The sequence below is a fragment of the Quercus robur genome, chromosome 7 (assembly GCF_932294415.1).
Source record: "Quercus robur chromosome 7, dhQueRobu3.1, whole genome shotgun sequence".
Classification (NCBI taxonomy): Eukaryota; Viridiplantae; Streptophyta; class Magnoliopsida; order Fagales; family Fagaceae; genus Quercus; species Quercus robur.
In genome coordinates, this window is record NC_065540.1 from 37,335,523 (window position 1) to 37,467,167 (window position 131,645).

The following is a 131,645-nucleotide window of genomic DNA, read 5'->3' on the forward strand; positions in this document are numbered from 1 at the left end:
ATCTACAAATCGAGTATTTCATTGAACTCGATTTTAGGATAATCGAGTATCGAAATAGGGGCACGCTCCTATATAGTTTGCAAACAGGGACATGTTGCTAATTTTTTTAAAAAATTAGGGGTAAAATGCCAGAATCCTCACACCCCACAAGTATAAATGTTTGTGAGATGTAGGGGCAAGGGTCGAGGTTCAAATCTCCAAGAGAGAGTTTCACATACATATACACTTAGATTAGGTTAGAGTAAAAATTTTATCTTGTATATATATATATATATATATAAAGACACTTATATCAGATTATCTATTATAATCTCTATTTTATTATTATTGTTATTATTATTATTATTATTATTATTGTTAGACTCTTTCATTCTTATCTCTCTTCTCAACACTCTATCTTTCTCTTGACTCCTCATCTCTCTTCCTTCCCCCTCAACTCTTTGCCGCCTTTCCTCCCTAACTCTTTGCCTCTCTCATATCCCAAACTCAGAAACTCACACACAAAGGCAAGGTGATATTGGCAACAGTAACAACGGCAGCAGATTCGACGGTTTTTCCATTGGATTTGGTATTTTATTTGATTTTGATTTTAGTTTAGGTTGATTTTGAGTTTGTTTTAGGATAGGTTTTCCAATAGGTTTGAGTTAATTTTGAGTTGGGTTTGGTATGGGTTTGGGTTGATTTTGAGTTAATTTTGGTTTTTGGTGAGTGGTGCTAGGTTGCGTTGGGTTTGTAGTGGTGGTGGTGGTTGCTGGGTTGGTGGTTGGTCCTCTTATTCTTCTTCTTCTTCTTCTTCTATCAAGAGCTATCAATGTTGGGAGGAAGAGAGAGAATTTGACAAGAGTTGTGGTAAGAGAGAGAAAAAAAAAAAAAAAAAAAAAAAAAAAAAAAAAAAAGAATGAACTAAAGTATGCACAGCTTCGATAATCGTGTATATTTACACGGTTACAGTAGCAAATGTGTAAATATGCACATTTATACACCCATTGATGTGGGCAGTTTTGGGACAAAATTATGTAAATTTTGCTACTTTTATTTTATTTTATTTTAGAAGCAGTGGTGTGATTGCTCTTAAATGTGCTAGTTGAGCTACACTTTTACCAAGTTTAAGGTTTAATTTCTCATTTTTGAAAGTTCAAGATTTAATTTGTTACCACTCTTAAAGACTAAAGTATAGGATTTAAAGTGAAAATTTTCACAAAAGGGTTCAAATAAATCGTGAATCTTTTTTTTTTTAGTAAAATAAATCTTGACTTATATTCTCGCTTTCATCACTAAAATTAAAGTCTAAATTCAACACTAAAATCATGCTCTTTATTTATGATTTCAAGAAATATGATAAATTTATGGGTTAATTATAAAAATATTTCTTGAGATTTTGGGGAATGACACTTCACAAGAAAATATGAGAAAAAAGACACTCCTATCTCTTGAAGTTTAGAGGAAATCGATGCATTATTCCTTCCGCTAATAACAATAACATAATATTCCAAATTTTGAAAAGATTTCATTGATCAAGCACTAACCATGGTTTATACATGCTTTTTAAGTTATATATTACCATTCCTTATCCTAAAACTTCCAACCAAAAAAAAAAAAAAACCCATTTCCACCTACACAAAAACACTTCTACTAGCAACTCCTTGCAAGTTTGCAAATCCACCTACCTCTAGTAATTCTCTCTTTCTCTCTACAATTCTTACAATACCATACATACACATTTCAAAAACTTTTTGAAATTCAAATTATCCCGCCGTTATTACTGCATATGATGATGGTAGATTGAGTAGATAAACTCATAACTCTAGTGTTGATAATTGTGATGCAATATCTAGGTTGTTGAGATATTTAAAGAGGACTTCTGATTTTGGTTTGCATATTGTGGTTATCCTGTTGTTTTAAAAGGATATTGTGTTGCTAACTGAATCTTTGATACAGATAAGGTGAAGCCCAATAGTGGATGTGTTCACACTAGTTGGAGGAGCTGTCTCTTGGAGGTCATCCAAGTAGACATGCATAATGAAATGGTCCCTACATTTTTGCACGATTCCTACTTTGGTCCCTAAATTTTATTTTTACCGCTTTTAGTCCTTGTTTAGAAAAACGCCTTCAGTTTTAGTCCTTTCCGTCAGTGCCGTTAGGGCACTAACCTACGTGGCAAACGGAATTATTAAAATAATAATAAAAAATTTTATTTTGTCATTAAAAAATGCCAAGTCAGCATTTAAATTTAAAAAAATAATTTATTAAATTTAACTAAATAAAAAAATAAAAAACAGAAATAAAAATAAAAAATCACACTGTTAGTCCTGCCACCGCTCAACGGCAGCTTCGATTTGTCGAATCCGGTGCTCTCCTTCACAACCGGCGGGTCCCGCCAGGGTTTCCCTTCAGCCAGGGCCTAGATTCGGTCCCTGTAAACGTTGGTGGCGTTGGTGTTGTACTTGGTCACGATATCGGTCTCTTTAGTGATCCCGTACTGCGCGAAGAACGAGTTGAGCTACTCGTTGCCGCCAGACTCCATTTTCTTGATCTGGATCTCAGACTAGGAGTCCATGGTGACGGATCGGATGAAGGAGACGTGGACGCCGAGGCCGCGGTGCTTGCCAGAGCACTCTAGGCACATGAACACGCTGTACGACACCGACGCCCATTGCGGATTCTTCTGCGAATAGTCCACGCAGACCTTGTTCCCCGCTTGCGATTGCAAATCCCGTAGCCGCCTCGACGCTGCCATTCGGGTCCGATCCGTCCGTTCTCAAATTGGACTGTTGCTGTTGTTTCTGTTGTTGTTGATGTTGTTGTTATTGTTGAAGTGCACTGACGGCGGCGAAAATTTTAATTTTTGAATTTTAATTTCTGGGCTTGTGTATGTGTTCTTGTTGTTCTTGCTCAAAACACACTTCAATCTTAATTAATGTGATTTTTTATTTTTATTTCTGTTTTTTATTTTTTTATTTAGTTAAATTTAATAAATTATTTTTTTAAATTTAAATGCTGACTTGGCATTTTTTAATGACAAAATAAAATTTTTTATTATTATTTTAATAATTCCGTTTGCCACGTAGGTCAGTGCCCTAACGACACTGACGAAAAGGACTAAAACAAAAGGCGTTTTTCTAAACAAGGACTAAAAGCGGTAAAAATAAAATTTAGGGACCAAAGTAGGAATCGTGCGAAAATGTATGGACCAAAATGTGCTTTTCGCCTAATGAGATCTATAGTGAAAGTAGAGTTAGTGGCCTTAGTGAAGGCAGGATCTAAAGTTAAGTGGCTTAGGAATTTATGGATTGATATATCTTTATTTACTAACTCTATTGACTTTGTTTGTAAATGGAAAAGCCGACATATCTAATTGAGGTACAATATTGTGAGGCAACTTATTGATAATGATGTTATGTCATTGGACCTTGTGAAATTAGAAAGGAACTTGGCCGATCTTTTGACTTAACCACTAACAAGAAGGTTGGTGAGTAAGACCATAGTTATTAGTATGTATCATGTACAAAAAGTTTCATATCGTAAGTGCTTATGAATTGTTTGATATGTAGGTGTTTATCGTATAAATCATATCGTATCAGTGAATTGTACATAATGTACGATACATAGACCTATGGGTTTAAAATGAGTTTTCTTTTTTTTTTTTGGGTTAAAATTTGTCGTTTTATTTTGTTTAAATAAGTTGTTATACTTTTTTAACACGAAATTATTGGGGAACTTAATTGAGTCTAATAAAATAGCAAGTCCATGAGTTTTTTTCCTCCCTTCTCTTTCTCCTACAAAATTTAGACTATACTCATAACACTCACTTTCATATGTGCAAATTTATTTTCTATGCTATTAATAATGTATTAAATGAAAATATAATTATTTTTTTATTTTTTTTATGAGTATTATGAGTCTAAAAAGCTAGAATGCCAAGAAAAAATTATTAGAATATAAAACAAAAAAAAATAGTAAATGTTGATAATAATGAAAAAATATCTATGAAAAAATAATTTTGCAAGATGCTGAGCATGATGATTACATTGACTTAGATGGATTTTTTTTTGAGAAAGACTTAGATGGAGTTGATTAGCTAAGATGATGAAAATATATTATTATTTTGGTTCATATATCATGTATTATCACTTTTGAGTTTAATCAATTTGAACTTGCATATTATAAACATAAGTTAATTTGATTTATTTAGTAGTCTATATATATATATATATATATAAAACCGAAGCTTTTGAAGCTTCCACAATTTTCAACGTCAGCACAGTATTAAAAAAAAAAAAAAAAAAAAAACGTAATAAAACTTTTTTTAAACCCGACTCTGCCTTTCCCTTTCACGAAGACTTTGCCTTTCCCTTTCACGATGTTATGCCTTCTCTTCCTTGCCTTCCTCTACTAGCTCCTCCTCCATCAGACCCACGACAAACCAACAACAAAGCATCTAAAGACACCTACCCACCATACCCCATAGATTCCTCAATCAAAACCCACCATACCCACTAACCAACAGACCAACTCCATCAAACCCGTTTCCCATTTTTCAACTTTCAAGCATTTGATAGAAGAAGAAGAGAAGAAACGCAGTGGATCTTATTGTGGGCAAAAGAAAATAAAAATAAAGAGAAGATGAAAGAGATGACAGAGAGATACGGAGGGCACTGTGAAAAAAATATAAGAGACTTACAGTAAAGATTTGGGGCATTCAAACGAAGAAGACGAAGACTATAAGAAGAGAAGAGTCAAAAGACAAACCAACAGTCTAGACTCTGACTCCTTCTTAGAAGAGATGAATCTTAAAAAAAAAAAAAAAAAAAAATCATAAGATCACCAAACGTGTTTCTAAGCCTAAATAGTTTCAAGTTTCAATGTATTGGTTTCCAGCTTTTTCTAGAGTAGAAAGCTAAAGGCTGTTTTTTTATTACTTAAAAATAAATAAAAATAGTGAGTGGTTGATAAGGTGCTGGTAACTTAACAATACTTATCCAAGATTAATATTTCTACTGTTTCTAGAATATATATATATATATATATATATATGAAGTAAATGATTCTTTTTGTACATACAAGACGTGCTTTGACTTTCATATTTATTGTCCATTTGTACTGTTTACAACTATCCAAAATGTGAATTTTGTTTATAGAAAAATTATAAATGAATATTTTAATAACATTGCTATAATTATAGGAGAAGTTACAGTGAAGAAAAGAAAAAAGGAGAAAAAAGAAGAAGAAAGAGATGAAAAAGAGTTATAGTGAGAGGAGATAATCATGTAGGGAGGGGTAGATTTTAGCTTCATAGAAGGTGCGTCTATATTTACTAAATTACAAAAATACCAATTTGGTTTTTTTTTTTTTTTTTTTACCTTTTAAACTTCCAATTTACATCGCTTTTAAGATTTTCTTTTACTGTGCATTAGATTATTATTATTATTATTATTATCATAATAGAAATAATTTATATATATTAGCAATAATCCAAAATAATTCAGCGCTGAAATATTCTATTATTATTATTCTAGAATTTTGCAAAAATAAATAAATTTTTGCAAAATCCTAAATTAAATTATATCTTGCAGTTCAATTTTAGAATTTTGCATGTGTTGCAAATCTATATTTAAAGTGAGAAAATTTTACATAGAAAGATTTTTAGAATGATGATTAATTTTCTATGGTTAAAATGAATCTTTGTATGTAGAAGTTTGATAAATTATTTTTTTTTAATGGTTGCTTAAAATGGTTTAATTGATCTATTACTTCGTTGACCATTGCTACAAAGTACAAACATATACAAAATAAACAGTTTTAGATCTAAAATTATTTGCTAACCAATAATGTTGGCCTGCTATAGTTTATTATTTGCATATGTGTAGAATTTAAATATAATAATTGCCATTGTATATTTAAAACTTTTATGATTGACCTCTTACAGTATGGTTTTCATGTTAAATTATGTATGATCCCGATACAAACAATCATAATCTTCATCCACATGTCTCTTATATTTTAACTTCTTTGTGCTCATGTAGAATATGAGTATCATCTAATATTCTAGATTACAGAGTATAAGAAATATATTTATTAAATATAAAATGATATATTTGCCTATCATGATTTGTATAGAGGAAGCATTCATTTATTACATCTTTTTTTCATCTACATATTTTGCAATAATTGTATACAATTGTTTAGTTTTCCTTTAATGTTTGATTATATTTCAAATATAATTATACTTTTGTGGCATGCTTAAAGTAAATATATATAATTTTTGAAAAACTATCCCGTGCATCGCACGGGTTAGCGACTAGTTTTGTTAAATTTTATTACATAAGTAATGATTAAATTGGTCATTAGTTGAATATATTTCAAATTTATAAAAAATATATCTTTTATTTATGTATATCTATAATTATTTTACTATTTTATTAGGTGGTTGTGTATTTTACGATACACGATTCGATACGATACACGATACAAAAAAAATCGATTCATGATACGATTCACGATTTAACAACTATGAATAAGACATCTAGGGGGATTAGACTGATACCCAAGTTGTGATATTGTGACTAATGCCCTATAATGGGTGATTCCATGTAAGGGGTTAAATGGTAGAGGTCATTAGTGGACCATATGGGCATAGTCATTTATTATGTATTTTCCGCTATCTTTCTAAGGAGATTAGTGATGAGTCCATTCCTATAGTGTAAGACAGTATTAAGTTGCATAATTGGGTAAAGATGAGCTTAGGCTCTTAATGGATCCATATTCCTACCTGCTGGCCTCATATGTACGCATTCCTAATGGATGCTACTAACTAAGTTACAAATTGTTGGAGGTTAAGCTTTAGGCTTTTATAGATCCATATACCTACCTTTTGGGATGGGGTATCTCTGCATGTACTCCTAATGTATGCCACCGACTAAGTTACAGATTGTTGGAGGTTGAGCTTTAGGCTCTTAATGAATCCATACTCCATACCTGTTGGGATGGAGTGTCTTACATGCACTCCTGATGGATGCCACCTATGTGTGAGTAAAAATTGCGCCGCTTCCTATGAGACATTTTGGGTAGGTTTCTAGAGCTCTCATGAATCCCATTGGCACATGGCTTGGATAAGGTGCTAACCTACTTAAGAACAACATTGGTAAAGAAAGTCATGTGAGTGGTAAGTTTGGTTTACTAATAGCTTAGTTAAAAGTGTTTTGACTCTACCATTGTCTTTTAGTTCATACTTATTTATCCTATATATGGTTAAAACCTTTTGGTACCATATTAATGCATGATTTCTTTAGAAGATTGCCTTTCCTATCTCGTTTTTGTAATGTGTAGGGGATTATTAGTGTGGGTGTGTTCCATACACTTTTATTATTCTTTATTTTTTAGCTGTTGGACTTTATGTTGGGCAATAAAGGATAAAATAGCCTTTGGGAAATTATGAGAAAAATAGCCGTTGGGTGATAACACACCATTTCCTACAAGTCTTTTACTATTCTATATTTAAAAATACACTTTTATTCTCTTTCTCTCCCATATGTTTTTTTTTTTTTCTACAATTTATACTTATCTTAAGGAAAGGCATTAGAAGGTAGTTATTAAACCTTCATGAGTGGAAGTGCGTTCATTACAAAGGTTGACACTATATTCTAATTCTAAGGGGTTGTTGGCCAAGAAAACCAATCGCATTAAGTTTTACTCTGGGTGGCACAAATCAACTTTTAAGGATAACGCTCTTTGCATGTAACTATAGCACTGTGAGATTGTTCTTAAATTTACATACAATTAATTTGTTATTTTTATTTTGCATTCTAGATAAAATACTTAGGATAGAATTTGTTGTATTAAACTTGTTTATTCATTGTTATATTTCTAGTATGGTGTAGTTGTTTATTTATTTATTTTTTTTTTTTGTTGTTGTTGACCAAACTACAATGCAGCGGAAATTAAATTGACACAGTAATTTGTTGACTAATGGAGAAAACCTTCATAAGGCAAAAATCTCATTGGGTAAATTTCATGTCACCACTCTTGAAGAATCCACTAATCAAGAATAAGCGATTACAAGAATAAGAAATCTTATCATTACTTGGCTTATCCCAAAATACCAACCTACAATTAAACCTTTACTTTAATCCCCAATTGGACATAAGCTTGCTCGTCCTTCATAAGCTTGCGCGTCCTTTATCATTGTAGGCCAATAGTATCCTGTTCGGATCAACTTGTGTACTAATGATCGCGCGCCTGAGTGGTTTCCGCAGATACTCTCGTGTACTTCTCTCATCACGTAATCTGCTTCCTTTTGGCCTAAACACCTCAGGTACGGTCGAGAGAAACCTCTTTTATATAAGATGTCCTTTATCAGCACAGACCGTGATGCTTGGACCTTCAACTTTCTTGCGGCACCTTTCTCGTTCGGTAACACCCCAGTTTTTAGGTAGGATATCAATGGCGTAGTCCAATTGCATTCAGAGTTTACTACCTGCATATTTATTCTGTCATCGATAAGTGAGGAGAGTTGAACGAATGATACAATGAAAATGATAAAATAGCTTGCGCGCCCTTCATCATAAGCTTGCGCGCCCTTCATCATAAGCTTGCGCGTCCTTCATCATTGTAGGCCAGTAGTATCGTGCTCGGATCAACTTGCATACTAATGATCGCGCGCCTGAGTGGTTTCCGCAGATACCCTCGTGTACTTCTCTCATCACGTAATCTGCTTCCTTTTGGCCTAAACACCTTAGGTATGGTCAAGAGAAACCTCTTTTATATAAGACGTCCTTTATCAGCACAAACCGTGATGCCTGGACCTTCAACTTTCTTGCGGCGCCCTTCTCATCCGGTAACACCCCAGTTTTTAGGTAGGATATCAATGGCGTAGTCCAATTGCATTCAGAGTTTACTACCTGCATATTTATTTCATCATCGATAAGTGAGGAGAGTTGAATGAATGATACAATGAAAAGGATAAAATAGCATTTGGGAAATTATGAGAAAAATAGTCGTTGGGCGATAACACACCATTTCCTACAAGTCTTTTACTATTCTATATTTAAAAATACACTTTTATTCTCTTTCTCTCCCATATGTTTTTTATTTCCTACTTTTAAGGAAAGGCATTAGAAGGTAGTTCTTAAACCTTCATGAGTGGAAGTGTGTCCATTACAAAGGTTGACACTATATTCTAATTCTAAGGGGTTGTTGGCCAAGAAAACTAATCGCATTGAGTTTTAGTCTGGGTGGCACAAATCAACTTTTAAGGATAACGTTATTTGCATTAACTATAGCACTGTGAGATTGTTCTTAAATTTACATACAATTACTTTGTTATTTTTATTTTGCATTCTAGATAAAATACTTAGGATAAAATTTGTTGTATTAAACTTGTTTATTCATTGTTATATTTCCAGTATGGTGTAGTTGTTTAGTTTTTTTTTTTTGGCTGATGTTGACCAAACTACAATGCAGCGGAAATTAAATTGACACAGTGATTTGTTGACTAATGGAGAAAACCTTCATAAGGCAAAAATCTCATTGGGTAAATTTCATGTCACCACTCTTGAAGAATCCACTAATCAAGAATAAGCGGTTACAAGAATAAGAAATCTTATCATTACTTGACTTATCCCAAAATACCAAGCTACAGTTAAACCTTTACTTTAATCCCCAATTGGACTTGATCTTGTAGAAGTCATCTCCTTTGCATGAATCTCTAATACGTTACTGACTTCTTTGCACAAAACTTCAATTTATGTTTCACTTCGTAGCAACTTTTTTAATTGTTGTAGTTGATTTGCAGCAGCTTAAAAAAACACCAATAAGATCTTTAATTGTTGGTGCCAAAGACTTTATTTAGTACAAAACCCAAAGATGCATAAGAGTTGCAGCAAATCTCTTTTTCTAGTTTTTTGAATTCACATGTTCAAAAGGTAGAGGGTAAGATTTTAATAAGAAAACCTTATGAAGTATTAGGGTTAGGGTTTTCTATCTCTACCACCTTATTTAAATAGGAACTTAATGAGCCTTCTAAATGGACTCTCTTATTCCTATTAGGTTTACACAAACCCACAAACAATAGCCAATTAGAATCCAAATGTTGCTGGCTATATCAAAAACTCCATTAGCTCGGTAGATAGACATGTATCGAGGTTCATCAAATCTCGATAGATCGAAGGTGTCAAATTAGGTATTGTGACCTGCAGAGTTAGCTATTCTTGAGTACTTTCTTAAGTAATTTTTATGTCTTCAATGAAACCACTTGTCATGATAATCTTGAAACCACTTAGAACTACCCAATTACAAGTATTGTACATTTTGTCATAAGATATGTCAAATAAAAAAATATGACCCTAAGAGCATCCACATTAGTGGAACCATAATTTTAGCTATTTGGCTCCACCAAAACCTACTTTATTTATTTTACTTTCTCACTTTACAAAACACCTAATATCAATAGTTTTATTTTAGTTTCAACACAATAAAATAATATAATTTAATAAAATAATATATCTATGTTGACACTGTTAGGATTAGTGTCCTTCAATCCTACTGTTTGATACTATATGTAATATTATGTATGACATTATGTATGACATGATGTATGACTTAATATTGTAATTAATAAAGCTGTTTTATTATTATTTGAAATAATGGTAACATGAATATTTAGACATTATCATATAGTCCATAACATGCATAGTATGTAGTTTATGTGAAAAGTCACAGAAAATATAAATCACAAGTTCTTTGTAAACTCAGAATATAGTTCGTAGTCAGTGATGAAATTGGGCGTTTCATCTACGAAGACTATAACATATCAACTAAGATGATTTGTTTTGATCATGGAAATGGTGACTTCTAGTTGATATGTTGATATGTTTTAAAAGTTAAGACATATTGAACTGGACCGCCGTGAGATTTATTACTCTCGTAACGACTGTCAATTGAATAATAAATCTCACGACTTATATTAACATGAACTCTTAATCCTGAGAGAATAATGGACATAATCATGGAATGTAGGTTGCTTTGATATATTAGGAGTGAGATCTAAAGTAACAGTCAAAACCTCAATATGTTGGGTAGCCATATTTAGTGTTGATGGAACATATATTCTCAAGATGGAATTCATAGTCTCTTAATGGAGATATAAATTATTCTCTTGAGATAAGTTTAATGGGTTCAGTTATTCAAAGAGTTAGGCCTAACCACTTTAGTAAGAAATTACTAAAGTATATATTTATGAAATTGGATTTCATAAATATATGGTGAATAACTTAAAAGGATCCAATTTCATAAATATATGGTGAATAACTTAAAAGGATTAAACCGAGTACTCAAGGATTAAGATGTAGTAATCTACAAAGTGGCAATCTACATTTATGACTTTGTATTACTACAAATACTTTATGAAGATGTTGCATGTACAATAAAGTCTTGGGATATAATTTATAGATAAGACCTGGAGTGCAACTATATTTATATAGTGGTATTAAATATAGTTAATAGTAACTTTGGACTTGTCAAGAGTTAAAAGAAAAGTCCAAGGCCCATTGGAGCTAGTGTCTTATTAGTCCCTTTTGGTCCCACTCCAAGTCACATACTAGAGCCCAATTGAAAAGGCCCAAAAGGTTAGCCCAATTAGATAATCAGTTATAAGGAGAGAAACATACAGAATTTTAAAACTAACAACTTGCATGAAATGGTGTATGTGAGTGTTGGACACTCTCCAATTCTCTCTTGAACAAATTCACATTACTGATCGAGAGACCACACATCTTGGGCGTTAGTGAAATTGGAGCGAAGATTAAAAGTATTCCCAAGTGCTTACAATCTTTGTTTTGAAATTCATCACACCAAGGTACACTCTCTTTTTCTTGTATTCTGAAATTTACATAGTGCATGTTATCAATTGCAAATGAAGTAGATCTGTTAATTTTCCGCTGCGTACATGCATATTTCCATCAAATGGTATCAGAGCGGTCTTTAATTTCGTATTGTATAACATGTTTTGTGAGTTTTAGAATTAGAGATTATAGTTTCATGTTGTAAAAGAAGATTATGCATTTAATTTTCTGCATGGTTGTTGAAACTATGTTTTGATAAAAAAACTGATATTGATGTTATGATGTTGTTTAAATTTGAATTTAAGTATGTTAAATTGAACTTTAAGGCTATAGTATCAATGAAATTCAGTATTGATATCATTCTCTAACTATCATGTTCATATGTTAGTTGTTTGTTCAAGAAAAACCGTAGAAAACTGCCTTAGAAAATTTCTAGAAATTCGAGTTTCACAAGTTTCGATTGATCGAAAATCACTTTCGATCGATCAAGTGAAACAGTGATCAGACTTTTTAAATAGATTGATTTTTGATTGCTAGTCGATCGATCGAGAGGCAATGGAGTATCGATCAAACAAGTCAGGTGGTCAAGTTCAAATTTTTAATTTTTTCGATCAATCGAAGGGCACATTCGATTGATCGAAAGAAGGAAAATCAGAAATTTTTCTAAGTGTTTTCAAATGTATAAAGAGCAAGGCGATGTGTAATTAGATTATGCATGTTTCAAAATGAAAAACCTTTCTTTTAAAAACATCTAGTGGGAGAGAGATACAAGGGTTGGATCTCACGGCCTCCATTGTCAGTTTATTGTAGTGTGATTAAGCACCTCGCCTTGGCGTATATGCCATGCTCCCTTCGGAGGGTGTTTAATTCATGGTACTACAGGTTAAACTTCTTAATGATGGATAATATGTGTTTTTACATTAAGAACGACTATGCTTTCGTGGAGTTACTTAATGACTTACATAGAATTCAGTCAATGGTGTACACTAGACTAAGTTTAATGTTAACCTCTCTTCGAAGCTATGTCATTATTACTTAGAGGTTGAAGGAAAAACGGCAAATTATTTTTGTTTGGTAAGAGTTACCATGATAGCATTAATAATGAGAATAATTCTCGCCTGATCATAGTGATTGGTATGACCTCGCTTCCAAGGAATATTAATTGCGGGATTGGGTTGTCATTGCATATATTATGTTATGGTTTTATTAAGGTTCCATACTATATGTTTATATGCTAAATTGATAATGTCCAGTTTACTTATTATATTCATGTTTATTGTTTTTAGATTTGAAAATGGCATCATTTAGCCCACTTGTAACTATTCTTAATCAAAACAAATTGATTGGATCCAACTATGTTGACTAGAAAAGAAATTTGGACATTGTTCTTACTGCTGAAGAGCACAAATATGTGCCTACTAAACCATGTCCTAGCTTTCCTTTATTAGATGCTCCTCTTGAGGAATAACAACGATATGATCGTTGGCAGAAATCTAATGAGATGGCCAAGTGCTACATCTTAGCATTTATTTCAAATGTTCTACAGCATCAAATGTAGGATGTGGAACTAGCTTCAGACATTATGCTAAGTCTAAAGGAGATGTTTAGTGAGCAAGGCCGTTCTGCAAGGCAAGAGACCATGAGGAAAATTTATAATACCAAAATGGCTGAAGGTAGTTCAGTAAGGGAGCATTGTCTTACAATGATCTCTAATCTGAATACATTGGAAGTTTTAGGTGTCAATATTGATGGAGAATCCCCAGTGGATATGATACTCCAGTCACTACCAGAATCATTTAAGGAATTCAAACTTAACTATAATATGAACAAAAAGATTTATACATTGTCTGAATTAATTAATGAATTGGTAGCGGCAGAAGGCTTTCTTGGTACTTCCAATGTTGAAGCCAATATTGGTGAAGCTACTACTTCTCAACCTAAGTCGAAAGGCAAGGGTAAGAAGAAGAAGAAGAAGGACTTCACCAAGCAAGAGGGTAAACAAATTGCCTTAGGGGTTACTGACAAAGGAAAGAAGATCAAAGGAAAGTGTTTCCATTGTGGTGAGCAAGCACATTGGAAGAGGAATTGTCCAATATTTAAGGCTGCCAAGAATAAGGGTATGAATAATACATTCCTTCTTGAAATATGTTTGGTACAGAATCCCACAGATTCCTGGTGTGTGGATTCAAGTTGTACTAATCATATCTGCAATTCCTTGCAGGGGTTACAGGAGACCAGAAAGCTTAAAGAAGGGGAGTTGTTTCTTACTTTGGCTGATGGGAGCAAGATTCCGGTTGTAGCTGTTGGTGTTTATAATTTATGTTTTGAATCTAGAGTTCTAATATTGGAAGACTATTTGTATGTACCTAATGTTTGTAGGAATTTAATTTCTGCTACTTACTTAGGAAAACATGGATATTGTGTTATCCTAAAAGACAATGTTATAATAAAGAAGGATAAAGTGTTTATCTGTTCTGATAATATTGTGGATGGTTTTTATATTTTAACTCCTGATAAGTATGAATTATGTAATTCTTAATTAGATAATAACTCTCATGTGAAATCATTAAAGAGAAAGTTTCCTTCTACTAGTGATGCATATCTTTGGCACTTGCGTTTGAGTCATATTAATTCAAATAGGATTTAAAGACTGATCAAAGATGGACTTTTAGAGCCCATGGACTTTGATGAATTTCCAGTTTGTGAATCTTGTTTGGAAGGCAAAATGACCAAACGACCTTTTAATGCAAAAGGTAGAAGAGCCCAAGATTTGCTAGAACTAGTGCATTCTGATGTATGTGGTCCTATGTCAACCCAAGCAAAAGGAGGTTATGAGTATTTCATCACTTTTACCGATGATTACTCAAGATATGGTTATGTGTATCTAATGAAACGGAAGTCCGAAACCTTTGAAAAGTTCAAAGAGTTTATGGCTGAAGTTGAGAATCAATTAGGTAAACGCATAAAAGTCATTCAATCTGATCGTGATGGTAAATACCTTCTTGGGGATTTCAAGGATTACTTAACTCAAAATGGGATTGTATCCCAATTGGCTGCACCTGGAACTTCCCAACAGAATGGTGTAGCAGAAAGAAGGAATATGACTCTTTTAGAAATGGTTAGGTTCATGATGAGTTACTCAACTTTACCAATTTCTTTTTGGGGTTATGCCTTAAATACAGCAATACATCTTTTGAATTTAGTTCCATCAAAATCTGTTTCCAAAACACCCATGGAATTGTGGAGTGGGCGTAAGCCTAGTATGAAATATCTCCACATTTGGGGTTGTCCTGCACATGTGTTAAAAGGGAAGACTGATAAATTGGAACCAAAATCAGAAGTGTGTTTGATTGTAGGTTATCCAAAAGAAACTAGGGGTTATTTATTCTATAGTCGTAAAGATAACAAAGTTTTTGTTAGTACAAATGCTAAATTCTTGGAAAATGACTATATAAATAATTTTACTCCTAGAAGTAGAGTTGTTTTGGCTGAAATGAATGAACCTGTAAGAGAACAACCAATGGATGAAACTAGGGATGATGTGGCTGTATTAGATACACCATAAGATACTACTCATGAGATGTCTAGTACACAGGTGCCTCGTCGTAGTGGGAGAATTGTTCGGCCTCCTATAAGATTCATAAATTTGGGAGAAACTTATGAAGCTATCTCAGAAGAGACTGAATCGGATCCCTACACTTATGAAGAGGCAATGAATGATATAGATGCACATCATTGGGTCAAAGCTATGAAATCTGAATTAGATTCTATGTATTCCAATCAAGTTTGGGATCTTGTAAAGGCGCTTAACGGCATTAAACCTGTTGGTTGCAAATGAGTTTACAAAAGGAAGAGAGGGATAGATGGAAAGGTTGAAACCTTTAAAGTAAGGCTAGTGGTGAAAGGGTATACACAAAAAGAAGGAATTGATTATGAAGAAACCTTTTCACCAGTAGCAATACTTAAATCTATCAGAATTCTCTTATCCATTGCTGCTCATTATGATTATGAGATTTGGCAAATGGATGTCAAGACTGCATTTCTTAATGGCAATCTTGAAGAGGAAATCTATATGATGCAATCGGAAGGTTTCATAGCAAAGAACCAAGAGCATATGGAATGCAAGTTGAAAATGTCCATTTATGGACTTAAGCAAGCATCTAGGTCATGGAACATCAGATTTGATCAAGCAATCAAATCATTTGGTTTTGAACAAAATCTTGATGAACCATGTGTGTCCAAAAGACATCAAGATAAAGTAGTAATGTTCCTAGTGCTTTATGTTGATGATATTCTACTCATTGGAAATGATGTAGGGGTAATGTCATCGGTAAAGGTTTGGTTGTCAGGCCAATTTGATATGAAGGACATGGGTGAGGCTAACTTTATTATAGGGATCAAGCTTTGGCGAGATCGTAAGAATAAGATGTTAGGCTTATCACAAGCTGGATATATAGATAAGGTTCTAAAACGGTTTAGCATGCAAAACTCCAAGAAAGGATTACTTGCTTTCAGACATAGAGTTCCTCTATTTGATGACCAAAGGCCTAAGACTCAAGAGGAAGTAGATATGATGAGACAAGTTCCTTATGCTTCTGTAGTGGGAAGTCTCATGTATGCCATGTTTTGTACTAGACCAGATATCTGTTATTCAGTTGGCATAGTCAGCCGATATCAATCAAATCTAGGACTAAAACACTGGTAAGCTGTAAAGCATATTCTCAAGTATCTTTAGAGAACGAGAGATTATATACTTGTTTACCGTTGTGAGGATTTGATTCCCATTGGCTATACAGATTCAGATTTTCAATTGGATCTAGATTTCAGAAAATCCACTTCAAGATGTGTTTTCACCTTAGGAGGTGAAGCCATTAGTTGGAGGAGTATTAAGCAATCTTGTATTGCAGACTCCACCATGGAGGCAGAATATGTTGCTGCTTGTGAAGTAGCAAAAGAAGCTGTTTGGCTCAAGAAATTCCTTTCTGACCTTGGTGTAATGAGAATGGAGTAAGTTTCAATCACATTGTTTTGTGACAATAGTGGAGCAGTTGCACAATCTAAAGATCCAAGGAATCACAAGAAAGGAAAGCACATTGAGAGGAAGTACCACATCATTAGAGATATTATTGCTCGTGGAGATGTGGTGGTAGCAAAGATTGAAAGTGTAAATAATCTAGCAGATCCCTTTACCAAAGCCTTGCCTCAAAGGACCTTCGAGTCACATTTGGAAGGAATGAGAGTTAGATTAGTGCACAATAGTTTTTAGGGCAAGTGGGAGATTGTTAGGATTAGTGCCCTTAAATCCTATTGTTTGATGCTATATGTAATATTATGTATGACATTATGTATGACATGATGTATGACTAATATTGTAATTAATAAAGTTGTTTTATTATTATTTGAAATAATGGTAACATGAATATTCAAACATTATCATATAGTTTATGAGATGTATAGTATGTGGTTTATGTGAAAAGTCACAAAAGATATAAATCACAAGTTCTTTGTAAACTCAAAATATAGTTCGTAGTCGGTGATGAAATTTGGCGTTTCATCTGCGAAAACTATAACATATCAACTAAGATGATTTGTCTTGATTATAGAAGTGGTGACTTCTAGTTGATATGTTTTAAGAGTTAAGACATATTGAACTAGACCGCTATGAGATTTATTATTCTCGTAACATTTGGAGGGAATGAGAGTTAGATTAGTGCACAATAGTCTTTAGGGCAAGTAGGAGATTGTTAGGATTAGTGCCCCTAAATCCTATTTTTTGATGTTATATGTAATATTATGTATGACATTATGTATGACTTAATATTGTAATTAACAAAGTTGTTTTATTATTATCTGAAATAATGATAACATGAATATTCGAACATTATCATATAGTCCATGAGATGCATAGTATGTGATTTATGTAAAAAATTACAGAAGATATAAATCACAAGTTCTCTGTAAACTCAGAATATAGTTCGTAATCGGTGATGAAATTGGGCGTTACATCTGCAAAGATTATAACATATCAACTAATTTGTCTTGATCATGGAAGTGGTGACTTCTAGTTGATATGTTTTAAAAGTTAAGACATATTGAACTGGATCGTTGTGAGATTTATTATTCTCGTAACGACTGTCAATTGAATAATAAATCTCACGACTTATATTAATATGAACTCTTAATCTTGAGAGAATAATAGACCTGATCATAGAATGTAAGTTGCTTTGATATATCAAGAGTGAGATCTAAAGTAACGGTCAAAACCTCGATATGTTGGACAGCCACATTTAGTGTTGATGGAACATATATTCTCAAGATGGAATTCATAGTCTCTTAACGGAGATATAAAATATTCCCTTGAGATAAGTTTAATGAGTTCAGTTATTCAGAGAGTTAGGCCTAACCACTTTAGTAAGAAATTACTAAAGTATATACTTATGAAATTGGATTTCATAAACATATGATGAATAACTTAAAAGGATTAAACTAGGTACTCAAGGATTAAGATGTAGTAATCTACAAAGTGGCAGTCTACATTTATGATTTTATATTACTACGAATATTTTATGAAGGGGTTACATGTACAATAAAGTTTTGTAATATAATTTATAGATAAGGCCTAGAGTACAACTATATTTATATAGTGGTATTAAATATAGTTAATGGTAACTTTGGACTTGTCAATGGTTGAAAGAAAAGTCCAAAGCCCATTGGAGCTAGTGTCTTATTGGTCCCTTTTGGTCCCACTCCAAGCCACATACTAGAGCCCAATTGAAAATGCCCAAAAGGCTAGCCCAATTAGATAATCAGTTATAAGGAGAGAAACATACAGAATTTTAAAACTAACAACTTGCATGGAATGGTGTATGTGAGTGTTGGACAATTTCTTATTCTCTCTTGAACAAATTTACATTACTGATTGAGAGACCACACATCTTGGACGTTAGTGGAATTGAAGTGAAGATTAAAAATATTCCCAAGTGCTTACAATCTTTGTTTTAAAATTCATCACACCAAAGTACACTATCTTGTTCTTGTGTTATGAAATTTACATAGTGCATGTTATCAATTGCAAATGAAGTAGACCCGTTAATTTTCCGCTGCGTACATGCATATTTCCATCAGACACTTCATTTTGTAACCCGTATTTAACCACACCTGGAGGGTAAAAGGGCAATTTTGCCTCGGAAATATGCATCTTGATTCTGGTCATTATATCCTTAATCTCATTTCACCAAAATGATCTTGATGTTGTAACGATCAAATTGACTAGTCATAAGCCCTAATCGGACTGCCAGATTGAAAGTTATCATCAAATCAAGTTTTAATGGCTGAGATACACTATCACAAATTGAGTTCAACTATATGTGATTATGAATAATTGATTTTAATTAGTTATAAGTATAATCGATTTGAGATCAATGATGTGTTATAATTTGATTGGTTAGGACTATATTTCATAGTAGGGTTGCACACATCTAATTAACTAGATAGTTAAACATTAATCATTCAATGAGTAATTTGTGTAATTATCTTTTAATTATGGTAAATCTGGAAATAATTAGGTCTGAAATGAGAGTGATTGGAGCCTATTAATATTAATTGGAAACTAATTTGGAACTTATTAATGCTAATTATGCTGAAATTATTTTTTAACAAATGACATTTGCTCACCATTTCGTTGATATCTCTCAGAATATTTTGAATCTGTGAATGAGGTTAATTTTTTCAGAAATTAGACATCCGAGGCTTCAATTTGAGTACAAGAATGAGACAACTCTGATCAGAATTGAGTAAAATATGGTTTTTTGAAGTTGGCTTTACAGGCTGTTACAATAATTACGGGAAAACCGAATTTTGCTTGCTCCTCACTCTCACCAATCTCTACATTTAATGCACTAGATTTTCCCAAAGGCTAAAATGAGGTCTAGGTTCATGATTTTTTGTCAACCCTCATTAAATGGTCTTCTATTCATATTTCTTTAACCATTATTATATAAACCCCCCCTTCTCCATTCCAAGACACAAAAAAAAAAAAAAAAAAAAAAATCCTCTCTCTTCTCCTCTCTTGAGTTCTAGGAAGTTGAGTAGTCTTGTCATATCTCAGTTTTCTTGAGACTCAAGGTATTGAGTGAGACTCACTCTTCTTCTCCTATCTCTTCTTTTCCTTCACCCTTAGGACCTCCCTCAAGAGCCTCATTTTCCATCATATGGATTTTGCATGAAGATATAATCCTTTCCCTAATTATTTTTTGTATTGCCATGATGAGATTTTAAGATTAAAGCATGATAATAATTATTTAAATTCCTTTGAATATGTTTAAATGTTCTTAATTGTTCTTATATATTCTTCACTTGTTCTTAGTTGTTCATCACATGTTCTTGCATCACACTAGTTTCGATCTTAAATCCACATCAAAAACATGAAAAATATGTTTGTTTAATAATTCTTTTAAATTCTTAAATCTAGGATATCACAATCCACACACATTCACTAGAATTTATTTTTCAATCCAAATGAAATGCTTAATAAATTGAATTAGGGTTTATCACATGCACACACTTCAAATTCAACATACAAATTGATTAATAACATATTGGATGATGTGATATGAATGTTGGCCACCATAATCTAGAAGACTGGTTTCACCGGGCAAGGTGGGTGCCTAACACCTTCCCACCTTGTAACATAGCCTCCGAACTTAGATTAGGGGTTGATAGACCAATGTTTATCCTTGTAATTTTCAATTTCTAGATTGTAACTAGGAAACAAAGTTATGTACTTTATCTTAGATTGTATCTTGGACCAAAGCTATGTAATTTTCCTATGATCAATGTAAATTCAATTGAAAATTAATAAAATAAGGAATTTTTCAATTTTAATTTTCTTATTTATCCCAATAATTAATTAAGTGGCGACTCCATTGTAAAACCCTTAATCTAAAGGGGTAAATATAACTAGTCGAACTTTCATTTTGAAAGACAATAACGCGATTCCACCCATTCACGTGGGTTTGGCCCAACACACCTAAAAAGGGGAGTCGGGGGCGCGGTCTCTCACAATCCACTATAATAAAGAACAACCACCACCACCAGCAGTCAACCACCACTTCACATAGACCACTACCACCACTACCACTACCCACAGCCAACATCATGACACAACCAAACCACAACCACCATCACAATAGCCTCAAGCTCAACCAAAAAACTAGTAACAAACTGGGAAAAAAAAAAAAAAGTCACCCTCAAGATACCTAAGCCAAGAGCACACAATACACAAAATCAGAAATCTTAAAACCCATATATGCAATCCAAAGAGACCCACACAAAAACCACACACCACGACCCCAGCAACCCACCCACGAACCCAGTGGCGGAGTGGAGGTGAGGGAAAAGGAGCGCCAATTGTTTTGGCACTGAGATCCTCATTGAAACCACCCATGAACCATTTCAGAACTGAACCCAACCATTGTCGAGCTTAGTCTCATTGTTTCAGTACTAAGATCCTCACTGAAATTGATGCTGACGATCCAACCACACCATAGCCCAACAATGCCGACAAACCCAACCCCACCGATGCCAATGAACCCAGCCACCCACTGACGCTGATGAACCCAACCAGCCACCCACCCTCAAGACTGATCTACCCACCACCACGATCCCACCCACAAGAGGGAGATGAGGGAGGTGCTAGAGAGGAAAAAAAAAATGAGAAGAAAAAAAAGAAGAAAGGAGAAAAGTCGGAGAGAGAGAGAGAAAGAAAAAGAGAAAATATTTTTTTAATGAGAAAAAAGAGAGAAAAGAATAAAATATATATATATATATATATATATATTTTTTTTTTTTTTTTTGTTTTAGGTTCTTACTACAGTGCACAACCATCTATTTAGCTATATAGCTATTTAGTGTTAAAAATAGCTATATAGCTATATAGCTATTTAATACCACCAATGTTAGTGCTCTAACACGGATGTATATTGTTGTTCTTGCTTTTTAGTAATTATTATCCCATGGTTGAACTTATTTATCAGTGTGGTTTGAACTTTGAACTAATAAGTCTGCATATCTTCAGTCTTCTTTGGAGGCATGGTAAACAAGTACCTGTTACCGTAATTGAAAGCTTTCCTGCCTTCCCGAGAGAGATTAAAGTTTCCATCTTTGGAGGCATCGTTTGACAAGTCCCTGACATACCACAATTGAAAGTGTTCCAAATTTCCTTGAAATTGTTCACTATTCCGGGAGTCCTATTCTCTGCTAATATGAGTGAGATTATGGTTTTCATCTTCTTATTTAACCAAGTATAAAGATATCAAAAACCAACCACATACATTGAGCATTAACAAGATGGATACATAAAATATACATTATTAAGCACATAGGCTTTCATATATTGATCAAGATATTTGTACAGAGCTTATAAGTTGATCAATTTATTTTTCCTAGTTAGAACGTAATACACAAAGGAATCAAACCTTTGGGCGCCAATTCTTAAAACACTGAAAAACCTACGACATCGAATAAAAAGAAAAAGGGCCATAAGTACATGCAATGCAAACTCCATTAATTAAAACCATTTCTTTACTCAACAAAAGGAACAGCACAAAGAGAAGTAGCCATCTTCAAAGTGAGTCCATATTGCTCCGACATGTCGAGGTTCTCTGGGGTGATTCCCTCGGGAAGTTTCCAATTGAATGAATATAACATTGAACTCAGCATTAGGCTAACCATTCTTTCAGCAAGTGGTAAGCCAGGGCAAATTCTTCTACCAGCACCAAATGGTATGTACTCAAAATCCCTTCCTTTGTAATTTAATTTGGATCCTACAAACCTTTCAGGCTCAAATGACAAAGGGTTAGTCCAATATTTGGGATTTCTACCAATAGACCATGCATTTACTACAACTTGGCTTCCTTTGTATATGGTGTAACCAGATACTTCAACATCTTTTCCAGCTATGTAAGGCAAGAGAAGTGGTGCAGCTGGGTGAAGCCGCAGAGTCTCTTTCACAATTGCATCGATATATGGAAGTCTATCAATGTCTGATTCTTTAATTTCACCTTGAGTGCCAATCACTTGCAAAACTTCATCTCTTGCCTTTTGCAATGTTTTTGGCTTACGTAGAAGCTCTGCCATTGCCCACTCTGTTGTCGCTCCAGATGTATCACTTCCAGCGATAAACAAATCCTATAAACATTTTCATGATTGATAAGTATACTTGAAAATTGACCACTACAACATGCATTAAGACTAATGGTATGTTTGGTTGGGGTGAAATGATAGAGGGGTAGAGAAAATAGGAGAGAAAAAGATAGAGGAGGGTGTTTGGTTGGAGGGTTGGGAGAGTTTTTTCCCTGGCCCACAATTTAAGAGGAAATTGTTTTCTCAAACAAGAGAGAAAAATGTGGAAGGAGTGAGTTTGACGAGAAATTATCCATCTGCATTCTCCTTTATTTAATGTTGCCCCTTATTTAACTTCTTATTCTTCTTCTTCTTCTTTTTGGCTCGCGTTGAATGAACTTGACTTTATTTTCATATTTTGCATTTAAAATTTTTTTTTTGGGCGTTGTTTTCATGTTTTGCTTCCTTCTTTATTTATATATATATATATATATATATATATATATATATATATATATATTTTTTTTTTTTTTTCATTTCAAACAAAAACTTTTTATCTATATTACTATTTAAGAGGCTTCCCTTGTTTGGAATCCTCATTTTTTTGGTTAAAAAAAGCTCCTACACCCCTATGTTTAAGTAGAGACAAAACTAAAGGACTATTCGGTAAAAATATAACTATAACTCCCACTAAAACACTGCCTAAAAAATAGGATCACTCTTCAGTTGATTTTCAAATTGCTTTATCTACTTATAAATTAAATTCTCAAAATAAAAATTATATATATAAAATAAAAACACAAGTTTTTTTTTTTTTTTTTGCTACAAAAAAAGTCTCATCGCACTCGTGAAATGCCTATGATGAGGTTATTATTATTATTATTATTAATTTTTCTTTTACTAGATGTTTTATTAGCTGTATTAGTTTGTAAGCTTGTAGTAATTAAAAATAATAATTTTTATAAACTAGTAAAAAATAATTTTTTTATGTACTATGGACATCTATACTACTATTTAAGGGGCTTCCCCTATTTGGGATCCTCATTTTTTTTTTTTTTTTTGGTTCAAAAAAGCCTCTGCACTCTTATGTTTAAGTAAAGACAAAACTAAAAGATAATCCGATAAAAATACAACTATAACTCCCACTAAAACATTGTCTAAAAAATAGAGCTACATTTCTGTTGATTTTCAGATTGTTTTATCTACTTATAAATTAGATTCTCAAAATATAAAATTATACATATAAAATAAAAATATAGGTTTTTTTTTTTTTTTTTTTGCTACTAAAAATCGCACGTGCGAAGCGCCAATGATGAGGCTAGTTATTATTATTATTAATTTTTCTTTTGCTAAATGTTTTATTAGTTGTAAACTTTTGAAGCTTGTAGTAATTAAAAATAATAATTTTTATAAACTATTAAAAAATAATTTTTTATGTACTATGGGCATGAGAGTAAATTTTTACAATTTATATTTTCCATTCTCTTACTTTTCTACTCAACCAAACAAAAGAGTTTTTCATTTCTTCACTTTTACACTCAACCAAATACATAGAGAGAAAATTAAATTTTTTCTATCCATCAACTTTATCACCACCTCTCTATTTTTGATCCTTCCACTTTTCCATCCTTTCAGCCAAATGGGTCATAAATATTATTGACAAAATTTATAGGGCTTTTGTGCCCTACAAACACAAATTAAATATTAATAAATACTTAATTATTAGTTAAAATATAATTTTTTAAGATGTTAGTGATTTATAAGTTTTTATGAACAAATTCATTATAATTGTGGTTTTTTTACTCTTAACCACAACCGATTAACAAAAGGCATGAAAACATCTAGGGGAAATGATAGGGATGATATTTTATTTTCAATCAAATTTGGGTCGATTTGTTCCATGTTATACAAAAGGCCAAAATGCACTAATAAAGTGTTATAATTAACCCTATTAACTCTCACGATTGGTGGAAAGGGTAGAATACAAATCTTCTGTATTATTTTATATTTCACAAATTATAACTTATTATGTATTTATTTAACATTCTTTATAATATAGCCAAAGTTTAAAACAGAAAAAAAAAAAAATATATATATATATATATATATATTTATATATATATGACAAGTTATAATTGGTGGAATATAAAATGGAACACAAAAAGTGGTACAAAGGATTTGTGTGTGTATATATATATATATATATATAAACTTGAATTAAATTCTTACCATAATTAGGGGCTTAATGGTCTCAATATTAAAGCCAGACCCATCTTCTTGCACCTGATCAAGAAGCACATCCAAGAAATCACCATGTCTTGTTGTCTTATCAGTCTCTCTGTGTTTCAAACGCTTAGAAATGATGTCATCAAATATCTCATGCATCCTCGTATAGGAACCTTTAACATGGCGTCTCACACCTTGCAAATCAAACCACCTCAAAATCGGAAAGTTATCTGAAATATTTGGCTTCCCAGCATCCATCATAATTTTCCAAACAAGTTCCTTAAATTCTGGAGCTGTTTCAAAATCTGGGTCCACTGTATCCAACGAGAAAATAGTGTTTGATATAAGATTCAACGTGGTAGCAAAAGCTAAGGACCCAATATCAACTGGGCTACCCTTATATTTGTTTATGTGAGCTATGAGTTGGTGAACTTTCTTGTGACGAAAGTGTTGTAAAAAGTCAAGGCGTTGAGAAGTGAACATTTGGGTGCTACATATGCGTCTACGGTTGCGCCATATTTGGTCACCTGGGATCCAAGCAAGAGTGCCTTCTGGGTGTGGTTGAGTGGTTACTGAGTCAGGGATAGGTCGGTTAGCAAAGCTTTGGTCATGGGTATGAAGGATTTCTTTGGCGGTTTCAGCAGAGGAAGCAACTATGGTTGTGATAGAGCCAAATTTGACAGTCATTAAGGGACCAAACTCTTTAGCCATTGTGGAGAGAGTTTCATGGGGTGTAGGGCCAAGTTGGTGAAGGTTACCAATAATGGGGAGGCCATTTGGGCCTGGTGGAAGGTTTTTGGTTTGAGATTTGCGAAGAAATTTAGGTCGGATGAAGAACAAGATGAGAGTAATGCAGAATAGGAAGACGTGTATTGCTTCCATTTCTGTGCGTGTGCCACCGTGTGGGTGTGTTTGTTTTATGGAAGTTGCTAGACGTTATTTATAAATTAGTGTCGTGGTAGCAAGGACTTGATCCAATAAGATATTATGACCCGGGATGATATGCTAAATATATTATTGTTTGAATTAGAATTAGAAGTATTTAAATTTAGGGTTACTGCTATTTTTATCACATCTAAAAAAAAAAAAAAAAGATAGATTTTTATCTAAATATGGTAGTAGTAAATTAGTATTGTCATTTGCTTGTATTCAAATTGATTCTTATGTTTTAGGATAGAATTAGTTCCTATGTTTCAGGATTTGTAGATGAGGTTATCTTATCCTTGGCTTCTTATGAGGTTATCTCAAATTGACTCATTATCTTTTACATTCCGTAATTTATCTATCATGACCCAAACCCAATACCTGAATTTGTAACCATGACCAATATGCTAAAATCAAGCTTGAACTTGATATTAACAAGAACCAACTTTTAATAAAATCTTTCCTCTTTCTTTTCATTCTTATTCCTTTATATCCTTGATATAATTTTTGACTTAATATTCAGAGCATTTACTTTGAACTCCAAAGGATAACATTGTTAAGTTATGTTTTTTTTTTGCATAACATTTATGTTGGCTGTATTCCGTTAATAGCTAGAGCTTAGAGGGCTTAAGTACTTTAGGTAGATTAGGCTTGGAGAGTCTTTTTGATCTCCTTGTACTCCAACTTATTCACTAGTAGATCATTTCAGCTTTGAGGACTGCGGAGAGGTTTTTACGTCGAGTTCTTTGGTTTTCCTCTTCGATAACATATCGTAGTGTTATCTTGGGTTTGAGTCTCTTTTCCCTACTGCCCTTTACATTTTGCCTTGCACTTATATCTTCATCTATGCAGTTGTTGAGTACTTTAAGTAATTAATTTGCTAATCACGTAAATTCCGCATCAAGTTGTGTTTAGATTAAAATTAATCAAGCCGTAAGTAAAAATTAAGGGTCTTAACACTACAAAAAAGTGGACTTTTGCAGTGTTTGGTTTATAGTGTTTTTAAAATGCTTCAATAGATAATGATATTGCAACATTTTCTTAAAACACTACAAAAAGAGATATATTGCAATGTTTATTAGAGTGACTGTTGCTAATTTATTTAGATTTTGAAATGCTTTTCAAAATGCTTCTACTAAAATGCTACAACAAGAAACTTTTTTTTTGGCGCCAAAATTCCAAAACCTAAAAAAGTTGGCACAAAAAATTTTCAAATCCCCATATCCAAAAAAGAAAACTCCCAGGTTCACATTAAAAAAAAAAAAAAAAAAAAAAAATCTTTAATCCTCAAAACCAAAAAACACTACCAAGTTAACATTTAAATAAATAAAATAAAAACAAAACCAAATTTCCAATCCCCTAATCCCAACAAACACTTCCACATTCAAATTATAAAAAATAAAAATAACAAAAAAAATCCCAAAACACTCCCATGTTCCCACCATAATTTCCCAATATTTTTTTTCCTCAAAAAACAAAAGCCTAATCCCTAATTTTACTCTCCCCAGTTTTTAAACCTAATCTCATCTTTCATTATCTTCTCAAAAAAATAAAAAATAATAATAATTCCCATCTCTCACCAAAAAAGAAAATCTCATCTCACACCAAAGGTTTTCTCAAGCTCTAGCATAACCACAAACACCACACCATTGCCATTTAGCGCTCGCTCGTTCTCTCTCTCTCTCTCTCTCTCTCTCTCTCTCTCTCTCTCTCTCCTATTTTCTGATTATATTTTTATTTTATATGAGAGAGACAAAAACAAGTGCATTATGATCTGTCACCCTCTCTCCCTATTTTTTGTGGTTTTAATTTTGTTGAGTGAGGTAAAGTTTATTTATTTATTGAATAATTAGGAAATTATGTGTGTGTTTTTGGAAGTGAGCTTTGTGGCTATCTAGGTTTATTGATTTTATTTTGTAGTTTCACTTCATGCTTTTAAATTGGGATTCAATTTTTTGATATTTTTAAAAAATTGTGTTGTTTGAAGTAAATAGTGGGTAGTGGCCTTGTGGTAATTGGGATTTATGACTAAGTACCTGTTTGCATACCACGTTTGCTGCGTTTGCTCCGTTTCTGCGTTTTCTGCTGTTTCTTCTTTTTTTTTTTTTCTTTTTTTTTCTTTTTTTTCACGCGCTTTCCCCCTCACAAGTGGCTACTGTTCATGTACGGTACATGAACAGTAGCCGCAATACTTGACCAGTTTTCCATGAACAGTGCATAATGCACTGTTCATGGACCCACAAATTTCATTTTTTATCAATTTTTTCATTAAAAATGGGTCCCACGGTACTATTCACACATTTAAAATTTATTTTGCTACAGTGTTTTCAGTTTTCAATTTTCAGTTTCAGCAAAATAAGTTCTATCCAAACACACCCTAAAAGTGGTTGGTGAAACAACTTTGTATGGTAGGATTTCAGTTTACATACTAGGGGTAGGATTCTTTCATATGTTTCATGATTTATGCTAGAGTTGTTGTGATGAAGGAATTATAAATTTTGTAAATGACTTTATTAAGTTTTATTATTGTAATTTGTGTTGCAGGTAAGAAACATAAGTAGCAGGGATGCATACACACACTCGTGCATACATACGCATCTCCACGAACATGTGTATGCATGTTCAATCTAGAAACCCAGATTTGTCTGTTTTCATTTTCTTTTTGTTCTGTCAATTTTAATGCATGTTTTAGGTTCTGTTTAGGTCATTTTACACATGATTTGGTCTAGCGTCAGTAGTATAACATGTTTCACACACTTTGAGTGTTAGATTAAAGATTAGAGTTTTGTGTGCAAGATGCATAACATGAATATGCATAATCACATGATCATGTATTGATGCAATAAGGTAAATGAGGTAAATCATGTATAATCACATGAACATGCATTTGAATTGGATGAAAAACATAGTTGATTGTGATGAACATGAGATGCTTGTTGCCTTGAATGTTTACTGCCTTGATGATGATTGGAGTTATAAGCTTGTTTGATGTGTGTACATGCTAGATGAATGGTAGATACTATGCCTAGATGTATGTTAGGATGTGATGGGATGCATGTTATGAGATAGATGATGAATATGAAATATATGTTATGCCATGTTTAGATGAATGCTAGGTTGGGTGCTAGATGCATGTTAGGGTAGGCTTAATGCGCGCGCGTGTGTATAGAATAACTTATTAAATGACCCTTTGATGGAATTAGGATATGTAACACAATGAGTGGAGGTTGATCCATGGATTAGATGGGGTCGGGTTCCTAATACCTTCTCATCCCTATACTTAAACTTCGAACACATGCTCTTGTAAGATTAGTCTCTCACATAAGGGCGTTATATTAATGTTTTCTAGACCAAATCTAGGTGGTGACCATGGTTTTAAAACCCGGACCGGACCGGCCGGTCGGACCGCGGTAACCGGAAACCGTTCATCATTTCGGTTTTTTAAACTACCAAAACCGGAAATTTTAAATTTTCAGGGAACCTTTCGACCCGCGGTCAAACCGCCCGGTTTTCAAAACCGGACACGGGTCTGACGGTTCCTAAAAAATCACAAAACAAGCATAGCTCAAAATAATCTCCAACATCAGATCTTCCCAGAAAAAGAAAAAAAAGGAAAACAAGTAAAAAAAAAAAAAAAAGAATAGAAGACTATAGAAGAAAGGCTACAAATCTGCTTCTGGCTTCTGCATATGCATCTACATTTGTATCTGCATCTGCATCTACATCTGCTTCTGCTTCTTCTTTATTTGTTGAAAAATTGTGGAAGGAGACTGCTGTTTGTTTGAAAACTGTGGAAGAAATAACAGAGGTAGAGAGAGGCGGAGGTTGTTGGGAAAGCAAAAAGAATAGAAGACAAAAGTCCATAAGGTTTGAAGTCTGATCATGTGGTGTGGCTTGAGGAAACGTGTAACTTTTATCATGATGCTTGGGGAAATGTGTGAGTGGGGCTGGATTTCTCATGAGATCTCATGAGTCATAAGTTTTTTTTCTTCTCCTTTTATCCAGCACAGCACAACCAACTTATTAAGGTTTAAGTTTATTATTTTTTAGTTATATTTTTTTTAACTTTTTTTGTTATATTTATTTATTATTTTTTAGATATAATGTTTTAAAATCTTTTAAATAACAAGAAAAAATCTAACAAATATCATATTTATCGTAAATTAAGATATATTTGAATCTCTATAAGTACTAATTTAGTCAATATTACAAAATTTTAAGCATTTATTTTAATTATTTTGTATTAAATATTATTAATTTAATACAATTTAAGTAAGAGAAAATAGTATTTACAAATGACCAAACTTTTTCCTATAATTTTTTATGTAATTTTTCAATTTTTACTAATTTAATATATTTATTTATATTTTAAGTAATTATTAAATTAATTATGACGTCATCACGGTTCGATTCCGGTTCGACCTCGGTTCGACCTTAAAACCCTTGAACATCTTCTTTTTACGGTTCAATGAACGGTCCGGGTCTGAAAACCTTGGTGGTGACTCCATTTTTCACCCTCCACCAGGTCCATTCGGCCAAGACATATTCTCCCACTAGACCATCGTTGCTAGGGGGCACTTGCACCCATAACTGCTTCTACTATTTGATGAATTTAATTTAGATGCAATTTAGGTGTGTTAAATGCACAGTATTTGGTTCTTGAAAAAATGAAGGAAAATTAAGTAATATCTAGATGTAATGAGTGTATTGGACCATTGATTTTTTACTGCATTTTTTGTTTTTTCAATTTTGTAATTGATTAGTTGCATTGAACTGGTGTTATCGACCACATCAAGTAGAGACCCGTTCCCTCCCTTTTGTAGGTGTAGTGTGTAATGGTTAGGCTGAAGTGAAAACCGATCATATAAGATGTGTCCAACAAATATCTCTTAGTATATCTCAAAAGGGAGAACCCTTCAACAAAGAAGTACTAAAATTCAAAATACTTTAGATGTAGGGAATTAAGCAGATACTAGCTCTTTATAAATTTGGAAAGAGGACAACACCATGTGGGGCTTGAAGTGGTGAATTGAAATTCAAGTGGATTGTACTCTTGAAGTACTAAGAGCATTCACATCAAGATAGTTAAAAATCTTGGCTTTTAACAACTCAAAACACTACTTTATCTATTTTAACAACCCACTTTACAATTTATCCAACATCAAAGATTCTATTTTTCGCAGCTAAAAATTATTCATTTTTTTTTATTGATTTCTCTCCCCTCCCCACCCCCCCCTTTTGTCACTCTTTCTCCCCCTCTCTCTTCATTTGATCACCTTCATAGTCCACCATTCACCATCTCCACAACCAACCACCACCCACAAAACCCCAACAACAACCCACCCTATCCACCTAAGCGGCCCACCCCAAACCCAAAAACCCCTTAACAACAACCCACCCCAACCACCCAAACGATCCACCCCAACCACCTTAACGACCCTAGCCGCGAAACTCCGATCTTGTCAGGTAGCGGCACTTCTTTGTGACAAAACCCACCCACAACCAACCCTAATTTGATCTGATGTAGCCGTCCTCACCAACAACAACGACCACCACCAAAAACCCAGCCACAAAACCCGATCTGATCACTAAGACAAAACTCAGTCAAAAACGACAACCACCACCACCAACATCACAAACCTAGAGAGGGAAAAGAGAGGTTTCAAGAGAAGAGAGGCATTGGAGAGAGAGAGAGAGAGAGAGAAGTTATTTACAAAGAGAAGAGAGAGAAATCTAATAAATTTTTTTTTTTTTTTTGAGTTTGTTGCTATAGTAGATTGCCAAAGATGGCAGTTTACTATAGCAAAGTTATCAAAAATTTAGGTATAGCATCAATGATGTAAATGAGTTTTTGAGGGGATGAGAGTTAAAATGAGTTTTTAGCATTTTTTACATCTTTGATGTGAATGCTCTAAATAATCACTTAAGATTGTTGAGTCTGTTGACTGAGGTTGAGATTTCCCTTTTTCTTCATACAAACTGCCTCTATATATCTCTCTCTATTCAGATTCTCTCTTACTTGAATGCATAAAATTTCCATGTGATGTTCTTTAAACTTTAAAGTTCTTCTTTAAATTCAACCATGCTTTTGTATCATTTTGACTGAATTTATTTATCTTGAAAGGTAACATTGCATTAGTCAAGACAGTTATTTGATTTAATTTAATTGGGAAATTTAAAATATTATGGAAGATATTATGTCAATGGCAAATGACCTCTGTGATATTCATGTTTTGTCTGGTGTTCTAGCGAATTAAATACAACAGCTCATAAAATGGAAAAATGGGTCCTTGCGTTGAATTTTGATGGTGGTTTTTGGAAGACAGCCTCTCACAGTCCCACTAGGGGTAAGAGCCTGCTGTGGAAAATGATGTATATTGTTGTTCTTAGTAGTTATCACCACATATCTTCAGTCTTCTTTGAGGTTGACAGTACCCTGACGCTACCGCAATTGAAAGCTTTCCTGTCTTCCCAAGCAAGATTACATAGTTTTCAGCTCTATCTGGAGGCATATATAGTTTGACAAGTCCTTGACATGATGCGATTGAGAAATGAGAAATTATTCACTTTTACTGGAAAAATCCTCTCTCCCATAATATGTGGTATGGGTCCTAGTAGTAAATAATTTCTCCGCTTGGAGATATGGTTTTCATCTTTGAATTTAACCAAGTATAAAGGTATCAAAAACCTACCACATTCACTGAGCATTAACAAGATTCAGGACACATAAAATATACATTATTGAGCACACAGGCTTTCATATACTGATCAAAATATTAGTACAGAGCTTATTAGGTGATCAAATTTTTTATCCTAGTCTGAACGTTGCCCGAAGGAATCAAACCTTTGGGCACAAAACACTGAAAGAAAAACCAACAACGTGGAAGCAAAAGGAAAAGGGCCATAAAGTACATGGTAATATGCAAACTCCATTAATTAAAATCCATTCCTTTACTCACCAAAAGGAACAGCGCAAAGAGAATTAGCCTTCTTCAAAGTGATTCCAAATTGCTCAGACATGTCAAGGTTCTCTGGGGTGATTCCCTCGGGAAGTTTCCAATTGAATGAATGTAAAATTGAACCCAGCATTAGGATAACCATTCTTTGAGCAAGTGGTAAGCCAGGGCAAATTCTTCTACCAGCACCAAATGGAATGTACTCAAAATCCCTTCCTTTGAAATCTAAGTTGGATCCTACAAACCTTTCAGGCTCAAATGACAAAGGGTCAATCCAATATTTGGGATTTCTACCAATAGACCATGCATTTACTAGAACTTGGTTTCCTTTGTATATGGTGTATCCAGATACTTCAACATCGTTTCCAGCTATGTAAGGCAAGAGAAGTGGTGCAGGTGGGTGAAGCCGCAATGTCTCTTTCACAACTGCTTGGATATATGGAAATCTATCAATGTCTGATTCTTTAATTTCACCGTGAGTACCAATCACTTGCAGAACTTCATCTCTTGCCTTCTGCAATGTTTTAGGCTTACGTAGAAGCTCTGCCATTGCCCATTCTGTAGTCAATCCAGATGTATCACTACCGGCGATAAACAAATCCTGTAAACATTTTCATGCGTGAGAAATAGACTTGAAAATTGAGCACTATAACATGCATCAAGATTAAATAATATGGACAAATTTTTACTCTACGTAACCGTTTATAAGATTGTTTAAATGTACTCATGATTTATTAAATCATCTTAAAAAATCAAATAATTTTTAGAAGGTATTGAGACTACAATTGTATTATGAAACTTCACAAGAATTACACTCGGTGTAACTTCACAAAAATTAATGACTTAGTTAATTTTGAAGATGAAGATGATAGAGAGCAGAGAGTTAATGCTGTTTTTTATTTTTCTATTTTTAATAAAAAGAATTAATGACTTAGTTACTAATTTCTAGGAAATAATAAATACATGACTATGAGTGTTTTCTTACCCTTAGATCTAATACAAATAAATGATTTAAAAAACATGTAATTCTTGTGAAGTTAAACCAACTATAACTTGAATTCATCTATTCTTTTAAACCAATTTAAGTAAAAGTTTGTCCTATTTATGACCAATGGATACATTGGTTTAATAGTTGAAGTGGTTGTGTACTATGTATGTGTTTGGATTCGAATGATTCCGGCATTTGCGTCTGCGTTTTTGATTTTTTTTTTTTACCAGAAGCACGTGAACACAGCTACCAGTGGGTCCCATGCACAGTGCACGGGACCCACACCACTTCTAACGTCCACAAATTGGCTCTGCTATGGCACTGTTAGTGGGTCCCGTGTACTGTTCACGGGACCCACAAATCTCACTTTTCTGCAACTTTTTCATTAAAAATGGGTCTCACGACACTATTCACACATTTAAAAATTATTTTGCTACAGTGTTTTCAGTTTCAGTAACAATAAGTTCAATCCAAACGGATCTTATATATGTATATATGTGTGTGTGTGTGAGAGACACTTGCATATTAATACATAAATGTCAGACGTAATAATAACGAATAAAACAAAGGGCATTTAAAGAAGAGAACATGAGGCAGGATCTGTCTCAAGTTTTTAAGATAAGGTCTACAGTTTTTGTTTTTTTTTTTTTTTTAAGGAAGATAAGGTCTATAGTTGGCTTGTTCATTTAGCATCAATCTTAAGTCATTCCATCATGTTAGTTACCTCCCATTTTTTCATTCAAGAATTGGTATCTTGAATGTCTTAATAATACCTATTTGTTGTCTAATGCTCACCAGAGCCCATAAATAAATAAATATATTATATTATATATAATGTTAACATGTATTAAGAATTAATAAATCTTCAATTATGAACTATAACATATTTTTAAAAATAAAAAATAATTAATAATTTACTAACTTATACAAACAAGTTGTGTATATTATTATTATTTATATTTATATGCTGGTTGTTGGCTTTAACCAGACCAACAAAAGGCGTGAATATATGTAGGTGAGATGACAGGAATAAGTCTAGTGTCACAACTTGTGCCAGAATTTGTAGCACTAGACTTAATCAAGATGATAGGTATGATATTTTTTATTTTGAATCAAACTATTTTCCTATTCAGCAAAATAAATAAATAAATCAAATTTTGTGTCTCATGGTTACAAAAGGCCAATTAACTTTAACTCATTTTAACTTTACATTTCATGATGATTTATTTTATTAATAGCTTTTATGGTGATTTTCATGCTAAGTAGGTCGATACTCAATATTATAATTTGCTTTTATATCATATTTAAGTTGTACTCTTTTTTGTTTTTTGGCTGAATAAGGTTAAGTTGTACTTTGCATGAAAAAAATAGCACTATAATATGTTGAGCGGTTCTAGTGCCACAACAAAAAGCACAACTTATGCTACAACTCGCCCGTGTGGTTGGTGGAGAGATGTCTCTAGATGGACCTATCATCACCCCTTCACCAACCATAACTCATCACATGGACGAATTATGACCCAAATTATGCATTTTATTTACACTAGACTTTTTTTTAAGAGTTAATGGCATTTGAGGCACCAGACTTTTTCTAATATGTTTGGCAGATTTGTACAATTTACATATTGATCTATCACACTAGCTGGGCCAGCTCTCGAGCCCATGATAACGAGGGTCATGTACCTCTAAATGCCGCAAAAGGCATTAATATATATGCACCCTGATGCAATTTTCAAGATGGGGATCTAATCAATAGGGACTTAGAGTAGTTTCAGCAGATTCTCCAAATTTTTGTAATGTTTAGAGAATGAACAGAGAATTTAACATTTTAACTACCTACTTTTTCAAATACACTTTCTAACAAATTCTCTGTCTCCTTTAAATATTATTTCTTCATTCATTATTTATTATTTTTTTAATAACTACACATCTTTCAATATTTTTTTTATTCAATACCTGATTATTATAATAGAAAAAAACATTTGAAGGATGAATAGTAAAAGCTACAGTGTTCTCTACTTATAGAGAAGCACTGTAGCAACTATACTCTAAAAAATAGAGATAAAGAGGTTGTTGGAATGAATTTTTAGGTTGTTGATGCTCTAAAATTGGCTTTAAAAAAACCATTGGAGATGCTCTTATCAGTCAGAAAGAGGTAAGGTTTCTATTCACTGTACTCAAACACCGGACAAGGACCCTAGACACTATCTTGAGTTGAATAATTTTTAAACACGTGTTGTATTCATTCAGTCTCATTTACAAACTAAATCTTTAACTAAACTAAAAATTTTGTGGACAATCATTTTTGTGCATGTGACAGATTCCGAGTATTTATTAATTACCATAGAAAAGTTAAAGAGTTATAATTTATAATAAATAAATAAATAAAAAAGTAAAAATAGCAACTGATAATTATATTATAAAGTAATATTTTGGTACAATATTTAAGTGTTGTTCTTTAGATTTTTTTTTTTAAGCTTCTGCTATGTGAATTTTTTCTCATAAGATAGAAGTGTTTTTTTAGTTAAGTAGTTATATGATTGAATCTTAAGAAGGAAACTTAAATAAAGAACGGAAGCTAAGTTATTTTATCTAAATTTTGTAATTTTATATATATAATATGATAAATCCAAGAAACTTGAATTAAATTCTTACCAGAATCAGGGGCTTGATGGTGTCAATACTAAAGTCAGACCCATCTTCTTGCATCTGATCAAGAAGCACATCCAAGAAATCACTATGTCTTGTTGTCTTATCAGTCTCTCTGTGTTTCAAACGCGTAGCAATGATGTCATCAAATATCTCATGCATCCTCTTATAGGAAACCTGAACATGGCGTCTCACACCTTGTAAATCAAACCTCTTCAACATCGGAAAGTAATCCGAAACATTAGGCTTCCCAGCATCCATCATAATCCTCCAAACAAGTTCCTTGAATTCCTGAGCTGATTCAAAATCCGGGTCCACTATATCCACCGAGAAAATAGTGTTTGATATAAGATTCAACGTGGTAGCAAAAGCTAAGGACCCAATATCAACTGGGGTACCCTTATATTTGTTTATGTGAGCTATGAGTTGGTGCACTTTCTTGTGACGAAAGTGTTGTAACAAGTCCAGGCGTTGAGAAGTGAACATTTGGGTGCTACATATGCGTCTACGGTTGCGCCACCTGTGGTCACCGGGGACCCAAGCAAGAGTGCCTTCTGGGTGTGGTTGAGTGGCTACTGAGTCAGGGACAGGTCGGTTAGAAAAGGTTTGGTCATGGGTGTGAAGGATTTCTTTGGTGGTTTCAGCAGAGGAAGCAACGATGGTGGTGACACAGCCAAATTTGAGAGTCATCAAGGAACCAAACTCTTTAGCCATTGCGGAGAGAGTTTCATGGGGTCTAGGACCAAGTTGGTGAAGGTTACCAATGATAGGGAGGCCATTTGGGCCTGGTGGGAGGTTTTTGGTGTTGGATTTGCGAAGAAATTTGGGTCGGATGAAGAACAAGAGGAGAGTAATGCAGAATTGGAAGATGTGTATTGCTTCCATTTCTATGTGTGCGTGTGTCAGTGTGGCTGTGTTTTTTCATGAAAGTTGCTAGACATTATATAGACAGGCTTGGTAGTACTAAAAAAACTAAGGGACGGTTTGGTTTGCATGTCTACATCCAGATTATTTGTGTTTTCAACTTTTTTAACCAGTGTCTATTATATTGTTCATGAGACATGAACAATGTAACTAGGCATATAAACCCTACTTTCAAACATAAATAGTAATTTATTATTATTTTTTTATTATTTTTAATTTTTAATAAAATAAATCATATCTAAATACTCACTAAATTATTATTTAACTATTATTTTATTTAAATATGTTAATGGGCACTTTATGTGCTAAGTTAGACAGCAGCGTGTGATGATAGCAAGGACTTGGTCCAATAAGACAGGGAAAAGTGTTTATTTATTTATATTTTTAATTGAAATAATAAAGAAAATTATTTATTTATTTATATTTTTAATTGAAATAATAAAAAGAAGAGTATAGTTTTAAAAACAATACCAGACCGATCCGATTCGACCAGTTTAATCAGATAAAGAGCGATTTGCTTAAATCGCCAAAACACTGAGAAAAAAAAAGAAAGAAGAAGATTACAATTGAAGTAGCTGAGGAGAGGATTCAATGGAGGCACAAGCCTAGGCATACGGCGGCAAGAGAAGCAAATCTAACTGCTGTAATAGAAATCTTTGGAGAAAGAGGGCACAGGATTTTTGAGAGGATATTGTTGTGAAATAATGCAATCATGCGGTTTTTTAGGCCAAAGGAACAAGATTTTTTTTGGCAAAATATAGATTTAAAAATTATTACTTCCTTATCTGTACTCGTGAAAACCTACCCAAAATATAAAGAAAAACATAATAATACAATAATAGTTTGAAAGGCACAAGACCATAGGCATGGAATTGGGGACATTGGATGATGCACCTCACGCATGACGCACTATGGCAGCCAGGTGTATTTGTTTTAGGTTTTTATTTTTGTAATGTTGATTAGCGTCTAACTTAACACCTTTTTATTTTGGAATAAATCTCTAGCCAAAGAAAAAAAAGCACCTTTCAACCCTTTTAAGTTGAGGGTAGTCCAATTAAATTATTAAAAGTATCAAAACAATTTTTTCCCACCAAATAATATATGGCTTTCAATTGGGTTGAGTTTTTGTTGTTATAATATTTGGAGACCTATTTGGAGGTCAGAAAAATAGTACACAACATTTTTTTAAACCACTTATTATCATACAATCTTACAAAATACAAAAGTTACTAAAAATTTTATTACATAGAGCACACAAATTGATGTGATAATGAATGTGATATGATGTAGTAATGGATGTAATTGGTTGGTTTCAACTACCTAATAAATGAATGTTTGATTTTTTTTTTTTTTTTTTTTTTTTGGTGATTGGTGACAAAAATATTGGGTAATATCTCTAACATTATTCTACAATTTTGGGTATTTTTATAATGAAATGAGGTTTTTATTTATTATTATTTTTTTAATGGTGAAATCTTTTAAAATTTGGGGCCTTAACCCTAGGCCTTGAACCGCCCCTGTTAATAGCATTCAACCACTTCGGGTCCGTTTGGATTGAGTTTATTTTTGCTGAAACTGAAAACACTGTAGCAAAATAATTTTTAAATGTGTGAATAGTGTCGTGGGACCCATTTTTAATGAAAAAGTTGCTGAAAAGTGAAATTTGTGGGTCCTTGATCAGTGCACGAGTGCACTGTTCACGATTGACTTGGTCAAATAGTGCAGCTGGGAAAAAAAAAAGAAAAAGGAAAACGCAGCCCAGGATTCAGCGGAAAATGCTGATTCCAAATGGGCACTTCATATCATTACCAAAAAGAAAAGGAAGTTTGTATTTGGAAAAGGAAGTTTGCCTTTGGAGTTCCTTGAATTTGGAGGATGCTATCCACAAAATTTATTGATAGTTTTATTCAAAAAAAATGGTGAGTTCTAAATTGGGTTAATGGTTATCACACACAAGCTATTACACATTCATTGCACATACTGTTACATCGGTTGAAATTGTGTTTTCAGTTAAAACTGCATGTGAAATCTTGTAAAAGACTATCTCACTATTTCACAATTTTAGCCGTATTTTCAAAACACTATTTTACAAGGAGTGTGCAATAAGAAATGTGTAACAGGATTTAGCATTCTAAATGTTCATTTGGCAAAAAGCTGAAAGTAAAGCTTTTTAACTTTTATCTTTTTGTAATGCGTTTACATAAAGACTAACCAAACTATATCTTTTGTCTCATATTTAGCAAATACACTATCATAAACTAAGAAATACCTAACGAACACTAATTATTTTTAAATAGTTTATGTGGGGCCCAATAGTTTAGGGGCCCGGCTCGCTCGCTTATGGGGAGTCCACAGGCCCCAAACTAAAGGAGGTCAGGGCCCAAGTCCAAAAATAGGAAGCCCAAAGTGACCCGAAGATACAGCCGAGGACAGCTTAGTCCTCGGCAGACCCAAAGTCTCCCGGACTAGAGTGGAATACAAGCTAACTTGAGAGATCAGAAAATATCTTGGGGCAGTTGTCCTTAATACCCTTCACTGATATGACACTGCACCCAACAGAGCCGGATTTTTAGGCTTTATTGATCATCTCCAACAATTTCGGGATTAGATTGATGGGACAGATATCTGTCCTGGAAAGATCGACCCTACACGTGGACGAGGGACAACAAACGTAGGCTAGTATAAAAGGAAAGGTAAACTAATAAGGAAGGAGGCTCCCATCTCACTTCCTGGGGAAAAACTCCAGGAATGAGGATGCCCGGATAATATACGCGCTCCACCACGGAAAACCCATCGACGGGTAACCGGAGAAAAACACTAGTGCTCCTCGGACATGATCCGAGGAGTCCAATCCCTCAGTTTATACAGTTATTGGGCTTGGATATCCAGATTAAAGCCTTTTCTAGTCTAGGTTTATCTAAGGTCCGGCCTATAATGACGCCCCATGACCCAACGCTAGCCTTTCAAGCCCACTCTCTACAAATTTTATTGTGAGGGATCCATCACGCGCGAGCCCAACGTCATTGTTGGGCCGTTTGAGAATCGTGTCCCTACAGTTTAATATTATTTGTGATTCTATAAACAAATTAAAACATATATGTTCGAATAATAATGTAAGAAAATATGATTTTTCAAAAGTTTAAGTGACAACATTAAAGGAAGTTAGCAAAAGGTCAAAAACTTTCATTTATATTATATATTTTTAGTCTAGTACACTTAGTTAAAACAATATTTGTCCGATTATTTTTTAAAGTTTGCCAATGTTCAACATTATAAAATTTAATTTTTTAAAGTATATTCATATTTTGGGATTTAAGTGATAATTCAGTAGTAATGATATGCTTTGTGGTGTGTTATATTTATGATTCTAACCTTATTTCTTCCTCTTCGCTATTTATCTATCTATGAGAAAAATAGCAAATTTACTTTTTAAATAAAATTAATCAACAAAAATAAATTATATAAATGACACAATGTGAGTTTATAAATTTATATCGTTGTTTCAAGCCTCAAGCGATAAGGTTAATTTGAGACTATGCTTATAACTCTAGCTATCATCTTTCTCTATTTGTTGTCATTTCAAAGAAATGATAAATTTTCTGACCTGTTCTCAAAAAAAAAAAAAAATGATAAATAAGTATATTAATTAAAGGTTTTATTTCATTGATTTATTTTCACATTGTGTAACATTGCGCAAGCATGATGCATGCATGCATGCATTTTCAACCTACTACAATATGGAAAGGGCAGTGCATGCAATGCTAAATTGTACCGACTACCGATGGCGATTCTAAAAGGAATAAAAATTATACCGATGGCGCCGCCCTAATACTTTTTCAAACGAATAATTGTCAATTGCTTCGGGACTCTCTCTCTCTCCACCCAATCACTGCTAAGAGTGTTACAAACTTAAAACAATTAAGGGCCCACTAGTCCCTTTTAATACAAGAAAGTTTGTGGATGCAACTTTTATGTTACAATTTTGAGACATATGACTATGAGTATTAGAGAAAAAGTAGTAAAATTTTGTGAAAGTGGATATTCACCGATCACAATTACACATGTTATTAAATTATAGCAAATAGTGTGACCTTAGGTACCACAAATATAGAGCCTAACTTTGATATCATTGCATATTCAATTATAAATTAGGAAAATATAAAGGTTGTTTTAATTAAAAAAACTCACAAACTCAAGTGATAATTACTGTAATTGATGACACATTAATAGTATAATAAATAAATTTCTTATATATATAATTTAATAGTTACAATAAGAAGAATTTAAATCATAAATGTTTTCGTTGAAAATATTTGAAAGTGTCACTTGAGCTTTAAGGCTTTTAACCCTTTTTTTTATTTTTTATTTTTTTTTCTGTGGAGAAATCAGACACATTAATAACCTAAGGTTAGGTAGTATTGTGTCAAGAATCTAGATATCGAATGTCTCATATTTATCCGTATGAAACTTCCATTTAAGAGTTAAGAAAAAAAAAATCATTGAAAAGGTTAGAAGCAAATATCTCATTTATCAAGGTGACAACAAAATAATATTACAAAGCTTAAACAGGCAAGTGGAGTCTAGCATTAAATGTTTAGTTTTTTTTTTTTAATTTTGATTCATTAATTTTTTGAATAAATTAGAGTTTATTTACAAACTATTTTCATACAATTTTTGCCTAAGAAACATATATTTTTATATTTGTTAGTGCATATTAGCTACCAAAATATATACTTAAATTAACCAAGTAACTCATCCATTTCATTTCATTTATAAAAAAAAGGAAGTAATTCATCTACACTTCAATGATAATATTTTATAAAACATGAATTAAAAGTATTTTATTGCAAAACTTTTCTTTAAAATTACACATACTATTCTAATTATGAAAATACCATGGACGTATTAGCCTGGATTTGTTCAAGATTGATTCATTAAGTAATCAAGCTTCAAATTTAATTAATTTTGATTCATTTAGTTAATAAATAAGCTGAAACGCTCATCTTAACGAATCAAACCCAAGTTAATGACTAGTTAGATACTTAGTAGTTAGATCTATTCATTTTATAGGCCTCATCTTGTTTAAAAGGCATTGGTGTAATGAACTCAATTCTACGGTTGGTCTCTCCCAAGCAAAACTATGATAAAATAAAATGCAAAATTTCTTTGTTCTTCTGAGGGGGGAAAAAAGCCGTGGTAAATATCCAAGTTTTTTCAAATAAAAAAATTAATAATTTTAATATCCAGAATTTTTTTTAAAAAAAAGTTCCAGATGATATGATTTTAACTGTTGAAGAATTAAATAATATGATATATGAAATAATTTAAAACCTTAAATACTATGAATGTCCAAGGAAGAAGGAGAAGAAACAAGAAAACGACTTAAGAAATAAGATTGTGGTATCGATGGAGGCAAAAGACCACTTGTGAGTGAGTTGTCACTTTAAGAGTATGAGAGAGAAAGAAGGCATACCTAGTTGACCGCTGTTCTCCAAGAAAGAGTTAAATTGAAGCACAACTTGTTCTGTCATCTACTAACTACCACTTGTGAGTGAGTTGTCACTTAAGAGTCTGAGAGAGAAAGAAGGCGTACCTAGTTGACCGCTGTTCTCCAAGAAAGAGTTAAATTGAAGCACAACTTGTTCTGTCATCTACTAACTTCATTTTCTTATCTACTTTTTTGGCGAACTTTTATTGAATTCAATGCAAATAAAAGTTATCCATCCTACTAATTTTTTTTTTTTTTTTTTTTTTGGAATACTGAAATTTTATAAATCATCAGAAAAGTTGCAAGATACATCTTCAGAACATGCGTCATCAATCAGATTAGGAGTTTCCTCCAACCATACAACAAAGTCACCCACTTGTTTTGCAAATTGGGTTAAGATGTGGGCTGGCCTATTGCCATCCCTTTTGACATGAGTAAAAGAGACAAAACGAAACCTGTCCACTTGGGCCAATATACTCTCCGTGATAGTCTCTATAGAAGCCGGGGCCATTGAGATGCCTGTCAGGATATTTTTGAGGGTGCACGAGTCTGTCTTAAAGAAGACTTCTCTGAACCCCATCCCCCACGCAAAATGGATAGCAGTTTCCATGGATTTTACCTTAACTTCAAACACAGCCAAAGTGGCTGGGATTCTTTTGCTCATTGCAACCAAAACCAAGCCTTGAGAGTCCAGTATTACCATCCCAAACCCAGTAGCGTGCTAGTCTAGAGGGAGCCACTTGACAGGCATTGCTAGGTTCAAGCAGCTCTCCCTCTCATTTGCCTCTCTGTACTCTTCCACTAAAGATGCGGAACTTCTAACCAAGGTTTTGCCTGTGCGATGTCTACCTCCATTGAGGACTGTGTTTCGGTCCTTCCAGATTTCCTAACACAGTGAGATGACTTTTTCCATTAAACCCGAGCAAATTGGTCTATGGTGCACCAATTGCCACACAACATCAATAAAACTCCAACCACTATCAATAGTGAAAGGAAACACAGTCTTACTGTTACACCAAGCCTCCTTAGCACGGTCGCAAAACCAAAATAAATGAAGGTTGGTTTCTGCCCCTTTCCCACATTGAGGGCAGATATCATCCTTTGTAATTTGCCTTTTCTTCAGGTTTGATTTGGTTGCTAGAGCTTCGCGGCATGCCCTCCAAGCAAAATTTCGAATCTTATTGGGGAGTTTTAAGTTCCAGATGCTTTTCCATACTAGCTTCATTCCTGCTCCTTCAAAACAATTCTCCCCACTGTTGTTCCCCATTGCTCTAATACAATGGTAAGCACTGCTAGCAGAGAAGTTCCCATTTTTTGTACCCCTCCACATAATCCTATCTAGTGGGAGTCTTAGGCTTAATGGGATGCTCAGGATTAAATCCGCTTCCTCAGGGCAAAAGAGCTATCTGACTACAGCAGAGTTCCATTCCCCCAATTCTTCAACAATAAGGTCATTGACCTTTGCACTTGCCCATGAGTCCGTTAGTGGAGAGAGAATCCGAGTGTAGGACTTGGAGGAGAACCAGCTATCTTTCCCTATTTGAATGCTTTTGCCATTACCCACTCTCCAACATCTGCCCTTCTTTACTACTGCTTGGGCAGACATAATGCTTATCCAGGCAAACGATGGATGCTTGCCAATGGTTGCCTGAACAAAATCACAATCCGGGAAGTACTTTTCCTTGAACACCCTAGAGAACAGAGAGTGAGTGTTTGTCTGGAGCCTCCACCCTTGTTTTGCTAGGAGTACTTTATTAAAACTTTTCAAGTCCCTAAAGCCCATTCCTCCGCTTTCCTTTGGTTGACACATTTTCTCCCAGCTTACCTAAGCCATTTTCTTTTCTTCTTTTCTTTGCCCCCACCAAAATTGTCTTACCATTCTAGTGAGGTCATCACAAAGGTTATCTGGGAGCTTGAAGCAGCTCATTGTGTAGGTTGGAACAGCTTGGGCCACAGCCTTGATGAGCACTTCTTTACCAGTAGCCGAAACAAGCTTTTTTTTCCAACCTGAAAACTTGTGAGCCACCTTGGTCTTTAATTGAGCAAAAGAATTCGTTTTGGATCTTCCGATAAGGGAGGGAAGACCGAGGTAAGTTTCGTGTTACTTGATCACCTAGGCACCAAACATTATTTTGATCTTGTGTTCCTACTAAAGAACAGAGAAGTTTTCTACTTGTTTAGCTACTGCCCCGAAGAGTCCTCATATACCTTGAGAATTCTTAGCATTTCCAACCCCTCAGATTCGGTAGCCCTCCCAAAGATTATGCTGTCGTCTGCGAAAAAGAGGTGAGAGATTTTTGGTCCCCTCCTACAAATAGACACCCCCCTTAGTCTCTTCTCATGGACTGCTTGGTGAAGCATTGCCGAAAGACCCTCAGCACAGAGGAGGAATAAATAGGGCGACAGTGGATCCCCTTGGCGCAACCCTCTTGAAGGGATGATGTGATCCCTCGAGACTCCATTAATTCTAATGGCATAAGTGACTGTGCTGAGGCATTACATAACAAGAGCAACCCATTTATCCAAGAACCCCATTTTATGCATAATCCGCTCCAAACATCCCCATACCACTCTATCATATGTCTTACTCATATCCAATTTCAAAGCTATTTCTCCCACCTTTCCCTTTCTTTTCTGGCTAATGTGATACATTGTCTCCGAAGCCACCAGTATGTTGTCTATAATGAGCCTTTCAGCCACAAAAGCACTCTGATTCTCACACACCAGCTGAGGTAGGACCTGATTTAGCTTGTTGGCCATAGTCTTGGATGCAATTTTATAAGCAACGTTGCACAAGCTTATCGGCCCGAAGTCCGTCACCCTTTTTGGATCTTTTACTTTTGGAATTAGAACAATGTGAGTCTCATTGAAATTCGGTGGAGTGATGCCTAAATTTAGAAAATCTAAGATAGTTTTAGTGACAATGGGGCATACCGTTGGCCAGAATTTTTGGTAGAAAATTGGAGGTATTTTGTTCGGCCCCAGGGCAGAGGTGGCATACATCTGTTTCAGTGTAGATTCCACTTCAGATGCCCGAAAGTCTCGGGAAAGGAGGATGTTCATCAAGTCCAACACTTTCCAGTGTATAGAGTGGATCAGTTCTTCACTTATCTCTGGGTGGGAAGTGGAGAACAGGTTCACATGGTAATCCTCAAAGGTTTTGCCAATTCCATCTTCCTCGCTCTGCCAACACCCCGCTTCATCCATCACCCCTTGAATAGTGTTACGTTGGTACCTGCTTGAGGCTTTTGTATGGAAGAACGAAGTGTTTTTATCACCATGCTTCAGCTAGCTGATCCACGACCTCTGTCGCCACATGACCTCTTCCGCTTCCAGTAGCTTGTTTATTTCCCTTCTTGTGTATTCATTTTCTTCCATAGTGACTGCGGACCCCCTGTTACATTCTATAACTTCTAGTCTGGCTTGTAGAGCCGCAAGTTTTTTACCCAAATGCTCAAAGGAAATCTCATTCCAAGAGGACAAGGAAGCTCTACATTCAGTCAAACAAGAGAAAAGCGGGAAAATTGAATCCTTACTCTCTCCTTTAACCCAAGCCTCTTTCACCACCTCTGTACATGTTCCTTCCTTAAGCCACATTTCTTCAAAACGGAAGAGTTTTTTCCGACGCCGCTTCTTGTTGTTTTTTCGGACATCCTTAAGGACCAGGATACAATGGTCAGATGAGGAATCGAGTTTATGATGCAGCCGCATTTGAGGAAATCTAGCTGCCCAGCTTGTTGAGACTAACGCTCTGTCTAACCTTTCCCTGACCCACCCTCTATTTCCCAACCACCTACACCAAGTAAAATCCTGGCCCGTATGACCCAAATCACGAAGATTGCAAGCATTGATTACCTTACAGAAATTTTCCATTTGCTTTAGTGGGTGAGCTTTACCCCCCTCCTTCTCACTCCCATTCATCAGCTCATTAAAGTCTTCGAGACAGACCCATGGTAAAGAGTTTAGAGAAGAAAGCCGCTTGAGCAATAGCCACAACTCCTCCCGTTTGCTTGTTTTAGGGTTTCCATAGAAGCCCGTTAATCGCCATTGCAACCCATCATCCCCTTGACCAATAATCGCATCAATGTGGCTGTCCGAATAGGATTGGACATCCACCTTTAGCTCTTTTTTCCATAGGAGGGCACGACCCCCACTTCGCCTCTTACTCGGTATGACCATCCCTTGGGTACGATTCAAACCTTCCTTAATACCAACCATTTCCGAAACTACAAGCTTTGTTTCCATTAAAAAAAAAATTTGGGATCTTCAGAAGACACTACCTTCTCGAGAGCACGAACTGTACGCCGGTTCCCAAGCCCCCTACAGTTCCAAGCCAGAGTACTCATTGATGACGACAGGGCTGTGCTGTGGCCTCCGCCGATCCCAAGTGTCTTGCCATGAGTTAACCCATTAGAACCACTTCTTCCTCCTTCTTGCTCCGTTTTTCGGTTTCCATTTCTTTCTGGACTTCTTTTGTCGGCGTCGTCCCCTTCCTCTTCGAACCGGTTTTAAGCACGGTAATGTTGTAGCTTGTTGTTGTCTCACCATCTCTCCGGAATCTTTTCCACATACCTTGAATGCCCCCCTTTTCCACTTCGTGATTCTGGGTTTCATTCTCCCCTGATGGCGGCTTGTTTTCTTTTCCCCTGCTCTCAGTGAGATTCTTTTTCTCTGGAAGTTTCTGGGGAGTACCCATGTGCTACCCTGTGTTGTCATTTCTTAAGTGTGGGGCTTAAGAATGGACCTTTTGGAGTACTTCACCCCCCCTACTTCTTAAAACCCGGTCCCCTTCTTCTACTTTCAGAGCAAACTGGCCTTGGCCTTTTTGGGCCTTGTTTAGCTCTTTTGCAAGCCCATATGGACCAGTTGGGTCAGCAGTTGAATCTGGGCTTTGTATTTGGGTCCTGTTAACTTTTTCTTTCACTCCAGTCCCCAACACCTTGGGTTGTTCAATATTTGAAAATCCTGAGCCACCTCTATTAAACTTCTTTAGCTCATTGATTCCCGTTAGTTCCTGTACCGTAACATCATCATTTATGGCGCTGTCTATCTCCCGCAATTGCTCCTCAAAGTTTACTGGCTTCTTTTCTTGAGGTGTCATATCCACCATTACCAAGTCTGACACCTTGGTTGCTTCTTTCGGCGGAGGGGATATCTCACTGTTGTCGCACACCACCATAGGTGACCACCAATTGTTCTTCGCGTCTCGGGTGTTGCACTAATATGCCCCTTCCTTGCTTTTTCTTTCCCCTCCGTTTTTACAGTTGGGAACTTCCGCCACCTGTGGCCTTTGGAACCTTCCCGAGTCTGCCCGGAGCCAAGGTCCAAACTGCCTTTCTTCAAGCACTAGTGATTCTTTGCTATCAATCCAAAGCGGGCAATCTCTGTCGTCATGGTCCAGTTTGCCACACCAGTAGCAGAAAATGGGGAGGCGCTCGTAGGGAAAATCCACCCATCCCTTTTCATTGCCTCCCATGCGGACCACCCTTCCTCTACACAGTGGTTTTGAAATATCGATAGTTAAGCGTAACCTTAAGTACTTTCCCACGCTAAAACCCATGGGCCCTACATCTACCTTCTTTATTACCCCCATCGAGTCGGTAATCTTTTTGGCCACCTCTGTTGTTTGCATTCGCAAAGGCAAGCCATGTATCTAAATCCAGAAAGGGGTTTTGTCAAAACTTAACGAGGAGACAAAGTCCCCTTTTCCCAGTTTTTGGAGGACTAGAAGCTATTTATCAAAAGACCACGGGCTTGCCCACAACACCCAGTTCATATCCTCTTCGTTTTGGAATAAGAAGAGAGTTGTGTTGTCTCCAACGTCCTAAATATCGAAATTCTCCATTGTCTTCCATGTTGGCTTCAACACCTTTACTACTGCCTCTAAATTAATACGTCTTTTGGATAGGAACTTACCAGCTAAGACCCATCCCTCAGTCACCTCCACAACGTCTAAGTCCACCTGTTCAGTTTCATGCTCTGTTAGTTGCAACTTCTCACAACGCTTCGATAGTTCTTCCATGGGGAAAGGGTACCTACCAAGGTTGGGATGGAACAGGGAAGAAACAAGGTAGACAGAGAGTGTTAAGCTAGATTTCTACCGGATTGGAGAAACACTTCTTGTCCACCAACAAGCCCCTTGTTTCACCTCTAAAGTTTCGAAGAAACCTAGAGAGAAAAGAAGCTGGGCTAATATCAATTTACGATGTACTATCTTTTCCAACATTTCTTTATATATATGGTAAAATCTGCTCTTTTAACTTATGAGTAATGAGTTTGATTTATGGATGTGAAATATTTTGATGTGATTTTTTCTAGTTATGAATATATTATATATGATTCTAATTTATTGTCAATGAAAAATGATGCTTTGTGATTTTCTTCGTAAAAAAATTAGTACTACAACTTATTTTAGGAAAAATTTGCAGAAAAGCATCTTTTTGGAAAAATATTAGCAAAAAAGCATGTGGAGGAAATATTTTAGTTAGTTAGACTACTTTAAAAAAAAAAAAAAATGGAACTTGAGTTCCAAGTTTTTTCACATGGAACTTGAGTTTGGGAAACTCGAGTTCTGTACAAATGGAACTTGAGTTTCTTAGACTCGAGTTCCACCTTTTTTTTTTTTTTGGTCCATGTTAGACTTTATCTGAGAGGGAATAGGTTGGAACTCGAGTTTGTTAAACTCAATTTTCAAAAACAGTCCAACTAACTAAACTGTTTCATCCGCATGCTATGTAGCAAAATTTTTTCTAAAAATCTACTATTTGGCAAAATTTGCCCTTATTTTACAACTTCTTTGTTACAATTGTGATGTGACAGAATGTGAGCAGTTGAGAAAAAAATGGTAAGTCTATGTAAGTGATAGATAACTATTCACAATCTGTCACGCCAAAATTGTAGCAAAAAATTGTGAAATATTTTGTGATCCTAAAATCACTATTTTCTTATTGAGTTAGAAGAATAATAGATATATAACATAATAATAAATATGTTTTATTTGATTTACATTACGACAAAGCCAACTATAATATTTGAAATTTTCAAAAGATTGAGTTCCATTTTGATGGATGATTGAGTTGATATATATATATATATATATATATATATATATATATATATATATATATATATTTAAAAAAAAAAACTATCTTGTTTTTTCTTTATATTTTAGAAACAATTAACAGATATTAATTTTATTTTTAATTTACTAATTTAGTCTTGAATCATAGTATATTTTCTCATTCTTAATTCGTGCATATATAGTTAAAATTGCAAGTCTATGTTACAACATCTGCGTATTGATGTTATTATGTAAAAAGGTTAAACAAGGTCTTTTACGCTTTTTTCTCCATTCTTTTCTCCTCACTTTTTTTATTTTATTTCTTCATTTTATTTATTTATTTTACAAAGGAAACTAAATGCAATGCTAATTGAACATGAACAATAATGCACGACTGAAAACACAAAAGCACTCAAATTCCTAAGGTGAATGATGGGATAGTGAGCTGTGAAATAGCCTACGTAGTCAATGAAACTTTATCCTTCAATAGATATGAAGTATTGAAAAAAAGGAAACGAAGGAGTGAACACTCATTTTTGAGAATCTCTCTTCACCCGTACCCATTCTTTGGAAATGGAGTGTTTATGATGAGGAATTCTCATTCCTTTGATAATGAGGCGAGTTCCAATTTTGAATTCCAATTGGTCAAAAAAAGAAAACTCAAACTTTTCAATAATTTTCCAAAGAGTCTTGTCTTGGTGTTGGACAAACATGATTTCTATGACCCTTCCTATTTGCTCCTGCGTAGGTGGAGTGAGACACTTGGCTTAGCAATCTAAGCTTGAAGCAATTCAGAAGAGTGTATCCAGTAGCATCGCAATGGTAAGAAAAACAAGCAGTTCGAGGACTACATTCATTACTTCCTAGGTGGAGGTTTAGACTTTAGAGATAGGCTTTCTAATTAGAGCTTCACCTACCCATGGAGGAAGTACACCCTGTTACGGGTGTATGCTTCCTCCCTTTCACAAGTTGTTGGGACCGACCAGCTGTGAGAGGAGAGAAATATACACCCGTAACAGGGTGTATTTTCTCCTACCCATGAGTGTAGACTCCACCTAAAAAACCATTTATATACTTCTACTTATTAGTGTAGTCTTTTGCCCCTCCTGACATTAGAATAGTAAAACAAAAAAATGTTTTCCTATTTAAATAGGAAAATATTTTTTATATAGTTTTTATTTAGTAGAAAATTCTACTATATAAAAACTATATCATGATATGAAAAAATAAATAAATAAAAAACACATCTACCACTTAAATAAGTCTAGAAACACAACAAAATTTCAAAATATTTTTACAACACTCGCACTTTTAGTTGGGATGGATTTTAGAATATTTTATTTTATTTTATTTTGACATATGATGTATTAACATCTCAATTTATTGTAAAAATATTATGAAATTTTGTAATGTTACTGAAAGAACTACCACCACCTTTATCAATTAGCCTACACCAAAATAAATGGCCACCAACTATCACCTTCTATTTTAAGTTAAAGCTTGTGTACATTTTGACCAACATTCAAGGGTTTTTTTTTTAATCCAAATTCCTTCCTTTCATTTCAGGTACCACCCGTGGAACTCAAATTTTACACATAATAATAATGTCTTGTATGATACTAAAGCAGTAAAGTGTCCATTATCTTTTTCACCTTCATCTCTTATTTTTTCAATAGTTTCAAAATTTGAGTTTTTACCATAAATCTAAATTTTAAATAATTAGAAGCACAAAGAAAGAAAGTTGAAAATTTATTCTCTTACTTTTCTGTTCAACTAAATAAAAGAGTTTTTCATCTCTTCACTTTTACACTTAACCAAATACACAGAAGGAAAACTAAATCTTTTCTACCCACCCACTTTTTCATCACCTCCCTATTTTCTATCATTCCACTTTTCTATCCTTCTAACCAAATGGGTCATAAATATTATTGACAAAATGTATAGGGCTTTTGTGCCCTATAAACACAAATTAAATTTTAATAAATACTTAATTATTAGTTATAATATAATTTTTTTTAAATGTTAATGATTTATAAGTTTTTATGAACAAATTCATTATAATTTTTTTTTTAATTATTGTTTAACCACAACCAATTAACAAAAGACATGAAAACATCTAGGGGAAATGATAGGGATGATATTTTATTTTCAATCAAATTTGGGTCAATTTGTTCCATGTTATACAAAATGCACTAATAAAATGCCATAATTAACCCTATTAACTCTCATGGCCGGTGGAAAGGGTAGAATACAAATCTTCTGTATTATTTTATGTTCCCCCAATCATAACTTGTTATGTATTTGATTAACATTCTTTATAATATAACTAAAGTATAAAATAAATAAAATAAATAAATAAATAAATAAAAACATATAACAAGATGTAATTAGTGGAATATAAAGTGGAACACAAAAAGTGGTACAAAGAATTTTTATATATATATATACATATATATAAACTTGAATTACATTCTTACCATAATTAGGGGCTTAATGGTCTCAATACTAAAGCCAGACCCATCTCCTTGAACCTGATCAAGAAGCACATCCAAGAAATCACCATGTCTTATCAGTCTCTCTGTGTTTCAAACGCTTAGCAATGATGTCATCAAATATGTCATGCATCCTCGTATAGGAACCTTTAACATGGCGTCTCACACCTTGCAAATCAAACCCCACCTCAAAATTGGAAAGTTATCCGAAACATTTGGCTTCCCAGCATCCATCATGATATTCCAAACTAGTTCCTTAAATTCCTGAGCGGTATCAAAATTTGGTCCATTGTATCCAACGAGAAAATAGTGTTTGATATAATTAAGATTCAACGTGGCAGCAAAAGCGAAGGACCCAATATCTACTGAGGTACCCTTATATTTGTTTATGTGAGCTAGGAGTTGGTGAACTTTCTTGTGACGAAAGTGTTGTAAAAAGTCAAGGCGTTGAGAAGTGAACATTTGGGTGCTACATATGCATCTACGGTTGCGCCATATTTGGTCACCTGGGAACCAAGCAAGAGTGCATTCTGAGTGTGGTTGAGTGGTTACTGAGTCAGGTATAGGTCGGTTAGCAAAGCTTTGGTCATGGGTATGAAGGATTTCTTTGGCAATTTCAGCAGAAGAAGCAACTATGGTGGTGACATAGCCAAATTTGACAGTCATTAAGGGTCCAAACTCTTTAGCCATTGTGGAGAGAGTTTCATGCGGTCTAGGGCTAAGTTGGTGAAGGTTACCAATAATGGGGAGGCCATTTGGGCTTGATGGAAGGTTTTTGGTTTGAGATTTGTGAAGAAATTTGGGTAGGATGAAGAACAAGATGAGAGTAATGTAGAATAGGAAGATGTGTATTGCTTCCATTACTGTGCGTGTGCTAGTGTGTGGGTGTGTTTGTTTTATGGAAGTTACTAGATGTTATTTATAAATCAATGTCATGGCCATGGTAGCAAGGACTTGATCCAATAAGATATTATGACCCGGGATGATATGCTAAATATATTATTGTTTGAATTAGAATTAGAAGTATTTAAATTTAGGCTTAGTGATAGATTTTTATCACACCTAAAAAAAATAAAAATAAAAATAAAAAGATAGATTTTTATCTAAATAAGGTAGTAGTAAATTAGTATTGTCATTTGCTTGTATTCAAATTGATCCTTATGTTTTAGGATAGAATTAGTTCCTATGTTTCAAGATTTGTAGATGAGGTTATCTTATACTTGGCTTCTTATGAGGTTATCTCAAATTGACTCATTATCTTTTACATTCCATAATTTATCTATCATGACCCAAACCCAATACCTGAATTTGTAACCATAACCAGTATGCTAAAATCAAGCTTGAACTTGATATTAACAAGAACCAACTAAGTTTTTAATAAAAGCTTTCCTCTTTCTTTTCATTCTTATTCCTTTATATCCTTGATATAATTTTTGACTTGATATTCAGCGCATTTACTTTGTACTTCAAAGGATAATATTGTTAAGTTATGTTTTTTTTACATGACATTTATATTGGCTGTATTCCATGAAAAAAATGTTGTAATTTCATGAATTTATTTCCTTGTATTTTGTGAGATTTAATTGTAATGGGTTTAGTCTTAAGTAGTGAAGATTTGTTGAAGACATTGGAATTTGCGACTAGCTCATGATTGGCTTGGGATTGCAAAACCCGCAAAAGGCTATGTGAGGAGCATATATGGAAGTTCAAGATTCCGTGTATCTCGTGAGTAACTTGCAAGATGACCTGCAACCGCTGCAAGATACTCTAACAGTTGGTATTTTAGATGTGACTCTCCTACCTTTCACCCACACTATATATACATTCATTACCCACAAAATTGTAAAGAGACTATTAGATAGTAAAGCCCTAGAAAGGGGTTTTCACAACACCCATCTTTTAGAGAGAGCTACTCCTCCTCAACAGAGCATTCATTTGTAGTTTCTTCTTCTCCTATCTCCCATTATTAAACCTTGAGAGGAGATCGTACCCAAACACAACCCACACATTCAAAGTGTAGAGAGTGTTTTGGAGCTTGAGAAGCATTGGGTCTTGCAGTGCAATCGGGCGGTATTGCAAAATCTGGGAAGCTAGTGAAGATAAGGCTTGGTGAATTCTGTTGATAGCTAGAGCTTAGAGGGCTTAAGTACTTTAGGTAGATTAGGCTTGAGGGGTCTTTTTGACCTACTTGTACTCCAACTTATTCAATAGTGGGTCATTTTAGCTTTGAGGGCCGTGGAGAGGTTTTTACATCGAGTTCTTTGGTTTTTGTCTTCGATAACATATCGTGGTGTTATCTTGGGTTTGAGTCTCTTTTCCCTACTGCCCTTTACATTTTGCCTCGCACTTATATGTTCATCTATGCAGTTGTTGAGTAATTAATTAATTTGCTAATCACATATACTCCGCATCAAGTCGTGTTTAGATTAAAATTAATCAAGCCGTAAGGCAAAATTTGGGGTCTTAACACTACAGAAAAAAGTGGACTTTTGCAGTGTTTGATTTGTAGTGTTTTTAAAAAATGCTTCAATAGATAGTGATATTGCAACGTTTTCTTAAAACACTACAAAAAGAGATATATTGCAATGTTTATTAGAGTGACTATTGCTAATTTATTTGGATTTTGAAATGCTTTTCAAAACGCTTCTACTAAAACGCTACCATAAGAAACTTTTTTTTTTTTTGGTGCCAGAATTCCAAAACCTAAAAAAATTGGCACAAGAAATTTTCAAATCCCCATATCCAAAAAAAAAAAAAAAAAAAAAAAAAAAAAAAAAAAAAAAAAAAAACCAGGTTTGACGTTAAAAATATAAAAAAATAAAAACTTTAATCCTCAAAACCAAAAAACACTCCCATGTTAGCATTTAAATAAACTAGTCGCTAACTCGTGCAATGCATGGAAAAACTATTTTATATAAAGATGAAACATTAAATTACTTAATGAAAAATAGAAATCAAACTTAAGTTTAAAATAAAATGAAGAATTAAATCTTAAGAATTAATCAATATTTCCAATAAATTGAAAAGAAAAAAAAAGCTTTAAAAAGTGTTTTTTTGTAAGCCTAGCGATAGAACAGGTTGATAACGAAAACAACAATAAATGAAATTTTCCGGTAGTTAGAAGCACCAACAACAAATAGGCAAAAAAATTTCAAAATTTCAATTTCATACTCTAATTGAAAAGAATTATAAGAATTGTAGTAGCAGCATAATTATTTTGACTCTAATTATCTCTTTGCAATAAATTTTTCCACAATACAATTAAGGACCAAAATGGGTTATGTATGAACTCCATATGTTGTTCCAAACCCAAAGACTCATCTAAACTACAATTCAATCAAATATAGAATACAAAACAGACACAAGTACCCTCTAATATAATTATTTACATAAAAAGAATTGGGTCGAAAAAAAAATCAGCACAATCTATTAAACAATAAAATTTCAATATAATCTTTGGAAAATATCTCTCCCATTGTCATCTTCATTGTTGTACATGATATGACATGGCTTCAAACCGTTGGCAGGAGGAGTCAGATGTTCCAAAAGAAACTCATTTGTTAACCATGATAAAACTCATTCGATTGTGAGCTATAGTAATTCTCATTGCATGCTGCAAGTACTGTTACCAAACCACAAATTTACTCTATCTTAGCAAATAGAAAAAGAGGCTAAAGCAAGGAAAAAAGAAGAATGATTCATTTAAAGCTTTACGTAGGCATTTGAATTGATGTAAGTGCTACGTAATGTCTCAGTTGTTAACCTTAATAGAGGACAACTCATTCAGCCCAGGAAAAACTTTTTCAAAATAAAAAGAGAGCAAAGAACGAAGGATTGAAAATATCAGTATGAATACCAAGCTACTGCATTATTTGGAAAAAGAAAACAAGAAAAAAGACTGTTCAATGCATTGAATTAAATACCTTAGAAACAAAGTTCTACCAAGCACCTATCTAAATTTGAATGCTTGAAAGTTGAAAGTAACATTGACAAACTGCGCTTTGACCATAAGGCTTTCATTATAAAAAAAATTTGAAAAGAACAACAATCCATCCTTCCATTATTTCTATATCAATTGAAAATCTAGCAGTTGAAATCAAATCTACTGATTAAGTACATTGGCTATTTAGCAGAACTGACGTCTAAGAGCTACTGCATTATTTGGAAAAAGAAAATAAGAAAAAAGATTGTTCAATGCATTGAATTAAATACCTTAGAAACAAAGTTCTACCAAGCACCTATCTAAATTTGAATGCTTGAAAGTTGAAAGTAACGTTGACAAACTGGGCTTTAACCATAAGGCTTTCATTATAAAACAAAATTTGAAAAGAACAACAATCCATCCTTCCATTATTTCTATATCAATTGAAAATCTGGCAATTGAAATCAAATCTACTGATTAAATACATTGGCTATTTAGCAGAACTGACATCTAAGAGTTTCTTCGTCCTTTAATGTAGACAACAATGACTTGGCCAAACATATTTTTTTCCAGTCGTTGGGTACAAACAGAATATTTTTTGTATCATCATAACTTATGATTGATACATAACAAAAAGTAGTCAATAACCAGTAGCAATTAAAACCAAGATGCACAAACCATAAAGTGGCTACAAACTAATGCAAGAGTAAGCAAGGCATTTTCTCAAACACATGGTGTGCACAAAATATTTCAATGCCTTAGTTATAAATGTTTGTTATTATAAAAATTAAAAATTAAAAACAGAAAACAATAGCATGATTGTGAAGAAAAGAATTACCAATAGCAGTAGCGTTAAGGGTACTCTGTTTTTTGTCCACAACCTTCATTGGGTTTGTTCTCTCAGAGGGAAAAAAAAAACAGAAAACGGAAAAATGTAAAGAAGAAAACAAAAAGTAAACAGTGTATATAAACAATAATAAGTAGTTACCCACTGAAACTAAATAAGCAAACCACCAAAAAGATACAATTGTTTAGTGTTTTAATAACTCATGTCTGTGTCCATTACTCATAGCTTTCTTATCCCTGCAACCCATACCAACAATTTGCATTAAATAATCACAACAGAAAATCTTCTATCATTAGTAAAATTTTCTCATAATTTCTATCTTAAATAACTCTACCTTTTCACTTTGCTATTGCTAGAATTTGCAGACAGCTTCTAAACTATATAGATTTGGTCTTTCGTTGTGCATAACAGAAAGCAGAAAATAATCCATGGGTTACTGAAGGAGGAAATTGGAAAAGAAGCTGGGGTCTGCAACCAAACAAAGAATCAAATAAAACCCCTCAAAAATCAAGATGCTACTATTAAAGAAGATTCAGTCAAACTAAAATACAAAATAAATAGAGACTAAACATGAAACCAAAGCTTGAGATAACCTAGAAACTTTAATTAAATCCCAAAATAATAATAATAATAATAATAATAAAGGTCTCATGTTAATACAAATAGAGCATAAACTGAGAATTCTTATGGTGGAGGACATCAAATACCGAAACTACACAAGTAAAAATTTGCTAAAAACCCCTTTTTAAGGGCGTTGAACCAAAGGCCAACCATTCAACCATAGCAACCCGAAAAACCAAAAAAACCAACAGAATTCCTCAATTTCACTCCCCCTTACAAATAACAGAACAGATAAGAGGGAAAACAAAACTTGAAAATTAAAGTGACATGATTAAGTTTAAAAGATCACTAACCATTAATACTCATATAGGATTTCATCTTCTAGGGGTTTTCCCTCATATCAATAAATAGAGAGGAAAAGGGGTATGAACTAAAATTCCTAAATTGACAACAAACCATAATTGAAGAGAATATTAGAAAAAGAAATTAATACCTTTGCTGTGATGAAATTAATCTCTACATTGTGAAAAATTCCACTTCATCTCTGCAAAGAAACTGAATGATTTAAATCCAAAGAGACGAATTAATATATATATATATATATATATATATATATAAACGAAAACATTTAATAAGTCGCATCAGAATCCTATTTTCTAAGCCCTAATTTCTGAATTCAAATCTAGAACCAAAGCCAACCGAAATTGTAAAATTTGAAAACGTATAACAAATCTAATTTACCTTTTAGATTTGTTTTTTAAAAAAAAATCAGAGAAAGAATGGGAACCCATCGGAGGTGTTGTTTATGGGTGGAGGAATTCTTTTTATCAGAGAAAGAGTAGGAACCCATCAGCAGCGGTGTTTATGGGCGGAGGAGAATTACTTTTTGAGAGGAAGTAGGCCACAACCCGAAAATCAAAGAGAATGGTGAAGGACCCTCAAAATCAAATTGCCATCTCTGTCTCAGCGTTTCACGATTCTGTGTTTTTTTTTTTGGATGCGACGGTTCTGCTTTTTTTGTAGAATAGAATCTGTCTGGGGTAGCAGAGCCACAAGTAGAAGAGGAGTGGGGGGATCGACAAAGAGAGATATGTTTGCGTTTGAGGGAGAGACAGACTGAGAAATAGGTTTTATCGGGTTTGTTTTGGGGAGAAATAGTTATTGGGTTAGAAAAGGGTTTTACTTTTTTTTTTAATAATTTATTTTTTTTAAATAATGCTGATGTGAAAAAATGTGGGAGCTCCAAAAGCTTCGGTTTTATATATATATATAGATAAAATAAAAACAGTACCAAATTTCCAATCCCCTAATCCCAACAAACATTTCCACGTTCAAATTATAAAAAATAAAAAAAAAAAATCCCAAAACACTCCCATGTTCCCACCATAACTTCCCAATCTAATTTTTTCCTCAAAAAACAAAAGCCTAATTCCTAATTTTAATCTCCCTAGTTTTTAATCCTAATCCCATCTTCTCTCTTCTCCAAAAAAAAAAAATTCTCATCTCTCACCAAAAAAGAAAATCTCATCTCACACCAAAGGTTTTCTCAAGCTCTAGCATACCCACAAACACCACACCATTGCTATTTAGCGCTCACTTGCTCGCTCGCTCATTCTCTCTCTCTCTCTCTCTCTCTCTCTCTCTCTCTCTCCTGTTTTCTAATTATATTTTTATTTTATATGAAAGAGACAAAAACAAGTGCTCTATGATCTGTCACCCTCTCTCCCTATTTTTTGTGGTTTTAATTTTGTTGAGTGAGGTAAAGTTTATTTATTTATTGAATAATTAGGAAATTATGGGTGTGTTTTTGGAAGTGAGCTTTGTGGCTATCTAGATTTATTGATTTTATTTTGTAGTTTCACTTCATTCTTTTAAATTGTGATTCAATTTTTTGATATTTTTAAAAAATTGTGTTACTTGAAGTAAATAGCAGGTAGTGGCCTTGTGGTAATTGGGATTTAGGACTAAAAGTGAGAAGTGAAACAACTTTGTATGGTAGGATTTCAGTTTACATACCATGGGTAGGATTCTTTCATATGTTTCATGATTTATGTTGGAGTTGTTGTGATGAAGGAATTATAAATTTTGTAAATGACCTTATTAATTTTTATTATTGTAATTTGTGTTGCAGGTAAGAAACATAAGTAGCAGGGATGCATACACACGCTCGTACACGCATACGCATCTCTACGAACATGCGTACGCATCTCCATGAACATGCGTACACATGTTCAATCTAGAAGCCCAGATTTTTCTACTCTCTTTTTCTTTTTGTTTTGTTAGTTTTAATGCATGTTTTAGGTTCTGTTTAGATCAATTTACACATGATTTGGTCTAGCATCAGTAGTATAACATGTTTCACACTCTTTGAGTGTTAGATTAAAAATTAGAGTTTTGTGTGCAAGATGCATAACATGATTATGCATAATCACATGATCATGCATTGATGCAATAAATTAAATCATATATAATCACGTGAACATGCATTTGAATTGGATGAAGAACATAGTTGATTGTGATGAACATGAGATGCTTGGTTGATGCCGTGTGTATATGATATACTTGCTGCCTTGAATGTTTATTGACTTGATGATGATTGGAATTATGAGTTTGTTTGGTGTGTACATGCTAGATGAATGGTAGATACTATGCCTAGATGTATGTTAGGATGTGATGGGATGCACATTACAAGAAAAACAGGCTATTGCGGCGGGCCAGAAGCACCATTAAAGCCCAAAAAAGCACCGCTAAAGGTACATTTGACCTATTGCGGCAGGTGCTATTGCGGCGGGCTGTCCCGTCAGTATTGCAGTGCCGCTATAGGTCAATTGCGGCGGGCATAAAACCGCCGCCATACGTGTTTAGAATTCATGGCATTGACTTTTAGCGGCGGGTCATGTCCACCATTATTGGTGTCTACCTTTGGCAGCAGGCAGATAGTACCGCTATAGGTAATCAATCAAAAATTAATAATTGCACTTGTAGCGGCGGGTAGAAACGCTGCTATATGTTTCAACCTTTAGCAGTGGACAATAAGTGCCACTATAGGGATTCATTTAAAACGTAAAATGTGCACATTTAGCGGCGCTTTTTGACCGCTGCTATAGGTATTTTTTTTCTTTTTTTGAGAAACATTTTCCTAGTGGGTTTTAAAACCACTATTTGCTAATAAATAAATGGTTTACAGACCTATTACAAAAAACCTGTAATAATTTTAACTCTACTAACACAATACCACAAATGTAACTAATTAACAACACCACAAATGTCTTGAAACTAACGTAATATTAACATAGAAATATATTATCAAACGAGGTGTTGTAATTGAAGAAAAGTGCCGATGAAACCTTCGGCCTATATTGCACAAAATTAAACACGTTATAACACGATATAAACCCTTACAAATCCCAAAGCTCCTATACCCAAAATCTATTGATGCGAATTGAAAACAGATCTGCGAATACCTTAGATTTCGATTCAAAAAAAAAAAAAAAAAAAAAAAAACCGCAGATCTTTTTTTTTTGAGAAAAATCCCCTCTGGGTAGAGATCATATTATTGCAACCTTAATAAATCGAGTTGATACACCTCAAAAGCGTCTGGTGGAACATTCTCCATCCAAACCAGAAAAGGAAAATTGGCAGCTTGTCTTGCAAGCTTGTGAGCCACACAATTACCTTCTCTATTAATATGCTGAAATGAAATAAAAGAAAAACAAGAACTTAAACTTTTGATATCTAACAGGACATGTCCCATAGCCGAGAGGTCCATGATTCTACCGTTAACAGCAGTGATAATGTTTGCAGAATCACCTTCCACAACCACTCTATCAAACCCCAGTTCCTTGGCAAAAACCAAAGCCCGGCGAGCCGCTAGCACTTCCACCATCTCCACCGAAGCAGGCAGCGGAATTTGTTGTGTGAGAGCAGCCATAACTAATCCTTGTTCATTCCGGATTATAATGCCGATGCCAGCTAGTCCAACCTGTGAGAAGACTGCGCCGTCAAAATTGGCCTTGACACAACTTTCAGGTGGTGGTCTCCATCGTACTGCCCGAGCTGTCCGTGGTATCTGCGCATGTGTAGGACGCAGCTGCTGGAACTCCTTTAGAGCATCAAAAGCTGAAGCCGCAATCTGACCCAATGGGATTGAGTTTTCACCCAACCGGAGCTTGTTGCGCCTCATCCAAATTGCAGAGGCTGTCATTGCGAAAAGCTCGAAAGAAGTTTTCTCCATTGAGACTTTATCAATCACGTCGAGGAAGGATGTGCAGTGAGTCGTGGTCGCCTGAAGTTGAACAAAGTGGGCTTTCCAAATATCAACCAGTTTCGGACAAGACCAGATGGCATGCAAAGTATCCTCTGCGTAAAGTTTGCATTCCGGACATAAAGCATCATCGAGAACTTTTCTTCTCACAAGGTTGGCCCGAGTTGGCAAGGAATTATTCCCAGCTCGCCACAGAAAGACGATCAAACGGAGCAACTATCGCATCCACAATCACTGACACTACCAGATTCACTTATACACATATAGTTTTTTTTTTTTTAAATAGACAAAATTAATGTATAGTTATTTCTAATACCCTTGTATTCACAAATTACTGGGATTTATTTAGAATATTCTCAATACATAACAGTAATTTTCATACCCTTAATGCAACATCACATGAATGTGCAGCCACAAACAATGCAAATATCATAAAAGGATGAAACCAATCGCAAACAATGCAAATATCATAAAAGGATGAAACCAATCACAAACTTCAATGAGATACATAAACCCAAGGAACTTCCCTAAAATCCAACCAACAAGTATATTATCAACATAGGGCTCAATTTATTTTCTAGATGAGTTGGGAGTTGGTGCGAATGGTCCATGAAGACTATATCTCTCCTAAAGTAGCATCAAAATTTCCATTATACATAGGCATTTAAAAAACTTGATTCTCATTAAATCATATATAAATTATAATACACAATATCACATGAACGCAGAGTGTAAAAATCACTTAAGGGGAAAAAACTCACAATCCCATAAAATCCATAGAAGATGCTAATGGTGCAGGAGGAATTACCTCTACTAACGGAGCATCAATATTTTCAGCCTCTTTAGGCATTGCATACAGCTTGATTCTCATTAAATCATATATATACAATAGATAGTGTGTATCTTCTCTGGCATATCTGTGATCATAAGAAGACAATTAGATGATGATAGAAATTAAAAAAAACCTTATCATTAGTGGAAAATAGCAAACAAGTAATCATGAGCATGCAACACCTTAAACTTTGAATTTAGACCACAAAATATTAGCAAACTAAGAAAACAAAACACGATTTGTAATGAATGTAGAAATTCATATTTTGGCAATTACATACATTTCTAAGTAGTATCTTTTCTTAGAAAAGTACAAAAATATGTGCACCATCCTAGCACAAAGAAGTAGACAAGGGTAAATACAAAAATGACTAAATTTAACAACTTTAAAAAAAATCCCCCACATTTGAGAAAGAAAAATAGCTCATTGTTGCAATCCAAATGTATAGCATTCTTTTGAGAAAAAAAAAAAAAAGAATTTCAAATCCAGAACTGAAATTCCATGTCCCTCAAAAGTAAGTCATTGTAAAATTACAAACCTGTTTATATACTTAATTCAACTATGGTACCAACAGATGTATCTTAAATGCAAAGTGATGATAAAGTGGGCAAGTAAACAACTCTAATTACATATTACAGGAGGTGGATTCCTTCAAAACTACTAATTCACTTGGGTTAATGACTTATTAAATTTACTTTTAACTAATAACAATAATAACTAAAATAATCAATTTATAGACTTAAACAATTTGACAATACACCGTATATCCCTCCTTCATTTTGAAATACAACATATTAAAATAAATCAAATACCTACTTTTATATTATTATTTTAGACCAACATGCACTATTCCAATCTTTTCCAACAAGATAAATCAACCAATTCAATTCAGAATGCCCATCTTTAAACTTAAAAATAAATAAATAAATAAATTGACATGAAGAAACCTCAATCCAGCCACAAAATTTACGTTAAGCACGATAAGTATGTCAAGGTTGGATAGGCAATTGTGAGATTACTACCTCTTTACGTAAAATTTCTCCACAAGCAAATAAAGCACAAGAGTTTCAGGTTTACAAAATTTGATTGAACTTATATCCAAAGTTTAAAAACCACCGCCTGCAAGCGGCATGGCCACCTAAACCAAAATGATTGAAGAGATAAAGAGAAAGAATAATTAAGAGTCTTAGTGTGTTTAAATTAGGGTAAAAAAAGGAGAGAGTTTAGAGACAAAAAATTTAACATCTGATAATGAGATAAATTTGAATAATAGAAAAATAAGAAATAACTGACAAATCAGCACCTATGCTTGCTTTTAATCAACACCAAGCAAGAAAGCCCTATTTTTAATCAACAAAAATAAACACCAAATCGCTGGGAAAATTTCCATGGAAATTTTATTAATCAAGCAAACTTCTATTATCTCCATTGGAGTACAACAGTGTGCTTATATTGACTACTATGACTTAACCCAATATTTAATTGACTTAAGAAAGCCCAATTATTGTATCACAAAAATAACCTCAACTCTAGAAAATTGAATAAAAAAAAATACTAATAACCTAATTAACTAATAAGACCTAAAATAAAATCAAGTGGAACAATAAAAAATATACAATTAACTTCTTAAACTATATAATATAAATTAAAATAAAATTGGCAGATGGACATGCTTAATTTATAATATATAATATATAATCAAGTGGACAAAATACTGTGTACCTACAAAGTTTCCCAAAAGCAAAAAATCATTTTACAAATTTTTTTATTTATCATTTAATATCAGCCAGTAGATTCAACATTAAACCATCAAATTACGCAATTGCATAAATACCCAATTGACTATCCAGAATAATATATATTTAGTAAAAAAAAAATTTTAATGTTTTCCCCAAACTTACGTTTCTTTTCCATTTAAGAGTTTCTTAAGGAACAACACTTCAAGCCATGTGAAGATAAAAACAAAAAGAAAAAGTCCAAACGTATGCATCAAAATCACATAAAAAAATAATAAATAATAAAATTCCCAACAATTTTCTAGTAAAATATTTTTCCAGCCAAAGTCTCCAAAACCGTATTAGAACATGCTTCAAAAACAAGATAATTTGCTATCTTTAGAAGGAAAGTGCCATTTCCACCCAAACTAATGATTCTCATTCAATAATTTACACAGGCATCAAATTCCCATTAAATACGCAAGTTGTGAAATTAACTGTTCATATGGCACCTAGCATAAGCAAGACAATAAACTAAAACCAAGTTGATGAAAAGATATTGAGTTTAAATCACTAAAAAATGGATTTGCTACAAAAACAATAGAGTTCAATGCATCAAAAGTGCTTATTAGGAATGTGGGGATTTTGCAGATTTCAAATCTATCTGCTGTTATAAGACTATTTTAATTTTTAGGATAGATCACTTGTTCATATTGAGATCAACAGACGCTACACAATAACAAACGAGGCGAGTATGATATTTCATTACCAAAAACACACAACAATTTCATAATCATGTCAATATGTAAATGTAATTTGGATATAGACATGGACATACTAGTTGATGACAAATAACCAAGCCATTGAAGATTCCCATCCATTAGCGTACTCCTTAGAAGTTCTTCATGCTGAAGCATCTACAAAGTTGGTAACAAAACAATGGGCCAAAATCACTCATATAAAAAAAGATCAGGAAAAAGTAAATAATCAATTCAGTAGAGTCTTTAATTTTTTTTTTTTTTAAACGACAATTACTTTAAGCGTACCGGGTCACCAATACCCACAACAGGAGGGACTGAAACAACAAAGATTTGATCCTTTAAGAAACCTTCAGCGGTTGGTAAATGGGGATACTGATGAGATGACACTGAAATTGATGCACATAACAAAACATATTGACCCAGCCTGTTTTTCTCCTCAAATAACAAGCCCTACATAGCACCCAATTCCATTCTAATTATAATCAAACAAAGAAACATGTTGACCCCATAAAATCATAGCTGGCACAAAAAACTAACACCAACTTTTCATGACTTACCCTATGAGAACTTGGAGGATGTTGTTGCTAATTAAAGCAAGAGACAGGAGAGAGATTATTATATAGAACCATAATAATAATAACTAATGAAGTAGTGGTGCAGAGAAGATAAGAATTAAGTGAATTCATCATGGTCATGAAAGAATATCATGTCACCATGAAGTCATGCATGCCTAATCAAAGCAAGAAAACTAGAAACTATAATAAAAGCCCAAATGCTTGTCCTGCTAAAACCACCACAGAAGCAACCAGACCCAGATCGAGTGAGATATGAAGTTATGACTCTTCAAATTTTATTTTTTCTCTCTTTTCAATGGATGACAATAGTATTATAATATATTGAGAGTGTAGGTTGCAGGTAGCTGTCGTTTCATACTTGAATTTAAATGAATTGCATTAAAAAAAAAAAAAAAAAAGTTTCATTCTCGATATAGCAAAGCAATAATACCTGACTAGTGCCTAAAATACGGCATTGACGAGAAAAAGTAAACTTTTAACCTTGGAATGCCCTGGTACAGTAGTCACCTATTGGGCAATTAAAAAAAAATGAAGCATGTTAGACAGAAAAGGGAAACCAAGCAAAACTTGCAAAAATTAAAGCTTAAAGATCTTTCCAGACATTAAAATCAGTAGATGAGTTGCTATAATTTACAATACTGTCTTGGCACCCAATAAAGTATGAACTTCGAATTGGATCCACATTTACTAAAGCATGGGCAGTTCCGCTTGGGCTAGCTGCAACAGCAACCTCGTCTGCATCAATTATCACTTTAGCGTAACCTTTACCAACTACTTGGCTGTTCTCCAACTGCAAATAGTTCACAAATGAAAATTAAATAATTAAATTTTTTTTTTTTTTTAAAGTCGAAGGAATATGAAAACATCACATCAGACTCATCAAATTATGTTATTAAACCTGAAATATTTACATTCAGATAATGTATAACACCCTCACTGTGATACATAAAAACCAAATCAGTCTTTTGCCAATCACTAGTGAAATATCACAGAATGGATCCCATATTCCAGTACAGTGATTTAAATAACTTATCTGTCACTCTGTTACTTTTAATATAAAATGTCTCCTAGAGAAGTAGGCATAATACAATAGCGATTCCAATTGGTAATAGCATAATGATACATGTACACAACGAGTAAAAGAGAACAATTTTTAAAAAGGGTAAATACAACTTCCACTGGAGTCAACTAGTATGTTTTGTCTCACCACTAGAACTTTTTGATTTTTGGTAATTACATAACTCAGAACTCATTAGACAAGTTTCCATCCACAAGAAACAGAAGTTAGGATAGCATCTTAATATGCCAAACAGTAATATTTGATTAAAAAATAGAATGAGAATTACTTAACTTCTCACTCTTCCATTATGTGCCATTCATTGCTCCTGCAAACCTTTTCTGCCAATTTTATTTTCTTTTTTTTTCCCCATTAATGCACTAAGTATTGAATTAAATTTCTTGGCATGATAAATAACACATCCAAACAATTAGTACGGCCTACATCCACAGAATCAAGCTGCTATGATATTTCCATTATGATATTTTGTTTTAGCACCCCAAATGACAAGTGTCTCATTACAAGTATGATGTCTGTGATTTCCCCTTAAAGCACCAGGTCGAATTTCAAAAAGTCCTTAAGCCCATACAATATGCTTCATAGTTTACATCATACACAATTTATCAACTTATCCAAAAGGATCAAAATATAACTATTTTGCAAAAGTTTTATATATAGCTTGATATTTAGTTATATATAAGTTGATAAACCTAACAAAACAAGTTCATGAAAACATAAATGATGTGAAAAAAAAAATTAATCATATTTCTACAAAAACCAAACATTTTAAATTAATTATAAACAATAAATTCAAAAGGCTTGGCCTTTAATGATTTGGATTATGCTTACATATTTAAAAACAAAGGATACTAATGAACTGAAAAGGTTATATTAGCAACATCTATCTAATTTTTGTAAAAAAATGCTAACAAACTCAACACAATCATAAGATGATGATTAGATGAAGTTATAAAATCTGAAACCAAATCTAAAATTATAAATGCTTAACCATTGTGATCAATTCTAACAAACAAACACAACCATAAGGCTATGTTATGAAATTTGCAACTATTTAGAAAAAGAAAATACTCATTCACAGCAAATTCTCATAAATAAGCTACAACAGATCATGAATAGTAATGTAAGCCTCATCTGTTTGCACAAAAATAATTTTGAAGTTCTAAAATACAATTTATAAAATAATAATAATAATTTAAACAAAACAAAACAAAAAAAAAAGGAGCAATTTCTACCCTATAGTACCGATCATGATACAATTACTTAACCTGGTAAATTTAAATTTCCGAAAATAATTTTTTTAATAAAAAAATTATCAAATATATATACACAAATATATTAAATTCCAGCTATTTAAAGCAACAACCTCTACAAATTTCAAAATAAAATAAGCAGTATCGCATATACAATTATATATCCGAATCAATAAAATCGAAGGCAATTTCAGGCGTTGAAGAGCAACAATCTGAAATTAAAATTTTTAAAAATAAATAAAAATACCGCCGAAGAGGATCGGAGGCTTGGGAATCTTGGTGATGATGATGAAGAAGATGATAAACGTGATAATTGCAGTGGTGGCGTCGACGAGAGGTCCGATCGGGGCTGCCGCGGCCCACCAGAGACGACCTCCGGTTGTGGAAGAGCTCCGATGCGCTCATCATCAGTATACTCATACACTATCTAATCTATTTTAGCATAAAAGTAAATGGGTATATTTATCTCTTCCTCAATTAGCACAAACGCCTCCTGGTTACGAGACCGAGTTGATGATTTCGAGTTGGGAGAAGAATCGTTGACTGAGTTCTTTTGAGTAAGAAATGAGGAGGGATCCAAAGGTAGTTCCAGATTTCAGAGTAAGAGGAAATGACAGTAGCGTCTCTTGAAGAGAAAAAAAAAAAAAAAATTTGGGGAGGGCGACGGCTCTAGAGGAAGAGAAAAGAATTTGGGGAAGGGAACGGCTAGGAGAAAAAAAACAATTGCTAGGGTTTTAAAATCTGAAATTAGAGTTTTAAAATTATTAAATAATTTTTACCAAAGTCAAGTCTCGAAATAGAGACCATTTGGGCAAAACAGGTTCAGTACACCACTGAGATACTGATGGTGGAAACTTTAACTTAATATAAATAAATATATATATATATATATTTATTATATAATATTATAATAAATTATACATATTTTATTATATTATAATATAATAAATTATACATATTTTATTATATTATATTATAAAAAATTATATATATTTTATTACTATTTAAATAAATATAATTTAAAATGTATAATTATTTTTATATAAATTATTATAATAAATATATATATATATATATATATATATATATAAATTATCACACAATAAAAATTATCACAAGTTCTATCTTATTAAAAATTTAAAAAAAAAATTATCATAGCTATTATATATTAAATTTATATAAGAATTTTAATATGTGACTAACTCCATTTTCTTTTCCCATAAAAAAAAAATTACGTTTACTTAAAAAAAATTTAATATAACTAATTGGATGGTCAGATTGAGATAGCATAACCATACAAGTACACAAAATATGTCCATCACGTGCCATTCTTAAATTTGAAATCTAACCGATAGATTTGAAGAGTGTAATGAAAGGTTAATCTAACGGTAGATTTGTCAAAATTCACATCCAATTAAGAAATATAAGATTGGGTTCAAGTTACACTTGATGTAACTCTAAAAAATATTACACCAACCAATAACTTATTGTTAAATTTATATTTGGAAAATCCAACCATTGGATCACATGCTCTATATGTTCTTAACATGCATACCAATTTTCATGTCAATTAGGTGTAATTTACCATTTGATCTTAAAACTCATCTTTTATGCATTATTTTAAACAACAAAAACTTGAGTTTAAACAATTGATTAATGACATGGCTATTAATGAAATTTAGTAAAAATAAAAAATATATGAAGATAATGTAATCTAATGATAGATTTGTCAAAATTCACATCGAATTAAGAAATATAGGGTTAGGTTCAAGTTACACTTTATGTAACTCTAAAAAATGTTACACCAACCAATAACTTATTGTTGAATTCATATTTGGAAAATCCAACCGTTGGATCACATGTTCTATATATTCTTAATATGCATGCCAATTTTTAAGCCAATCAGGTGTAATATACCATTTGATCTTTAAACTCATCTTTTATGCGTTATTTTAAACTACAAAAACTTGAATTTAAACAATTGATTGATGACATGGCTATTAATCTTTGATCAACTTGAAATTTTGTAAGTTTGAAAAATATATGAATATAATGTAATCTAACAGTAAATTTATAAAAATTCAAATCGAATTAAGAAATATAGGGTTGGGTTCAAGTTACACTTGATGTAACTCAAAAAAATGTTACACCAACCAATAATTTATTGTTGAATTCATATTTTGAAAATTCAACTGTTAGATTATATGTTTTATATATTCTTAACATGCATGCCAATTTTCATGCCAATCGGTTGTAATTTACCATTTGACATTTAAACTCATCTTTTATGCGTTATTTTAAACTACAAAAACTTGTATTTAAATAATTGATTGATGACATGGCTATTAATCTTTGATCAATTTGAAATTTTGTAAGTATTAAAAATATATGAAGATAATGTAATCTAACGGTAGATTTGTTAAAATTCACATCGAATTAAGAAATATAGGGTTGGGTTCAAGTTACACTTGATGTAACTCTAAAAAATGTTACACCAACCAATAACTTATTGTTGAATTCATATTTTGAAAATCCAACCGTTGGATTACTTGTTCTATATATTCTTAACACGCATGCCAATTTTCATGCCAATCGGTGTAATTTAACATTTGATCGTTAAACTCATCTTTTATGTGTTATTTTAAATTACAAAAACTTGTATTTAAACAGCTGATTGCTGACATGACTAATAATCTTTGATCACCTTCAAATTTTGTAAGCATGAAAAATATATGAAGATAATGTTGTCTAACGGTAGATTTGTCAAAATCTCACATTGAATTAAGAAATATAGAGTTGGATTCAAGTTACGCTAGATGTAACTCTAAAAAATGTTACACCAACCAATAACTTATTGTTGAATTCATATTTTGAAAATAAAACCGTTGGATCACATTTTCTATATGTTTTTAACGTGCAGGCCAATTTTCATGCCAATCGGATGTAATTTACCGTTTGATATTTAAACTCATCTTTTACGTGTTATTTTAAATTACAAAAACTTGAATTTAAACAATTGATTGATGACATGACTATTAATCTTTGATCACCTTGAAATTTTGTAAGAATGAAAAATATATGAAGATAATGTAATCTAACGGTAGATTTGTCAAAATTCATATCGAATTAAAAAATATAGGGTTGGGTTCAAGTTACACTTGATGTAACTCTAAAAAATGTCACACCAACCAATAACTTATTGTTGAATTCATATTTTGAAAATCCAACCGTTGGATCACATTTTCTATATGTTTTTAACATGCATGCCAATTTTCTTGCCAATCGGATGTAATTTACCCTTTGATCTTTAAACTCATCTTTTACGCGTTATTTTAAACTACGAAAACTTGAATTTAAACAATTGATTGATGACATGGTTATTAATCTTTGATCACCATGAAAATTTTTAAGCATGAAAAATATATGAAGATAATGTAATCTAACGGTAGATTTGTCAAAATTCACATCAAATTAAGAAATATAAGGTTGGGTTCAAATTACACTTGGCGCAACTCTAAAAAATGTTACACCAATTAATAACTTATTTTTGAATTCATATTTTCAAAATCCAACCGTTGGATCACATTTCCTATTTGCTCTTAACATGAATGTCAATTTTCATGTCAATCGGGTGTAATTTACCATTTGATCTTTAAACTCATCTTTTATGCATTATTTTAAACTACAAAAAATTGAATTTAAACAATTGATTGATGACATGGCTATAAATCTCTAATCACCTTGAAATTTTGTAAGCATGAAAAATATATGAAGATAATGTAATCTAACGGTAGATTTGTCAAAATTCACATCAAATTAAAAAATATAGGGTTGGATTCAAGTTACACTTGAGGTAACTCTAAAAAATGTCACATCAACCAATAACTTATTGTTGAATTCATATTTTAAAAATCTAACTGTTGGATCACATTTTCTATATATTTTTAAGATGCATGCCAATTTTCTTGCCAATTGGATGTAATTTACCCTTTGATGTTTAAATTCATCTTTTATGCGTTATTTTAAATTACGAAAACTTGAATTTAAACAATTGATTGATGATATGGTTTTTAATATTTTATCACCTTGAAATTTTTTAAGCATGAAAAATATATAAAGATAATGTAATCTAACGGTAGATTTGTCAAAATTCACATTGAATTAAGAAATATAGGGATGGGTTCAAGTTACACTTGATGTAACTCTAAAAAATATTACACCAACCAATAACTTATTGTTTAATTCATATTTTGAAAATCCAACTGTTGGATCACATTTTATATTTGTTCTTAACATGGATGCCAATTTTCATGCCAATCAGGTGTAATTTACCATTTGATCTTTAAACTCATCTTTTATGCGTTATTTTAAACTACTAAAACTTGTATTTAAACAATTGATTGATGACATTGCTATTAATCTTTGATCAACTTGAAATTTTGTAAGAATTAAAAATATATGAAGATAATGTAATCTAACAGTAGATTTGTTAAAATTAACATCGAATTAAGAAATATAGGGTTGGGTTCAAGTTACACTTGATGTAACTCTAAAAAATGTTAAACCAACCAATAACTTATTGTTAAATTCATATTTTGAAAATCCAACCGTTGGATTACTTGTTCTATATATTCTTAACACGCATGCCAATTTTCATGTCAATTAGGTGTAATTTACCATTTGATCTTTAAACTCATCTTTTATGTGCTATTTTAAACTACAAAAACTTGTATTTAAACAGTTGATTGATGATATGGCAATTAATTTTTGATCAACTTGAAATTTTGTAAGCATGAAAAATATATGAAGATAATGTTATCTAACGGTAGATTTGTCAAAATCTCACATTGAATTAAGAAATATAGAATTGGGTTCAAGTTACGCTTGATGTAACTCTAAAAAATGTTACACCAACTAATAACTTATTGTTGAATTCATATTTTGAAAATACAACCGTTGAATCATATTTTCTATATGTTTTTAACATGCATGCCAATTTTCATGCCAATTGGATGTAATTTACCGTTTGATATTTAAACTCATATTTTATGTGTTATTTTAAACTACAAAAACTGAAATTTAAACAATTGATTAATGACATGGCTATTAATATTTGATCACCTTGAAATTTTGTAAGAATGAAAAATATATGAAGATAATGTAATCTAACAGTAGATTTGTGAAAATTCACATCAAATTAAGAAATATAGGGTTGGGTTCAAGTTCCACTTGATGTAACTCTAAAAAATGTCACACCAACCAATAAGTTATTGTTGAATTCATATTTTGAAAATCCAACCGTTAGATCACATTTTCTATATGTTTTTAATATGCATGCCAATTTTCTTGCCAATCGGATGTAATTTACCCTTTGATCTTTAAACTCATCTTTTATGCGTTATTTTAAACTACGAAAACTTGAATTTAAACAATTGATTGATGACATGGCTATTAATCTTTAATCACCTTGAAATTTTTTAATCATGAAAAATATATGAACATAATGTAATCTAACGGTATATTTGTCAAAATTCACATCAAATTAAGAATTATATAGTTGGGTTCAAGTTACACTTGATGTAACTCAAAAAAATGTCACACGAACCAATAACTTATTGTTGAATTTATATTTTGAAAATCCAACCGTTGGATCACATTTTCTATTTGCTCTTAACATGCATGCCAATTTTCATGTCAATTGGGTGTAATTTACCATTTAATCTTTAAACTCATATTTTATGCGTTATTTTAAATTACAAAAACTTGAATTTAAACAATTGATTGATGACATGGTTATAAATCTCTGATCACCTTGAAATTTTATAAGCATGAAAAATATTTGAAGTTAATGTAATCTAACGGTAGATTTGTCAAAATTCACATCAAATTAAGAAATATAGGGTTGGGTTCAAGTTACACTTGATGTAACTCTAAAAAATGTCACACCAACCAATAACTTATTGTTGAATTCATATTTTGCAAAATCCAACCGTTGGATCACATTTTCTATATGTTTTTAACATGCATGCCAATTTTCTTGTCAATCGGATGTAATTTACCCTTTGATCTTTAAACTCATCTTTTATGCGTTATTTTAAACTACGAAAACTTGAATTTAAACAATTGAATGATGATAGGGCTTTTAATATTTGATCACCTTGAAATTTTTTAGGCATGAAAAATATATGAAGATAATGTAATCTAACGGTAGATTTGTCAAAATTCACATTGAATTAAGAAATATAGGGTTGGGTTCAAGTCAGGGCCGGCTCAACGTATTTGGGGGCCCTAGGCAAAAGTTTTAAATGGGGCCTTTTATTATAAATTAATATATATTTTTTCAATTAAAATTTATTTTTCTTGCTTTTTGAGAGGCAAAATTACTAATTAAATTTTTGCATTCAAGTTCCGCTAACATTTCCTTTTCAATTGATAATATAGGTAATCCACTTAATCTTTCCTGTGACATAGTTGATCTTAAATATGATTTTATTAATTTTAATTTTGAAAAACTTCTTTCTGCGGAAGCAACTGTAATAGGTATAGTTAGTAATATTCTGAAAGCAATACATGTATTTGGAAAAGATTCTAGCCTTTTTATATAATTTAGTACATTAATTGGAGAGTTATCATTTATTTGCAAAACTTCTTTTAAAACTTTTAGCTCTGAATATAAATCTAAGCCATCAATATCAGAATAAGTTTCATGTGTAAGAAGAGATTCAAGATTAAGACAATTTTTTTTCAAACTATCATCATCTAGTGATTTTAGTTTTTCAAAATTAAATAAAAAACCAAAAATATTTTCATATATTTGAAATTGTTCAAACCTACTTTCAATTGAAAAAATAGCTTGATCTACTATATATAAAAAATAATTAATTCTAAAATATTCTTCAGCGGATTGTGTTGTCTCATCATTGACATTCTCATCAAATTGTTTCTTCCTACGAATGATACGTTTTTCACGAAATATAGGCTCTATTTCCATTTTGCTTGCAATTTCTTTAGATGAATTCATAGCAGATGTAAATCCATCTTCTCTATATTTTTTTAAAAAAGACATGAGACCTTTTAATTGATCTATAGCAATATCAATATGCATGTCTTTCGATTGTAAATTTTTACTAACAGAGTTAACAGCAAATAATATATCATACCAAATAGTCACAGATAGCAAAAACTCAAAACTTTCAATCTCATATGTTGCTAAACAATCAGCTTCACTTTTTGTTTTGGGATCTTCACTTGTTTTTGCCAATTGTAACAAAGCATCTCTTATTTCTAGAACTTGAAATTTTATTGCTTTCACACTTTCAATTCGACTTTCCCAACGTGTTTGTGACAATGGCTTAAGAGTTAAACCTGTCACATTATCTTGTAAAATGTTCCATCGTTTTGTGGAAGAAGAAAATAATGTGTATATTCGTTGTACTACTCCAAAAAAAGAAATAGCTTTAGGACAAGAATTAGCCATATCACACAGGACAAGGTTGAGATTATGACAACCACATGGTGTGTAAAATGCTTTAGGATTTATATCAAGAATTCTTTTTTGTACCCCTTGTTTTTTCCCTTTCATATTAGACCCATTATCATATCCTTGTCCACGTACATCATTAATATCAAGTTCAAGATTTTTTATTGCATTTATAATTTCATTGAAAAGACCTTTTCCAGAAGTATCATCTACCTTTAAAAATTCCACAAAATGTTCGTCTATTTTTATCAGACTTGTTGAAATATCCACACATCTTAGTATGAGAGTCATTTGTTCTTGATGACTTACATCGGGGGTACAATCAAGTATAATTGAAAAGTATTTTGCTTCTTTAATCTTTTTTATAATTTTACTTTTAATTTCATTTGCTAATAATTGTATCACTTCATTTTGTATATTATGTCCAAGATAATGATTATGGATTGCACCATTTTGAATACGTTGAACATGTTCTTGCATTATTGGATCAAATTCTGCAATCATTTCAATTATACTTAAAAAATTTCCGTTATTTTCTTGATAGATCTTTTCATTTTTTCCTCGGAATGCCAAATTATTTTTACCAAGATTTTTTACCACCGCTATTATTCTTAATAACACTTTTTTCCAATGATCTTTCTCTTTCTTAATTTGTTCTTGGACATTTTTATCAATTGTTTTATTCTTCAATAATCTAAGTTCTAAATCAATCCAAGTATTCATATTAGTAATATGCTCATTAGTTGTTTCGTGATTTTTAAGAATAGAACTAATATTTTTCCAATCCTTTGTTCCTCCATTAGCTAGTTGATTTGTATTAAATTTTGAATTAAACAACTTGCAACAAAAACAAAATACTTTATCTAGGTCTTTCGAATACACTAACCATTTTCTATCATGTTTCTCTCCATTTGGTAATTTTCGAATATAATGCGTAGTAGAAAAATGTCTAGAGTTCTTATCTATAGGAAAGTTTAGATCATCAACTCTTATTGGACCATTTTCTACTAACAAATCTCTTAATTTTATATCAATAGTTTTCCATTGACTTGGATCAAAAATATTTGTAGGAATATAATTAGGTTGATCATTAATATTTTCACTCTCCTCTAAATTATTTTGAGCTTCATTATCAAGAATGGTGACATTACATGTTTGAACATTATCATGACCATCTTCATTATTATCATTTTGTTGTATATTTTCATTATTTTCTAACTCTTTTTGATGAATTTCTTCTTCATTTATGAAACTTTCACTTAAATTTTCTACAAGATTTTGTTTTTTACTAGTAATAAATTTGTCCATAGCTCTTTTTTGAGATTCAATTAGTTCTTCTCTTTGTCTTTTCTTTTTTAGTTTTTCATATCCGGATGGATATTTTCTAGTAGACATTTGTAATTAAAAAATATTTACAAATAAATGAAATACAATCTATAATAATAATAAAAATTACAATTTAACTAGAATAATATAAATTTAACGTATAAAACAATAGAACCTGGTTTATAAAAAGCACAATTGTAGCTTTACTTAATATGATCACTTTACACTTTAAACCTGCACAAAAAAATTAAAATTAATATTAATACAAAATAAATTATTCTAAATTTATAATTTTGTTATCAATACTCTTCACTAACAAAATATGTAGAACTCAACTTGATTCACACATTCACTGATACTAAAAGTTCATCATGGCATCACACTAAAAAAATCTGATTTCTTAAAAAAAAAAAAAAAAAATCAAAAATCAAAAAGCAAAAGGATAAACGTGTAAGGCTTTCTCTGATTTCTTAAAAAAAAAAAAAAAATCAAAAATCAAAAAGCAAAAGGATAAACGTGTAAGGCTTTCTCTGATTTCTTAAAAAAAAAAAAAAAAAATCAAAAATCAAAAAACAAAAGGCAAAACGTGTAACTGTGTAGGCTTTCTCTAGAAGCCACAGCCAGCTTTTTTTCACTTTTTGTAAAGTGAAATCAATGGTCCGGATGAATTGATGCTTCTAGAGACATTTTTAAGGGCCCGGATCAAGCTTCTAGAGAAATCTATTTCTCTTTTCACTTTTTGTTCTCTTGCCGCAGCTGTTTGTGCTCTTTACTCAGCAGCAATGAGCAATAACAGAGCTGAGCAAACTCCTCTTCAACCAAAAAAAAAAACCCAGCAAACTATGAAGAAGATGAAAGAGGCAACAGAGGAGAAAACAAAAAATGAACCTGAAATGAAGATCTGTGAACACATCAAGTCTATTGCCAACACCAACTGATGAGTAAGTCAACAAAAAAAAAGAGTGTTTTTTGTTTTTTTGAATTAAGATGGAGATTGGAGAGAGTCAAAGAGTGGGCGATTTTTTTCTTCTTTCTGCCTTTTGTAATATTTTCTTTTACAAACCAAAGATTATTGCTTTTTGTAATCTTTTCTTCTGCAAGTTAAAGATTTGATGATAGGATTTCATGTCACTTCAATGTAAGTAACGGGCAATTTTTTTTTTTCAAGAGGAGAAACGGGTGTTTTGTGGTCTTTTCTTCTGCAAGTTAAAGATATCATGTCACTTCAGTGAGAAACGGCCCTTTTTTTTTTTTTTTTTTTTTTTCTCCTCAAATGAGAAACGGGCCTCTTTTCTTCTGCTGCTGCAACTTAAATGTGAGAAACGGTTTTTTTTTTTTTTTTTTTCCTTCTTCAGATGAGAACACAATATTATATACTATGTTTTTTTTTTTTTTTTTTTTTTCTTCATCAGATGAAAACACAATATTATATACTATATATATATATATATATATATATATATATATTTTTTTTTTTTTTTTTTTCAGATGAGAACACAATATTATATACAATATTATTGCTACTTGGGGGCCCTCTTACATGTGGGGGCCTTAGGCGACCGCCTAGCTCGCCTATAGGTTCAGCCGGCCCTGGTTCAAGTTACACCTGATGTAACTCTAAAAAATATTACACCAACCAATAACTTATTGTTGAATTTATATTTTGAAAATCCAACCGTTGGATCACATTTTCTATTTGCTCTTAACATGAATGCCAATTTTCATGCCAATTGGGTGTAATTTACCATTTGATCTTTAAACTCATCTTTTATGCGTTATTTTAAATTACAAAAATTTGAATTTAAACAATTGATTGATGACATAACTATTAATCTTTGATCACTTTGAAATTTTCTATGCGTAAAAAATATATGAAGATAATGTAATCTAACGGTAGATTTGTCAAAATTCACATTGAATTAAGAAATATGGCGTTGGGTTCAAGTTACACTTAATGTAACTCTAAAAAATGTTACACCAACCAATAACTTATTGTTGAATTCATATTTTGAAAATCAAAACCGTTGGATCACATTTTCTATATGTTCTTAACATGCATGCCAATTTTCATGCCAATCGGGTGTAATTTACCATTTGATCTTTAAACTCATCTTTTATGCGCTATTTTAAATTACAAAAACTTGAATTTAAACAATTGATTGATGACAAGACTATTAATTTTTTATCACCTTGAAATTTTGTATGCTTTAAAAATATATGAAGATAATGTAATCTAACGGTAGATATGTCAAAATTCACATTGAATTAAGAAATATAGCGTTTGGTTCAAGTTATATTTGATGTAACTCTAAAAAATGTTACACCAACCAATAACTTATTGTTGAATTCATATTTTGAAAAGCCAACCGTTGGGTCACATTTTCTATTTGTTTTTAACATGAATGCCAATTTTCATGCCAATCAGGTGTAATTTACCCTTTGATTTTTAAACTCATCTTTTATGCGTTATTTTAAATTACAAAAACTTGAATTTAAACAATTGATTGATGACATGACTATTAATATTTGATCGCATTGAAATTTTGTATGCATGAAAAATATATGAAGATAATGTAATCTAACAGTAAATTTGTCAAAATTCAGATCGAATTAAGAAATATATCGTTGGATTCTAGTTACACTTGATGTAACTCTAAAAAATGTTACACCAACCAATAACTTATTGTTGAATTCATATTTTGAAAATCAAAACCGTTGGATCACATTTTCTATATGTTCTTAACATGCATGCCAATTTTCATGCCAATCGGGTGTAATTTACCATTTGATCTTTAAACTCATCTTTTATGCGTTATTTTAAATTACAAAAACTTGAATTTAAACAATTGATTGATGACAAGACTATTAATTTTTGATCACCTTGAAATTTTGTATGCTTTAAAAATATATGAAGATAATGTAATCTAACGGTAGATTTGTCAAAATTCACATTGAATTAAGAAATATAGCGTTTGGTTCAAGTTATATTTGATGTAACTCTAAAAAATGTTACACCAACCAATAATTTATTGTTGAATTCATATTTTGAAAATCCAACCGTTGGGTCACATTTTCTATTTGTTTTTAACATGAATGCCAATTTTCATGCCAATCAGGTGTAATTTACCCTTTGATTTTTAAACTCATCTTTTATGCGTTATTTTAAATTACAAAAACTTGAATTTAAACAATTGATTGATGACATGACTATTAATCTTTGATCGCATTGAAATTTTGTATGCATGAAAAATATATGAAGATAATGTAATCTAACAGTAAATTTGTCACAATTCAGATCGAATTAAGAAATATATCGTTGGATTCTAGTTACACTTGATGTAACTTTAAAAAATGTTACACCAACCAATAACTTATTATTGAATTCAAATTTTGAAAATCCAACCGTTGGATCACATTTTCTATATGTTCTTAACTTACATGCCAATTTTCATACCAATCGGATGTAATTTACTATTTGATCTATAAGTGGGAAGACGAAAAAATAGAGGGAAATTTAAATGTCTATTGCAGCGGTCCAACCCACCGCAAAAAGGAGTACATATTGCGGCTGGTCATTGACCTGCTACTATATCTAATTTGAATGCCGCTAAAATAGGTTTATTGTGACGGGCATATAGAACGCCGCAATAGATCTTATGTACAGCGGCAGGCCAAAAACTCACCGCAATAGGCGACATATAGCGGCAGTTTTTGCACCCGCCGCAATAGCTTAGTTTTCTTGTAGTGGCATGTGATGAGATAGATGATGAATATGAAATTTATGTTATGCCATGTTTAGATGAATGCTAGGTTGGGTGCTAGATGCATGTTAGGGTAGGCTTAGCGCGCACATGTGTGTATAGAATAACTTATTAAAGGACCCTTTGATGGAATTAGGATATGTAACACAATGAGTGGAGGCTGATCCATGGGTTAAATAGGGTTGGGTTCCTAATATTTTCTCATCCCCATACTTAAACTTCGGATATGGGTTTCTAATACCTTCATATAAGGGCGCTATATTAATGTTTTCTAGACCTAATCTAGGTGGTGACTCCATTTTTCACCTTTCACCAGGTCCACTCAGCCAAGACATATTCTCCCATTAGACCACCATCGCTAGGGGGTGCTTGTGCCCATAGACTGCTTCAAGTATTTGTTGAATTTAATTTTGATGCAATTTGGGTGTGTTGAATGCACAGTATTTGGTTCTTGAGAAAATAAGGGAAACTAAAGTAATATCTAGAAGTAATGAGTGTATTGGACCATTGATTTTCGTCTACATTTTTTTTTTTTTTTTCAATTTTGTAATTGATTAGTTGCATTGAACTGGTGTTGTCTACCGCACCGAGTAGAGATCGTGTGTCTAGTGCGTAGTGGTTAGGCTGAAGTGAAAACCGACCATACAAGATTTGTCCAACAAATGTCTCTTAGTACATCTAGAAAGGGAGAACACTTCAACAAATAAAGAAGCACTAAAATTCAAAACTGGAAAGAGTACAACACCATGTGGGGACCGAGGTGGCGAATTGAAATTCAAGTGGATTGTACTCCTGAAGTACTAAATAGTCACTTAAGATTGTCGATTGAGGTTGAGATTTCTCTTTTTCTCTATACAAATTGCCTCTATATATCCCTCTTTGTTCAGATTCTCTCATCATTGAATGCATAAAATTTCCATGTGATGTTCTTTAAACTTTAAAGTTCTTCTTTAAATTCAACCATGTGTTTATATCATTTTGATTGAATTTAATTATCTTGAAAGGTAACATTGCATTAGTCAGGACAGTTATCTGATTTAATTTAATTGGAAAATTTAAAATATTATGGAAGATATTATGTCAATGGTAAATAACCTCTGTGATATTCATGTTTTGTCTAGTGTTCTAGAGAATTAAATACATCTCATGAAATGGAAAAATGCGTCCTTGCGTTGAATTTTGATGGTGGCTTTTGGAAGACAGCCTCTCACAGTCCCACTAGGGGTAAGAGCCTGCTGTGGAAAATGATGTATATTGTTGTTCTTAGTAGATATCATCACATGGCTGAACCTGTTTACTGTCGTGGTTTGAGCTGTTTAGTCCACATATCTTTAGCCTTCTTTGGGGGCATGGTTTGACACAGTGGCGGAGGCAGAATTTTAATCTAGAGGGGGCAAAATTAAAAGATGATATTAAAAGTGAAATTAATTTAAAAAATATTAACCAACAATAATAACAAAATAAATAAACAATTGTAAGCAAATATGAATATATTTCATATTATTAAAATAAATAAACAAAAATAACCAATTCATAGCTACTAAAAAATTTATAAACTGATGGAGTAAGAATGTGATTAGTGTTACTTAAAAAATATAATGAATAAATGTTAGAAATTAGTTTTTGTGATTGGTGACATGCCAATTTGTAAGATATAAGTAGTAAAATTTGTAATATCTCTAGCATCATTCAAGAATAAAATGTTGTGAAAAATATCATAAATAGTAAAAATAGTGTAAATAATGATATAAAATAAAAAAAAATAAAAAATAGTGAAATAGGTGCAAGTTGCAGTAGGACAAGACAAAAGCAATGGTTTGGTGACTTTCAACCAAGTAGAAGTCCTTTTTTTCAATTTTTTTTCCTCCATGTCAGAATGTAACTACTTTAGACTACTATTACTAAAAAAATTTAGGAGAAGTCAAGGGGGGCAGGTGCCCCCCCTCGCCCCCCTCTGGCTCCGCCAGTGGTTTGACAGTACCTTGACGTTACTGCAATTGAATGCTTTCCTGTCTTCCCAAGCGAGATTACATTGTTTTTTTTATCTCTGGAGGCACAGTAGCAGCTCCAGGATTTTTATTAAGGAGGGTCAATAATAGCGGAGCCATGAATTTATTGGCGGGAGAAGTGTGAGTAAAAAATAAAATGATTTTTTGTTTTTGTTTTTTTCTATATATATATATATATATATATATATAACTTTCATGTTATATATAACACAACTATATTGTACAATAATCTTTAAAAATATTAACATTCAAAAGATTGTTAAGATAACAATCATTGGATGTGTAAACAAATAGATTTAAATAACTAATTATACATTTTTATCAAATTAATAATAACTTATTATATAATTTATATTTATAAGTTATATCAATTGAATAAAAAATATATTAAATAAATAAGAATAGTAACACACTTAGGAGTAGGGCTGGGCCTAGGAGTAAGGATGAAACTAAGAAAAATAATACTCCAGTAATAAAATTTTACTTTTGAAGTGAATGGTTTTTTAAATATGCACAATGTCATTCTCTTGGAATTAGTATAAATAGTAAAAGATTTCTTGAGCTTGCAAATGTGTAGAACACTTATCAAAATACTTGATCGGACATAGAGAAAAACTAAAAAGACATAAATACAAATCACACATAGAGAAAAACTAAGGATCATGTTCAAACTTATTTCAAATGAGTTTAACAAAAAATTTAAAGTTAGAGTGTTCAAATTTTTATTGTAGGAGTAAAAAAAATATATATATATATATTATAACTTTTTTTTAGGACCAAGTTAGGGGGTTCATTTGAACCCCTGGGTTGGTCTTGGAGCTGTCCCTGTGGAGGCATATATGGTTTGACAAAGTCCTTGACATAACGCGATTAAGAAATGAGAAATTATTCACTTTTACGGAAAAATTCTTCTTTCCCCTAATATGAGGTATGGGTCCTAATAGTAAATAATTTCTCCACGGGGAGATTATGGTTTCCATCTTTGAATTTAACCAAGTATAAAGGTATCAAAAACCTACCACATTCATTGAGCATTAACAAGATGCTGGACACATAAAATATACATTATTGAGCACATAGGCTTTCATATACTGATCAAGATATTAGTACAAAGCTTATAAGGTGATCAAATTTTTGTATCCTAGTCAGAACGTTGCACAAAGGAATCAAACCTTTGGGCACAAAACACTGAAAAAAACCAACAACGTGGAAGCAAAAGAAAAAGGGCCATAAAGTACATGGCAATATGCAAACTCCAATAATTAAAATCCATTCCTTTACTCAACAAAAGGAACGGCACAAAGAGAATTAGCCTTCTTCAAAGTGATTCCAAATTGCTCAGACATGTCAAGGTTCTCTGGGGTGATTCCCTCGGGAAGTTTCCAATTGAATGAATGTAAAATTGAACCCAGCATTAGGATAACCATTCTTTGAGCAAGTGGTAAGCCAGGGCAAATTCTTCTACCAGCACCAAATGGAATGTACTCAAAATCCCTTCCTTTGAAATCTAAGTTGGATCCTACAAACCTTTCAGGCTCAAATGACAAAGGGTCAATCCAATATTTGGGATTTCTACCAATAGACCATGCATTTACTAGAACTTGGTTTCCTTTGTATATGGTGTATCCAGATACTTCAACATCGTTTCCAGCTATGTAAGGCAAGAGAAGTGGTGCAGGTGGGTGAAGCCGCAATGTCTCTTTCACAACTGCTTGGATATATGGAAATCTATCAATGTCTGATTCTTTAATTTCACCGTGAGTACCAATCACTTGCAGAACTTCATCTCTTGCCTTCTGCAATGTTTTAGGCTTACGTAGAAGCTCTGCCATTGCCCATTCTGTAGTCAATCCAGATGTATCACTACCGGCGATAAACAAATCCTGCAAACATTTTCATGTGTGAGAAGTAGACTTGAAAATTGAGAACTACAACATGCATTAAGATTAAATAATATGGACAAAGTTTTACTCTACGTAACCGTTTATAAGATTGTTTAAATGTACTCATGATTTATTAAATCATCTTAAAAAATCAAATAATTTTTAAATAGGTATTGTGACTACAATTATATTATGAAAATTTTAAAATTTTCATGTAATGAAACTTTCTTTTAAACCAATTTAAGTAAAAGTTTGTCCTATTTATGACCAATGGATACATTGGTTTAATAGTTGAAGTGGTTGATCAGTCTTGTTGTTGTACTATTATATATATATATATATATATGACAGTTGCATATTCATAAATAAATGTCAGACATAATAATCACGAATAAAACAAAGGGCATTTTTTTTTTTTTTGAGAAACAAACAAAGGGCATTTAAAGACGAGAACATGAGGCAAGATCTGTTTCAAGTTTTTAACATAAGGTCTATAGTTTTTAACACCCGATTTCGATTGTAACTTTTAGCTAGGGGTTCGATCCCCCCACATTTACCCAGCAAAAAAAAGAAAAAGAATCTTAGTCATTCCATCATGTCAGTTACCACCCCTTTTTTTCATTCAAGAATTGGTATCTTGAATGACTTAATATTACCTATTTGTTGGCTAATGCTCACCAGAGCCCATAAATAAATAAATATATATTTATATATATATATATATATTTATTGTTATATAATGTAAACATATTAAGAATTAATAAAGCCTCAATTATGAACTAAAATATATTTTTAAAAATAAGAAATAATTAATAATATACTAACTTATACAAATAAGTTGTGTATATTATTATTTATATGCAGGTTGTTGGCTTTAACCACAACCCATCAAAAGGAATGAAAATATGTAGGTGAGATGACAGGGATGATATTTTTTTTATTTTGAATCAAAATATCAAAATATCTTGAAAAGGTTTAATAAATTTGTCCTCTCTAAAAATATCAAAACTTTGTTCCTATTCAGCAAAAAAAAAAAAAAAAAAAAAAGTAAGTTGTGTCCCATCTCCCATGGTTTTATTATTATTATTATTTTTTTGATATCATCTCTCCCATGGTTACAAAAGGCCAATTAACTCCTATGGCCTGTGGAAAGGGTAGACAGGTACGTACAACAGCTGGCTAAAAAGCCAGTAATTCACTTCTAGAAGCGGGCCCTAGGGTTTTCAAAGGGTCCAACTGACGGACCGACACGACACCAACAACGTGTCTGTAATTAAGATAAAGTCGGTATTGCGCCTGATACGATTGAGATTGAACATTAATTGCACCCGGTGTCCTACTCTAAGTATTGCACCGAATCCAAATCCCCGTAAACAATAGCATTATGTCGCAATCACTGTCATTTATGTCCCAAGTCAAACTATGCAGACTACAGAATACAGATGTTAAAATTTCCCCATGACTTTTGATTTGGGTCACGTTCCAATACCAAAAGTCTTGGAAAACACCGTGTGGCTAAACACTTCTTTTCGCAATTTGTTTGGTGGGTGTTACTAGTCATAAAGGTCTTTTAAGGAGTTATTCTAATAAGATTATGTCATTTTTCACGGTGGTAGCTTATAATTGTTTAATTATTACTTTTATATAATTTTTTTTTTTTTTTTTTTTTTGCAATTCATAGTCAGCCAAATATGAGAATTGAAGGAAATGATGTGATCTTAGATTAACTATATTTTAAGTGAAAAACTAATATGTAAATGATGTAATTCAATTATGAATTGAAACATATATAAGCCGTGTATATGTCTAAATGTGTGATTCTAAAATAATTCTTCTATTAATTAAAGTTATAATTTGACAATTAAGTTTTATCTTTTTTAATAATATATAGAAAAGTTTTTAATCTTATGTCTAAAATGACTAATCTTCAGTCTAATTTTTGAAGATGTTATCACGTGTAAATCCTTACAAAATTAGATATTGTAATTAGTAATTCTTAACGTCAATTACAGTTCAGACAACAACTTCCTTACGGACATGATGACATACTTGTAGCCCTCAAACTCTTATCTCTTTTTCTTGGCCATTCAATGAACAAAAAAGGAATTCAAAAGAAGAAGTCTTGGGTGCAGTTAGGTGGCTTTATTGTCTCAATAATGATGGTTTAGGGTATTGGGGACCATTAGATATTTTGGAAAGAGAGTCAAATCAAGCACGTCAATAAATTTTATAAACACCACACACTTTAGTGTAATAATCACTTCATAAGAATAAGTGTTTGTAGAATAAATCTAGTGCAACACATTTTGACACAACAAATATCACAACTCACCCATGTGGCGAGTTGTAGTTGATGGAGGAGTATCCCACATTACATAAACTCACCATCACCCCTCCATCAACCACAACTCGCCACATGGGTGAGCTGTCACATTTGTTGTGCCAAAATATGTGGCATTAGACTTATTCGTGTTTGTAGGATGTGTGAAGTAAAGGTCAGAGTTTAAGTCTCTAGATTGAAACTTCACACATATACATTTAGATTATGTTAGAGTAAAATTTTTATCTTGTAAAAAAAAAACCTTTACATTTCGTGATGATTTATTTTATTTATTTTTTTAATAGCTTTTATGATGATTTTCATGCTAAGTACAACTTACACTTTATGATATAAAAGCAAATTATAATATTGAGTATCGACCTACTTCATGAAAAACATACAACTTACACTTTATGAACTATCATATGTTTGGTAGATTTGTATAATTTACATATTGATCTGTCAAACCAGCTGGGCCAGCTCTCGAGCCCATGACATCGAGGGTTATGTACCTCTAAATGCTTCAAAAGGCATTAATATATAGTTATATACGCACCCCTATGCAATTTGCAAGATGGGGAACGAATCAATAGGGACTTTTCAGTCAGAAAAAGGTAAGGTTTACGAATCAATAGGGACTCTTCAGTCAGAAAAAGGTAAGGTTTCTATTCACTGTACTCAAACACCGTACGAGGACCCAAAACACTATCTTGAGTTGAATCATTTTTAAACACGTATCCGTGTCATTTACAAACAAAATCTTTAATTAAGAGATTGTTTGGCCAGATTTAAACACCAACTTATTTTACTATTTAATTTATTTTTATTATTATTTATGAGTTTTAATGTATTTTCTTTCAAAAAAAAAAAAAAAGAGTTTTAATGTACTTTTTGATACTACTATTCATAAGTCTTACCATACTATTTCAGTTACTTTTTACATTTATTTTTTACATTTATTTACAGTACTCTCAATAAAAAAATTTCAGTTTCAACAAAATATACGGATCCCATACATACCTTAAATTAAAAATTTTTGTGACACAATCATTTTGGTGCATGTGACAGATTCCGAGTAATTAGTAATTACCATAAGAAAGTTATAGAGTTATAATTTATAAAAAAAGAAAAGAAAAAAAAAAGGGTAAAAATAGCAACTGATAATTATATATATATATATATATATATATATATATATATATATTATGATAAATCCAAGAAACTAGAATTAAATTCTTACCAGAATCAGGGGCTTGATGGTGTCAATACTGAAGTCAGACCCATCTTCTTGCATCTGATCAAGAAGCACATCCAAGAAATCACCATGTCTGGTTGTCTTATCAGTCTCTCTGTGTTTCAAACGCGTAGCAATGATGTCATCAAATATCTCATGCATCCTCTTATAGGAAACCTGAACATGGCGTCTCACTCCTTGTAAATCAAACCTCTTCAACATCGGAAAGTAATCCGAAACATTAGGCTTCCCAGCATCCATCATAATCCTCCAAACAAGTTCCTTGAATTCCTGAGCTGATTCAAAATCCGGGTCCACTATATCCACCGAGAAAATAGTGTTTGATATAAGATTCAACGTGGTAGCAAAAGCTAAGGACCCAATATCAACTGGGGTACCCTTATATTTGTTTATGTGAGCTATGAGTTGGTGCACTTTCTTGTGACGAAAGTGTTGTAACAAGTCGAGGCGTTGAGAAGTGAACATTTGGGTGCTACATATGCGTCTACGGTTGCGCCACCTGTGGTCACCGGGGACCCAAGCAAGAGTGCCTTCTGGGTGTGGTTGAGTGGCTACTGAGTCAGGGACAGGTCGGTTAGAAAAGTTTTGGTCATGGGTGTGAAGGATTTCTTTGGTGGTTTCAGCAGAGGAAGCAACTATGGTGGTGACAGAGCCAAATTTGAGAGTCATCAAGGGACCAAACTCTTTGGCCATTGCGGAGAGAGTTTCATGGGGTCTAGGACCAAGTTGGTGAAGATTACCAATGATAGGGAGGCCATTTGGGCCTGGTGGGAGGTTTTTGGTGTTGGATTTGCGAAGAAATTTGGGTCGGATGAAGAACAAGACGAGAGTAATGCAGAATAGGAAGATGTGGATTGCCTCCATTTCCGTGTTTGAGTGTCAGAGAGGCTGTGTTTTTTCATGAAAGTTGCTGGACATTATATAGGCTTAGCGTGTGATGATAGCAAGGACTCGGTCCAATAAGACAGGAAAGTGTTTGTTTATTTATATTTTTAATTGAAATAATAAAGAAAATTATTTATTTATTTATATTTTTAATTGAAATAATAAGAAGAAGAGTATAGTTTTAAAAATCAGCCAGTTGGACCAGATCAACCGGCTAGGGTGTGAACAATAGAGGTGAACAATAGTGAATAGTGTAGAAAAAGAGAAAAAAAGAAAGAAGATTAGAATTGAAGTAGCTGAGGAGAGAGGGTTCAATGGAGGCACAAGCCTAGGCATACTGCGGCTAGAGGAGTAAATCTAACTACTGTAATAATAAATCTTTGGAGAAAGAGGGCACAGGATATTGTTGTGATATGACGCAATCATGCGGTTTTCTAAGAAGCATGGACACTTCAAAAGCCCCGGGCGTATCCGTGTCGGACATGCCTAGGACACTTTTGCATGCATTTCCTCATTATATTGGGGAAAAAAATATTTTTTTTCTTATTTAAAAAGAATATCTTTTAATTTTAGATATGCTTTTAAAGTTTTTTTTTTTTTTTTGTGCTCTCGCACAGTGTATCCTAAAGGCTTTAAGGCTTTCAATCAGAGACTAATTACTGTTCGCAGCGGATGGACCCACGATGGTGTAAAGCACTGGCACAAGAAAGCTTTTAAAGATTTTGATAGTCATTTATTTTGAAAACTTATAAATAAACATAAAATATGCCTATAAATCAATAAAATATACCTAAAAATATATAATAATTAATTAATTAATTAATCAATTGTAATATCCCAACTTGTCGTGCCCTAATTTTTCAAAATTTTTCTATTTTTAGAATTATGATTAAATGATTAAATTCACAAATTTCACTTTTGGGATGAATTGGTAATTCACCATCCGTGTCCGAGTCCGTGCTTTATAGGCGGTTTTTAGGCCGAAGGAACAAGATATTTTTTTTGGGGCAAAATATGGATTTACAAATTATTACTCCCTTATCTGTACTCGTGAAAACCTACCCAAAAAAAAAAAAAAAAAAAAACCCTACCCAAAATATAAAGAAAAACATAATAATACAATAATAGTTTGAAAGGCACATTGGGGACATTGGATGATGCACCTCACGCATGACGCGGTATGGCAGCCAGGTGTATTTGTTTTAGGTTTTTATGTTTGAAATATTGATTAGCATCTAATTTAATACCTTTTTATTTTGGAATAAATCTCTACCCAAAGAAAAAAAAACCTTTCAATCCTTTTAAGTTGAGGGTAGTCCAAAAAAAAAAAAAGTTGAGGGTAGTCCAATTAAATTATTTATTCTTAATTATGTTGTAAATAAATAAATAAATAAATAATATTATAACAAAATTTTTTTTTGTAATGCTAATTTGATTGATTGTTCATACTTTTTTTTCATACTCATTTTATATAAGGTATGAAATTTTATTTGAAATTGCTTATATTGGTTTAAATATATTTTGTAAACTATTAATTAAATTATTTATGAAATTATCGGTTCGACCATCGATCTAATCCTAGTTGAACTTAAAAACCAAAATTCACTTTATTTTTCAGTTCCTTCATCGATTGGGTCTTTAAAATAGGAATCTATATTAAAAAAAAGTACAAAACAAAAGTTTAAGTGACAACATTAAAGGAAGTTAGCAAAAGGTCAAAGACTTTCATTTATATTATATATATATATATATATATATATTTTTAGTCTAGTACACTTAGTTCCAACCATATTTGTCCGTTTATTTTTAAAGTTAGCCAATGTTCAACATTATAAAATCTAAATTTGTAAAGTATATTCCTATTTTGGGATTCATTGATAATCTAGTAGTAATGATATGCTTTGTGGTGTGTTATATTTATGATTCTAACCTTGTTTCTTCCTCTTCGCTATATATCTATTTATTAAAAAAAATAGCAAATTTACCTTTTAAATAAAATTAATCAACAAAAATAAATTATATAAATGACACAATGTGAGTTTATAAATTTATATAGTTGTTTCAAGCCTCAAAGTGATAAGGTTAATTTGAGATTATGCTTATAACTCTAGCTATCATCTTTCTCTATTTGTTGTCGTTTCAAAGAAATGATAAATAAGTATATTAATTAAAGGTTTTATTTCATTGATTTATTTTCACATTGTCTAACATTGCGCAAGCATGATGCATGCATGCATTTTCAACCTACTACAATATGGAAAGGGCAGTGTGCATGTCCTCTTTTAAGCAATGTGGGGCAAGTTATACTACACACAACACATTTTCTTAAACAATGTGGGACAATTGCCCCACCCTCCCTTAAAAGTTACCATGGTTTTTGAGTGGAGTTGTGGTGTGTTTTTGTGTTAGAACCCATTTCCATCTCTCCTGTGTGTGTTTGTTTCTAAAAAAAAAAGAAAAAAGAAAAAAGGGTAATAGTGTGTCAAGAATCTAGATATTGCATGTCTCATATTTATCCGTATGAAACTTTCATTTAAGAGTTAAGAAAAAAAAAAAAATCATTGAAAAGGTTAGAAGCAAATATCTCATTTATCAAGGTGACAAAAAAATAATATTACAAAGCTTAAACAGGCAAGTGGAGTCTAGCATTAAATTTTTAATTCTTTATTTTGATTCATTAATTTTTTGAATAAGTTAGAGTTTATTTACAAACTATTTTCATACAATTTTTGCTTTAGAAACACATATGTTTATATTTGTTAGTGCATATTAGCTACCAAAATATATACTTAAATTAACCAAGTAACTCATCCATTTCATTTCATTTATATAAAAAGAAAAAAGAAAAAAAAGAAGAAGTAATTCATCTACACTTCAATGATAATATTTTATAAAACATGAATTAAAAGTATTTTATTGCAAAACTTTTCTTTAAAATTACACATTCTATACTAATTATGAAAATACCATGGACGTACATATTGAATTAATTAGCTTGGATTTGTTCAAGATTGATTCATTAAGTAATCAAGCTTCAAATTTAATTAGAACCCCTTTCCCTTTCCCTTGTGTGTGTTTGTTTGTTTCTCAAAAAAAAAAAAAAAAGCTTCAAATTTAATTAATTTTGATTTATTTAGTTAATAACTAAGCTGAAACGCTCATCTTAACGAATCGAACCCAAGTTCATGACTTAGTTAGATATACTTTGTAGTTAGATCTATTCATTTTATAGGCCTCATCTTGTTTAAAAGGCATTGGTGTAATGAACTGATCAATTCTACGGTTGGTCTCTCCTAAGTAAAACTATGATAAAATAAAATGCAAAATTTCTTTGTTCTTCTTAAGGGGGAAAAAAGCCGTGGTAAATATCAAAGTTTTTTCAAATAAAAAATTAATAATTTTAATATCCAGATTTTTTTTATTTAAGTTCCAGATGATGTGATTTTAACTGTTGAAGAATTAAATAATATGATATATGAAATAATTTAAAATGTTATACTATTCTTCAGGATGACTTAAAGTTAATATCAAGGAGTCAAGTCCTTGTAATGTCCGATTCCAGAGATACTAAAATAATAATAATAATAATAAGCATTATGATTTTGATTAAGAAAAAAAAGTGCCAAAATATTTTGATTAAAATAAAAGGATTTATTTTTCCCCTGGACAGATAAAACAACATAATGTTCCAAGTTAACAAAATTTATTTAGCAAAAAACAAAAAGAACATGTTTGGCAATACACTGATTTATATATTTATATGTGTGTTTTAAAATGAAGGAAAATTGGACTGTAAAGTACATGTTGTGAAAAAAAAATGCATTAAAAAATGACAAATGTTAACAAGCACGGCACACTTGGTAAGGTGGTACAAAAATAAGTCTCATTTAATAAAAAAATTAAATAAATAAATGAAAATGACATAAAACTTTTTTTTTGGTTATTTTAATTTTTTTTTCTCTCTACAAAGTTGATCTCACACTGAAAAATATGGTATAAAACTGTAAAAAAAAAACAAAAAATTGTACCATAAAAAAGTTAAAAATTGCTATTAACAGGCAATGTAAGGTGCCCATTAACACAACACTTTAAAAATAATTGTCAGAGATTCATATAAAATGAGTAAAAATGTGAAAGACCACTTGTTTTGTGGTGGTCTGGCAAGAGATGCAGGTCCAAGGAAGAAGGAGAAAAAACAAGAAAACGACTTAGAGCATGTTTGGATGCAATGAGTTTTGAGTGATATGATCCTGTTTTCATCACTCATGATCCAAAATTGATGGGACCCACGGAAGAGCAGTTGTTTGGATGATATCACTCATCATCCATGACTCAGTTTTGGTGATTCTATAACTCAAAAAAATGAGTGATGAAGAGGGAAAGCGAAAACACATTTCACCTATTTTCATAACTCATTTTCCATTACTCAGTGGCAAGTTTGTAATATTGCTGAGATTGTGGCCCCTTTGTGGGACCCGTGTCAAGGACATGTCTACATCAAGTCCTCAGCACCAACGACTTTCTCTTTCTCTCTTTCCCCTTTCTCCTTCTCCCAGCAACAAACCAACATTTCTTCAAAAACCCAGCAACTGTGAAGAATGAAACCCAGCAACCAAAGACTACCCTCCACCAGATTGCAGAGTTCTCTGTATCTCCTTGGCAAGATCAAAATTTTTTGAAGTTGAAGAAGCCGCCAATGACTTCACCCGCCACCAGTCCACCGCTCCCTAAATTTTATTTTACAAAACCTTAAAAAACCAAAAAAACCAACCCCACAAACACAATAGACTAAGAACCCAGATTCCAAAAACCAATATGCACACAACCCAGATTGGATATCTTTCTAACCCACATGTACAAAATTATGAAAATTAAAACAGTAACTTACAGAGGTCAGTGGGTTCGGGAAAAAGAAAAACATAAAACCCGAAGAATCCGAAATTAACAAAAACGAAGAAAGTAAGCGCCGACAAAAATTTACAGAGCCAAAAAAAAAGGGAAAAGGAAAACGAAGCGTTCAGTTACCGAGTCAAAGAACCGAAGATCAGTGTGAATCTAGAACAACGATCAAAGAGCTCCGAATCCAAAATTGAGAGCAGAAAATTAAGCGGCGGCGGTGGCGGATTGGCGGTAGAGCTTGCTGAAGACGTGGAGCGCAGTGACGAAGCCGATGAAGCAGAGGCTCATGACGAGCACGACGGTCGGTGAGATCTTCTGGAAGGAGGATGAGCGGATTCTGTGTTGGATTTCGGTGGTATCTCTAGAGGTTTTGGGCGGCGTCTCTGACGGCTGGGCTGATTCCTAGCCGGTTTGGAGGTTTGGGTATTTGTGGGTTTTGAAATGAACATCTGTTGGTACTGAAAGGGAAGAAAATGAAATGAAGAGAGTGAGGGTGAGGCGGGTAGGCTAACCAAATTTATGACAGGTGCTCAAGCATGGGTCCCAAAAAGTAAAAAAAATTGAGTGAAGGGAAACTGAAAATATGTGCCAAACAGGTGGGTGTAAGAAATTGGGGTATTTTAAGTGATGAGTGATGGGTGATGAGTGATGAGTGACCATTTTTTTAAACCAAACAAGCCCTTAGTGTACGTTTGGGAAGCGCGTTTGCGTTTCCCAAACGCATGTTTTGTGTTTTCTGTTCTTTTTTTTTTTTTTTGCATGCGTTTGAGAGACCAACACGGCTACTGTTCATGAACAATAGCCGCAAAGTTTGACTTTTTCCACCTTTTCAGCACAAATTTTACTGTTTACGAATCTACAAATTTCACTTTTTAACAACTTTTTCATTAAAAATGGGTTCCACGGTACTATTCACACATTTAAAAATTATTTTACTACAGTGTTTTTCAGTTTTCAATTTCAATTTTTAGTTTTTAGCTGTATCCAAACGGATTCTTAAGAGTACATTGTGGTAGAGATCGAGACAAAGGGAAAAGACAAAAGATCACTTGTGGTTTGTGAGTTGTGACTAATTAAGACTCAGAGAGAAAGAAGGTGTACCTAGTTGACCGTTGTTCTCCAAGAAAGAGTTCAATTAAAGCGCAACTTTTTCTATTATCTACTCAACTTCATTTTCTTATCCACTTTTTAGCAAACTTTTATTGAATTCAATGCAAATAAAAGTTATCCATCCTACTTATAGAAAAGAAGCTGGGCTAATATCAATTTACGATGTACTATCTTTTCCTAGATTTCTTTATATATATGGTAAAATCTGCTCTTTTAACTTATGAGTAATGAGTTTGATTTATGGATGTGAAATATTTTGATGTGATTTTTTCTAGTTATGAATATATTGTATTGTGGGGCCAGAGAATCTGGGCTCCTGGTCCACTTTGCATTAGGGCCCAAAGACTGAGCCGAGGAGAACAATTGCCGAGGACGCATAATGAAAGCCCAAAAAAGGGCCTAAGAATCTGGCCGAGGATGATCTTATGCTCGGTACCCCACAGAACGCCTGAAGGAAAGGACGAGCTCAGTGCAGGTTAGTAGTATTATATTTGATAGTCTCAATAAGTTTAAATTAATAGTTTTTTATTACAAGGTTTCCTGCCCTAAGTATCGTAAAAGAAAAATACACATGAAATACATCCATTCACAAAGTAATTACTGCAGAAAAGAAAAATATTTAGAATGAAACAGAATTATCTTTTATTAAGACAAAGAAATAGTACAACAACGTACAATGAAGGAGCTTAAGTAAGCCTATACTAAAAGCTAACTACATAAGCAAAAAGAAAAGATACAAAGGAGAGAAGAAGAAGCAGAAGAAGGGATGCAGAGAAGAGAGATGCAGCAGTTCCAAAATGTTGTCTAAGGAAACCCTTTCTCAATACTTTTACATGCCCATAACTCAGGCAGCAAAAGAACTTAACGTGGGATTAGCACTTTTGAAGAAAAGGTGCAGGGAGCTGGGTGTTCGTAGGTGGGCACACAGGAAGTTGATGAGCCTCCATATTAGCAGCGCTCGCGATAGAGCGGATGGTGCTGATGACAGGAAATCCCACTGCCGTCGCATCAAAAATATGACGCAACCAGTACCTGCTTCGGATTTTGACTGAAAGAGGCGGAGGAATCGCTCCCACCTCGTGAAAACGGAGAGCTGTCCTGAGTCTCTGTCTTCCCTGCCCTGACCGCGCCATCCTAAGACTCGCAGAGACCCAGTGCTTCTGGAGCGGGTGTGGTTCCTTCATCCCCATTTGTGCTTCAAACATCACTCTAAGGTTTAATTGCACTAGCAATGAAAACCTTAAGCACAACTGAAGGATTAGGAATTTGAAGGGGGTGAAGGGTTTGTACGTGAAGAGAGTAACCTCCTATCCTGCTTCTTATATAGAGGGCAGGTTGGTGGCATTGAATCTATGAAGATTTCCAAGAAACGCTATGAACGAGACAGTTGTCGCTCAACTCCCAACACCGACTGCAACTGTAGAACTCGGATAGCCTCGTAAAGGGGACATATTAAAGACGCATCTCGAACAATGAACCGGCAGGAGCGCATCATGAGTAAATGTGGAAGAATGTCTCGTAATCCGGGGCAGCTCCTAAACAAGAGAAGAGACACTGATATTAATGAAGGATAAAACTGGGCGAGTCATGGGTTAGGTCCGACATCACCAAAATCCTCCTCCCAAACCAAGAGGTCGGACAGTAGGATTTTGAGGGGCTATTGTGGGGCCAGAGAATCTGTGCTCCTGGCCCACTTTGCATTAGGGCCTAAAGCCTGAACTGAGGAGAACAATTGCCGAGGACGTATAATGAAAGCCCAAAAAAGGGCCTAAGAATCTGGCCGAGGACAATCTTATGCTCGATACCCCACAGAACGGCTGAAGGAAAGGACGAGCTCAGTGCAGAGATGGGACAAGTGAAAAAGCTGCCAATACAGTAATAAAGGACTCTGCGCCTGACAGGTCCATGCTCTTCACCATGTTATTCAACTTTTACAACTGCTCCCAATCACTCTAGGTATGAGCTGATAGGACAAGTCTCCACCCCAGAAAGTGTAACTGACACGTGGATATTGAAAGGAAAGTGAATACCAGTATAAAAGGGAAGAAGAACGAGGGGAGAAGGGATCCCCCCCCCCCCCCCCCCCCCCAGAAAAAGGAAGTCCTAAAAGAGGGAGAACGAGAAGAGCATTAAGCTCCTCGGACGGGGTCCGAGGACTAAAGCCCTACAGGCCGCACCGATGGAAGTTTTAGCTAGTCACGCCATGCCCACCCTCACATAAACTTCCATAAAAGCCACGACTAGACCACTGTCTGGTGACCAAGGCCTAACCTTTTAAACCACGCTCTACAAATTGCATTGTATGGGCCCCTTATGTACGAGTCCACTGTCATGTGTGGGTCGTTACAAATTGTGTCCGTACATGTATATTCTATCAAAAAAAGAAGAAGAAGAAGAATGTATTATAAATGATTCTAATTTATTGTCAATGAAAAATAATTCTTTGTGATTTTCTTACTAAAAAATATAGTATCGTAACTTATTTTACAACTTCTTTGTTATAATTGTGATGTGACAAAGTGTGAGTAGTTAAAAAAAAAAAATGAAAAATTTATATGTAAATGATAGATAACTACTAACAATCTATCATGCTAGAATTGTAGTAAAAAATTGTGAAATATTTTGTGATCTTAAAATCATTCTTTTCTTAATGAGTTAGAAGAATAATAGACATATAACATAATAATAAATATGTTTTATTTGATCTACGGATTACAAGAAAGCCAACTATAATATTTGAAATTTTCAAAAGATTGAGTTCCATTTTGATGGATGATTGAGTTGATATATATATATATATATATATATATATATATTATTTATTTTAAAAAAAAACTATCTTGTTTTTTCTTTATATTTTAGAAACAATTAATAGATACTAATTTTATTTTTAATTTACTAATTTAGTCTTGAATCATAGTATATTTTCTCATTCTTGATTCGTGCATATATATTTAAAATTGCAAGTCTATGTTACAACATCTGCATATTGATGTTATTATGTAATAAAGTTAAACAAGGTCTTTTATGCTTTTTTCTCCATTCATTTCTCCTCACTTTTTTATTTTATTTCTTCATTTTTTTTTTTTTTGACAAAGAAAACTAAATGCAATGCTAATAAAACATGAACAATAATGCACGACTGAAAACACAAAAGATATGAAGTTTTGAGAATCTCTCTTCACCCGTACCCATTCTTTGGAAATGGAGTGTTTATGATGAGGAATTCTCATTCCTTTGATAATGAGGTGAGCTCCAAATTTGAATTCCAATCGGTCAAAAAAAGAAAACTCAAACTTTTCAATAATTTTCCAAAGAGTCTTGTCTTGGTGTTGGACAAACATGATTTCTATGACCCTTCCTATTTGCACCTGGGTAGGTGAAGTGAGAAATTATTGGTGTTAACGTGTATTAGGGTATGTGGGCTTTAGGCCCACCTTGTTTACTTGTATAGCACATTTACTTGTACTGCACACTCTGCCTCCTATATAAAGGCACTTATGTATATTCTATTACTTGAGAAATGCAATACAATCATTCAGTATTTCTAACATGGTATCAGAGCCACCGCTCTAATTTTCTTGTGTCTTGCAGTCTTGTTTTGTCGGTATTTTCCGCTGCCTCATCTTCTGTGGTCAGTAAACCCTTTCAGTGCCATCTCCCAACTACTCCGCCGCAGTCAGAGGTCCTCAGGGTTGAATCTCCACCGCCAGAAGCTCCTCCTCGCCGCCAAAACCACTGCCATCATTGGATTTGTCACCTCTGACCTCCGATTAGGACATAAGACCTATCATAGTGTAGATATTCAATCGATCTACACACCGCCGCTAGAAACATCCATATCTGACCATCCACACGCTGCCACGCGCAGGTCAAAGTTTCGGCAAAGTTGATCCATGCGCCTCTCGCGCCACCAGGGTATCTCCGATCTTGTTGCCGTCGACACCATAAGAATTGTCCTTCTCCGATCTACATCATCGGCAAAGAAACGGCATCATCGGACAGTTCACGCGCTCTCACGCGCTGACAGAATCTTCGGCGAAGTTGTCCATGCGCCTCACGCGCTCCACGCACCACCGGGTTATTTGTTGATGTCATCTCTGACGTCATCCCTACTTGCTTACGTTAGCCCTAGCTGACGTCACCTGTTTACATAAGCGCCACATCATCTGCTGACGTCATCACCTGTCAGCCTATTGACGTCATCCGGTTGACTTTGACCAGGTTGACCGTTGACTTTTGACCAGAGTTGACTTTTTTGCAGTCCATGTCTTCTTTTTGTTGCAATAATCGTCGCCAACAATCCAGCAAACGTTTTTGCAGTTTTTGCAAACGTTTTGGCCACAATATTGAGACTTGCTATCATCGCAACAAATCAGTTGTGTCAATTTCCACTGCTACTATTGCTAACACTGAGGGTGTCCAACCAATAGCTCCCGTCTCTGCACAGTCTAAGTCTTCAGGACGCACTTTCACCATGTCCACAGATGACCTTAAAAACATCATCGCCAATGTCATTCGTATGGTTGGTAATGCATCTTATTCCTCTTCTCTCTCAACTTTATCTGGTATGTCTCATTCCTCTTGGCTTATGGATTCTGCTTGTTGCAATCACATGACTCCTCACTCGTCCTTATTTTCTGAACTTAAACCTGCACCACACCCTCTTAATATTCACACAGCAAATGGTTCCACTATGTCTGGTCATAATATAGGTTCCGTTTCGACTTCCAATCTCTCGGTTCCTAGTGTCTTTAATGTTCATGACCTTTCTTACAATTTATTTTCTGTGGGCCAATTAGCTGAGTTAGGTTATCGCATTATCTTTGATTATTCTGGGTGTATTGTGCAGATCCAAGGACGGGACAGGAGCTTGGGACCGGTCCCAAAGTTGGGCGTATGTTTCCCGTGGACAACCTTCGTCTTCCACTTGTTGCTCTTGTTTCTATTGTTGCAGCTGCTGCAGTTTCTTCTACTCCTTCCCTTGCACTTTGGCATACTTGACTTGGTCACGCATCTTCCTCTTGAGTACAACAATTGGCTTCTAGAGGTTTGTTAGGTCCAGTGTCTACAGAAAATTTTGATTGTGTTTCATGTCAGTTAGGAAAACAACCAGTTTTGCCTTTCAATACTAGTGAATCAATATCCACTGATATCTTTGACCTTATTCATTTTGATGTTTGGGGGCCTTCCTCTGTCTCTAGTATTGGTGGGTCTCGATATTTTGTTGTCTTTGTTGATGATTACTCTCGCTATAGTTGGATTTTTAATATGAAACATCGTTCTGAATTATTGCAAGTATATTCTAATTTTGCAAAAATGGTTGAAACTCAATTTTCAAAACGTATCAAAATTTTTCGATCTGATAATGCTCTTGAGTACACTCAATATGCTTTCCAAGCTGTTTTGCATTCCTATGGCACTGTTCATCAACTAACTTGTCCAGGTACCTCTCAGCAAAATGGTAGAGCCGAACAAAAATTTCGTCATATTCTTGACACTGTTTGTGCTCTTCTTCTCTCTGCCAAAGTTCCTGCTCCTTTTTGGGGTGAAGCTGCCCTTCATGCTGTTCATGCTATTAATCGCATTCCAAGTCCTGTTATTCAAAATCAAACTCCATATGAGCGCCTTTTTGGGTCACCTCCAGACTATCACCACCTTCGCTCCTTCGGTTCTGCTTGTTTCGTTCTTCTTCAGCCACATGAGCATAACAAACTTGAGCCTCGGTCAAGGCTTTGTTGTTTTCTTGGCTATGGCGAAACTCAAAAGGGTATCGGTGTTATGATCCTGTCTCTCATCGTCTTCGTATCTCCCGCAATGTTGTCTTTTGGGAACATCGCTCCTTTGTCGAGCTCTCTCACTTCCGTGCCTCCCTATCTTCCTCCTCTGTTTTAGATCTTTTTCCAGATGAGGCACATATTCTTTCTGTAACTGTTCCTGATCCTCCTATAATTGCTCCTGATCCTCCTATAGACTTCTCTGTCCAACCACCAGATACCTTTGATCCCTTTCCTAGTTCACCCTTTAATGAACAGGTGGAAGATGCACAGGTTGAAGACGAGCTACCTAACCCTGAGCTTGGGTCCCCTGCTCCTGCTCCGCCTGAAGATCTTGCACAAGACATTCCACCTAGTCACTCAATTCGAGTAAGATCCATTCCTACACATTTACTTGATTATCATTGTTACACTGCCCTTACTACACTGCATGAGCCTCACACCTATCATGAGGCTTCCAGTGACCCTTTATGGCAGATTGCAATGAAAGAGGAACTTGATGCATTATTTAAAAACCATACTTGGGATTTGGTGACTCTTCCCCCTGGGAAATCTGTGGTTGGTTGTAAGTGGATCTACAAGATTAAGACTCGCTCTGATGGGTCCATTTAGCGCTACAAAACTCGTCTTATTGCAAAAGGTTTTACACAAGAGTATGAGATTGATTATGAAGAGACCTTTGTTCCGGTTGCTCGTATCTCATCTGTTCGAGCTCTTTTAGCTGTTGCTGCTGCCAGAAAATGGGACCTTTTTTAGATGGATGTCAAAAATGCATTCCTTAATGGGGATTTAAGTGAAGAAGTTTATATGCAACCTCCTCCTGGTCTCTCTTTTAAATCAAATAAGGTTTGTTACCTTCGGCGTGCTCTTTATGGCCTTAAACAAGCTCCGCGAGCTTGGTTTGCCAAATTCAGCTCTACCATCTCTCGCTTAGGTTACATGGCCAGTCATTATGATTCTGCCTTATTTCTTCTTCGCACTGACAAAGGCACTATTTTACTTCTCCTGTATGTGGATGATATGATCATAATTGGTGATGACCTCAGTGGCATTCAAGAACTCAAGGATTTTCTCAGTCAGCAGTTTGAGATGAAAGATCTTAGCCATCTCAGCTACTTCTTGGGTCTTGAAATCACTCATTCTACAGATGGACTTTATATTACTCAAGCCAAGTATGCCTCTGAACTCTTGTTTCGAGCTGGACTCACTGATAGCAAGACTGTTGACACTCCAGTTGAGCTTAATGCGCATCTGACTCTGTCAGGGGGGAAACCGTTGTCTAATCCCTCTCTTTACAGACGCTTGGTTGGCAGCCTAGTTTATCTCACTGTCACTCGTCCAGACATTTCCTATGCTGTTCACCAGGTGAGTCAGTATCTGTCTGTTCCACGATCGACTCACTATGCTGCTGTTTTGCGCATTCTTCGATACCTAAAGGGCACTCTCTTCCATGGTCTTTTCTACTCTGCTCAGTCTCTTCTTTTTCTCCGTGCATTTTCTGATGCTGATTGGGTAGGAGATCCCACTGATCGCAGGTCCACCACTGGTTATTGTTTTCTTCTTGGTTCTTCTCTGATTTCTTGGCGAAGCAAGAAACAAACTCATGTGTCCCGCTCCAGTACTGAAGTAGAATATCGTGCCCTTGCTGATACCACATCTGAGCTCCTTTGGCTACGATGGCTTCTCAAAGACTTAGGTGTATCCACATCCTCTGCTACTCCTCTTTATTGTGACAACCAGAGTGCGATTCATATTGCTTACAATGATGTCTTCCATGAACGGACTAAACACATCGAGATCGATTGTCATTTTATCTGTTATCATCTTGTCCATGGTGCTCTCAAGCTGATCTCAATTTCTTCTAAAGATCAACTTGTAGATATCTTCACCAAGTCACATCCTAAGGGATGTCTTCGCACTTTAGTTGACAACCTCAAGTTGGTCTCACATCCACCTTGAGTTTGAGGGGGGCTGTTAACGTGTATTAGGGTATGTGGGCTTTAGGCCCACCTTGTTTACTTGTATAACACACTTACTTGTACTGCACACTCTGCCTCCTATATAAAGGCACTTATGTATATTTTATTACTTGAGAAATACAATACAATCATTCTGTATTTCTAACAGTTGGCGTAGCGATTTAAGCTTGAAGCAATTTAGAAGAGTGTATCCAGTAGCATCAATATGGTAAGAAAAACAAGAGCAATTCGAGGACTACATTCATTACTTCCTAGGTGGAGGTTTAGACTTTAGAGATAGGCTTTCTTAATAGAGCTTCACCTACCCATGAGCGGAGACTCCACCTAAAAAAACCATTTATATACTTTCTACTTATTAGTGTAGTTTTTTGCCCCTCCTAACATTACAATAGTAAAACGAATAAATATTTTCCTATTTCTACTATATACAACTATATCATGATATGAAAAAATAAATAAAAAAACACGTTTCCCACTTAAATAAGTTTAGAAACACAACAAAATTTCACAATATTTTTACAACACTCACACTTTTAATTGGGATGGATTTTAGAATATTTTATTTTATTTTAACATATAATATATTAACATATCAATTTATTATAAAAATATTATGAAATTTTGTAATGTTACTAAAAAGAACTACCACCACTTTTATCAATTAGCCTACACCAAAATAAATGGCCACCGACCATCTCCTTTTATTTTAAAGCCTGTGTACGCTTTGACCAACATTCAAGGTTTTTTTTTTTTTTTTTTCACTTATCCAAATTCCTTCCTTTCATTTCAGGTACCACCCGTGGAACTCAAATTTTACACATAATAATAATAATGTCTTGTATGATACTAAAGCAGTAAAGCATCCATTATCTTTTTCACCTTCATCTCTTATTTTTTTCATAGTTTCAAAATTTGAGTTTTTACCATAAATCTAAATTTTAAATAATTAGAAGTGCAAAGAAAGAAAGTTGAAAATTTATTTTTTCAAATTATTATAAGGAATCAAATTAGATGTCTAAAATTTGTGTATATAGATTATAATCTCTTACTTTAATCGTAAGTAACTATGAATTGGTTGTTTTACAATTGTTTAATTATTTTACAGTTGTTTAAATTTTAATATATTTTTTATGACAATTACTATTGTTTATAATTTTATTATTAATATCAATTAATATTTTTAAGTTTTTTTTTTAATTATTATCTTTTGATCTTGCCTCATTGAAATTCTGGCTCCACCACTGCACCTACCTGATTAGTTTTGATGTCATTTTTCTAAAATGGTGGGGGAGGGGGGGGGGGGGGGGGGGAAACATATAAAATTCTATTTTTAGAGCTGTAGGACTTTGATGCAATGAGCAAGTTGGGTTGTGAAGTTGTGATACTTAAAGAGGCTTTATAATATATTAAGTTTTCATACTCGATGGACCAATTAAAAGTGATCTCAAACTTTAGAGAAAGTCTAGACATAAAATTTCACATCTAGTTGATGTAGCATATTATTAGTGGTAGGTAAAAAATTGATGTTAATGTTGAGTCTAGATAAGAATCAGTAATAACTTGCCAACTTAATTATTGTTAAATTTTTTGTGTGTTAAAAAAATATAATATCTTTTAACTTTGAAAAAAAAGTTTTGCGTATAATAACTTAAGCCTTTTCGATTAGCATGAATACTAAGTCGACCAGTCAGTTGGGAGGGAGGAAAGCACAGAATTTATGTTGAGGGAGCAGTTCTAAGTTAGAACGTCTTCATTTATTTTATGAATTTCGTGTTTGATTTGCTACGCTATTGTGGGAGCAGTTATGATTAGTTGAGAAGTGGCCTAATTATTTTCTTTGCGACCAATTCTACTTTTTCTACCTTCACTATAAAGTTTTTGACCCATATTATAAGGAATATTTTATTTTGAGAAAGAAAAAGGATGGATATTTTGGTTGAGAGACAAATTGATATCTTGTTGGTATGGAAATAGTTTTATACTATGAGAGAATGTTGTGTGAAACGAATAAAGTCCACAGTGATTTTCATTATGAACTTCTATTAGTTTTTCAAAGTGTTACACTTTAGGGGTCCTCTTCATTGAAATCAAGTTCAAAACTATGATGATAGCATCATTACATTAAGAAGAATCACAACCAATTTCACACCAATTTTCATAATTATCTTATGTAACATATTGTAATTGGCCACTTGTTATTTTCATATAGACTCACAAATTTTTTTTTTCTATCACTCATATTATAGTCACATAAAATAGTCGTTAAAATAAGTGTAAAATTGATTATAGTATTCCTAGAGCTTTTCAAGAAAAAAACCTTTGCTGTACTTATTTTAAAACAATTAAGACTTATTAAGGCTTATATATAATAATATTTACAGCCTTCTTTAATACTTAAACTAGTTTTTTTTTTTAGGAAGTACTTAAACTAGTTTGTCACTATGCATACGTATGGATGTATATAAAAAATAACAATAATTAGATACATTATATTAAATAATATATATGATAAACGGCTAATTTTATTAGCAAATGAAATCTCAGTGTTCACTGTTCAAGCACTATAGTCACCGACAAAAAGAAAGCACTATAATAAAACATTGAAGTTGCAAGTTGCTACATACTTTTGGCACTTTAATCAGCGCGAGTAGTTGAAAATTGATTATTTTATTTGGCTACAAATCAAACTATGTTGACTTTGAGTTGTGTACAGAAAAAAGAAAAGAGGCACGTTAACATTATGCTGAATTTTAAAAGAAAATTAGGTCAAACTTTCAAAGGGAGCATATCTTTCCAAATTTGAATATGAGATTATGAAATTGATTAATTAATGAAGAACGAAATTAGCACTATTGTTATATTTTCCTAGAAGTTGGAACAACTCCGCTAGTCATGGCAATGTAAAATTCTGTGTTTGGTGCAATAAATTTGTCAAGTAGCGAAAAATCAAGTCATGTCTACTCGGTTGAAAGAAAAAAACATAAGTTCATGTAAATAGTTAAAAGCGGTCAACCAAAAAATAATTTCAATGATTCCTTAAACACGAGCATTCACAATGAACCCAACAGAGTTCTAAACTTCTAATCATGTTTTTGCTATAAAGTCCTTTTTTTTTTAATTTTTTTTTTTTACCTATCTATTTTTTTAGATACACTCTCTCCAACAATAAACTAAACATTTCCCCCCTTTATTCTATTTAAATGTTCATTTTTATTATTATTATTCTTTATGTAGTTATATTTTTACCAATAGTCATCTTCTTCAAAAGACCCAACTTATCCTCAATATCATCACCCAATTCCACAATACATAACTTAACACAAATAATTATACTCTAATCTCATATTAAACTTTCTCTTTCTTTTCTTTTCTCTTCCTTTTTAGATAAAATTACAAACCATCAATGTAATATATCCATAAAATATAGAATTGCATCAATTTTTTGAGTAACACTTTGTCTTGTAGTTACTAGTATTGTTTTAGGTATAATCCATTAAACATTCGTTAAAATTAACAATATGGTGCTCATATAATAACACAGTTCTAATTTAAAGCCGCATTTTTTGTATAACACAATATTATAGAGTATTTTGTTTTCACCCAAAACCACATAGAGGGATATAAGTAAAAGTTTATACATAAATAATGTTAAATGTCTGTTTGGAAACAACTTATTTAGCTGAAATTATTATTTTCTTTTGCTGAAAGACTGTAGATAAAATTAAAAGGTAGCTGAAATAGTACAGTGTGGCCTATAAATAGTACTAAAAAGTGCAATAGAACTCATGAATAGTAATAAAAATAAGCCAAATAAAAAAAAAAAAAAAATTGACTTTTTAAGCAATGCCAAATGCACACAAAAGTTGTGTTTTTTTTTTTTGATGAAATTGCTTGAAAGTTGTGTTATATTCAAAATTGAGTAATACTACAACCATAAACTATTTTATAACATTTTTATAAAATGTTGATGTGGTCAATCTCTTATTGTTTTTATCTAGACCCACCATTAATATTACATTTTTATTTATCAATAATCACTCATCACATTAGTAGTTTGTAAAATTTTTTGTATCTCTGGTATTATTCTTCAAAATTTCAAAAAAATTTCATGTTTTTAAGAAAACCACATGATGTTTTGGGTGCTTTTTCCTTTTTTAAGTTTCAACTCTTATTTTTGGTAAAGTAAAAAAAATCACTGCTTACCTCATCTCAAATACCAGCAAATATTCTAGAAACCTTTTTATTTTTAAAAAATAAGTATTCTAGAAACTTACTCGAGTTTGTCCTGAAAATTTGACAAGCACCAACCCAAGTTAACCTTTTCTTGCTAATAAAAGAAATTAACTTAATATTTGTTCAAAAAGTATTACCGACTATTGCTGATCACATATTATTAACACACATGGTTTTTAAAAGTACAAATGTACAATCCCCCTATGCCTTTTTATTTTATTTATTTATTTATTATTATTATTATTATTTTTTTTTAGTTTTTTTTATTGGCCTTTTGGTAAAAAAGCACTTTCGAAATGAACATGGAAGTCTCACCGACCGTCTAGGATTTGACAGGAGGCAAGTTCTTCTTGTTTTCTTTTTTGGGTCGACCCACATGTTGGTTATCTTACCATTCTTTTCTGGCTCTATACATCTCCTCAGTCTTCTCTTCTCCATGAGAGATGAGCCTTTTTAATGGACAATTCAATTTTGAGTTCCCCACTTGAACCGGAATATTTTAAATTATGAAAAGAAGGAAAAAAAAGAAATATGTGGACCGAGAGTAGAAAAGATGGGAGAAGGTAAGCTCAATTTAAAGATGCGTTTTAGATAACCTTATTTTCTATAATGACACTTGCTAGAATATAAACAAAACTAGGTTGTAACACCTTTTTGGGCATAGAAACATTTAACAATAGTGATAATGAGATGGTTCTACCTACATGTGTGAGGTGGTCTTCTTGGCTTTCATGCTGTATATGTTAAAAACCGGCCAGTTAGTACCAAAATTATAAAAATTAAAATGAACACTTGGTGCCAAATTATATTATAATTAAAAACTAATTTGAATATTATCCAATTGAGATTAACTTTGTTGCTATTTATAATCCACTTTTATACTCTTTTAGTAATTCGATAGTTGAGAGGGAGGGATTTAAAACCTAAAATTCTTCATTGATAATCCAACTCTATACCTTTTGTTAAAAAACACAATATAACATTAAAAAAACATAAATTTGAGAAAGTAAAATCTCTCAATCTCTAACCAACAATTTAAATTTTACAAAAACAAAAGCAACATCTTAATTTTTTTTTAATTTTTTTTATTTCCTAATTGTCACAAAAGTAAAAGCTCCAAGTTTGTCTTTTACTTCTTTTTCTTCCTTTGACCTAAAACACCACAAACAAAAACCCTAGACATTTAAACTCATCTCACCCAAATCACTCCAAAACACAAGTAATCACCACATGTATAACCGCAACGCTTACATAGAGGTAATTACCTCTTGGTTAAATCACTTGGTTTCTTCACCAAAAACCCAAGCCATCCCCTTCATCGCTCAAGCTTCAAAGGGAGAAGGTGAGGATCGTGGGGAAAAAGTGAGAGATTATAAAAAAGGCGAGTGGTAATAAGAGAAAGAGGTACTAGATGAGAAAATAAATGGAGAAAAAAGAAGGATTGATTTTTGTTTGTATATCTTTATTCTATATTTTATCAAAATCATTTTTTTTTTATGGGATCAAACTCCTATTTTGTAGCCATAAATATTTTAATAATATTTATTGTGATGTTTATGAAAGGTCCGGAATATTACAAAGATTTTAATCTTTGAACAATTAAAAATGTATTATTTTATTGTATTGTTGATTTTTGATTTATTATATATAAGAGAGAGAGAAAAATTCTTAGAATATTGTGAAGAAAGAGACAAAATGAGAATATTTTAATTTCTCAAATATTTATTTCTTTAATATTTTATTGTATTTTTTAAGTCAGACAAAGAAGTGAATTAAGATTGCGTGAGAGTGTTGACTTCATGTGTGCAAAGCAATCTTTTAAACCCGGGGGTGGGTAAGGTAAAATTAAAAAAAACCACAAATCAGCCAAACATTATACATAAGAATTTTGTTAATATGTGCTTTTAGGGCACATATTAACCGAACCTTATACATAATTACATATGGTTTGGTACATAATATATATAATATTAATAATTTAATATCCAATCCTGGATCTCTCAATATGTTATCCTAGCTCAGATTCTGCTCAATAAGATAACTAAAATGGCTTACAAAACTGACAAAGCCAGACATGATCAAACTATTACATCGGCTTGTCTGAACTCATTAAGACTTTGTAGCATTTATTATAAAATACTTTTTTTTAATAAATATTTTTAACACATATAAAGAAAAATAAGAAGATTTTTTTAAGAAAACTTATTACAAAATACTTTCTTCATTGCATTGGAGTTACTCTCTGCATGTTTCGTAGACAACTAGACATGGTCATAATTACATGTTCAGGACACGTTTATCTAGAATGAAATACCTTGTTTGGTAGCGATTTTTACGGTGGTTTAAAATGACGTGAAAATTATAATTTAAAAAATATTATAGAAATATGTGTTTGAAATATAAAAATATGTAGATCCTTTTGATTGTGTATTGCTGGTGTACTTTCAGCTTTTCCTCTCTGTCCCCGTTGCTAGGCTAGTGTATAGCCTTTTATAGCTCTAGAGCATCTCCAATCAATTAGCTAAACCTATTTTTTGAGAACAACCCAACACAAAATGTTTCCCTGCTCTTTTTTTCCCCTCCGGTCTGAACTTCCAATTTAAATTCAAATGGATTTTTTTTTTAAAAAAAAAAAATTTGTTGTTGGCGTCAATGAAAAATGGCAATTGCTGGTATTAGTGGATCTAATAGTTTGGAGTATAATAATTGTATCATTGGTACTAGAAATTGTTTTCGTGGTTGGGTTTTTGTTGGGTAAGATCAGCCTTTTTTTTTTTTCCCTTCCCAGTTACAGTGTGTTGGTGGAGTTGTGAAGAAGGTGAAAAGAAAGACAAAGATTATAATGGAGTTGGGGTGAGAGAATAGAGGGGTGACAGAGGAGATGTGAAAGAGAGAGAAATAGTGGTTTCTATGTCGTGTCAGGTTTGGTAAGTCCCATAGTTTTCTATATAATTACAATCATGTCAAACACTCAAGAGAAAACATTTCTACCATGCACAAATTTTTTTTTGGACTCACAATTTTTAATGTTTAAATATTAAAAGTTGTTGTTTAAATTCAGATTAAACAGGTTAAAAATTGATGAGGTAATTCTATTTGTGCATCTTTTTTTGTAAGTTTATTTTTACAACTATTTTTATTTTGATATTATTATGTTTTTTTTTTTTTTTTTTTTTTTTTAAAGGTACATCTGTGTAACCGAATGTGACAGTAACAATGAAAATACACCTTGATTGTTACTCGTTAGACAGACCTCTTTAAGAGGTCTCTCCTAGGTTAAGAAGAAACGAGACCCTTGTGAAGTTGTAAGTACACGTGTGTGTGCCATGGTCGAACTTATTTGTTCTGACTCTGCTAATTGTTTTTCCTTTGGCATTTGATTTGATAGCCTACCCTATTTCATTTTAGATGGTATATATGCAGTGCGCGCGGCTCAGGATATATTTTTAGTTGCCAATAAAAAGATGAATTTTGGGTAAAAAATAAAAGAATTTTGTAGTCTATCTGATTTTTTTACTACAAATTTGTTTATAGTAAGTACTTGTAAGAGGATAAAAGATATGAAATGTTATATTCATAATATTTTTGAATAAATTTTAGGTGATAAATTGTTATTAGTTTTAATTTAAACACACTATTGAAATTACTTTTTTGTTTATAAGTAACGGTTAGTAACAATCTGTCATTTAGGAGTTCTGAACATATCATTTTTCATATATGATAAATTAAACTATAAGTTCGTTACATATTGTTTCTTAATACAATGAACAAATTAATTATTATTACTAAGACTAAATCTTTAAAATTATCTATTGTATTTAAATACAATAAACCTTTTAATTATTGTTGTTAAGTGAACTCCAAGTGAGATCTAAATGTTTTTTGTTTGTTTGTTTTGTTTTTTGTTTTTTTTAGATTCAAGGGGTTCAAAATTTTATTTTAAGAGGGTCAAATAAAAAAAAGAATATATTAATTTTATTTTTTTGGCCCAGCTCAGGGGGGTTCAAATACCTAGAGCCACCCATTATGTTGAGCTTTTTAATTCTGGCCGGTGTGCATATGATTATTTTTATGGCAATCATTGTATGAACAACTAATATTTTTAGAAAATGAGTGTTATTAAAGCATACATTAATACATGCATGATCAGTCTCGTAGGTTTCTTTCTTCCCTGAATTTACAATATAGTGATGGTTGCATTTAGTTAATTACAACTTGGATTTTTTGATCTTCTTATCTAATTATTTGTCTTATATATTGTGTCAAGTTCTTTGATGTCATTCACTTAACGTAGGCCAAAACTCAAACTACAACTTGGGGTATGTTTTATACTTGTATTCCTTCTTTGTTTTTTTTGAACCTTGTAGATTTTAGTTGCATTGTTTAAGTCTGGTATTTGAGGAAACTTATAACAATGACCTCCTTACGAAAAAGCCCTCTCTATCTCTGAGGAATTAGTTGATTTCAATGCTTTACGTGTATTGGCTACATCACAATTGCAATACCCAATAGTTTATAAATATATATATATATATATATATATATATATATATATATATGCATTCTTGTCAATGGTAGTTGAACTGTAAAGAAAGGATGAGTATTCTTTTTCTATGAAATTGGATTATAAAACATTATGCATGTTGACAATTTATTGCAAAGACACTCACCATTGTTGGCTTCTGGCCATGAACCACCTAGGGGAATACACAACTCCTTTTGTTTATGATACAGTGATAATTACCATTTCTGAAGGGCAAAGAGTGTTTTGTATTTATTTTATTTTTTTGGGTCCTTAAAGAAATGTCAAAAAGGAAGGTTACTAGAAATGACAATGTCCAATTAATGCAGACTGAATCAAAGAACACAATTTATCCAAAAACATGAAAAAAAAAAAGAATAAAAATCTTCTATCCCATTTTTAGTATTGCACTTTATGCTCTACTAGAGCACAAAACCTTAGAGACTGGAATGGCTAGATGGGCTGAATTTTCAAATCTATCTTAGGTAGCTCGATTCATCAAATTAATGGCTCGATCGATGGAAAAATTAAGGTCTCGATTAATCAACTAGCTATATTTAAAGGTGGGGATAAACAAAAATCAACATCCGAAACGTCAGCACTAAGCAAAATTCGCTGATCAATCTGATACAAGTGTATAACTATAGGCTATAGCATTAGGGAATGTGACAGTAAAACAATGAAAATAGTAACTGAATGCGACAATAACCACCGGGCCTTGTGCCTGAGTGGTACCCGGGCCTTAGTGCCTTGTCAAGCTCGGGGGTTCGATCCCCCTATAAACCAATTACCCAGCAAAAAAAAAAAAAAAAAAAAAAAAAAAAAAAAACCGAATGCGACAATAACAATAAAAATAAAACTTGTTAACAAACCATCTACACAATCTAAACAACATTATCTCGATAGTTAAATTAAGAATGATTGCTAGACAGGATTCTCACACTGGGACATTAATTTAAGAGTTCGCCAATTAATTAAGATTTTGACGCATGCATGCATTGATGCTGGCAGAACTTTTTAAGGGAGTGTTTGGTTCGCTGTAATGTGCCCTTAATGTGATGCACATTACAATAATGCAACATTAAGATTTTAGGTTTATTTTATTTTTTCTAACATTACCATAATCTAAAATTACAAAATATATTACATCATCTTAATCTCACCATTTCTAAAAAATGTTATGTTGTATTTTTGTATTGAGATTATTTTAATGTAATATTCCAATAATATAATATTATGGTGTAATGTAACATTACGGTGAACCAAATGCACCCTAAGAGGTCTATCCTAGGTTACGAAGAATAGAGATCCTTGTGCATTATAGGCGACCTTATTTGATTAATTTTGTTAATGTTCTCTTTGGCGTTTGATTTGATAACCAATCCTATTTCATTTTAGGCCGCATGTTAAACTTTTTAAATCTGGCATGCTTGTGATTATGCTATGGCAATCATTACATGAATATTGTTGGTAGATGATTACATATTTATGATATTAACGCATACATGCATGATACGTGGTTTGTCATTACTCTCCTAGGTTTTTTTCCTTAATTTACAATATAGTGATTGTTTGCATTTAGTTAATTATACTTGGATTGTTTAATCTACTAATTATTTGAAGCTTGCGTTGTCTTATATTGTGTCAAGTTCTTTGATGTCATTGATTCTATATATATTAAAAAAAAAAGAAAAAAAAAGAGTAGTTCTTTTAGGTTATTCAAAGAACGTAGGCCAAAACTCATGCATATGTTTTATTCCAGCTTCTTTGTTTCTTTTGCACCATGCATGTTGTTGAATTTAGTAGCATATATAGTTTAAGTCTGGTATTTGAGGAAAGACTTAACAATGAACTCCTTACGAAGTACTATGTCTAAAGAAGTTAGCAAGTTGCTTTCAATGCTTAATTTACGTGTATTGGCTGTATATCACAATAGCAATAGTATATGTATATATGCTTTTGGGAGTTGGAACTGTAAAGAAAGGATGACTATTCTTTTTGTATGAAATTGGATATTAAAACATCATGTTGACAATTTTATTGCAAAGGCACTCACCATTGTGCTGTGTACATTGTTGGGTTCTGGCCAGGAGCCACCTAGGGGAATACACAACTTTTGTTTATAATACATTGATATTTACTGTTTCTGAAGAGCAATTTTCATTTATTTACAATATTTGGTTCTTGAAGAAATGTCAAAAATGGAATGTTACTAGAAATGACAGTCTCCAACGCAAACTGAATCAAAGAAAGAACTACAGACAGAAAGGAAGAGAAATTCTATTATGAACTATAGACAAAATGGAATATAAATTCTATTATGCTTTTAGTGTTGTACTTTATGCTCTAATACTGGAAATGATAGAGGATTTCTTTTCTCATTTTAAGCTGTATGTAAATTAAAAAAAAAAAAAAAATGAAGAAGAAGAAGAAGAAAAAGAGACATGGTACTGTCAATAAAAGTAAAAGTGAAATATTAAGAATGACACATTCTGGTATTTTTAACGAAAATCAATATTCATAGTTCAAATCCCCCTCCCAACTCAGAATTATAAAAAATCAAGGTGAAATATTAAACGGGAGACAGAACGCCAAGCCACCAACTAATGCAATTTATAATTAATGAGGTCCTATATATTAAATTAATGTCTATATTGACTCAGTGTTATCATCACTACATAGAAATGAAGTACCGGGTATAATTTTCTATTAAATGATATATTTATAAGGAAAGGGAAAGCTTGTTTTTGTTTGAGCACCGAGTGTCAGCAAGCTGCTGGAACCTTGATGCTAGAAAGTATAATAATAATAATAATAATATTTCTAAAGACTAGGTCAATCACATACTCAAGTTTACAACTTGTTAATTTTTACGATCATAAGTAATTGATATTTTCTGTCTTGTATAACCTACTACTTTACATTAACCACTTATAATTATATAAATCAATAAATTGTAAAATTTAGTGTTGGAATGGTTTGTAGAACTTCTGGATTGATGTCGGCAAGACGTCTCTAATTTCTTGAAGGAAATTGGTGAACAACTTTTGCGTTGTAAACCTGTGACTTTTTCTATGACTTGAATGTGCCAGTTTGTGAGCATTGGTGAAAAAGAGATAAGACTCATTTGAAAATTATAAATAACTATTTACAGCATATTAGACTCATTTGAAAATTATAAATAACTATTTACAGCATATTATGTATGAGTAACGATAAAAGTTGTGATACAAAAATTGTGGTTCCAAAAATACTCAATTTGGTCTAATCTACTAGTCGAGTGAGGAGGGGTCGTGCTCATGCCCAATAATGCTAATACTACCTACTTTGTTATAACTATACTACGTAGCAAATTATAATTGATTGTTTAGCACTATCACCTAAATTTTTTATTTTTTCTTTCTCATTCACAAGAGTTGTGACAAAGTATGCCGTACTCATGAGGCATGCCGCCCCTCTTTCCCACCCTTTATCAAGCTCTTATATATTTTATATATATATATATATATATATATATATATAACACGTGACGTGAGTCATTAGACATCCTGGTTGTAAAATCCCACTAGCCAGTAGCATGTTTCCATTTTTCGTTTCTTAACTCGGCAGAAAAGAGTTTTGACGTTCTGCTTTTGTTTAATAATAATAATAATGATAATACCATCATTTCCATTAATAATATATAATTGTTGACAGAACATTAAGAAAAGAATTATTAATTTTTAATGGAATAATGATTTGATGGGTTGTGGTTGGTATCTTTATTTATAAAATTAATTCTATAGGCCCAAAAAGTATTCGAAACATTGTGTTCAATAGAAACTGCTCTCTTAACCTTAATCTGCATGTCCAAGCACACCTTAAGTCAAATTTTGGAAATAGACTACTAAGATTTAAATAATGGAGCTCATCTACAGAAACAACCTGTCCATATACATATAATCTTATATTTTCTAAATCCGGAGAGATTTACTTTGAATAAATAGTTTTGTGTGGAAGATGAAATGGACACGTTCTACAACTTATAATGGAGTGGTTGAAAAATCTAAAATATTTTAGTTAAATCAATCTGAGCTGCTTCGATTTCGTCTGGAGACAGGTTATTGCAAAATTAATTAATATTTTTCTTCTTTAGTAGTTGGTATTAAGCTTTTAAATAAATCATGTACATATACAACTTTCATGGGAGTCATATCTAAAAACTTTGGCTAATCTGAAAGTCATACTCTGAATTGTTACGTCTCTAGAGTCTAGACTTCAAATATGGCGATCAATTCAATCGATGGACCCAAGTGAAATTGATCTCCAGGCCCTTCTTTTGGGGTATGGACAAATGTGTAATTAAAAAAAAAAAAAAATTGAAATGCACGTTTCAGAACTGTAATTTTCTATGCAATTTACCGAAGAGGGGAAAATTTCATAGGTTTGAAGTTTGAACTTTGAAATATCATATCTAAAAAATAAAAAATAAAACTGCTTCAGCGTTATTTTTGACTTCTAACTTAGAACTAGTTGCTTGTATTCACGAAAATGGGGGGGAAATAATCCGTTGTTTGGAAAAAAAAAAACAATTAGGGTTTTCTTTTGGGGTCATAACAAAGGTTGCCCTTTATGAGCATTTCCATCCTTTCATGCAAAAACATCTATATTAGATTACTTATTTTATATTACATTTCATTAAATTTTCTTGATTTTTTTAATTGTTTTTTTTCTTTACACATAATAATCATCATCCACTTTCTTTATTCATCCTCGGAATATGTAAAGAAAGAATAAAAAATTAAATACAAAAATAAATAGTGCTAGTGTAAATTTACACAGTTACTATAGCAAATTTGTATATTAACACAATTATACACAGATTGATGTACATCATTTTTAGGTAAAACTGTGTAAATTTTACACATTTTTCTATTATACACTCATTTAGTGGTGGCTTCAAAAATTTTGTTTAAGGGAGTCATTAAGAAACTTAAATTAAAAAAAAATTTAATAAAAAGAGAATTTGAATATATCAAGTTATCGACAAAAAACTAATAATAAAACATGAAGTTCTACAATTTCTTTTTACAGGTTTTCAAATTTTGAATTGTTATGTGATAGTTCATTATGAGTGTCTATTGCTAATGTGGGTAGCTACGAGCCTATGATCATTTTATTTTGTTAAGTTTGCCTAACATTTTTGTCTTTATGCAATTGTTATTATCTATTTGTCTTTGTTTTTATAAAAATATTTTAAAATAAATGACTAATCTCAATTCTTATTTCATTAACTCCGTATTAATTATTAACACACACAACCATACTTATTCATATTACATAATATTATACACTGTGTGTCTACTTAACCAATCAAATGCTTAAACAATCACTAACTTTACAATTTTTTTCTTGAATTTTACTAAATTTATAATAAAAAAAAGTTATTATAACATGATAACAATATAAAAACATGTAAAAAAAACTCTCTCTATTTCCTAATTATTAAATTATATAAAATTATATCATATATTTATACCATACACATATCATAATTCACACAAATAGCATTATAGTAAAAATTAATATATTTGACACACTCATACATATATGATATAAATTTATTATCTTTACTTAGAGGCTGAAATACTTGTAACAAGGGTGTACAAGATTTAAGTTAAGGTGAAAAAAAAAATTTAAGAATAAATTAAAGTATTAAACTTAAAAAAATATTTTGTATAATATATATATATATATTGAAGTCAGGGGGTTCATTTGAACCCCCTGAATAACCTGTAGCGCCACCCATGCACTCATTGATGTGAGTGCTCTAATTAGCACAACAACAATTGAACTTAGATCTGTACGTCGTGATTGTAGAGCATGAAACTCATAATGATTTGTATCATTGTCTTGAAAATCAAGTTTTAAAAACTAGATTATTGGCGCAATGATGCAAGCCGTTATCAAGTGGTAGTGAACATTTAAACCATGTAGCATGAAAAGAACAGGTTAAGAAGGAAGAGGGTGAGATTAAGATGACGTGCTAGACATATGTTTCTTTTGGACTATGATGATATGTTTTGGAAGCTTGATGAAGAAACAAATATTGGGGAGTCATTTATTCTTCATGAGACGTAGGGGTAATACTTGATATCCCTTGTCAATGTTGTTATCATACCATACCAGTTATATTGAAAGATAGTATTGTACTGGCCATTAAACTGATACAAATACCTTCCCTAAAACATGTTAGATAAAATATCAACTTGTATCAGAGGTTTTCAAGTGTTTTGTAACTTTTGTTTGGTGCAGAAAGAATTTTTTTTAAAAAAAGGAGTTATAAAACATACTATATATTGCGGCTAATACATTGGTTTTAGCCCTAATAAAAGGAGGAGAGAATCCTCATTGCTGATAGTTGACGATTCTCTCCTAGTAGTTGGGGCGCAAACTGCACAGTGCAGTTAAATTAATGAAGGTAGTTGAGGGAAAATTATAATGCAGCCCTATCTAATATTGAACCACTTTTCTTGACTACTAGCTGGTGTGTCCTAATCTGACATGTTGACCAAGTGGGACGTTGACATGTCAGCCCTTGTGTATTTGTTAGAAAAATATCTAGGACTACATCATTTTACGTCACAGACACTGAAATGTCAGCCCCTTAAAATCCACTTGTGCATTTTTTAGAAAAATATCTATGACTACATCATTTTATGTCACAATATTGCTATGACTATAATGTGTCCATCCCCCTCAAAAAAACTATGATGTGTCCAGTGAGTAATAGAGAAAAAAAAAAAAAAAAAACCACAATAATTTTAAGAACACACCATCTTACCTGGAAAACTCTAATTAGTGGTCTATCACTTTCTTATTGACTCATTATTTTTTTGCTATCACTCATAACTGGCCCATCATAGTTATTAGCAATGTTGTGACAACTAATTAGAGTTTTATGTAAGATGATGTGTTCCTAAAAAAAGCTTATTATATTATTGTTTCTCCAAAAAAAAGAAAAAAAAATTTGTAGAGTTGGGCCATGAGCTACATTTGGTGTAAAGAATTTTAATGTGTTTGTTACCATTCGTATTTGGTAGCACTAAAAAATTAAGCATCTGGATGGCCCATTGAGAACTTGGGCTTATAAAAGTAAATATGACCTTGTTAATAGAGTCCCAAACTGGTTTGGCCCAAAAATAAACTTCACATTCTTGAACAATACCATTTACGATTGGCCCAATTTCACTAAAAATTTTGCCCCCCATTTTTTCTTTTTCCACTTTCTTCTTCTTATCCTTTCAGGCAATGTGTTCTCTCTCTCACCTTGCATTTGCCCATTTTTGGATTTTGAAGTCTTTGAGAAGTTTTGCAAAGATGGGTATAATTTGAAAGCGATTTCTCATACTGGTACAGATTATTAGGTATTTTAAGTTCTCAAATACCAGAGTTCCTAGCAGCCCATTCTACCATACATGCGGGATGTATATATTTGAACCAAAATTTAATTAGTAATTAAATTGGGGTCAATGAGTATATTTTTAGGACAGTTTAGCTATAAAATTGGTTGTAGTTTAAGGATATAACCTTACTCAATATTTTTTTATTAGAGGTGAATTTTGATAAATGCACTATTAGATTACATTTTTTTCTTATACCCTATATGTTTGCAAAATTTCTATAAAATTAAAGATCAATAGCTATGTCATCAATAAATTGCTTAAATTGCAATTTTTTGTAATTTAAAATTATGCATAAAATATAATCGATCTTATAGATCATATAGTAAATAATATCTGATTGATACAAAATTTGTCATGTGTATTAAGAATATAAAGAACATGCAATCCAATAGTTAGATTTTTAAAATATGTAGTAATGTTAATGATAATGAGCAAGGTTGTAGTCTTAGGCTACAACCAATTTTGTAATTAAATTTTGTTCATATTTTTAAACTTTAATCTTAATGTATAATGTTAGTTAACTTTTTATATTAGCCTCATTTAGAGTGGTAGTTAATTGAGTACAAACCCAGATTTCTTAAGGAAGGATATTCTTAGGTGGAAACTTTGGAATCAAGATCAATTAAAGCATCCCTAAGTAAATAAATATTTGGCTAAATTATTGATAGGGAAGATTTTCACAATCCCAAAAAATTTGTCTAACACTAAAGAGTCTTTGGTCACTAAAGCCTCTTCAGTCACTAAAGAAATGCGACACCACAATTGGCTCCGTCCAGATCCTCTTGCATCATTAGGCTTATTGACATCTTTAGCTTTCAAGGCATCATCAAGTCCCCATGCCTCTGATAAGGCTCAAGATGGCTGTCAGATGCCCAATTGTTGGGCATCTTGTACAACTGACTAAGGGTCGCAAACCAACAACCCTTTATACTCATCTCCACACCATTGGCATGCTTTCCACTCAAATATCTCCATATGGAAAGAACTTGCATGCCACACCGAGATATCCTTCTATATATTCGTATCCTCCAAATATGAGAAGTTAGGCCCAAAGATCTCGGAGTCTTAATTCCATGCTCTCCCTATAAGGGAAGAACCTACAATCCCGAGATCTTAGTTAGCTCTAGACCACTATATAAGTACCAAGCTCCCTTTTCTCCAGAATACGTGAATTTCTTAGCTCTCATACTTTTAGAGTTATTACAGATCCTTCAATCACTGACTTAACTTTCAAAGGGTTTTTGGCTAGCGCCCCATCGGTGCTTTTTGTAGGTTCTTCACCTTTTATTCTTTATGTACCTCCACTCATTGCGCATATGGACTATTGATTCATTATCGATTTTGTGCACCATTAATTATAAACTACACTTTTTCAATTTTGACATGTTTTCAGCTCAATCCTATAACTTTACCATTTTTTCTATTTAGTCATTCCATATAGTTCCATCTAATATCACTCTTAGTTTAGTAAATTTAGTTTCCAAAATGACGTAGATTTGGTGGACCTAAAAGAAAGAAAGAAAGAAAAAAAAAAATCCCTTAATATAATGAATTGAAAACAAGTCAAAGTTAGAAGTTGTAATTTGTAATTTTGTTTAAAAATTTTAAAATATTTTTTATATTTTCAAAATTTAATAGTCTAGGGCTTTGGAATTTGGGAATTGTTCATAATTAGAAGGATTTAAGCCAATTGAATGTGAATAATTGTTACGTGTGTGTTGTGATGATGAGGATGTTTATGTTGATATGAACTATCATCGCTTTCAAAGTAAACGTTTCTATATACTTTCCTGAAAGTTGTCAAAAATTGTTTTTCAGGTCGATTTGTGTTTTTCATAGGGGGGAGAGAATGTTTTTTAATATCAAACTGTCTTATTGTTGCTTATGACTCGAGCAATATAAGAGGTAACAATATGTTTGTTACCCTATGTGTTTACTTAGAAAGAGATGGATGTCACCAGCCTGTGTTGCAAATGACACCTAAATCTCACTGTTTTTAAGCTGGAAGAACCAAGGAGGACTATGTAACTTTTAATCTTGATATCCACGAAAATACAAGCCCTGATTATTTAATCAAGTAGGCACCAATTCTGGGCATAAAGCAGGCACCAGACCCCTATAAATAAGGCTATGCCTTAATGGAGCATTAACAGACCATGACAAGCCAATTACATCACTTATCTGTGGAACCACTAGAGAAATTATTGGCACACTTGGCCTGTACTTAGCTACCAGCTTTGCTGTGTTTCCACCCTTGCTAATGACCAAAATCAGGGTTGCTTTCATGCAATGGGCTGTGTGCACTGCTGAAGCAGCCAAACTCTCTAATGAACTCTTAAGCATTGGTGCAGTTTCTATTGTTCTTTTAAAAAGGTCTCCATAATTTATGAAATTCTCTGCCTCTGCACAGATTTTGGCCATAGTTTGAACAACAATTTCAGGATAGGCGCCAGCGGCAGTTTCTCCACTGAGCATCACACAGTTAGTTCCACCAAGAACAGCGTTGGCAACATCAGTGGCTTCAGCATGCGTAGGTCTGGGAGATTTTGTCATAGACTCTGTTAGGACATATGTGATTCATTTGTTAGGAACATATGTCATCATTTTATGTAATTGGCTAATCATTTGATAAAAGACACTTTACTTGTAATTGGGTAGATCTAGGTGTTTTTAATACTTCAAGAAATAAGGTTTCAAGATCAAGTGTTGAAGTCATCAAGTCTGTCCAAGAAACAAGTTGAGAAGTGCAAATTCATTAAAACTCAACAGTTGGCTCTACAGCTACATCTATCGAGCTTAAGAAAGCTGTTTCAGCCTGTGTGCTCGACACCTCCTATTTGTCGAGGTTTAAGAAAGAAACAAAAATTCTGATCTGTTTTCTTGGAATCCGTGAATGTGTTTTTGGGACTTCTTTTCTCCTAACCTTAGACATATAAAATGATTATTTTAAGGGCCGTCAAAGAGTTCACAAGTTTTGAGAAAATCCTATTCAAGCAAATTGTGACCGGAAACAAAGTTTTGCCCTTATTCATCTCTTCTGAAAAAGTTGCTGTGTATGTGCATCATAGGGTTTATTGACTAAACATCTTCTTGATCTTCATCATTGGGATGAACTGAAGAATTTTGTAGCCAACAATCTTTTCTAGTTGGTGATTGAAGTCGCGTACTGAGATCCGTGTAATTGGTTAGTCACGTACTTGGGAGCCATGTATCGAAAGAAGAAATTGTCACTACAGAACAAGTCTAATTGGGTATTGGGGTAAGGGTTCAACTATAAGTTGGTATAAGGTATTGAGATTCTTTTACTTGTAACCACTTATTGTGATAATAGTGGAATTTCGAAAGTGGTGACCTGAAAATCACCTAGTGGGATTTTTGCCGTTAGATTTTCCCCATTCGTAAATAAATCATCGTGTCAAATTTATTTTCTATTGCACACTTAGTTTATTGGTGATTTGTTTGTGCTACCATGCGTTTGCATGTTAATTAACTTAATTAATTCACTTGACTAAATTAATTGGTTAATTTATCACAAGTGATCAATTCGTTTTTTGCCTATCCGACTCCAGCATCTGAGTGACTGTTATTACTTGTTTTCCTTGTATGTTGGCACTTTTGATCATCATTTTCTGATCCCAGAATATCTTTTCAATTGGAATTTCCATTCCTAGGTCACCCCTTTCCACCATGAATCCATTCGAGTTTGCAAGAATTTCATCAAAATTATCAATCCCTTCTTGATTTTCAACCTACCAGAATGCCAAAAATTAGCCAATAGAAAATTCAGCTACAAAAACAATGCCTACTTGAAGTATATGTCTTTGTCAATCTCCAGAAAAGAAGTCATCCAGCTTATACAAAATAATGGGATAAGAATAAAGAGAACTAATTTTTTGTTGTTTTGCTAACTTCAACAATTGGAGTAATATTATATGAGAAGACATGTTTGTATTTAATTGGAGAACCTAATGTACTAAGTTTTTCCATATCAGCTAACATACCTTTGAAATAAGAAGGATAATGTTTGCATGCTTTCCCAGTAGTTTCCGGACCTCAACAAGGTCTGAACCTTTTCGAACGAGAGACAAAGCAATCATGTCAATCTCATTTGGAATTCCCCAGTTCAGTATATCATCTACGTCCTTGTCTGTTAAGGTTGGGAGATCAACAACAACCCCAGGGAGATTGACATTCTTCTTTTCACCAAGTACTGCATAGTTTTCACAACGACACCTAACCAAACCCAATTCCTTGTCACAGTCAAGAACTGTGAGACTAATTGACCCGTCAGCGCATAGAATAACGCTTTGTGGCTTCAAATCTTTAGCTAGCTTCTCATAGCTCATAGAGATCATAGTTTCATCACACTTTGTGTTGTAGTCTGTTGTGATGAGAATTTCCTGACCTTGCTGGAGTTCAACGGGCTTTGAATCTTTTAGAAACCCAGTTCGAATCTCTGGACCCTGTTATATAATTCACAATTTTCAAAATTCAATTGTTAGTCAAATTCCTTATAATAGGTTGACATTCAAAACACTACAAACTGATGACTTATTGAAGTGGGAGACTATCCATTATATTTCAAAACTGGAGCTAATTTTTTGCTGCAGAATGAGAACTTTAATGTGGAACCAAATAAAATTTGTTTACAGAACCTTGGAGAGCTTATTATGTGCAACTCTCCTTGAAGAATCTTTATCAAAATTAAATTCGTGTGTGGTACAGAGGTTTTCATTCGAATTTTAATTTTAATTCATAAAAGAAAGAAGAAAAAAAAGAGGTGATTTTGAACCAAAAGTCAAGATCTGTGTATGCTTTTCAAAATTGAAAGTTTTTAATTAATCAATTTAACTATGAAACACCTTATGTTTCTTAAAACTCAATACAGTTTCTCTCCAAATCAGCACACTCTATTTTAAGAGTCAATTTGAGAAATTAGGAGAAAATTAAAAAAACAATACATATATTAACTGAAGACCATATAGCTCACCAACAAGTAACAACTCAATTCTTAGATTTGAAGCTATAGGATCTTATTCGTGATAATTGCTCTTTATTACAGTCCCAAGACACCAATTGGTTTTTGTGTTTTTTGTGTAGTTGAAATTCAAATTCAAGATTAAGGAACCTTTCTAGTTCTGCTAACAACCCAATACTAAAAAACCCCCACCTACGTGACATCGTTATTGCTCACAATCTACAACAAGAAACTAAAAGGATCTAATTCCTAGCACCAAGCACGTAATTACCTATTCCTTAAAACTAGTTTAAGATAGAGGGAGATATAGGGAACAAAGACACAAACACATACACAAAACAAAGACTAATTAAAGAACCAAAGAAGAGTATAAACATTAAGAAACAAAACCCAGTAAAAATTTAGCCATAAGCAACCCAAAGAGACAAATATTTGTTGAACAAATAAGCAAGATAATGATAGTCATGTTTATACCTTAGTGTCCAACATGACAGCACAGTGAGTGCCAGTGTTGCGCATGGCAGTCCTGAGATTATCAAGGGTGTGTTGATGGTAAGCATGGGTGCCTTGAGAGAAGTTGAAGCGAGCAACATTCATCCCTGCCCTAAGAAGCCTCTCTAACATGTCCACTGACCGCGATGATGGTCCCAAAGTGCACACAATCTTTGTCTTTGGCCTGCCCTGGGCTGCAACACCAAGTAACTTCTCCATTGCACTATAACACTACTGTTTTCACGTAACAGAAACAGCAAAAAAACACACACACAGAGGCACCCAAGAGACTGGTTGAGACAAACAGACAATGAAGCCGCTTGACTTGTTGGGTTTTTATAGGGTTTTGACGCTTGAAAACTAATCCCTTTTCTACTAGTACTAGGAATAGTTAGAACCAAAAGTTTGGTGGTTTTCTACTTTTCATGACACCCAAACAAACTATTCGGAGTATCATGCAGAAAATTTGGCTCCACCATTGATTTTGGTGACCTATTGATAAAGGAGTCGCGTGATCAGTTCTAGTTGTCCTTGGTCAATATTATTATTATTCTTATTTGAGGAAGTGAATGAATAAATAAATAAATAAATAAATAAGTTGCAACATCAATAAATATTAACAGTATTAAATCATTGATATATTATATTATGATATTAATTCTAAAATTAATTATAATTTTTGGTAATAATTAATGTTTGTTGGAACAAGTACTAGTAACCTCCAACTAAGTGTTTTTTTTTTTTAAAATTCTACTCTAATTTGCTGCTAAGTGTCTTTATATTCTAAATACTCTAATTTTATGCATGTTCTAATTTTATTGTAATTTTCTATCAATTATATTTATATGCAAATTTACGCACCTAGTATTTTTATAATAATAAAAAATTCAATTCTAATTGTGGTTGCTCTTTCTTACATTGTGTATTTGTGTATATACAAGAGTTTTTATTTTTATATATGATAGAAATTATACTATATCCTAATTTAAGTGTATATATGTGTGAAACCCCCTTTTGAAGACTTGCACCCTAACCTTTACCCCTCACACCCTACAAACACTTATACTTGTGGAGTGACCATCGCACCAAGGGTGTGCGATGGTATACAAGAGTTATAAGCTAGTTATCATTTACTTTGGAATTACATTCGTTGCACTTCTTAGAAAACTACTAGTTACAAACTTTATTGCTTGACAAGCTTTAGCTTAAATCTGTATTATTGGTGCATGGTTTTGGAGACTTCAAATTAGCAAGCTAGGTAAAATTATTATATGAAACAACACATTTTTGAATGATGGATTATTGAGATTCATGCTTTATCTGTGGACCAATTCCTTAGTGATTCATGCTCCTCTAATCTTTTGTTTAGTCCAATTGTGAATGAGTTAGTAACAGATGCAAAATTTAATATAAAAGCATGCCATAATTTATTTATTTTATAATTAGTTTAATTTATTCAATAACTCTCCACATATATATATATATATATATATATATATATATATATTAGATAGTTTCAACCTATAACGTCCGCTCCTGATGATAGCTCTTTATTATCAGACCAAGACACCGATCAGTTTTTGGTGTAGACGGGGATTGAACCTCAGATTTCTTATACAACCATTAGAGACTTTACCAATTAAGTTAACTAGAACCCACCATTTTTTCATATTTTGAACTCATTATTAAGTTCAAGATTCTCCTTAATCTCAATTATCTCTCTCTCTCTCTCTCTCTCTCTCTATATATATATATATATATATATATTTCCAAGTCATTATAATTAAGAAAAAAAGTAACCAATTCATAGTTATTAACAATAAAAGTATGTTGGTCCCGGTAGCTCCATTGATAAATTTCACGTAATCGGATTTGAGATATGTGGTTCAAATCTAACCTACCAAAAAGACCTGAAAATAAAAATATTATATCTTAGCCTAATGATAAACAATAAATGATAAGAGCAATCATTATGGAAGGAATACCGTATATTTTAAGAAATAAAAATTATTTAATTTCTTAAAATAAATTAATACAAAAGTGTTAAGAGTTGCTTAAGTATGGTACAAAGACATTAAGGTGTTGTTTGGATGAGTGAGTTTTGAGTGATATGATTTTGTTTTCATCACTCATCATCCAAAATTTGTGGGACCCACGGAAAATTTTTTGTTTGGACACCATCACTCATGATCCGTGACTCAGTTTCCATCACTCAATTATCTGATTTTTGAGTTATGAGTTATGGAAACTAAAAACACATTTTAGCTGTTTTCAATTCTCATAACTCATAACTCAATGGCATTTTTGTAATTATACACACATGAAGGGACTCACAGCCGTAACTTTTGACCTTTGACTCCTTTTTTTTTTTTTTTTTTTTCACTGGTTGGTCTTCCGTTCTTTTCTTTTCTTTTTTTCTCTTCACTGATTCTTTTTTTAGTTCTTCATCTCTCTCTTTTTTCTTTTTTTTTCACTATTCGGTCTTCAATTCATCCTTTTTTTTTTTTTTTTTTTTTCTTCACTGATTCTTTCTTCAGTTCTTCGTCTCTCTCTTTTTTTTTTTTTTTTTTTCACTATTCGGTCTTCAGTTCATCTTTTTTTTTTTTTTTTTTTTTTGCTCTTCACTGATTCTTTCTTCAGTTCTTCGTCTCTTTCTCTTTTTCTTTTTTTTCACTGTTTGGTCTTCAGTTCATCTTTTTTTTTTTTTTTTTTTTTTTTTTTTTTTTCTGGGTTCAGTGAGTTTGGTTTTTTTTTTTAATTATTTTTTTTTCTCACTGGATTCGGTGAATTTAGCCACTGGGGGTTGAAGAAAAAAAAAAAAAAGTAAAAGCTACACAAGGTACAAGTATGGGGCCCACAAATAATTGAAAAATATTGAGTGATGACAAGTGAGTGATGGTGCCAAACAGGGTGGGGTGTTTTAAGTGATGAGTGATGAAAACTAAGTGATGAGTGATGGATGATGAAAACTGAGTGATGAGTGACCATTTTTTTAAACCAAACAAGGCCTAATTGTTTTTTTATTAATTTCAAAAAATATTTTTTGTTCATTTGTTTGTTTGTTATGTAAAAACTTAATATGGGATCCATTGATTAAGGGTCCATAACCCATGAGAAAAGGAAAAAAAAGGGTTTGGGTGGGGTGGGGGAAGTTCGCATGAATAGTGATATGGTAAAAACTAAAAACATGACGGTACTTCTTTTTTTATGTGCTAGGCGCGCAGTATAGTAGACAACTGTACTATTAGGGTGGTTACCAAAAAAAAATATCAGCATCCAGTATGGATCAAATCACCTGATACATACTGATCTCCTTGATAACAATGGTAACCCTCTATCAATTACTTTTGTTTATAGTCAACCTGATCATGCCAAAAGAGAAGAAGTCTGGTTTGAACTCAAACAACTTAAAACCACTGCTCATCCAAATTAGTTATGTATTGGAGATTTTAACCAAATCTTATCGCATGAGGGCAAATTCTCCTTTAATAATGGAAACATTGTAGGAGCTAAACTTTTTCAACAAACTTTGTCTGATCTAGAACTCTGTGAGCTTGAGGCTAAGGGTCAAAGATTTACATGGATGAACAAAAGAGAAGATGAAGCCTTTGTTATGGAGAGATTGGACAAAACTTTTGCCTCTGTAGAATGGATAAACTCATATCCACACTATGCGCTTAAGATTCAACCTATCTTACGATTTGATCATGGCTCAATTATACTGGACTTTGAGATGCAACAACCATTCAGAAGGAGGATTTTTAGGTTTAAAAGAATGTGGCTTACGCATGATAAGGATATGGTTCAGAATGCTTGGAATGTCCATACTCAAGGTTCTCGAGCTTTCAAATTGCAGCACAAAATTACTAATGTGAAGAAACAATTCATTGAATGGAACAAGCAAGTGTTTGGAAAGGTGAAAAAGGAAATTAAAGACAAGCAAAAGAAACTCCAAGATCTCCAAGACTCCATTCAAACCTTTGCTGATGTCAGATAGGAAAGAGAGGTTAGAGAAGAGATCGAAAATTTAATGACACGGGGGGAAATTATGTGGGCTGAGAAGGCAAGGAGTGACTGGATTATTCAAGGGGGACAGAAATACCAGATATTTCCAAACTGTAGTGAAACAAAGAGGAGCTCAAAGTAGAATCCTACACCTTAAAACTGCATATGGAAATACAATTAAGGAATTAGAGGAAATTGAGAGTACTTTGGTGGAGCATTTCAAAAATCAGCATGCTGAGACAGACACCAAATAAATCCAAACTTATTGGAGGAAATAGCAGCTTTGCCTATCCCAAAGATTGGTCAACACCAACAAACTTACCTGAACAACAAAATAATAGATGCTGAAATTGAACCGGCAATTTATAAACTTGGTTCACATAAAGCACCTGGGCCAGATTGGATCCCGGCTTTCTTCTATCAAGATTTTTAGAGCATTGTCAAACATGATATACTCAACTCTGTTCATGCTTTCTTCCATTTAGGTTCTCTCCTTAAATCCTTTAACCAAACCTTTCTTAATCTCATTCCAAAGGTTAATATTCCTAAGGATGTATCTCGTTTTAGACCTATTAGTCTTTGCAATGTTATCTACAAAATTATTTCCAAAATTGTAGCGTCTAGACTTAAACCTTTCATGGATAAACTCATAACACATTTCCAGAATGCTTTTATACAAGGTAGAAACATTATTGATAACATTGTCTTAGCTCATGAAATTTTTGATACCTAAGGAAAAATACAAGAAGAAAGAATGGTTATGAAGCTTTGAAAATTGATATGTGTAAGGCTTATGATAAGGTTAACTAGAATTTCCTAAGGGCTATTTTACTTTCTATGAAATTTAGTCATACTGGGGTGAATTGGATCATGAAATGTGTCACTTCAGTCCAATATACCTAACTAGTTAATGGTAGCCCTACACAACCCTTTTGTCCATCTAGAGGCATAAGACAAAATGACCCTATCTCCCCATGCATGTTCTTGTTCTATACCAACATCCTCTCTATAGCTCTCATCCAAGCAAAGAATTAGAATAAAATTAAAAAGCATCAAAGGGGGAAGGAATGGTGTCTCTTTCACACACCTATTTTTTGCAGATGATTCTTGTGAGAGACTGCACTCCCGACCCATTTTGGTGTTAGGCCAAACCCACGTGAATAGGTGGAGTCGTATTATTACCTCTCAAAATGAAGGTTTGACTAATTATATTTTCCCCTTTAGATTAAGGGTTTTACAATAGAGACGCTACGTATTTAATTATTGGAAAAAAAAATAAGAAAACCATAACTGAAAAATTTATTATTCTATTAATTTGAAATTGAATTTACATTGATCATAGGAAATTACATGGTTTTAGTTCTAGATACAATCTAAGATAAAATATATAGCTTTGTTTCCTAGTTACAATCTAGAATTTGAAAATTATAAGGATAAGCATTGATCTATTAACCTTTAATCTAAGTTCAGAGGCTATGTTAGAAGATTGGAAGATGTTAGGCACCCACCTTCCCCGGTAAAACCGGTCTTCTAGACCATGGTGGCCAACATTCATGTCACATCATCCAACATGTTATCAATTAATTGCATGTTCATTGTTTTGCTTGAATTTAATGTGTGTGCATGTGATAAACCCTAGTTCCATTTATTAAGTATTGCATTTCAATTGAAAAAATAAATTCTAGTGAAAATGTGTGGATGATGATATCCTAGATTCAAGGAGTTGAGAAGATTATGCAACGAACATGATTTTCATATTTTCGATGTGGATTTAAGATCAAAACTAGTGTTATGCATGAACATGTGATGAACAATCAAGAACATGTGAAGAACACATATGAACATTTAAGAATATTCAACCATATTCAAGGAATTTAAATAATCACTAGCATACTCTAATCTTAATCAAAACATAGCAATATAAAAAAACAAGTTGGGGAAAGAGATTATATTTACATGCAAGATCCACATAGTGGAGGAGGAGGCTTTTGGTGGACGCCCTAAGGGTGTAGTAGAAAAGAACTAGGAGAGGGAGAGGGAGAGGGAGAGGGAGTCTTACTCAAAACTTTGAGTCTCAGGAAGACTAAGATATGATAAGACTACTTTACTTCACTAGAACTCAAGAGGGGAGAAGAGAGAGTGTTTTTCTATCTTGGAATAAAGGAGAGATGGGGTTTATATAGTAGTGGTGAAGAAAATATAAATGGAAAGACATTTAATGAGGTTTGACAAAATATCAAAGAGAATCATGAATCTAGACCCTATTTCAATATTTAGAGAAAGTTGGTGCATTAAATTTGGAGGTTGGTGGGAGTGATGAGCAAGCAAAATGTTTAAAATCTCGGTTTTTCTGGTAGCTCTCGTAATAGTTTTTAGAGCTAACTTTGAAAAATCATATCTTTTTCAATTCTGATCGGAATTGCCTCATTATTGTGCTCAAAATATTCTGAGATATATTAATGAAATGGTGAGCAGGGGTTATTTGTCAGAAAATAGTTTCAACATAATTAACATTAATAAGCCCCAAATTAGTTTCCAATTAATATTAACAGGCTCTAATCACTTCCATTTCAGGCTTAATCAGTTCCAAATTTACCCCAATTAAAAAAAAATTACACATATTACTCATTAAATAATTAATGTTTTATTATCTAATTAATCAAGTGTGTGCAACCTTACCATAAGATGTGATATTAGCCAATCAAATTATGACACGTCATTAATTTTAAATTGATATAATTATAACAAATTGGAATCAATTGTTCTTAATCACATATAGTAGGACTCAATTTGTGATAGTGCATCTTGGCCAATAA

General features: G+C 32.9%; 5 protein-coding genes and 1 long non-coding RNA gene across 30 annotated transcripts; 1 reads left to right on the forward strand and 5 right to left on the reverse strand.

Moving 5' to 3' along the window:
- Positions 1–22,322: 22,322 nt before the first annotated feature.
- Positions 22,323–26,066, reverse strand: LOC126690909 (geraniol 8-hydroxylase-like). The gene is made up of 2 exons (XM_050386021.1): positions 25,188–26,066; positions 22,323–23,024 (listed from the first exon to the last, which is right to left on the reverse strand). The coding sequence occupies exons 1-2, from the start codon at positions 26,064–26,066 to the stop codon at positions 22,419–22,421; spliced, it is 1,485 nt and encodes a 494-aa protein (XP_050241978.1). The 3' UTR covers positions 22,323–22,418.
- A 6,776-nt stretch (positions 26,067–32,842) lies between these two features.
- Positions 32,843–89,425, reverse strand: LOC126693292 (geraniol 8-hydroxylase-like). Of its 3 annotated transcripts, XM_050389213.1 has the most exons (3): positions 89,279–89,425; positions 36,708–37,496; positions 32,843–33,665 (listed from the first exon to the last, which is right to left on the reverse strand). In XM_050389213.1, exons 1-3 carry the CDS (start codon positions 89,366–89,368, stop codon positions 33,060–33,062), a joined length of 1,485 nt encoding a protein of 494 aa, XP_050245170.1. In that variant the 5' UTR covers positions 89,369–89,425; the 3' UTR covers positions 32,843–33,059. The 3 variants fall into 3 exon arrangements, with proteins under 3 accessions (XP_050245170.1, XP_050245169.1, XP_050245168.1); XM_050389212.1 differs by lacking the exon at positions 36,708–37,496 and having other exon boundaries at positions 88,490–89,368; XM_050389211.1 differs by lacking the exons at positions 32,843–33,665; positions 36,708–37,496 and adding an exon at positions 84,052–84,929 and having other exon boundaries at positions 88,490–89,368.
- LOC126693295 (uncharacterized) lies at positions 55,964–58,230 on the reverse strand. Its single transcript, XR_007645293.1, has 2 exons — positions 57,426–58,230; positions 55,964–56,287 (listed from the first exon to the last, which is right to left on the reverse strand). It is a non-coding gene; the product is annotated as an uncharacterized LOC126693295 (long non-coding RNA).
- LOC126693293 (uncharacterized) lies at positions 61,017–69,207 on the reverse strand. 23 transcript variants are annotated; one of them, XR_007645283.1, is made up of 8 exons: positions 68,718–69,199; positions 66,777–66,932; positions 66,573–66,649; positions 66,125–66,151; positions 65,853–66,017; positions 65,645–65,723; positions 63,068–63,176; positions 61,113–61,349 (listed from the first exon to the last, which is right to left on the reverse strand). XR_007645283.1 is itself a non-coding variant. In XM_050389216.1 (5 exons), exon 5 carries the CDS (start codon positions 62,227–62,229, stop codon positions 61,549–61,551), a length of 681 nt encoding a protein of 226 aa, XP_050245173.1. In that variant the 5' UTR covers positions 62,230–62,493; positions 63,068–63,176; positions 64,114–64,229; positions 66,573–66,932; positions 68,718–69,207; the 3' UTR covers positions 61,357–61,548. The 23 variants fall into 23 exon arrangements, 7 of the variants coding, with proteins under 7 accessions (XP_050245173.1, XP_050245175.1, XP_050245171.1 ...); XR_007645280.1 differs by having other exon boundaries at positions 61,096–61,349; positions 66,573–66,932; positions 68,718–69,201; XR_007645282.1 differs by having other exon boundaries at positions 61,106–61,349; positions 65,853–66,151; positions 68,718–69,201.
- A 32,350-nt stretch (positions 89,426–121,775) lies between the features above and the next one.
- On the reverse strand, positions 121,776–125,376 carry LOC126693297 (pyruvate kinase, cytosolic isozyme-like). The gene is made up of 4 exons (XM_050389221.1): positions 124,807–125,376; positions 123,356–123,817; positions 122,945–123,103; positions 121,776–121,912 (listed from the first exon to the last, which is right to left on the reverse strand). The coding sequence occupies exons 1-4, from the start codon at positions 125,041–125,043 to the stop codon at positions 121,904–121,906; spliced, it is 867 nt and encodes a 288-aa protein (XP_050245178.1). The 5' UTR covers positions 125,044–125,376; the 3' UTR covers positions 121,776–121,903.
- Positions 125,377–128,147: 2,771 nt separating this feature from the next.
- On the forward strand, positions 128,148–128,821 carry LOC126691340 (uncharacterized). Its single transcript, XM_050386392.1, has 2 exons — positions 128,148–128,214; positions 128,331–128,821. Exons 1-2 carry the CDS (start codon positions 128,148–128,150, stop codon positions 128,819–128,821), a joined length of 558 nt encoding a protein of 185 aa, XP_050242349.1.
- Positions 128,822–131,645: the final 2,824 nt, after the last annotated feature.

What these genes read in the sequence shown, in the direction of transcription:
- LOC126690909 (XM_050386021.1), bottom strand. Translation starts at nt 26,066, where the DNA reads ATGGAAGCAATACACGTCTTCCTATTCTGCATTACTCTCATCTTGTTC. An exon ending in CCATTAAGCCCCTAATTATG is followed by an intron (nt 23,025 to 25,187) that starts GTAAGAATTTAA and finishes AAATGTTTATAG; the next exon opens with GATTTGTTTATCGCTGGAAG.
- LOC126691340 (XM_050386392.1), top strand. Translation starts at nt 128,148, where the DNA reads ATGGTAACCCTCTATCAATTACTTTTGTTTATAGTCAACCTGATCATG. An exon ending in GCCAAAAGAGAAGAAGTCTG is followed by an intron (nt 128,215 to 128,330) that starts GTTTGAACTCAA and finishes GAAACATTGTAG; the next exon opens with GAGCTAAACTTTTTCAACAA.
- LOC126693293 (XM_050389220.1), bottom strand. Translation starts at nt 62,229, where the DNA reads ATGGAGAAAACTTCTTTCGAGCTTTTCGCAATGACAGCCTCTGCAATT.
- LOC126693297 (XM_050389221.1), bottom strand. Translation starts at nt 125,043, where the DNA reads ATGGAGAAGTTACTTGGTGTTGCAGCCCAGGGCAGGCCAAAGACAAAG. An exon ending in CTGTCATGTTGGACACTAAG is followed by an intron (nt 123,818 to 124,806) that starts GTATAAACATGA and finishes ATTATATAACAG; the next exon opens with GGTCCAGAGATTCGAACTGG. An exon ending in TTATCCTTCTTATTTCAAAG is followed by an intron (nt 123,104 to 123,355) that starts GTATGTTAGCTG and finishes GCATTCTGGTAG; the next exon opens with GTTGAAAATCAAGAAGGGAT.
- LOC126693292 (XM_050389213.1), bottom strand. Translation starts at nt 89,368, where the DNA reads ATGGAGGCAATCCACATCTTCCTATTCTGCATTACTCTCGTCTTGTTC. An exon ending in GCAAATCCAACACCAAAAAC is followed by an intron (nt 37,497 to 89,278) that starts CTCCCACCAGGC and finishes AACACCAAAAAC; the next exon opens with CTCCCACCAGGCCCAAATGG. An exon ending in CCATCAAGCCCCTGATTCTG is followed by an intron (nt 33,666 to 36,707) that starts GTAAGAATTTAA and finishes AAATGTTTACAG; the next exon opens with GATTTGTTTATCGCCGGTAG.